Source organism: Gossypium raimondii, chromosome 13 (assembly GCF_025698545.1).
Source record: "Gossypium raimondii isolate GPD5lz chromosome 13, ASM2569854v1, whole genome shotgun sequence".
NCBI classification, from domain to species: domain Eukaryota; kingdom Viridiplantae; phylum Streptophyta; class Magnoliopsida; order Malvales; family Malvaceae; genus Gossypium; species Gossypium raimondii.
The window spans coordinates 11,042,320-11,186,498 of NC_068577.1; the positions used below are offsets into that span (position 1 = coordinate 11,042,320).

General features: G+C 33.0%; 8 protein-coding genes across 24 annotated transcripts; 2 read left to right on the forward strand and 6 right to left on the reverse strand.

Moving 5' to 3' along the window:
- Positions 1-9,737: 9,737 nt before the first annotated feature.
- On the forward strand, positions 9,738-13,009 carry LOC105784248 (transcription factor PERIANTHIA). Of its 4 annotated transcripts, none has more exons than XM_052626188.1 (10): positions 9,738-9,889; positions 10,046-10,110; positions 10,230-10,303; positions 10,384-10,566; positions 10,724-10,783; positions 10,861-10,938; positions 11,429-11,506; positions 11,630-11,687; positions 12,088-12,356; positions 12,448-13,009. In XM_052626188.1, the coding sequence occupies exons 1-10, from the start codon at positions 9,819-9,821 to the stop codon at positions 12,838-12,840; spliced, it is 1,329 nt and encodes a 442-aa protein (XP_052482148.1). In that variant the 5' UTR covers positions 9,738-9,818; the 3' UTR covers positions 12,841-13,009. The 4 variants fall into 4 exon arrangements, with proteins under 4 accessions (XP_052482148.1, XP_012465525.1, XP_012465526.1 ...); XM_012610071.2 differs by having other exon boundaries at positions 9,740-9,889; positions 12,085-12,356; XM_012610072.2 differs by having other exon boundaries at positions 9,741-9,889; positions 10,861-10,920; positions 12,085-12,356.
- Positions 13,010-14,180: 1,171 nt separating this feature from the next.
- LOC105783421 (serine/threonine-protein phosphatase 2A 65 kDa regulatory subunit A beta isoform) lies at positions 14,181-20,696 on the reverse strand. Its single transcript, XM_012608865.2, has 13 exons — positions 20,602-20,696; positions 19,799-20,232; positions 18,771-19,017; positions 17,992-18,104; positions 17,412-17,491; positions 17,131-17,272; positions 16,907-16,987; positions 16,397-16,501; positions 15,908-16,090; positions 15,246-15,338; positions 14,814-14,953; positions 14,659-14,725; positions 14,181-14,581 (listed from the first exon to the last, which is right to left on the reverse strand). The coding sequence occupies exons 2-13, from the start codon at positions 20,189-20,191 to the stop codon at positions 14,462-14,464; spliced, it is 1,764 nt and encodes a 587-aa protein (XP_012464319.1). The 5' UTR covers positions 20,192-20,232; positions 20,602-20,696; the 3' UTR covers positions 14,181-14,461.
- A 10,461-nt stretch (positions 20,697-31,157) lies between these two features.
- Positions 31,158-32,760, reverse strand: LOC105783049 (hypothetical protein). Its single transcript, XM_012608228.2, has 5 exons — positions 32,354-32,760; positions 32,172-32,265; positions 31,996-32,033; positions 31,777-31,912; positions 31,158-31,680 (listed from the first exon to the last, which is right to left on the reverse strand). Exons 1-5 carry the CDS (start codon positions 32,681-32,683, stop codon positions 31,265-31,267), a joined length of 1,014 nt encoding a protein of 337 aa, XP_012463682.1. The 5' UTR covers positions 32,684-32,760; the 3' UTR covers positions 31,158-31,264.
- Positions 32,761-32,885: 125 nt separating this feature from the next.
- On the forward strand, positions 32,886-35,248 carry LOC105783050 (homologous-pairing protein 2 homolog). Its single transcript, XM_012608229.2, has 6 exons — positions 32,886-33,022; positions 33,194-33,219; positions 33,983-34,250; positions 34,434-34,504; positions 34,626-34,814; positions 34,893-35,248. Exons 1-6 carry the CDS (start codon positions 32,995-32,997, stop codon positions 34,989-34,991), a joined length of 681 nt encoding a protein of 226 aa, XP_012463683.1. The 5' UTR covers positions 32,886-32,994; the 3' UTR covers positions 34,992-35,248.
- Positions 35,249-35,355: 107 nt separating this feature from the next.
- LOC105783048 (uncharacterized) lies at positions 35,356-37,548 on the reverse strand. 2 transcript variants are annotated; one of them, XM_012608227.2, is made up of 5 exons: positions 37,216-37,546; positions 37,008-37,111; positions 36,752-36,923; positions 36,337-36,456; positions 35,356-36,258 (listed from the first exon to the last, which is right to left on the reverse strand). In XM_012608227.2, exons 1-5 carry the CDS (start codon positions 37,399-37,401, stop codon positions 35,680-35,682), a joined length of 1,161 nt encoding a protein of 386 aa, XP_012463681.2. In that variant the 5' UTR covers positions 37,402-37,546; the 3' UTR covers positions 35,356-35,679. The 2 variants fall into 2 exon arrangements, with proteins under 2 accessions (XP_012463681.2, XP_052482745.1); XM_052626785.1 differs by having other exon boundaries at positions 36,752-37,111; positions 37,216-37,548.
- A 2,208-nt stretch (positions 37,549-39,756) lies between these two features.
- LOC105782198 (uncharacterized) lies at positions 39,757-47,170 on the reverse strand. Of its 11 annotated transcripts, none has more exons than XR_001129740.2 (16): positions 46,757-47,169; positions 44,912-46,119; positions 44,642-44,829; positions 44,326-44,516; positions 44,110-44,178; positions 43,695-43,767; positions 43,413-43,569; positions 43,009-43,300; positions 42,814-42,928; positions 42,526-42,689; positions 42,311-42,385; positions 41,785-42,202; positions 41,391-41,455; positions 41,025-41,074; positions 40,902-40,929; positions 39,757-40,379 (listed from the first exon to the last, which is right to left on the reverse strand). XR_001129740.2 is itself a non-coding variant. In XM_012606760.2 (12 exons), exons 1-12 carry the CDS (start codon positions 47,051-47,053, stop codon positions 42,014-42,016), a joined length of 3,018 nt encoding a protein of 1,005 aa, XP_012462214.1. In that variant the 5' UTR covers positions 47,054-47,169; the 3' UTR covers positions 41,592-42,013. The 11 variants fall into 11 exon arrangements, 1 of the variants encoding a protein (XP_012462214.1); XR_008193020.1 differs by having other exon boundaries at positions 39,757-40,412; XR_001129738.2 differs by lacking the exon at positions 39,757-40,379 and adding an exon at positions 40,456-40,576.
- A 2,362-nt stretch (positions 47,171-49,532) lies between these two features.
- LOC105782201 (uncharacterized) lies at positions 49,533-50,729 on the reverse strand. Of its 2 annotated transcripts, none has more exons than XM_012606764.2 (3): positions 50,170-50,729; positions 49,986-50,067; positions 49,533-49,904 (listed from the first exon to the last, which is right to left on the reverse strand). In XM_012606764.2, exons 1-3 carry the CDS (start codon positions 50,284-50,286, stop codon positions 49,759-49,761), a joined length of 345 nt encoding a protein of 114 aa, XP_012462218.1. In that variant the 5' UTR covers positions 50,287-50,729; the 3' UTR covers positions 49,533-49,758. The 2 variants fall into 2 exon arrangements, with proteins under 2 accessions (XP_012462218.1, XP_012462217.1); XM_012606763.2 differs by having other exon boundaries at positions 49,533-49,910; positions 50,170-50,706.
- Positions 50,730-51,274: 545 nt separating this feature from the next.
- LOC105782200 (uncharacterized) lies at positions 51,275-55,042 on the reverse strand. Of its 2 annotated transcripts, XM_052626673.1 has the most exons (7): positions 54,719-54,867; positions 54,090-54,149; positions 53,706-53,791; positions 53,502-53,624; positions 52,549-53,373; positions 52,214-52,427; positions 51,275-52,096 (listed from the first exon to the last, which is right to left on the reverse strand). In XM_052626673.1, the coding sequence occupies exons 3-7, from the start codon at positions 53,724-53,726 to the stop codon at positions 51,573-51,575; spliced, it is 1,707 nt and encodes a 568-aa protein (XP_052482633.1). In that variant the 5' UTR covers positions 53,727-53,791; positions 54,090-54,149; positions 54,719-54,867; the 3' UTR covers positions 51,275-51,572. The 2 variants fall into 2 exon arrangements, with proteins under 2 accessions (XP_052482633.1, XP_012462215.1); XM_012606761.2 differs by lacking the exon at positions 54,090-54,149 and having other exon boundaries at positions 54,719-55,042.
- Positions 55,043-144,179: the final 89,137 nt, after the last annotated feature.

Sequence of the window (144,179 nt, forward strand, 5' to 3'; positions counted from 1 at the left end):
AAGGTGAAGAATTTTGAGGGACTAAATCGTAATTTTACCAAATTAAGTGATGACTCAAGGATGGAATTTTAAAAGAACATAAAGGGAAAAATGGTCAATTAGAAGAGAGAGAAATCTAGAAGGCAATGATGATGTTGGTGATATTTTAAATTAATTAATTAAATAAATATTAGTTTATTAATATTTTAATTTCATTTTTAAATGATATTTTATTATTAATTTATTTAGTATATATATGTGGAAAGAAAGTTAAAAATCAACCAACCCATCATCTTCCATGCATCCAACATGAGGAGAAGAGAGAAAGAAGGAAAGTTTTGCTTTCTTTACAATTTGGTCCTTCCTCCAAAAACTTACCATTTTCACCTAGAAATCGAAAGAATTTCCGTATCCATCAAGAGAGAAAGACAACAAGGAGACTACGGGGAGCTAGAATATCAAGTTGGATTCAAGAAATTAAAGTTGAAGGAGAGAGAAAATCAAGTTAAAGATTGAAATCAATAGGACAAGGTAAGAACATTGAGATTTTAATATATTTTTAAGTTTGATATTATTGAAATAGCATGGAAAAGATGTTATAGTAGAGTTTTCTTATATAAAGTCTTATGTTCTTGATATATTAGTGAAGAAAAATAAGTGAAAGCGATGGGAAATATTATAGACAAAGGGAATAAGGAAGTTATAAACTTAGTAATTAACATTTTGCACTAAAATAGTTTTGGACAACAGCAGTAGGTTAACTTTGAAAAATCACCATAAATTGTGGAAATGAAATTAGAGGATGAAAAAAATATGGAATTAAAGCTACTGAGTCTAGGTTCTCATAGAAGAAACGGTGTAAGTAATGGAATTGTAAATCATGAGATATAATAGATTTTGTGAGACAGGGTCAAAATGATTTCGGATTCCCCTTTTCTGACTTTGTAAAATCATAAAAAATTGCACAAAAATAATTATGGTTATAATTTATCTGTTTAAAATCATTAAAGATTCTATTTTCAATAGAAATAAACAGGGATATCATCTGAATTTTGTACAATGAGATAATTAAGTTTTAGTGAAGAAGGGTCGGAACTGTCAGACAGCAGAACAGAGGTGACTTTAAAGAATAAACTGTATTTATTGGCTAAACCAAAAATTCTTAAAATTTTATGGTAAGAAGATATGTGAGTCTAGTTTCAGATAAAATTAACGGATCTCAATTTTTAGTTCTGTAGCTCAAGATATAAATAATTTAGTGACTATGATTCAAGTGGACAGCTTTGAATGAATATATAAATAAATGGTGAAATTATAGATAATGTTACATATAAGCATGTTATATACATTAAGGATGTGGAATGGAGAGGAGGAGGAGGAAAATATATGATTATTCAACTAGCATGAGTTTTCATTAAAATTACCAATTTACATGTTTTAGGTTCAGGGACTAAATTGAACAAATGTGAAACTTTAAGGGTAAATTTGTAAAATGTCAAACATTTACCAAATTGCATGAAATGAAATTTTTATTATTTAAATTATTAAATTGAATGAAATATTAATTTAGATCAAAATTGGGTGGAAATTTGAGAAAATAGAAATTTTCCAAAATGTCCTTGAATTTTGTTATTTCTACAATTTAGCTTTGGTAAGTTCGTATGAACTATATTTTGTATAATTTTAATAGAAGTGAATGCTATCTGGTAATGAATATTATATATATATATGTGTGTTTTATTATTGGAATTGAATTATTATTGGTAATAGGTATAATTATTAGATGTTTTGAAATGATTATCTAAGCTCGATTGGGTTGGAAGCTTGTTGGAGATATATCACATTATCCATTGGTTCTATTGGTAATTTTGGATGATTTGATTCTAGTTATAATTACTTGTATAATTTAAATTGGTTAATGTTAGCTCATAAATATTTTGATTTTGATTGGTTATAAATATGAATGCTTGATGAAATGAAATGTCTAAAAATTAATTTGTAAACTCTGGTAATGCTCTATAACCCTATTCTGGAGAATGATACGGGTTAGGAGTGTTACAGCCTTATCAATGGAAGCTAAGCCAATTAAGTTAGAATCACAATTGCAAATTCACTCCTTGTTAATCCCTTGGCTAATAAAAAAAGATCAGATTTCTTTGTTTTTGTGTCCTGGATTAATCTATTCATTTAGTATTTATATACTTGGCATTTGGTGTTTTCTTCATGATAATTTTATTGGTTCTCTCTACTTTCTAAGGTCTTTAAATGCAGAACATTTGGGTTTTGCCCAAAGCAGATTGAGATTGAATTTCAGAATTTGCATGCTCGTCTGTTCTTTGTATTGTGTACCTTGTAAATGACTAGTTTTTTTACTGGTATCTTATAATATATGAAATGATAGTTTATATTTGCCTCTTATTTTGGGCATAAAGCAGACATATTAACATCAAAGTCCATGCGGGTGGTTTAGACTTTGAGAGGTTTCCTTGTAGAATTTATGAAAAGATTAAAGTCTCTGTTTTTAGCATCCATGGGAATCATTTACCTGCAATTAGTTGATGATTTGAACTGAATCACATATAATAAAGCATTTATATGTGACTTGTTTATTTGTGTGTACAAGTTATTTGGATTGATGAAGAGGTTGGTCATGGGGAATTCCATGATGCTCAGACATGATCTTCAGTGATAATATCAAAACTTACCCTTAATTTCTGTCATCACTTGTATTTCCAGCACAGGCATGCTAAATTTTTTTCTATTACTTTCCTATATATTTGGAAGATCCTACCTCCATATGGCTGTTCACCTGTATGTTAGGGATGAAAAACCATTTTGGTTCTTGTTAACAACTTCTGGAAGATGAGCTTGAATTCTATTAGCATGAATCATGGTTATACACATAAAATACAAAATGGTATGATATTGGTCGAAACTCTTTTATAGAGATTGGGTTAAGGCATTTAAGCACCAAAGTAACATTAAAAGCAGCCACCATTGAACCAATTTTGAAGTAGTCATATATCCACTAGGGCCAGGGCTCTTATCACTATTCAATGAAAACGTAACAGCTGTGATTTCTTTGTTGGTTACTAGTAAACTGTTTTAATCGAGAATAGTCATATTGCTATATATTTATACTAGTAAACACTAGTAAACTGTTTGATAAGCATGGAGGTCAAACTGTTAGCAGATGATTAATTGGGATTGATCAAGTTTTAAGAGTTGATTCCTACTGAGAATATGCGCAACTAGTGTTTCGACTAGCTTGTTTGCTTCATTTCTTGTTCGATTATTTGTTTAGATGACTAAGGTGGTTGTAATAGTTAGTGCAAATCAGTTTTGAGTGACTATTGTAATAGTTAGTGCAAAACATGATTTTTTTTTTGTTATTTTTAATTTTAACTATTATTTTTCAATTGTTATTCAAGTTTTAATTTTATTGTTATGGATTGGTTTTATGCATTTGTTTTTCAATTTACTAAATAACGCATTTGTTTATTTTTGTAATTCAAGTAAAGTTTGGATATTTTTATTTTAATATTCCAATTTATTAAATAATGCATTTGTTAAAATAAAATAATTAAATGCATAAAACTAATTGTACTAAATATTAAATTAAAATAATTAAATTATATTTTTTATTTTTAATAATTTTTATTTTTAATATTCCAATTTATTAAAATAAATATAATTAAATTCTATATTTAATTATTAAATGTCGTTTAATAATTACAAAGTCCTTAATTGTTTTAATTAACAAAATATTTTTTAATTAACTGCGATTAATATTAATAATAAATATAGAAACAACAAAATTTCAAATAAATCTTAAAATTACATTAAATTTTAATTTGATGTAAAATGTGATTTAAAATTTTATTTTGGTGCAATTGTATAAATATAATTTTAATTTTAATTCAATATATAGATAAAATTTTAATTTTATCTCAATTATACGTATACCTACAAAGCATCAACATAATAACATGATCAAAGATTTTGAAGACGAAGAATTTATGCAAATTGCTCTAGACTATTTTCAAAATTTGTTCACCTCACAAGGATAGTCTATTTCTACATAAGGTTTTGGTTAATAGACTAGGCATGCCATCTGTGATTGTATTATCGAGGCCTAAAGTGTTTTTATATCATGACAACTAATTTGATAAAGAAATGAATTTCAAGTTGCAAAGATAATTTTAATTTCTATTTTTTGATTCGTAAAGATTCTAAATTTGTATTGTTCATTTTTCTTTGATAGTTTGTTATTGCAACTTGAATTCTTTGGCTTGTTTGATTGCTTCCTCCACTCACAGTTGAGCGTCTTGTATTCACTAAATCACTGTAAGTTCTTTGGCAATTAAATTCTTTAATTTTATTTTACTGTTATTGAAATTAGAATTGGAGAAATGTGACCCTTTTACTATGAGTTGAAGATATATAACACTTTAATATCTTGCAGTAATGACTCGTCTGCCTTTAATTGGACAAAGTGTGAGGCGTAAAAGAATTTGTATTGCATTAACAATATGGTTGCAAATCTATAGAATTCCGAGTTGGTTCTTACTTACATTGGGTGTCATCTATAGCCTACATACTTATAGACCAAGGATTAGGTCCTATATTTTAGATTTTTGTGCAAAACGAGCTTATGTGAAAAGGCTTATAAATGCTAGTGACGAGACCTGTATTGAACAAGTTAGGATGAATAGAATTTCCTTTTTTAAACTATGTGAGATGTTACAAACGTTAGGGGGATTGAAGTCGTCAAGGAACATGCTTGTTGATGAGCAAGTGACAATGTTTTTACATATCATTTCCTATCACCTTAAAAATCGAGCTATCAAGCATCACTTTAGTAGGTCCGGGAAAACTGTTAGCAGATCATTTCACAATGTTTTAAATGCTATCATACGTTTACAAGATGTGTTATTTAAAAAGGCAGAGCCAATTACAGCTAATTCTACAGACCCAAGATGGAAATGGTTTAAGGTATTGGAGTGAGTTCTATATATAGCTTCTACATAATTTAGTTGATTTAGATTTAAATATAGTATCCTAACTCAACGTTTTTTACATGTGATATAGAATTACTTAGGTGCTTTAGATGGAACCCACATCAATATTAGGGTTCCAACAGTTGATAAACCTAGATATCGAACGCGAAAAGGTGACATAGCAACAAATATGTTAGGTGTTTGTACACCTGATATGCAATTTGTATATGTTCTTCCTGGTTGGAAAGGTTCTGTTGCTGATGGACGGGTTCTTCGAGATGCCATTAGTAGGAGACATGGACTAAAAGTTCCTCATGGTAAAGTACAAAATTAGAGGACTTTGAATTATTCTTTAAGATCAAACATTATTGGGGAATTAATCATTTTAAAAAAAGTTTTTTTATAGGTTGTTATTATCTAGTTGATGCTGAATACACAAATTGTGAGAGATTTCTTGCACCTTTTAGAGGACACGATATCATTTGAATGAGTGGCGTCAGAGTTATCAGCCAAGTACTCCGGAAGAATTTTTTAATACGAAACATGCCTCAGCACGTAATGTTATTGAAAGATGCTTTGGGTTATTAAAACATAAATGGGGAGTACTTAGGAGTCCATCATTCTATCCTGTAAGGGTGCACAATAGAATCATTATTGCATGTTGTTTGCTCCATAATTTTATTCGAACCCATATGATTATTGATCCTATTGAAGCAGAGTTGGGAGAAGGATTACCTAGTAATGTGGTAGATGACGATGAACCGAATATCGTAAATATTCATCCATCGGATGCATGGGCTACTTGGAGGATGGAACTAGCCAACCGAATGTTCGATGAATGGCAAACATCTAGAAATTAGTTAGGTTTAGGGACAAAATGAGTTTGAGTTAATTTGTTTATGTTATTTTATGTATCTAGTTTGTCAAACTTTGGTGGTGTTTGAATTGTTTTTTGTATTGTACTATACTTGTTGAATTATAATTTAATTTCTTTTCATTCATCATGTAATATAATTTTATAAAGTGTTAAGCTTTTGATTCATGATATTGAACTTAATTTTAATTTTATAAAGCGTTCACCTTTTGATTCATGATATTAAACTTAATTTTAATTTGTTTTTTTTAAGATAATTATGTCATGTGTTTCAGAATCAAATGTTTCTTCCCAAACTTCTCGAGGAACCAAAAGGAAATGGGTTCCAGAAGAAGATGCAGCGTTGGTTTCCTTTATGGTGGACTTGCACAATGTTGGAACCTTTAATGCTGATACGGGGTTCAAAGCCGGTTATTTAAACGAGTTGGAAAAAATGTTAGAAAAGGCTTTACCCAATGCAATGTTGAAGGCTAGACCTAATATTGAATCGAGGATTAGGCTACTGAAAAGGGATTGGTCAATCGTGTATGACATGCTTAATGGCCAAAACAATAGTAGTTTTGGTTGGGATGAACATAGGCAGCTCGTTGTTGCTGAAGATGCGGTTTGAAACTCTTATTTAAATGTAAGAATTATTTCAAGTCTTTATTATCTTATTTTTACCAAACTTATAACTAATATGAATTCCTCATTTTTATAGAGTCATAAATAAGCCGGTCAATTCAGACATCGTAGTTTCCCTTACTACGACCAACTTACTGCCATCTACGCAAGAGATCGAGCAACTGAGAAAGATCCTCAAACAGCCGCTGACGTTATTGAAGAAATAAATGTTTAGGATGTACCTACTACATATATTAATGAAGAAAGAAACGAATTCTATGACTGCGAAGCTGATGTCTCTTTGGATGACATGGATGTTTCTGCTACAGCACCGCAACCAGATAGAAACCCAGGGGGTTCCACATCTTCAAAGAAGAAAAAAAAGAATTCTGATGCAAGTGATCATATTTCTTCTTCATTTCATGATGCTGCCACTTTATTGGCGGAAAACATGCGGGCCATTGGCGAACAAATCAGTAGGAGTATTACCTTCGATGTGGTAGTTCAACAAAAGTCAAAAGAATTCCAGATCATCCAAGAAAAAACTATAAATTTATATCCAACATTATGTGAAATAGAAGGTTTAACTGTGGATGAACGCTATCGAGCATTGAGCAAAATTCCAGATCATCCAACACAAATGCTCATTTTCTTTAGTTTACCTTCTGATGTTCGGTTGGAATGGGTCAAAAGGTTTCTTGCTGACCATTAAAAATCATGGTTCTGTTGATGATATTTTGGTAGCTTTTTCTGTTTGTAATATTTAGGATGGTATGTCATTACAATGTTCTAACTTTTTGACGTTGTAAAACTGTATAACATATGGATTATGACATAGAATTTCATGAATTTCATGTAACCTTTTCTTAATATATGAATATTATGTTTATGCAAAATATAATTCTCAAGTTATTTATTACTTCTAATTTTTTATTGTAGAATAATTAAATTATTTGTTTCACTAATGATATTTTAGCACATTAAATATGTATTGCGGTTTAAAAATAATAAAGTAGATTATAAATTATATTTTATAGTATTATATATTATGATTTTAGTAAATTCATATAAGAATATTTAATATTAAGAATTTTATTAAATTATATATTTTTATTAAATTATATTTAATAATAATTAATTTAAATTATATTTTATAATATTATATATTACGATTTTAGTAAATTCTAAGAATATTTAATATTAAGAATTTTATTAAATTATATATTTTTACTAAATTATATTTTAATAATAATTATTTTAAATTATATTTTATAGTATTATATATTATGATTTTAGTAAATTCATTTAAGAATATTTAATATTAAGAATTTTATTAAATTATATATTTTATTAAATTATATTTAATAATAATTATTTTAAATTATATTTTATAGTATTATATATTATGATTTTATTAAATTCATATAAGAATATTTAATATTAAGAATTTTATTAAATTATATATTTTATTAAATTATATTTAATAATAATTATGTTAAATTATATTTTATAGTATTATATATTATGATTTTAGAAAATTCATATAAGAATATTTAATATTAAGAATTTTATTAAATTATATATTTTATTAAATTATATTTAATAATAATTATGTTAAAATATGCTTAAATTATTTATTATTTATATTAATAATCTTATTAAAATTTAATAACAATAACAATAATCATCTACCTAAAAAAAATTATGCTAAGGGTATTCTAGTCATTTTAGTTTTTTTCCTTATGCTATTACAATATCATTCCATTCAACCAAACACAAGAATACTATTTACAGTTCTATTCCATTCAATTCAACCAAACAATTGAATTATTATTACGCCTCTATTTCATTACACCTCTATTCCATTACAGCGAACCAAACGTGCCCTAAGTTATGGTGAATCTCATATCCAAGTGGTAGGATAAATATTCATCTTTTAAGTGTTTTCTAATCAACAATAAGAATGGTCATGTCAAATTCATCATCTTATAATGATCTCAACCCTCTGATTTTATCAATCTTTTCGATAATTCCATCAAATCTATTTTTACATTAAGTGATCAAATGCAATCCATAATCCTATATCGAATCTACAATTGAGTTCTACATAAATGACATCATAAAAGTGAATGCTTCAAAATTTTATTTGTCTCTCCCTTAAATGAAAGGAATGAAAATAATCCCAAAAAAAACTCTACTCAGATACTAATATGAGACCATCCAACCACCAAAACAAATGACTCTATACTAGAGGCTCGTGTTTCTCGGATCTTTTGTGTTCTAGTTTCTCAACTTCTCTATGACTCGTTTTCATTGTTTTGTTTTCTAGTAACTGCACATTTGTTGTTTTCAGTTTCGCAATGTTGTTTCCGCCGCCACCGAAGCAAGTATCTAGAAAAGGGCTCAATAGTTCAAGGTGATTTACTCACTTTGTTTGCTAGCAGCTTTTATCCCTAAGTGTTAAAATCATTCACGATGTGGCTTGAGTCTGCTTTTGTTCTCTTTTAAGTGATGGATGCTTGAATCAAATGTAATTTACTTCTTTTTTATATATGATTTAATTTATATAAGTATTTAGTTATAATTTTTACTAAATTTTCTAATATTTCTGAAATATTTTATATTATTTTTTAGTGATGATATAATATTAATAATATCCTTTGAGAAAAACAAATGGGTGAAGCAACTCTAAAAATTTGTGTAATGTAACCAAAATAAATAAAAACTAGAGAAGGAATCCAATCTAATCCAAGCAATACAAAGGGCACCATCAAAACAAACAAGCAGAGAAATAGGAAGAAAGAATCATCATATCATCATCATCATCATCTATTCGGTTCAGAGACAAAACTAACAGAGAGGATCAATTGAAGAGAGAGAGTGAAAGGCGAAGACAAGGGTATAAGTAAGGTCGGGACTTTTGTTTTCAATCTTGTCTTGGGGTGTGAGCTCTTTACCATTACTCACTTGCATCTACAGTGCGTGCAAATATGGAACTTCACAACGTAACATGCACGTAAAAAAAACCACACTGCTGCTAAATCTTTTATCATCTACCACAAGCCAAAAAAAAGTTGACACCAGCAAAACAAATGGGAGAGTGAAATAGACGCTCATCAAGGAGAGGATGAGACAGGAAACAATGGGGAGGTTTTTATTGGGAAACTAAAATCCCAAATCTGAACGCATTAATAAAAAAGCCTGAGGTGTTTTTTTTCTGAAACTCATATAAAACAAAACCAAAAAATAAATCACCTCTATTAAAGATCCTTCCCCAAGGATTTTCCATTTTTCATTTTTTTTCTCCCACTTACCTGTCTCTTTCTTTCATCCCCCTTTTTGCTGTTCTTAGAAAAAGGAAAATGCAGAGCTTCAAAGCTGCAGCACCTCATACTACCCCAGACATGTTTTGCCACTCTTCTTTTTTTCTTAGGTATATTTACTTGCCCTTCACCTTAAGCCATCGTTTTGGTATACAAGTCTCAATGGTTACACTTTTGTTTATGCATGTAAAAGAGAAAACAAAGACTTTTTCTCTAACTCTTTTCGGTGTCTCCGTTTTTTGTTTGTGTTTTGAGTTGAAAAACAGGGGGGACGACGATTTTAATCCCGCTAATGCTTTTCATCACGATGATTCTGTTGACTTAAGCTCAAGTATTCTCTTTTTATCTAAAAATGCATGCTTTTATATATATATATATATATTCTTTACTGCTCTTTGCTACTTTAAGCTTTTCTAACTACCTTTTTCTGTTTATAAAATTTTCTTGTAGGCTCCATTTTTAGTTTAAAATCCAGTAATGTTGATGTTGTAGGCAATAGCTTGCACTATGACGCCTTCAGCACGGTACTCAAACCAATCTTTCTCTTTGTACATGTTTTTGTATGGTGCTGATGTTGTATGCAAATGTTTTTGCTTTGCTGCAGGGAATCAGGGCAGCAGAGATAGTTTCAAGTGGGACGGGGTGTTTGGATACAGGGCAGTTCATGTATCAGAAAGGGACAACGTTGGGGAATGGGCATATTGAAAACTGGGGTGACTCTGGCCTTGCTGATAATAGCCAACAGACTGACACTTCTACTGATGTTGACACTGATGATAAAAACCAGGTTTTGTCTCTCTGTTTCTTCAATGTTCAAGTGCTAAAGATCATGTTTTGTTCTAAAAGTTTTGCTAAAGGTGTAGTAGTAGAAACTCATGGTACTTCTTGATAACTAGGAATTAATGGGGATAATTATTAGTTCATACTTGGTAATGGTCTTGCAGCTTCAACATGGAGCTATTATAACCGTGGATCAGTCCAAGTTAAAAACTGGTGATCAAAAGGTTGTAACATTATTTAAGTTGTGGTGGGGTTTAGTTTCAATTTTCGAAAGCTAACTGAGTTGCCTTTTTGCTTACAGACACTTCGGCGGCTGGCTCAAAATCGAGAAGCTGCAAGGAAGAGTAGATTGAGAAAGAAAGTAACGTGTTTATTGCTGGTTATAATTTTTTTTCCCTTTTTAGCTCTTTGTTTCTCTGTGGTGGATAAATGGGATTTTAGGGGTCTGAGTGATTAGGCCTTCAATTGTGAAGTATGGAATTTAGGTACATGTTCACTTTATAGTGAATCAGCCTTTTGAGTGTTAAGGACTAGTCATTATAGTGGTCACTGGTCAGTATGGAAGAATCGACAAATTGAGGTTGTATCCATGTATGGGAAAGGTAGGATGCATGGCATTGGGTTTTAGCATGATGGATATGTCATCTGTTGCGCCTAAATGGAATGTTGCTGACAATAGTTGTTCAAGGTATTGGAATAAAACTTGAGTGACCTTTTAGGTGTAGTTGATTTACCTTTTTCTTTAAGTGTTTAATTCCACGCCTCAAATAAAATATGGAAGTGGTACACCCCACTGTCTTAAGTCTTCAGGTGAATATTAAACCAGATGCATCTGGTTGGATCGTTTATAGATTTTTGTTTTTGGATAGGCATACGTCCAGCAGCTTGAGAGCAGTCAACTTAGGCTTACACAACTAGAGCAAGAGCTTCAAAAAGCACGACAGCAGGTATGCGGAGTAGTTCATTTTATTATGTTTTTATTGATCCAACCCCATAGGTCAAAAGGTATTTTAATTAGTGTATAAACCAAAGCTATCTTTGTGTCTAATTACCTTCATGTTTTAATGCAGGGTTTTTTTATTGCGTCTGGACTTTCCGGTGGCCACGGCCTTTCTGTTAGTGGAAATGGTGAGGAGGTTTTCGACACTGTTTTGGGTGTCTGTTCATGGTGTTTAACTAGTTTCTTCTTTTTTCGTTCTTTCCTCTATAAGCTATCCCGTAAGAGTTTTAGTTCATGGTAACTGCAAACGCACAAGCCACCAATGGCAGTACCAGTTGTATGTGGTAGTGCTTTTCAACGCTTTAAACTTGTGATCTCAAGCATTGCTTATCATCTGCATGCTCATTTATTCAGTGGTGAAGTTAATCATGTTGCATGGAGGACCATATTCCCTGCATTTTAGTAAATTATGTAGTAGATTGTAGTATCGTGCAGTATAATGGGACCATTAGAGATAAAGGCAATAGCTTATAAAACATATTGTAGAGATGATTTCCTCACATGGTTCAATGGTTTTACTTCCAGCAGCCTTGGCCTTTGACATGGACTATGCTCACTGGCTCAATGAACATCAACGGCTGATTAATGACCTAAGATCAGGTCTTAATTCTCATCTAGGAGACAGTGAATTGCGCATTCTTGTTGAGAGTGTGATGGCACATTATGATGAGGTTTTCAAGCTAAAAAGCATTGGTGTAAAGGCAGATGCATTTCATATGCTTTCTGGCATGTGGAAAACACCTGCAGAGAGGTGTTTTATGTGGTTGGGCGGATTCCGTTCCTCCGAACTTCTCAAGGTGTTTTACTCTTTCGACATTTTTCTTGTTCTATTATCTTTCTTTTGAAGTATCCGTTTTGTTTGACAGCTCTTTGATTTTGATACTTTAGATACTTGGAAACCACCTTGAGCCTTTGACAGACCAACAATTAATGGGCATATGTAATCTGCAGCAATCCTCCCAACAAGCTGAAGATGCCTTATCACAAGGAATGGAAGCTTTGCAACAAGCTCTAGTAGACACTCTTCCATCTGCATGTTTGGGTCCTACTGCCTGCGGGAATGTTGCAGATTACATGAGCCAGATGGCTATTGCAATGAGCAAGCTTGCTACTTTGGAGAACTTCCTTCACCAGGCTGACCTATTGAGACACCAAACTCTGCAGCAAATGCATCGGATTTTAACCACTCGCCAAGCAGCCCGAGCCCTGCTAGTTTTTAGTGATTACAACTCACGCCTTCGGGCACTTAGCTCTTTATGGTTAGCCCGACCTAGAAACTAATGATAATTCTTTCATTCCATGAAGCTTTTGTTGATTTCATTAATGCTTTTTGCACATATTGATGCGGTTCTGCCATATATTGCACCTTCTTTCACAACCCATTGAAGGTGATGGGATGGCCATGTAGAAACATGATGGTTATGCTATGATTGTAATTTCATTTACTAAACTGAGAAAATTTTCCAATATTGGCCTATAGAGCTGGCATTATTTTAAATAGCGCTCTATGTTAAGTAGAACATTTTAATGCTTGAAAGTATTTAACAACATATTATTATTAACATTTAGATCTTTGAAAGTAACCGACAAAGCTTAAGATGTATATTCTCCTGTCTGGTTCATGATTGTTTGGTTGTGGGCCGTGTGTTTTTTCTCTTGCTCATTCTTGAAGGCCTCCGCCATCTTCTGGAATTGTTGATGTGGGGGATGAACACTCCAGTACCAGTTCTATTGCTATTATCATTTCTCCATAGATTTGAAAGCCAAGTTGGAGCTGAGCTCGTCTTCTCGCCGGCACACCAACTGAAATAACTTGCATGTCTTAAGCGACATAGATTAGCAGCCCCCCTGGTTGGTGGGGAGTTGTTAGTTTCAGTTTGTTGATAATCGTCGTCGTCTTCAGCTGTTAAAAGTAGAATCTGTCTTCTAATTTCAGCATAGAAACCATCGTCTTCATAGTCCATGTCCATGTCCATGGGAAAAAGAGAAGTTGGGAGTAAGGTGGAAATTAAGGCTTGAAGAGCAAGTGGCGTGGTTGGAGAATTTATAGGAGAATCTGGAGAAGAAGTAACATTGTTTAGGGTCAATGTCTCAGGTCCAAAGAAACCTTGATGACTTTAAGTGTCTCCAAATGGATCTTTGAATGTCCCACTTTTTGTATGTTAGTTCATGTTTGTCTCTTAATTGCATTTATTTAATACAAACCCCTTCGAGAACTGGTTTGTGAAGCCAAGTGGATTAGAAAGAATGATTCAGGCCTTGTATTTACACTCCACTTTCAAAACCATTGAATCATGACTAAGAAAATGATTTGAGTTCATGGAATCTGATCAAGGATTTTTTTTTTTAAAAATTAAATAAATTTAAAATTTTACCTAAATAGCGAAAAATTTATGATTCAATATGGGTCCCCAGTACAAAATTTCTCGCCTTTAATCTCAAAACTTGATAATTTCATCATCCGAAACAGTTGATAAGGCCATGTTTTCTCTCCTCTTGCCATGCCATGATAATTTATGTTTTCTCTTTTATGATAATTTAATTTATTGTACTAAATAATTTTAATTAAATGAATTTATATTTTAAAAAGAAAATCGTCTGAATTAAGAGGAAAACAATAATTAAGGGTATCAAATAACAACTTGTTGACTTGACTGCTATGACGGATACCGTATCAGTCGAGTGGTTAAACCATAAAAATATGAATATTTGCCTATTTGGTACGTAAAGTTGATCAACCAACCCCCCTTTGAAATATTTTTTGGGATTCTCTGGTTTCTTCATTTCCCATGACCATGTGCTAGTAGCCATTTTTTCAGCCCAATCCCTTCTACAACAATAGGATTGCTTGTTTATGAACAAAAATAAATAAATAAAAACGCCTCCAATAAAGTGGTCTGGCCTAGCTTGACATGGTGACCTGATCGATTGACTGAAGTCCTTGGACTGCAAAATAACGGACATCAACATCTGGGTCCTCACTCAGCTCTACCAAGCATGGACGTATCGTCTTCTCCACCACCTATTGCAACAATTCATTACATAATTATGAAGAAGGCAGAGCCGAAAGCAATCAAAATAAAAAATTGGAATACTTACAGACTGATCAACTACTGAAATCAGAGACTGCAAAACCTTCGCAACATTAAACTTAATATTGGGAACCCTGCAGAGAGTAAACAGTTAAAGACATCACTAATTGGGGAATACTATATACATAATACACCTTCATTATCAATTTTTTGCTAACCAACCTGTCTTTTGATGCATTGACAACAACTGGCAACAGTTTAGAACATGTTATTTCTGAGCCCAAAACAGGACCAAGGAGAGAAATAGCACGAAGAAGGGTCATCCGATGAAGATAGTGTGAATCATTAGCTATCTCTAGTACCTGTGCAGATAACACCCCCAACTTTCACATTAAACAAAACTGTCAAACCCAATGAGAAAAGGTGCAGATTAGGAGGGCGGCTTTCACGAAACCATTCTGCATAAAATTTTATTTTTTGGCCATAAGGATGCTAATAAAACAGACCAGAGACTGAAGGACTAGGACAGACATCAGTTCAAATTTCAGATTACACTTCTTATTTGCTTTCGGTAGCAAAAATAAACACACTTTTCTGCTTTTACTTCTTGCTTTTTGGGTGAAGAAGATCAATTGTCAATATTATTGGACAGACCTGTGGAATAATATGCTGCATCGCCCAATCTGGGCCAAATTCTTCAGCAAGACGCTTTAAATTGTTAGCAGCTGCATCTCGAATAGAGTAAACCTGTAATAATTACAATGCACAATAGTGCTTAAGATAGAAATCATACCATTGTTTGGAATCAGGGTATAATAATTAACAACCCAATGAGAAAAGCATTCACATATTAAATAGAGTTCTCAGTTTGTATGTTACTCCCTCCTAGCTGCCCTTAAATATGCTCCTCTTCCAATTTACCATAAAACTTGAAATGCTGGTTAAATAACCACTTTCTTGGAAATTGTGCATTTTCAAACTAAACAAAACTTAGAAAGGAAAGAATATTTCATGAGAAAGTCAACAATATATTCAATTATTTGAAATTTTCCTTTCCTGTCTTAAAGCCATCAAAAGTAATATAACTAGAGAATCTCGTCCTGGATCTTTATTCAATGCATAGTTGCCCAAAACTATAAGTCTACTCATAAAAGAAATATTAGATATACAGGAAGGTTCTAAGGAAATAACTAGAAAATGTGAAAAACTATAAGAGAAAGATAAAGAGTACAGAAATATGGCAACATGCAAAGAAAACATTTTTTGGCAACGACTAATAACATGCGTTCCATGCAAGATGGGAGAAAGACACAAACCTTATCCTGCAACCATTGCATGCAAAGGCCACCAAGTTTATCATCAAAAAACCCAACCCCTAACTGATTTGCCAATAATGGTATATACTCAATTATTGCAAGTCGAACCCTCCAATGCCTATCCTCAGCGAGCTCAACAATGGCTGGTAGTAAGGATTGGGACAATAGATCAATCCCAATAACCTGCCAGTAAGAGTTAATTTAGAAAACCTGAAAGCTGCTTGAGAGAATGCAGTTACTTTCAATCATAAAGGTTACACCTAGGATGCACTAAAAGCATGTACACTAGTAAATAGAGAGTTGTATTAAAACTTGAATCTATTCATTATTAGTAACCACTCCTGAGAACCTGCTGCCATTCAGCTTCAACTGGTTTATATGGTTAATAAAAGTTGAAATTTCAAGCAAAAGCAAAGCAATTGAGGCAGCAAAACATAAGCAGATCAGCACAGACAGAAAACAGCACTGAAGCTTTAAGTTGCAGCTAACCTGATTCACTTGATCAAGTTTGCTGATTATGTTGAGCCGCACATCAGGGAATTCATCCTTCAAAAGGGAGAGAAATATTGGAAGAAGCTGCTCGATTGTTGCATCCTGCAAGGACCATGAAATGGAGTTCAATAAACCCATAAAAGCAATTTAATCCAGAATCTTGATGCATCCAGCACAACATTGAGAAATCTGTTAAGACAACCACAAGTGAAGAATACAAATAAAAAGACATTATATCCAAACTCACTTGCTAGGAGAAATTTACGTTGGTAAAATCAATCATTTCTAGCTTGTATTTACTAGTCATAAATTACCAGCAAAAAAAAACCTTACTTTCTATGATACTTCCTTATCGAGGAATTACTCTATAATACATTATCAGCGTTAAAAAACCTTAATTTCTATGATACTTCCTTATTGAGGAATTACTCTATAATACATTACCAGCATAAAAAACCCTTACGTTCTATGATACTTCCTCATCAAGGAATTACTCTATGCTCTTACCTTCCCAAGGACAGGAGCCATTCCCATCACAACTGAAGCCAAAGCAGCGCGGACATGCTGGGAAGAATCCAATGACAGTTCCTGTAAAAGGTATTTGCAAATTGCAATGCATTGAAATGAGAAGATGGCCAATATATTTAACATAACATGAAACACAGAGCGCTTATTCTCCAATAAGATATTTTCATAGAGGACCGGAAGCTTCTTATTATAACTGTATGTACCTTAACACATGGAAGAATGTGTTGGATTGCAAGTTCTGGACTCAAAATTTGACAAAATTTAGTTACTTTTCCTGCAGCTGCAATGCGAACTTCAGCCTCATTATCACGAAGTAACCGCACATATGCAGGAAGCAAATCAGTCCTGAAAACACAATCGACATGTATAAGAAGTCACCAAGAAAACTCCACCTTAGGTTAGCAGGACTGATAACGGTACAGGGGCAAAATTCCATCTATATGACATAGTATATTTTATTAGCGGCTATGCAATAAATAAATACCTAATAGGCTCTGGTCCCACAGCTTCACAAAGTTCATATAATTGATTTGCAACCATATAACGCACACGCCAAGATTTGTCCTGTTAGTTACAAGAAATAGAGCAAATATAAGAGCACGTAGAATCCACAAAACTGTTTTGACACTAAAGATTCCTAAAATCATCACAGAATCTTTTATATGCAAAAGAAAACTCAGGAAACTCAATAGCATTTGCACCCCCATACCCTTCTGGTCGCTTAAAAGAGTTTATTAGATCATGAAAATAGATCAAAACAGAAGTATAACTACACCATAAATATTGCCATGCAACAGAATAAAGTCTTCTGGTCACTTCTTGAGGACTGACTTCCAAAAGTCAACCTCCATATCATGTAACCACAGCTTCATGCACTTTTAATATGATACCCAATAGATCATACAGCATTAAAAGAATTATTAAATTATTAGTAGAAGATTATATAAGACATGGCACACAAGATTATATAAAAAGAAAAGGACAATAAAATTTGTAAAACTCACACAAAATTAAATTTAAATGAGACAAATAGTGAAATTCACATTAAGTGTCTACACATATACCTGGGAGAAATTAACAATTACAGGGAGAATACGTGCAGCACAATCCTGGGGCTCTAACAACTTTCCAAGAGCAGCACATCCCTCAACAGCCAATAATCGAACTGTATCTTGATCTGATACACAAATTTATAGAAGTTTCTTGTGTGAACTCATGAAAAATAAATGTAAGATACATAAAAACTAAATGAATAAATATACCAGTTCAGCTACTAATGCTTTTACTATAACCATTAAAAAAACACTAATAATATCAGTTTTATCAGGAATCTATCATTGCAACACTCCAGCATGATAAATCTATGATTCTGATGCTAGACCCTGCCTGCAAAGCTATCAGGTTTCCTCCCCTATGTCCATATCCCACAAATCACTTGCAGGTTGAAGCAGTCTTGGGAGGATGATTAACCTTTTATTTGTTGCTAAGTTTACATCCATCAATATTCTACATGGCACACTTATTATAATTTGATGCAAAGAAAAAAAAAGCCCTCCATCAACATTCGATAACAAGTCAAGCAAGACTGCTAGCCTATTACCAAGTAATTAACAAACTAGTCAAGTACATTCAATATGGAAAACAAAAATCAATTTTGTTTTTGAGCAAGATGGCCTAAAGAATACTTGACAAAACCTCAGTAAGGAAACGAAGTCAATTACTAAAAACCAGGCAGCAGTAGAGGAAGCACAGAACCAGCATCCACGTGTGGAAAGATAAATAATGTAAGCTAAAAACTACAGAGATTTTCCTCAACCAAGCATGTCTAAACCATTCAAATTACCATCTTGTGTAAGATCCTCAAACATTTGCATGATGTCAGCCTTCAAGTGAGCAGATTCAACTGTTCCAGCAAATTTCCACAGATTTGACGCAGCAGACCTTCTTACCATGGGCATGTCATCTTGACATAGTTGACCGTATATCGACCGTAATTCTGTTTTCAATGTCTCAGGGGCACTTGGATAAGCAATGTGAAACAGCCCACAGGCTGAAACTCGAGCTGTAAACCATTCTCCAGCAGCCAGCCTCTGAAAATTTAAAATTTGGAACCATAAAGGATGCCAGCCAAGAGTAGTTTGCATAAAAAATAGAATGGTGCCAAACTAGAATGGCTCAAAGAAATACACATAATCCGCGTAGGATTTGATTACAGGTAATGTCTATGTGGGAGTAACTCCAGTCCATCAAATGAGTCTGTTTTCTAATTTTCTTTTTCACTATTATCCACTATGGCCATATTAGCTGCAGATAGGTCTCCGGTGATATTATTAAGTGCTAAATATTACGTATTAACAGTTAAGTGATTTTATGTTTTAAGCATGTTTGGTTATGTAAGCGAACTATAACTGGAAATGATATTTTAAAGCGACAATGTGAAAGTTTTCAGTATGGAAGGGCCAGCTTTTTACTTTGAGGGAGAATGCATTTAGATAGAACCATTTTGAAAACTTTTAATAATAAAACAAGCTACCTTTACTATTATTTAAATTCCATTCTTTTATTGTTTTCATTGTCCTTCACATAAAAAATGTTTCACAACTAGTTGAAAGTTGAAAGAGTTTCAAAATTCATTGTCTCCAGTTACCATAGCTTGCTTAACTAAATCAGAAACTCAATTTCAAACCTACACCGAACAGTTTCTTGGCACACAGCTTAAGCAACAAAAAAGCTTTTTTTTCTCAATGTAAATTAAGCACTTAATAATCATTATTGAGAGTTTTATAGTAAACAGAAACTAAACCTCACTAAACAGTAGGAAAATACAGCAATGAAATAAATAACACCAAATCAAGATATGAAAAGTCTAACCTTAACTAAAGGAGTAAACCACTCAATCAAATCATTCTCCCTCATCTGAGATCCAATTTTGCATAATGACTCAACAGCTTTGTCCCTTACACAGGTTTCCTCAACAGTGCAAAGGGTTTCCAAAGGCGTCAGCAAAACATGGGCATGCTCAACACCCCCGACATAGGGAATAAACACTCCCAGCTCCTCAGCCATAGCAAGAAGCACCTCATCGTCATCATCATTGTTTTCACTGAGAAATGGAATTAATTCCGACCTGGTTCGCTCTTCCCCGAGAGCACGTGCAATTGTCGAAAGCCTACGGATCGAGTTTAAACGAAGTTGGATATCGTCATTTTTTAGCTCATCTATCAGGACAGCTATTGGATACAGTGGTGCTTCAACCGTAGACATCGTGTTCCAATGCCTGGCAGCTTCAACTGACTAGTTTAAATCTGAAAAAGCTCACAGTAGACCATTTCAAATAAAAATTAAATCTTTTGTCCTTAAATCTCATGATTCAATAATACTTACAAGTAATTAAAACAGATAAAATTTGATGAACAGATCAGTCCCAGACAAAAATAAATAATTCAAATCCACAAAGTTTCAAAGAAATTTTGGATGTAGAAAGAAAAAATGGAAATGGAACTATAAATTTGGAAAATGAAAATGGCAGGCACTGTAAGATCGGAAGGTGACATAACTCCAAATTAGTAACTAAATAATCAATATATCCTTTTTTTTGTTAAAAAAGAGAGCTGAAAATGTCAGAGAAGAGCGATAAAAATGAGAAATGGGAAGTGGGGAGTGATTAATCTTACCGATCTCGACGCCTTCCCGCCGGCTGTCTCTCTCTCTCAAAACAAGAAAAGAAATATTTTCGATTTTCGTCTCTACTTAACTTGATGGCTTTAGTGGGTATATTAGGATTCATAAAATTTCCGTACTTTTTTGGGCTAATTAATCACTAGGCCCTGAACTTGCTTTCTTTACAAAAACGTCTAAAGCCTAACAAAAGAGGAATATGGCCCAATGGTTCCTTTAGAAGCTCCACAAAATAATTTGCCTCTTTATTCTTCCTGATTTGAAATTTAATTTTTTTATTTTTATTTTTAGAAATTCAATTATTCTATTTTTTATATTGAAGTTTAATTATTGGTATCATTAAATCATTTTATTAAATTTATTGATATAATATTTTAAAATAAAATAAATATTCACTTGAAAAATAACATCGTAATGGACTCAAAGTTAACAAAAAGTTTTAACGTTGTTAACAATTGAACTCGTATATTTAAATTTTAATGGTAAAGGTACTAAATTCTTTAAAATAAAAATAGAAGATTTAAATTTTAAATTCATAAAAATATAAGGATTTAAAGCATATTTTAATCAAATATTAACTACAATTATTTTTATGTAAAAGAATCTTTTTGTAAAAGTCAAAAGAGAAATTACTTCAATTACTTAAATTCAAAGTCGACATAACCCCTTCTCAGGCTAATTTTTATAAATATGCTGAAAAAAAAGTAATTGAAAACCTAGGCTAAAACTTTAAAAATTTACCGATCTACGTTGTTTTTGGAGAGAGAAAGAAAAATGTGTGAAAACACGCCCTGTAGGATGCGTTTTCACTTAGGTAAAAATTATTTTTTTCTTGCGGTTGGAAATTAGAAATTTGTAGATTGATTTTTATCCATGTTTAAGATAGACATGATTACAATTTTTAAAGAATGTTTGAATTTACAGTGGTGTTGTGGTACTAGGTGACCTACAAATTTTATCTACCATGTGAGTATGGAGCCATCACCTAAGAAGTCGGATCACGTTGCAACTCAAGGTCCCAGTTGACAGTGATTATACAGTCTGGGGTGGAAGTGTAACTAGGGCTTCAAAGTTTACAAAGATTATGTTGTCAAGAGATGGAGCATAAATAGGGTTGTAGTTGACAGTGGTTATGTAGGCATGACAACGAGTTTCTCATCAGAAGAGGATGCTTTATAAAACTCAAATATAAATATGAGGAAAAAAAAACGCAGTGGCATTTTAGTACAATCAAGTAATGCGTCTTATCCACCATTATCGAAGGCGATGATCCCATTATTATAACTTGTGACAGCATTGGGGTGTAACAGGTTATATTAACAAGGTCACTACTTTCGATAAAGATGGACAACAGGAATAACTCGATTATATTGGAAGGCCCTTTGTGTTTTCCTTCATCACACATATGTTTGAGTTTTATGAAATGGGCTCTTTTGACGAGAAGACTTGTTGTCATTCCTTCATTAGCACCGTCAACTACAAACTCATTTGTGTGTAATCCATTGACAACATAACCATTGTAAACTTGAAACCTTAGTTACATTTCAACCCGAGACGGTATAATCACCGTCAACTTGGACCTCGAGTTGCAAAGTGATCTCGCTCTTAGGTGCTAGCATTATACTCACACAACATGTGAAATTTGTAGGTTACCAAGCTTCATGAAATCACCGTGAACCCAAACACAACTTAAAACTATGATTACGTCACCCTCAAAGCGAGAGAGAAATAAATCTTTAAACCTAAAATTTTCAACACGCAAGAAGAAGAAAAAAAATAATTTAGAAAAGATTGAGATGTGATGAGTAGGAGGATGAAGAATGGGCATTTATCATTTATATAGGGGACGGGGTGGGGTATAAAGGAAAAAAATTATACAGGGAATCCTAGGTTGTAGCGTTCCAAAGCAATCAAACTACTGTGGTTGAAATGGCCAGAGAGAAAACGCTCTTTGCAATTGACGTTTTCCTCTGACATGTCAGACATGTGGCTTGAAAATGCATCCTGTAGGAAGCGTTTTCACTACCATGTCAGATGAAAACGCCCCCTACAGGGAGCTTTTTCTCTTTGGTCATTTCAACCACAAAACTTGATTGCTTCTGAGCCCTTACAACCCGAGATTCCCGAGATAAAGTTGATGGAAGAAAATGTAGAAATCACAAGTGTAGAACTCACATGCCAAAGTTAATATTAATTATTGAAGTGTAGAAGAGTTAATTAAAATACTAACTTATGCAATGAAAACATTAACTTATTCGTTTATTCGTTAATTTTTCTTGTAAAGTAGGGGTGAGTATTTGATCGAATCAAGTTGAATTGAGTGAAAAAATTGAGTTAATCGAGTTGACGAGTCATATTTTATCATCCTAACTCGATTTAAAAATTTTTTGAATCAAGCCGAGTGAAATGAAATTCAAGCCGAGTCAAATTGAGTGAAATTGTTCGAGTTAAATTAAAAAATTAAACATGTCAAATTATAATCTTGTGCCAGTATAACTAACTCCATGTTAGAGTACGTAAATTTGAAACTACGTATATTTGAAAAACTTTTTCAAAGCAAAATAAAAAAAAATACTTTAGTATGATAAACTTGATTCATTAATTAACTTAGTTAGGTCCCTACAATAATTATTCTAGAAAGTTTTAAATTTTTTAACTTTCTTTATATTTATTTTTAAAAAATTTATAATTTTTACATATAAAATCATTATTCAAATTATTCAAGTTATTGGAATTGTAAAATTCAACTAAAATTGTAAATTTTAAACTCACAACTTGATTGCATACAAATCAAACCAATTTAATAAATTTGTTTTGTACATTGTAAATAAGTGTACATTTCAGATGTAAAATAAAATATATAAAAAAATTATAAAATTACAGAATAACGTAATCATAAACGTCTCGAATGTGTTCCACAACCAGGTGGGAGTCAAGCACGCCTAGGGTTCTATCGCACTATTTGGTTTGGCGGCTGCTCGTTGACTTCGACTTCACTTTGACATGCACATCGGAGTTGATTGCTGACTTCGTCTCTTTCCTCTATGGTTGATTGTGATTGTGTCCTAGTCGCCCATCGAGGATCCCCTCGGGTCGAGTCGGCGGTTGCAAGGATGACCCACCTCGATAGAACAACGATGTTGGGGGTGTTTACGACACTATCGATGGGCCACTATATGGTGTTGCGTAGCCCAATTGCGGATTGAAAGCAAGAATTGAAGACGATATTAGATGTGTTGGTGTTGTTGGCGAGATCAACATGTAATATGGTACAGTGTGTAATGGTCGTGCATAATATATCCCTAGAGAATGTGTTGATGTAAGGAATGATGGGGCATGCTGTGGTGCTTGTGTAAAATAAACTGGTGCTGAATGTGTTGATGTAGGGAATGATTGTGCAATAATGTGGTGGTTGTGTAAAATAAACTGAAACTGAAGGTGATGATACGAGGAATGAGTGTGCGTGTTGTGATCGTTATGACAAAAAAATGGGTTAGAAGCAAAAATAAATGAACCACATTAATCGGGAGGTTGCATGAAAATCGGGTCCTACGCTCCTACATCTCGATGTACTTCTTGTGGAATGTTGGTCAATCTTCCTCGAGTCTCTCTCGCAAGTCAATTTTGTATAGGTCATCGAGCTCCTAAAGTGACGACAAAACATGTTGCGTACACTCGAACTGCCTTATGACTCGGTTGAATTTTGCATCTCAATCATCACAAAAATGACCAATGGCACTTTGATGTGCTAGATGTTGCGATTGGCAAAAAATTCAACCGGGAAGCATTCTTGAATCATTAGATTCGTATATAGCATCCAGAAAAATTGCATTACGAATTTATAATTTTTAGAACGTACGTAATATTTAATTTCAAGTGTTTGAATATGTATTATATAACTTTAAAATTCATAAAAGAACCCCATATTCAATTTTTTGGTCTAGAGCTAGTCAGATATTTGAAATCTCAGTCGATATATCGCTGTGTCTCGTGAGGTTGTTCCACCTATTCAAATAATATGTTATTTCAAAATTACAATAATGAATAATAATAATAATAATAATGTGGGATGAATTTTACCATATGACGAGTGGGAATTCATAAGGGAGTTCCACTCGAGATTGTAAAATGGTAGCCGATACTATGCCCACAATTGGAGAAGAAGCATGCAATGGCTAATTTTAGCTTTATCTGGTATCGTCGCTCAATACATTTCTCGGTACAATGTCGCCAGCACCGTTAATCCCCAACTAAGTCGTCTTGATTCCTTCAAGTCAGCTAGTAGCAGTAGCCACCTCAAATGCACCAAATTGCGAGATTTATCTGGCATTAGCTGACCCTTGATCAACCTCAAGATGAATGCGCGCGCGAATTGTTCCTTTACAATGTTGCTTGCTGAAGCCTCGGTAGTTCAGAAGCTATCCTCCAACCATCTTATCTCATTTCGGCTACCCCTAAACTTGTTTGGCACCTTACCTAGTAGTTTCTTGCATGTTGCACTCAAATCGGTACTAACAACTGGCCCTATAACAACATCCCCATTGACCAGTAGACCGAGTTGTAAGATGATGTCTTCGAGTGTAATTGTACACTCGTAGCAGGAAGATGGAACGTGTACGTCTCCGGTCTCCATCTCTGGACCAAAGTACTGATGAGTGGGGGATCCAATTTAGTCCTCCCAAGCGTGTGAGCTGCGTATAAAAAGTTTGCATCTCGCAAGTGTCCATGAATGATCTCCAGTGCACATTCGCTTAAATTGTTTATGTACGTCTCCAAAATCTGATCTTTAGGTTGAGTATATAAACATAAAAAATTAATAATATAAAAAACATAATAATTAACTATTTAAATTTAAACAATTTAAGAAAGTTTCTTATCATTTGCAATTGAACGTCTAAGGTATGCTTGTCGTTCAAATGAATAAGTTGATTTGCCATTTAAAATTTATAAGAAAAGAATAAAATCAAGAGAATAATGTTGAGAATCTTTGATTATTTGATAGCATTGAATAGCATAACTTTAGAGATTACAAGCGCTTTTTAAAGATTTTATTTAGAGATATTCTTTCCTTAATTGATTCAATACATCATGTATATATAGCCGTACATATTTCTAAGAAATACGCACTTTTGAGTGAGTATTTCTTCAATACATTAGAGTATTCATCTCTGATTTCATCATGGTATATATCAATTTTTTATCCAATTTTTTGGGATTTTTTCTAATTTTAAAATTTGTTCCAAAAAAAAAATCCTAGAAACACAAAATTGGTACTTTCGACCCTAACCTTATTTCTTTCTTTTTTCACCACCCCTACCATTAGAGTCAGCATCCACTCGTCGGTGAAACCCCAAAATTCGATGACCAGAAGACTTGCGCATGGGCCTCACGCGTTGTCGCAAGCTTCTGCCTCTTTGTTTCACGCGCCGCGCGTGGCATTCACCTGCTATCGTCATGTTTTTTCGACGTCGTCGCTGTGCTCTCTACTCCCTTCCAGTCATTGTCCTCTAAGTGGTGGTTTTTTTTGTTAAGCTTTTTTTATCTCTTTTGTATTCTTTTGGGTGTTCTTTTTTCCCTAATTTTCCAAGCAACTTTTTTGGTATTAGTTTTTTTCCAGCATTATGTCTAAGGATGAGAAGCTCGTGATTCCAACCGATAATCCCTGGTCGCAAATTAGTTTTGTGAAGCTTCATGGACATAATTACCTTACTTGGTCAAGGTCCTGCTTGTTGTTTATCAAGGTTTGTGGTTTGTAGGGATACATCATTGGTACAATGTCGAAACCTAAACCCACTAATTCAAGGTTTTGTCAGTGGAATTCAACGAACGCTCTTGTTATGGTATGACTTATCAACTTTATGCAACCCAATATTTCCAAAACTTATTTGTTGCTTGATACTGCAGAAAAAAAATTATAAAGCTACAACTCTCACTTACTATCATGTTGGAAATGATGCGCAAATTTTTAAGATTCGTAATAAGGTCCATGGTACAAAATAGGGGAGCTAATGATTTCTCAATATTTTGCTAAATTAAGTGGGTTGTGGCAGGAACTTGATTATTATCAAGATTTTCAGGTGTCTTGTACCAATAATGTCGAAAAATTTCAGAAAATGTTGGAAAATGAGCGCGTTTTTTTATTTCTTGGCTGGGTTAAATACTGAGTATAATCACTTGACGTATGACTACTGTGGTAAACCTCAACACACTAAAGATTCGTGCTGGAAGTTGCATGGTCACCCTACTCGAGGTCGTGGTGAAAAATAAGGGGGTAATTCTCAGCCTCAGATAAAATTTTTAGATTATGTGACAACAGAGGACAAGTCCACTTTTACTAGGAGTTTTACCTTGGACGAGATTCAACATCTCCAACGCCTCTTGTCTCAATTGAACTCTACCTCGATTGCCAAGTCTAATCATGCAAAATCAGGTACTGTTTTAAATGCTACATCTACTTCTGAATATTAGATTATTGATTCCGGTGCGAATAGACATATGACAGGGTCAAACAAATGTTTATTTAACTATACCACTTGTCCATATAAAGATATTGTGTGAATAGCCGATGGATCCCTTACCTTCGTCTCTGGAACATTTTTTGTTATTTATACTCCCAATATCACTTTTTCCTCTATCCTTTATGTTCTTAAATTCTCGGTTAACCTTTTATCTGTTAGTACTATCACTAAAGCCTTAAATTCTAAACTTGAATTCTTTCCTGATTAGTATGTCTTTCAGGACCTTCAGACAGGGAAGACGATTGGCAGTGGTAGATTGTGTGATAACTTATATCTTTTGGATCAATCACCCAGTATGTTTCAAGCCTTATTTGGAGATAATAAATATGTCAACCGAGAGATAATTCAGTGGCATAGGTGGTTAGGACATCCATCATTTACTGTTTTTGTCAAAATGTTTTCTACTTTATTTTCAAGAACTCAGTTAAACTTTTTAGTTTCTGATGCCTGTGAGTTTGCTAAGCATACAAGAAATAGTTATCCTTTACGTAATAATAGAAGTACTGTTCCTTTTAAGATTATTCATTTGGATGTTTGGGGCCCTACTCGTCTTACTTTTTTATTTGGTAATCATTGGTTTGTTATATTTATTGACTGTTGCACTCGGATGACATGAGTATTTTTATTAAAGTCTAAAAATAATGTTTTCTCATGTTTTCGTTTTTTCATAAATTGATTACTACTTAGTTTGATACTAAGGTTAAGATTTTACAAACTGATAATGAAACCGAGTATAATTTTAATAATTATTTAGAATCATATGGGATTTTGCATCAGACCAGTTGTCTAGGTACAAGTGCTCAGACTAGGGGGATACGATTTTGGTTGTTTCTTATCTCATTAATTGGATGCCTCTTCGAGTCATTAATTTTAAAAGTCCCATAGAAACCTTATAGGGCAAGACGAATTATCGAGTTTCACCGAAGGTCTTTGGTTGTGTTTACTTCGTTCATCTTCGACATGGAAGCAAATTGGATCCATGAGTAGTCAAATGCGTTTTTATTGGATACTCTCCTACACAAAAATGTTACAAATGTTGTCATCCACCATTTAGAAAGTATTATGTAAGTATGGATGTAACATTTCGTGAGGATGGACCCTACTTTTCTTCATCACGACCATCTCTTTAAGGGGAGGTTATTGAAAATGAAAAGATGACACCCTGTTCTGTTACCCTTCCGAGGGAAAATTTAGTTCCAGTAGAGATTTTGGTTCAAAAGAAGACTAGTGGACGGTTGTTGAATAGGCCTGATTTAAGGACATACACTAGGAAAAGCAAGAAAAAAGATGCCATCATACAATCTACTTTATGTCCTGACTCTTCACTGTCAGGTGAGTCTTTTTTACCTGAGTTTGTTACTGATTTAGAATTACTAATAGCCCAACGAAAAGGTGTTAGAACTTGCACTTTACATCCTACCTCTAACTTTGTCTCTTATGATTCATTATCCCCATCCTAAAAAGCTTTTGCTTTGTTTTTGTTCTTTATGTCTGTTCCACAGGATTAGAGAGAAGTTATTATTGATCCAAGATGGAAAAAGGCTATGATTAAAGAAATGAAAGCTTTAGCAAAAAATGAGACATGAGAACTAGTTAATCCTCTTGAAGAGTAGAAAATGGTTGGCTACAAATGGGTGTTTACTATCAAGTATAAGGCTGATGGTTCAACTGAAAGACTCAAAGCCATATTAGTAGCGTAAGGATTCACTTAGACATATGGAGTGGATTATCAAGAAACATTTGCTTCAGTTGCTAAATTGAACACAATTAGGATCTTTCTATCATGTGCAGCAAATATCAACTGGGACTTACAGCAATTTGAAGTAAAGAATGTATTTTTGCATGGAGACTTGGAAAAAGAAGTGTATATGATAGTTCTTCAATATTCGAGGATAAAGATACTCAAGGAAAGGTATGTAGACTAAAAAAGGCCTTATATGGACTAAAGCAATCTCGTAGAGTCTGGTTTGACAGATTTAGTAAGGTCATGGTGTCATTTGGCTATTGACAAAGTAATGTTGATCATACACTCTTTATAAAACATCATAAGGGTAAGATTATTCTCCTTATAGTTTATGTTGATGACATAATTATGACAGGAGATGACAGGGAAGAAATGGCCCGACTTAAGAAATAGTTGGCTCAGGAATTCGAAATCAAAGACTTTGGAAAGTTACAATATTTTCTCGGAATAGAAGTAGCTAGATCAAAACAGGGAATCTTTATTTCCCAAAGAAAATATGTCTTGGCTCAGGAATTGGTGAAATGGTGGATAAAGAGAGATATCAAAGACTCGTCGGACGATTGACTTCTCTCGATCATATTTAACTTGATATAACCTATGCGGTTAGTTTGGTAAGCCAGTTTATGCATGATCCTTGCAAAACCTATATGCAGACAATATTACAAATTTTGTGTCATTTGAAGTCTGCACCGGGCAAAGGTATTCTCTTCTCCAAAAATAGTCATCTCAAGATAGAAGTATTTACATATGCAGATTGGGCTAGTTCTCTTGAAGACAAAAGGCCTACAACAGGTTATTATACTCTTGTGGAAGGAAACTTAGTCACTTAAAGGAGCAAGAAACAAAGTGTTGTGGCTCGATCAAGTGCAGAGGTTGAATATAGGGTCATGGCTTTAGGTGTTTGTGAACTTTTATGGCTACAAAAGGTATTGGAAGTGCTAAAGTTGTTGAACGAAAATAGATCAACCTTGTATTGTGATAGCAAAGCGGCCATCAACATAGCTTAAAATCCAGTGCAGCACGATAAAACCAAGCATATCGAAATAGATCGTCATTTTATCAAGAAAAAATAACCAGTGGTGCTTTAATTCTATCTTATCTAGCATCCGAAAAATAGATGGTTGATGTTTTTATAAAAGGGCTCAACTGTAAGACATATCATAATTTTCTTTGCAAGTTGGGCATACGAGACATCTATGCACCAACTTGAGGGAGAGTGTTGAGAATCTTTGACTATTTGATAGAATTAAATAACATAATTTTAGAGATTACAGTTGATTTTTAGGGATTTTATTTAGAGATATTCTTTTCTTAATTGATTCAATACTTCATGTATATATAGTTGTACACATTTCTAATAAATACATACTTTTGAGTGAGTTTTTCTCAATACATTAGAGTATTCATCTCTAATTTCATCAAATAAAATTCAAAAAAGAATTTTAAAAATATTTGAAGATTGAGGTTTGAAAATTTGAAATTGAAAATTAAAATTTGAAGATTGAAAATATAAAATTGAAAATTGGGGATTGAGGATTGAAGGTTGAAAATTGAAAATTTAGGAAGGAAGAATGAGTATGGAGTATTTGGTTGAAAAGAATGAAATTTAGAAGGGTTTATATAAGAATTTTTATGGCTGTTGAAACCTTACTAGTCGTTGGAAAAGTTACCATTGAATGGAAAACGCTTCCTACAAGGTGCGTTTTTACTAATGTGGCAGTGAAAACACATTTTGTAAGATACATTTTTCTTTCTCTCTTAAAAAACAACATAGGCCGATAAATCTTTAAAATTTTAATCTAATTTCTTAAATAATTTTTTTTCTAGCATATTAATATAAATTAACCCCCTTCTCGCTAGCTGAAAAAAAAAAGACTTCTGGTTGAAAAAAACACAAGCAAAGATACTACTTTCTAGAAGAAAATAAAAATAGGTGAATACTATTTTGGCTCTCCAAAGAAATTCTTAAAGTGTTGCCTTTGTGAAATTCGCAACATTTTTATAAAAATGGTCCAACTCATTTTCACGTGACTATTAATGTATTATAGTAAAAAAACTGTTCTGTCAATGAAGTTTTTAGGAGAGTTGCCTAGATTTAGGTCTCATTATGCGCAAATGCGATGAAATTATGTGAACTCTATCCATATTTATTTTGATCTAGCCTGGATTTGTAAACTCTTCGTTGGTTGCTAGTTAAAATTCAGGAATGAAATAAAGAAGTCTTTGCAATTGCGATACTTACCTTTTTCTCCAGAAATATGCACAAGAAACAGATGCCAAAAGCTTCAGGTGCTCTTTGAACTTCTTCTGAGTTAAATTCACCAAAAGCAAAAACCGGGACAATTTCGTTTGTTCTTTTTATAACAAATAGAGCTACAAATTACTGCAGCAGACAAACTATTGGTCCTCCTCAAGATTTAAAAAGAGAAGATAGGCAACTAAGCCAACCACAGGGATAAATCTAAGATAACTCACTACACCAACTTTGCTTTTCTCAACATTTTGTAGGTTCTCACCAATCAACCAAGGCTGGAAGATTGTGTATAAACATATGTCCCAAATGAAGGCATAAGCCAGCCTTTCTGAACCTAAATAACTTACCAAGAACTGCCACCTGTCTGTTATGTTTCCAAACTCACCATCCATTCGACCATAAAGAGCCCATATTGCAGAAAACACACATACAGCCCCACCAGTTAATCCCACTACGGCTGCACCATTTGTCATCACGGAGCCTAGAGGAGAGAGCTTGGTAGGGCGGCTATCTGCATCAGCTTCGTTCAGCCGGATTGCCATGTAAGGAATTAAGAATGCTGCAGCAGGTCATGGAGGAGTAATGCAATTAGATTCATCACATGCTAGATAGGTTATGTTATAATTTTGAGAGTATGGTAGGGAAAGAAGCGTACTGTTGGTGAGAAACATCTGCAGTCCCCATAGAACATCGAGGGAACTTTTGTATCTGTCCCTCTTGCGATCAGTGAATAACAACGGAGCAAACATCAGCGTCCACCCAATAACAAAGTTGAACAATCCCTCAGACATCTGATCCATAAATATTAATGGTATTAGATTAATAAGCCTTTGTGGAAAATAATTAATTTCACCAAATAGTGATGCTTGCTTACAGGGTGAAGGACTGGGGCATCAATCAGACGAATACCGACTACTCTGCCAAAAAAGGGTTCCAATTCCATTCATTGTATAGATCATCATCAAGGAAAGAACACAATAAAAAAAAATTAGAGAAGCTAACAGATTTCTTCTATTGAGAACCATGCAAGTATTAGATGTCTGTATGTACCAGCATTGGTCAAAGGCAAAATGAAGAAGAAATTGAGAGAAAGACCGATGAGTTCGTTTATTGTGTTGGAACTGATGGCCCATACAGGGTCTCCCTGGTTAACTCAAAAAAAGAAAAAAAAAGCTTTCATCTGTGAATAAAATGAAGAGAAAGTGGGAAAAGAAATAAAAGAGGAAGCTTACAGGAGCATAGGGAAGCAAAAAGAGCCACAAGATATAAACAGCCTCAGCGGCCCACAGACTCAGGTGAAGGACTCGCCGAAGAGGACCATCCTGATCGCTTTCTTCCGAGCTGGAGCTCAAGGCGGTGGACTTGCGGCGGGACGCGCGGCAAACAATGGGCGTGGAATGGAGGATAGAAAAGGAGGTTGTGGGCCATGTTTCGCCGTGATGTTTGCAGGGGTAGCGGCTGGGCTGTGGAGGAGGGTTGGAACTGAAGGGTGTTGGTCTTGGAAGAGCCCGGCAATGGGTTTGGCAGAGCAAAGCTTGAGTAGCTAGTACAGCCATGGCCATGCCCTTCACTTACTCTTCATCCCCCAGCTTTGCTGATGAAAAATATGGCTGGGTTGGTGATACGTGGTTCACTCATCGACCGGGTTTTCTTTATTATTTTTGAATTTTTTTATCCAAGTAATGAAAAGTGAAACGACGCCGTTTCAAAGGCCCTTTCTTTAATACAGCCTTGGTTCTACCTTATACATACATGGCTTTGGGTTTTTTTTTTTTTTTTTTAATTTTAATTTTTATTTGTTTTCTGAGGGAAAACAAATCGTTCAGAAGAAGAAATTATTTTCCCGCTCATTTTAATCTAAAATCGCCGATCGATGGCTCCGAAATCCGATAACACCGAAGGTACCACCGTCTATTTCTCTTCTTCATTCTTTTCAGATTTTAGGCGTTGATTTTTTAATTTAATCCTAAAGGGAAATTTCGTTTATTACCCACTTATATTTTGTCTTGATTGATTGAAGCTCGATTCTTATTTTTTCTTCTTTCTAAATCTCTTTCAAAATTTATTTGCAGCAATCGTGCTCAACTACGTGAATGAGGCAAGCCTTTTTCTTTCTTTTGGTTTCTGTTAAAGTCTTACGTTTAGATTCTAATTTCTTGTTCTGGTTTCAATTAGGTTCCATTATTTTATTCGTTATTTGGATAATTTATATCAAGGCCATTGTTAGAGGAAATTTAGTTATTAGACTCTGCATTGAAGTCTTTTTAGTTATTAGACTCTGCATTGAAGTCTTTTTAGTTATTAGATTCTGCATTGAAGTCTTTCTTTTCGTTATTTCTCGCTACTCACTTTGATACATTTTCCTTCATTTTGCGTAATTTTCTTGACTAGCAAATAGAGAGTAGATCCTTCAGCTGTTAGGCAATGAGATTTCATCTTAATTATGTGGCTGCCTAACTCCATCCACACGTAATTGCAAATTACAAGAAAAATGATAATAATTATTAAAAAAAAAAGGTTAGTGAGAGTATTCATTTGATGAGAGTAATTACGATGTCTTTTGATAATTTGTTATGAAGTGATATTTCATCTTTAATTATGTGGCTACTTAACTCCACTCACAACTGTAATAGGAAAAAAAAAAGATACCAATAATTATAAAATGGAGGTTAACTAGACTATTCATTTTGATGAAAACTATCACAGCTTTTGCTGTACAATTTCTTTTAAAACGAAATTAAAAAAGAGAGAGGGGGAGAGGATTGAGATAAATAACCATTCACTGATAGTGCATTTCTGCAAGTACTTATGATTCCTTGTTGAAATCTGTATTCAACCTGACGTTTCTTTTTATAAACCAGCAAAATCGTCCTCTAAATTCTCAAAATGTTGCCGATTCTCTACAAAAGTATAACCTCAAAAAGGCTTCCATTCAAAAAGCACTGGATAGTCTTGCTGATAGTGGAAAAATTTCATTCAAGGAGTATGGTAAGCAGAAGATATACCTTGCTCGTCAAGACCAGTTCAATATCCCCAACAATGAAGAGCTTGCTTCTATGAAGGAAGAAAATGCCAAACTGCAGGAACACCTTAATCAACAAAAAAAAGCAATCACTGAGGTTGAGGGAGGTAATGAAATGATAATCCTTGAACATCAGATTAGTATTCTGCTAGAAGGGGTAGCAGATATCTTTTTGAACATGTCAGCCCTTGTCTTAAGATTCTAACTTTTCGGTTTTACTTTTCTATTTCCCTTTAAGGAAATGTTCTCAAGTTGTGTCATGTAAACATGGGTATATACTGTTGTTTCAGAAATTAAAAGCTTGCAGTCTAATCTAACTCTGGAACAGATTCATGACAAGGAAGCTAAACTGAGGAAAGAGGTAAGGGTTATGACTAATTTACCAATATAGGAGCTTTTCATTCCTCTTTATCAAAACTGGTTGCAGATGTTTCTGCCGAAATAAGTGAGAAATAATTTTGACATTGTTTGTTATGCATCAGGTTAAGGAAATGGAGGACAAATTAGTTAAATTGCGTGGAGGAGTAACTCTGGTTAGGCCAGAGGAAAAAAAGGCAGTTGAAGCCATGTATTCTGAGAAAATAAGCCTGTGGAGAAGACGGAAAAGGATGTTCAAGGATCTATGGGATGCTATCACAGAGAACTCACCTAAGGATCTAAAGGAATTCAAGGTTCCAAAGCTCCATTCTTTTAGCAGTAATCCACATTTTGCACCATAAAAGTTATCTGACATTGGCTTGTGTTTGCAGGAGGAACTGGGAATTGAATATGATGAAGATGTTGGTGTGAATTTACAATCAGTCTCTGAGCTCCTTCAGCATGGGAAGAAGCGGGCCAGAGGTCAGTAACTTAACGTGAAGCGGTACATACTTGGTCATCAACTCAGACTCAGATTTTGGTATTTCTCTAGAGATAATATGTTCAGATATTTGTAGTTTCTTCATCCTTGTTAGAGGTCTAAACCGTTACTTCTGGATCCCACAGAGTTCCTCTTTTAAATGCACGTTACATGCCTATGTTATTGTTAGGTCATTTATGTAAAGCTAGGTTTTATAGACTAATAACCTTTGGTTATTAATATTACAAGCCAAAGCATATTATTCTATGAGCAGCCTATTTGAAGTATGAAAAATCTTAAGTCTTAATCCATTATCTTTTCTGATGATATTCCTTGTTTAGATTGTATGTAGTATTTTCTATAGGAACTTGGTATAGTATAACAAAATAATTAGGCTTCACAAAAAGAATCATTCTAAAATATTTTACATTAAGTTTACATCTGATTAAAAATAACAAAAGAAATATCAAAGACCAAAACCAACTTATACACTCAACTAAAGCTATATTTGCAACTCCATGGAACTTACAAACATTTAATTTATTCGCGCTCCTCAATATCCTGTCACTTGGTCCAAGTCCTCGAAGAAAACATCCCCTTATTTATGGTAAAGTGTCGTTTACCTTTCATCCATGTGTGCAGTGGGTTTTCAGGTCGAGTCTCCACCTTCAAGCCAACATGAAAGCTTGAAGGAAATATCAGTCAAGTTTCTTTTCTGAGTGCTCACCACCATTATCTGTATTTAGGACCTTGCCTTTAAGCTTCCTTGCATTCAAATCAAAACTTGAACGACGGGAATCATATTTATCATCATCACTCTCATAAATAACCACTTCCTTCTCCAATAGCTTGAGTGGGTCCACTTCATTGAATGACATTGTCCTAAGGTCTATGATTCCCTCTGCTGATCCTTCACTTGAAGAAGGACTAGACATCTTGATTTCTGGTGTCTTCTTGGTATGATTCAACTCCACTGCTTGACTGCCATGATTTTCCATATCTTTAGAATTTGCTTCTTGTTTGTCAGACACTGTGTTCTGTCGAGTATTGGGACCATTCTGATCATCAGGATCATAGGAATCAGACCGAGAGAGTTCCACAGCTGCTCTTGCAGCTGCTGCTGCATAGGCAGCTGACTCAAAGGCTGCTTGAGCTGCATCAGCTACATCCCTGTATTTTCTCCTTGTTTTTGTTGAATCAGAGAACTCATCATCATCTCCTGCATCATGACTTGCCTTAACTGATGTCTCCTGCTTCTTGCTTACATCCAGATTTCCCTGTATTGATAACATAACCGGCATGCCATTAGTTATTTCTATATTCTAGTCAGTTGATCCTTATAGTAAATTACATACCTCGCTGGAATCAGTGGTTTCCTCGAGTTGTAAAGCAATGCCGTACTCGGCAGCAATCTGGTTGAGCACATTCCTTCTGCTCTGCAAGTCTGGTTGTCTGGTTGACAGCTTCTGTATAATCTGTGGAAGCCAAAGAATTAAGTTATAGCATACTGCAGAATCTGTATTATGCCAGTCAAAAAGCCACTCACATTTCACAAGATTTGCTAGGATCTTATAATATCAATACTAAAACTCTGAAATCTGTAGATTTCCTTCACAAAGCAACCACTAGTAAGCACAATGCAATCTCAGGAACACTGTTCAATATCAGATGCTACCTAAATCTAACAATAAGGTTCTGGTATATACTAGTTTTTGACCCTAGGCAGAAAGGATAAAAGTTAATAGATATATTGATGAAATCAAGACTTACCTTAGCGTTCACTCCACAATTGTTGCGCAGCTCGATTGCACGAGCAGCGAATTCTTTGCCGTAGTGAGATGTAAAAACAGCACGAATCTCTAGAAGCTCGGGAAAATCCCCACACCTTGAAGATGCAAAGAGCAAGCCGGTTATAGCCTCCTTGAGCTCGTCAGGGCACACTCTGCAACAGAACACAAAGAGAGGATTATCAAGAAACTTGAAAACCCGACAAGGAAAAAACAAGGAAATGATGGAGAAACATAACCTGTCCTGCTCAATGAGATGGAGTCGTTCAATAACGAGATTACAATACCCTTCAAGTATAACAAAGACATCCAACATGTTTTGCTCCTTGATCACCTGGTCAACCTGTCGAAACAACCCCCCCCCCCCAAACCAAGGTTAGAATTTAGATCCAATGAGAAAAAAAAACATATTTTCCAGAAAAGAAAGATGGATGAAATCATTGTTACTCTAAGAAGAGCCCGATCATGATGGGAAAGTTGAAGGAGCTGTACAACATCGGAACGAGCTTGGTTGCAGCGAATCTGACGCTGGTTCTTGAAAACAGCAAGACGAGAAATGGCAAGAGTGACTAGTGATTTGAACTTGGAAGGCTTGAAGCCTCGTCCAAGAAATGCAGCAAGCTTCTTTCCCATAAGCTTTTGCCAACTGCAAACCTACCTCTCACTGTGTGTGTATGTGTGTAACAGGAGAGGAGGCTTTTAGCAGACAAAAGAGAAGAAACAAGGCAAGGCTTGTGTTATGTTGTGTTTTTACGTCCCAACCAGAGGGAGATAAGAGAGGTAGGCAGCGTAGTCTATATGGGACCGGTTACGTGTTCCATGCGATTTCTTGAACAGCCATGTCATTTTTATAAAAGTCAATTTATTATTTCAGTCCCTCTACTATACTCAAATTTGGAATGTGGTCTCTACACTTTAATTTAATATTATTTGATCCCTACTTTATAATATCCTTAATTAGCCTAATAGTTAATATCATTAACTATTTTAGTTAAAATTTATGTGGACTCAAAAAAAAAAACTCTTCTTTCAGGTTTCAACATAATAAATTTCATGTCGGCATGTTCAGCTAGAATTTAGAAATTTCTTTTAAAAAAATAACAACTGGAATAGTTAATTAAATTAATTATTAATACCAATTTATGATATTATAAAAGTAAATTGATAAATGTCAAAATTACATAAACTTTGATTCAATATACAATATGATACATAAACTTTTATTTGGTGTAATAATACATATAAAATTTTGATTGGGGTTGAGTATATACACAAAATTTTAATTGTGATTCTTGTAAACATGTAAAGAAGTAAATACATCAAATTATTTTTATAGTGGATAAATATAATTATTTATGCATTTAATATATAAAGTTAAAATTTAAAACGATGTTATATAGATAATTGTTTTAGTAATTTATAAAAATTAGATAAAATTAAAATTACACGAATGAAATTACAAAAAAAATTCATGTATAAGATTACAAATGAGACCAAAGTTGATGTATGGATTCGAAATGGGAAATTAAATGTAAAGACTAAATTTACATTTAAGTATAATAAGCTGACAAAAAAAATTTTGACCTTTCTAAAACAAAATTAAGAATGCGTGAAAGGGAAACCGAAGAAGAAAAGAAACAAAGATTTAAGACGCGGTTGGGGCGTCAGTTTCGAGTGACACGCTTGAAATTAACCCCGTTCCCCATTTTATCACTACACACGCATTCTCAGGCACGTGAACAACAACCAAAGGGGAAAAAATCACAACATGAATTTTTGTGCAGAAAATGGAATTATCTTTTTTATCCGAAAATTAAATATTAGATATTATCTTTAAAAGAAAAATATAGATAACTAATGTGTCATTACAGCTTTTCTTTCCTATTAAAAAATAGAAATTTTTTAAAAAGAAGCGTGATTTGCACAAAGGGCAGGAGAGCGTAGCTGGCTGGGAAAAACCTCACTTCAATCAGAAGCTTCGTTTCGTTTTCTGTCGTAAAGGACTTTCCGTGAGAAACCAAAAACAAGAAAAAAGTATTAGTACAAAAAATGTAATAAGTAGAACAATTAATTGTTTGTTGTTTCAATTTAATTAATATTGGGACAATGAATAAGCTATGAACATAGATACTTCCGTCAATCTTTCTTGATAAGCCATGCATTCAACTCAGGATTTTTCTTTTTGTACACAACAATTTAAAACAGCAAATTAATTTCGGTAAAAAAATCCAACCTTGGAATGATGAAATTAAAATCAATCACGCGTCTAAACCTAATTACTATTTAAATGATTATTTTTGTAATATTTATAAAGTCAAAATGTCATTATTTTTCTTAATTGGAGTGCTTTCTTTTCCTCACTAGCCGAAAATAAAATCTAAAGGAACCCCAAGACTTTGATTGGTTTTTTCCTTTATCTTTGTTATACGTGAAAACAGATTGGTAAAAGTGACGGGACTCCGTTTATTTACCACCGTAGTTGATTTGACACCCAACAAAGCTAATTAATTTCCTTCATTTAAAAAAAAAAAGTTATCCCCAAGCTTCAAGAATTTATCGATGCAACAATTAACCGTTTCTTTATTGGCTGATAAATTAACATGAATTTATCATATTTCTCATGCAACTGATCACTCAATGATCGTTATCGCTATAACTTATTAAACTACTGCTTCACATATTTGGCTTTGAAAATGTAGATAGTGATTTTCCTTTTCTTGTGGGAAAAAGGGGTAACCCGATTTATTCGAATCAAAATCTAGTTATAATTTTGTTCTTTCGAATCGTATAAAGAAATTGAAAAGCAAAAAAAATCTTTTATTTATAAAAAGGATACTTACGAGTTAATCAGCGTTTTATTTTTGAAAATGGGAAATAAAAATTTTAAATTTCAACTAAAAACAAAAAAAAAAAAACAAAGAACTTCCAAGTTAATTATTTTACCGTGGTGGGTTTGACGTTAAAAGAAAGCAAAACTAATAAGTAAAATACAAGAAAAATGAGTCTTCTTTCGTATTCATAATTAACAGCACACAAACATACAAAATTATATAGGTGCAGGGGAAAACCACTATTTTCTAATTCCATTCATCTGTGTAACCGTTGTTCCTCCTGAATACGCCAAACCCCCAAAAGCAGCCTCCTCACGCAATATCACAGAAGCCACAAACTAAACGTTGCTTTATTTGGAATCACTGACTCTAGCCTTGCTTCCATCAAAAGAGGCCATTCAAGTCACACTACCACAGCCTTCTCTACTCACGGGGTACTACTACATTACCTACCTAAATTTAGTGTTTCTAAATCCAAATTTCAAGTTTTATTGAGAGAGAAACAACAGGAGGCAAGAAAATCTATCACGATTAGATTAAAACGAAGACCCATACAACAAATTTAGGTTAGACTGTAGCGTTTCCAGCAGAACTTAAAAAGACCACACACTTTCAAGCTCACCACAAGTTTTAGACTAGCTTACACATTGCACTGATATTGATCAATATGCACATAAGTACCACTCGAGCATTATAAGTTGATGTGTTACTCATCCAAAAATTGTACAGAGTTCCAACCTAAGCCTTTATTTCCATATGCATTTAATTCCTTCGTAAAATCTATGAACAAGAGGATTTATAGGTGCATCAATCCTTCAAGGACAAGATTTCCCCCGTCAACAACATAGAAAAACCCTCATTATCAACTTATTTAGTTTCTTATTATGATGGTAATTTAGAGCCAAAGAACAAGAAAAGCTTCAAAAGAAAAAACAACGAACCCAGTTTCAAAGCTCAATGAGTAAAGCATTAAGGCCCTACAAGCAATACAACTAAAATAAGTAAAGGGTTTCCATGTCACTTTACAGCACTAATATTGCTGGCAATTTATGTTTTCAACAAGATAACAGAAGGAAGCACGGGAAAGTTTTTAACAAAGGAAACACTCCTATTGCACAAGATTTATTTCTTCAGCAAGTCATTAAAATTCAAGGGTAACAAATGAGATACAGGGGAGGACTTTGAGATTTGATAAGACAGATTCTAGAGCTCCAAAACATTTTAAGAAAAGAAAGCTACTGGAGTTCTCAAGAAAACGCAAAAATAGACAATGCTGATATAATGATATTGAAAAATACTTACAAGAATTGGGGAGCACAGGTTTTACACCCTAAGAACAAAATAGAGAGGATCAAATTAAAATATTAATGTTTTCAACAAGAAAAATTGCAAAATGATAGAGGAACTAGGCAAATAATTACTCACTGAGATGGACTTTGACTTCAAGCTGACTCCTTTACGACCAGTGCAAGTGCCTCCAAGATGATTGAGCCATGGATCAGATATAATGCAATTTCATTAGGACATGCATATCTCTAGAAAAGGTCAAAAGAATTTTAAGAAGTACATCTCTAACAAAACGCAACAAAAAAATATCAATATAATCACAACATATAGGCACCACATAAAATTACCAAGGCACCACAAAAGCATACATAGGATACAAAAAGGTTGGCTGGAAGCAAAGTACAGAATAGTAGTGACCAAAATACATCTCTAACAAAACCAAAGAATCAATATAATCAGTTTTTAGGGCGTCAAAAACAGCTCCAAATAAACAAACCAAGGTACCTTCTCCTGGGTGCCTTTTAAGCTTTTAAGCACTGGAGGGTTGCCTCAAAGCAGTAGCAGCTATCCTGAATGAAAAATCAAATTAGACTTCCCAGAGCTCAAACCATTCTGATAAGATAGAAAAACAAAAGTGACACAACTAGAAAATTAACAAATGGAACAGCAAAACCAACAACAATAAAAGACCAGTAGAAACTAAAATAAAAGGGCAAATACGAAGGAGTCACCTTGCCAAGTTTAAAGAACAAATTTTGTTCTATAAACTCATAGGAAACTGAATATATTTTTCTCATTATTCAACAAAGTTCAGCAGATAAAAAGATGACAAATTTTCACAATGGCCATATCAAGAATGATTACAAGAGATAAAAACGCCTTTGGCTAGTTGTCTTACAATAGAAAAGTACATTCCACTGAAAGAATCGCCAGTAAAGAGTACTCCTGACCAAACATCAACCTTTTGACTTCAACCATGCCAAAAACAGTGCCCAAAGCTCTTTGTCCAGCACAGAGAAGATAAAAGACAGAATTCCCAATGATTAGATATCTAAATATGAGTTAGGTCATAATGTACAAATATCTAGCGCAACACATTTCTGGAGACATAAAATCAGCAACATGTTTCACTTGCCCGTGATGAATGGATGAGCCAATGCCTGAGTTACTGTCATTCTCTTCTCTGGATCAAGCACAAAAATTTTTTCTAGAAGGTCTTTGAAGTTGGCTACCATCTTTGGATCCTCACCTGGAGAGCCAACAATAATTGAACTGATATCTTTTGGCTTTATGTTAAGAATCATCCTCTTTATACTCTGAAAGGCATATTTAGATTCTTGGTCAAGACAAGGACAACCATGACAAACAACTTATATCAATGTAACAGTATTAAGCATTTCAGAGGGAAAAAAAAAAGAGAAAACCTTTTTAGTAACAGGATCCTCTTCTGTAGCATGAAAATTCAGATCTTGATCAAAGTGTTGTTCCGTAAATGCTCCCTGAAAAGAAAAAAAGGAATAAAAAGTTATCAGCACAAGCAAAGAAAATTACATAATACAAGCAAATATTGTATATTAAAAAAGAAAATGCAAAATATTTTTCTCAAAGAACAACTCATTCACACAAATTGACCATGTACCTTACGCAACATCTTCTTTGGAAAAGGACCTTTGAGTTCCATATGAAGACGCAGCATGTCATTGTTTGTTGGACCAGGGAAAAGAACTTTTCCAGTATATAGCTCATACAAACAGCAACCAACAGACCAGATATCCATTGGATGATCATAAGGCAAACCAAGAACTGCACCATGAAGAAATACAAATAGAAGACCTTAACCAAAAGATATGGTAATATACAGATATCATCCAACACAAGTAAATTATCCAGCCACCCTAAATTGTAAAAGCTTTATGTTGAGACTTACTTATTTCTGGTGCACGATAAAAGCGGCTAACAAGGTATGGTGTAATTTCATTTTTACCAGCAAACATGGCATTACCAAAATCACAAAGCTTCAGCACATTTTTTGCCTCATTTACCTGAAAAGAAAGAAACATGTCAAATTAAACAATCAATTGAAAAAGTTAGCCACAAACATGAATGAAAAACTTATACATACCAGCATGTTATCAGGCTTTATATCACAATGAAGAACACCACAGTTTTTTAGATGCTTAAGCGCAATAAAAAGTTGCTTAGCATAAGCTCTGACAGCAGTTAGTTTAAGACCAATATTGCGACCAAACTTCTTGAGAACTTCACGCAGATTCATATGAAGAGACTCAAAAACTAAACAAAGATGATTCCTGTACTTGAAACTTGACAAAAAACGAACACAATGGCGCTTATCATCTGGATCTGCACCTGCTAATTTTTTCAATATTTGAACCTCCAGCTGACCAGCCTTGTGCCTGTATCAAACCAGTATTAATACAAGCACGTAGCAGGAACAAAGTTGGAGAACTTGAACTCTGTATAATAGAAAAATAACATAAGAATCAATGAGAAAGTTAGATCACTCACATCGTTTCATTATTACGAATGATCTTTATAGCTACTTCTTCGGGAACAGTGGCACCAGCCTTAAGATCCTTCGCACGTACAACCGTCGAAAAAACTCCTTTTCCATGAGCAGCAGTTACTTCATATCGGCCATCAAGTATTTCACCAAATCGATAGCCTGGACAGAAAGAACAGCAGTAAACGAGCTTAAACATATACCAGAGAATTTTGTTTCGGTTATATGAAACATATGTATCTGCGTGTCTATTTATTTGTATAACAAAGTAACAACTAGAAACTTACTATAATATCCTTCAGCATCATCCCAATTGTCATGAAGACCACTCCTTATAACCGGCAAACCATCACCTTTACCCTACAAGCACACCATTTATAGATGTTTTTAAGCCTTATTGTCCCAGCTCTCAACTTAAATATAATATATAGTAAATAAACAAACTTCAAACCATGCATGAGAAAGCATTTATGCTAGGAGAAAGCCAAATCATGTTACTAAAACGTACTAAAAGTGAACAAATAAGAGCCTGTTAGCCACTTAGAAACTTAAGTTATTGCAGATATACACGACAAAAAGGGATAAGAAAAAGAGAAAAAGGCAGTCAAGAAGTGAATCCAGACCTGAGATACCAACTTAATCAACTCTTAATTAGTACTGATACACAACAGACCAAAGCAAATAGCCAAATCTGATACATACCAATTTACGAACTCCAGTAGGTGTTTCTCCAAATATATCATCACAGAAAATATCATCTGACCTCTCACTCTGCACAAATAAATAAATGGAAATTATACACCTAAATAGCCTAAAAATAAAAGCCAAATTCAGCACATCCAAATTAAGATCTTAAAGAAAGAATGCAGGTTGAGAATATATAAAATTCAAATGTATTAGAATAGAAAACCAACACACCTTCGGGGTACCCTCACCAAGCCCAGCAGCACCAGATGTCCTCTCCGCAGCAGCATGCCCATTTTCTGAAGGTGACTTCTGAACAGACAATAATGGATCGGCAAAATAGATGTCTTCATGCCCACCAACGACATCTGGACCAGCACGAGTAGCAGCTATTATTTGCCCATTATTCTCTACAGGCCTATTATCTGGTTTAGATAAAAAGTTTATTAGCTATTTATTACCAAGCATGTGAACACCGCGTTACGCTGCATCAAAGCTCAATAAAGCTAAAATAATAAGTTAAAAATAAAAGTTGATGGGGGACAAAAACCTTTATTTACATCCGCTGCAAGTGACTGTGTCTGTTGCTGCAACGGCTGACTCTTATATTTCTCTAAGATGGCTTGCCTTCGCTTCCTACTTTCCTCTTTAATCCTATTGAGTTCTGCCTCTTCCTCCTCCTCTCCAGCAAGTTTTAACGTAATCCTTTCTTCAAAATCGTCTTGCTCCTCTTCATCTCTGAACAAATCAGATATATACGAACTGGTTAGATTACGATAGAACAAAATACCATGAAACATCTTTTTCAAATGAGGTATACCTTTTTAGTTTATCACCATGTCTTTCCAATGAATCGATGTTAGAACCATGAACCTTTACTGTTTCATTCTTCCTTGTTCCGTCTCGATAAATTTCTGCTTCATCCCGTTTCGAGTGAGAATGTTTCTTATATCTATCTCGATCACCATAGCCATCATTTTCAATTTCAATATTCCTATCTCTATCCCTACTCCTGTCCCTTCTCCTTTCCCTCTCCCGCTCTTGGTTCCATTCTTCAGTTTTTTCCCTTCTCCTATCTCTATCTCTATCATAAGCACTGCTATGATCCCTGCTCCAATCTCTTTCCTTCTCCCTCTTCCTATCTCTATCTGCTTCTGTATCCCAGATCCTATCATGCACCTTCTCCCTTCTCCTTTCACCATCTAGATCCCTGTCCCGGCTCTTCCCTCGCTCCTTCTCCCTTCTCCTTTCCCTCTCCATTTCTCTCTCCCTACTCCTCTCTCGCTCCTTCTCCCTTCTCCTTTCACCACTCATGTCTCTATCTCTACTCCTTGCTCGCTCCCTCTCCCTTCTCCTCTCACCATAAATCTCCCTGTCCCTGCTCCATTCAACTCCCATCTCCCTTTCTCTGCTTCTGTCGCGCTCCTTCTCCCTTCTTAATTCCCAATCCATCTCCCTTTCCCTGCTCCTCTCTCTACCACGTGTCTCCATGTTGCGATGCCTTTCTTCACCAATATATCTGCCATAACTGGCACTTCGTTCTCTTTCATCATTCCTAACTAAGTTTCTACTACCATGTTGCCCATCCTGACTAGGGTCGCGTTCGTGACGGCGACTTCTTTTCAAAAGAGCCTCCTCATCTACTATGCTTTGGGAACGTGATCTTTCCCTCACAATATAAAGTGACTCAGATCTACTCCTAGAGTAATCATAACATCTTGAATCAAGTGGTGAGCTAGCTGATGTTTTGTATTTTTCCCCAGAACTTTCAGAGGACAACGAGTTTCTTGTGTCGCTTAATTTCTTGTCATCAACCTCTTTGACATCCTCATGGTAATTCTTTTTCTTACCACTTCTTGAAGGTGACCTATTGATATGATCATCAGAGACAACTCTGGGGACCAATTCTCCTTGAGACTCAACACTTAAATTTCCAGAGAGCCTAGAATGATTATGCTTCCTATCTTCACTCTTGTCACCAATCCCTCTTACTTGCTCATCCACAGAATTACTATTTTCGCCAGCTCCCTTCAAAAATAGACAATGCAAACAAGAAATTGAGTGCACAAACTTGCAACGCATCATTCTAAAAAATTGAAAGAACAGTAATTACAAGCACATATATGCAACAACTGTAACCAGCTCTTACAACTGAATAGTAAGCCATCAGTCTCCACTGTAACGCCTAGGAGGATACTTCTTTTTGCAATTCAAACATTTTCTTTGTGTGGTAGTGCATATGAATGGGATACTCACTCAGTAATCTAACAAGCTCTCACAAACCACAGATTCATTATCCCAATTTTATAAAAATATAACATAATCCACGAAAATATGCAATAAAGGTCCGTCAGGTCACCGAGAAAAAAGGGCTTGATGAAAATTGTCAAAATTTCCAAACTCAGTCAGCAAGCAACCAAAAGAATAACTTCTTCCAAGTACTGCCCAACACTCAAATTTCAAAATTTTGCTTGATAAAATTCAAAACCAAGTAAAAGGGTACAAATATCAAAATATTTAAAAAATTCCCCCTTGAAACTAAAGAAAGAGCCCGAGTGTCTTCCCCAATTTCTCAGTAACTAAACGGCGAATGGAAACACAAATGATAGTAAGCACTAAACACAGCCGTGACAAATTAAAACAAGCAAGGGTAAACTGAACACACCGGATCCGAAACATCCCGGCCATCGCGAGATTGATCAGCCTTGATTTCGGCGGTCGGTTCCTCATCAAGAATCTCTCCTTCCTCGACGTCATCATCAGGTCGAGGAATCGAAGGAGGAGGAAGCGGATCTTCACCGCCATCTCTGGCTTCGTCCTCGTGCTTTTTGCTGCGATGGCGGTGGTGACGATGTTTGTGGTGGCGATGCTTGTGGCGTTTGGAGGACTTATCGGTTTCCTCTTCGTCGGATGGAGAACGATGGTGCTTCCTTCGATGAGAATCTGTGGTGTCGCTAGCCATTGGGAATTAATTGCAGAAAATCTAGGGTTAAGATTAGGGTTTTTTCAATGTGATTGTTTTTCTTTTAATATTCTTGGAGCGAAAGAAAATAGTTTTACCTTTTTATTTTCGTTTTCGTATTTATGGACTGTTTTCTGGCTTTGGGATTTTGGGCTGCTTGATTTGGGGGCCGCTGCTCTTTCGTACGTGCCGGTTTGAAGCGTGTGGCGGCTATATAAATATAATTTTTTTTTCTCTAAATTTCCAGGGATACAACTTGTAAGGACTCAGCAATTAGTGTCTTTGGTTTAAATATATCAAATTCTGGCAGATTAATTCAATTACTATGGGTATTATTATTAATGTAATAGAAGGTAGATTCAAATGTCTTAAAGCTTAAATGAAATTATTCAAAAATATATATTAAATTTCCTTATATTTGAAATTAAATTTATATCTACTAAGTTAAACTGATTTCACCAAATTGATTTGGTTTGATCAATTTAATCAATTTGACCTAACTTTTACTAATTCCTAGCAATTTGGATAGAACTATTATAAAATTTTCAAATTTACTACGAATAAATCCTAAGATTGTTTATACGTTTTGGTACAATATGATATGTTATACACATATATAATTTTATACATAAAAATTAATTTAATTTAATTTCTACATATCGATAATGTCATTTTACATGTACATAGTACATCTACAAATAATTTTATTTAATTTTTAATATATACAATTTAATAAAATTAATGTTTCATATATGCGAATCCCAATGGTAGCCTATTAGTTGGGTATTCATCTACCTTACAAATAATTAGAGTTTCAATTATCATTGTACCAATTTTTTTCATATATACATTTAAATAAAATTAAAAGATCAACAAAATTCAACTTAAAAAATTTCACATGAAATCATAATTTTAAAATTTATCCCAATTTACAACTGAAAAGTAATTATACTGTTCGAAAAAAAATAGCCCAATTTACAACTGTAAAGTTATTATACCGTTGGAAAATAAAAATTATAGTAAATACCAAGAGCAAAAATATAATTAATTCCACAATTAAAAAAAAAAGAAGCTCTTTCTTATCTGGGTTAATTTAGTAAACTTGGACTAAATTTTAAATTGATCTCTTTTAATTAAATCCTTATGATATTTATATTGTTTTTATTGAATCATCAATTTAGGCATTAAATACCTATTCAAATATACCATGCATTATTTTTAAGGTACAATGATCAAAATGTAAATATGTGTATACTCATTACATAAATATCTTAGATTTGACGTGTTAAAAACACAACGTTATTAGATTTAGGATAATATATTTTATTATGTTCTATCCAAATTGTTCATAGGATAATTATACACTTGCTTGCAATTTAACCCATATGTTTTAAATATATTTTGTGCTAAATTTGAATTAGAATTTATCACTAAACCTAAAAGTAAAAAAATAGTTAAAATAAAATATTTTACTATTCATCTATTTTAAATTTAATCTCTAGAAAAGAAAAGAGTGCATGATACCACAAATTACTTTTGAATAAATCTTTAAAACCATATTATAGAACTATAGCATTTCGTGATTCATTGGTACATCAACTTTGATTCTCTATTAACCAATAATCTGAGACCATTAACATGGTTAAGGCCAAACCCGTTTGAAGTTCAGATGCAACAGGGTACTCTTTCTACTACTATGTTACTAAATATAGAAATATTTTCAAAATAAAAATATTTTTTCGATATAAAACACTCATGTTGATAAAACGATTTGGGCCCCTTTTTTCAATGCTGAATCGATGACCTATGTATAAAGGGAGAAGAATTCTTTGAATTTGAAGGAAAAAAAAGAAACAACTTTGCTGACAAATTACAATTATACATTATACAATTCTAAGTACAATTAGAAATTCCAAATTATATGTAAATTATTTATTTATTATTTATTATTATACTTTTTAGTTTTTGATATATTTTCTATTTTGGTAAGAATAATCCTCCGAATACTCGGTCTTGGATGATGGTTTACTTCTTGGATTTAAGAATGTAAGTCTAACTGTTATTGCTATTAAAATTCTTTTATTAAATTTAGATTTATTATAGGGTTTTTTTACATGGTTATCAAGGTGTGTTTTATTTTTGGAAATAAAAAAGATGGACTAAATTTCAAATGTGTGAAAAGTACAAGGATTTAGAGCAAAGACAAAAGGAAGTTATACAATGCTCCAAATTAAACATTTTATTTGCAAAATCAATCAATTATTGAAATAAACTATCATCATGAATCTGTAGAATCCCTTTTTAGCAAAGCTTTTTCACATTTAAAAGAAGGGTTACAGGCATGAGGTATTACTATCAGGTCAATTATTGGAATTGGTTTTCCATGGTTGTTTAAAAGTGTTAAGATAGGAGATGTAGAACCAAAGAATATTTCTTCTTTTGACTGTTTCTCTCAAAGTCTTCGATTTTTGGAATCTGATTCTGCCACCCCAAAAAGATGAAATTTGATTCATTATATCAGTTAACAAAGACTCGAAACTTTTCAGGTAAATGCTATGAAAGTGCCATATATACAAGTGAGATATGGCTAAACTGATAACCACACTGCTTTGAATCATTTATTTTCTTTGAGGCTGTAATAAACAAAAAATCTTGATAAGAAGAACAGTGTAGCATGTTGAATGTTTGTTTTGCTTTATTCCGATTCATCTTCGGAAAGTGCGAAAAATCCTCTTCACCATGCTCATTGCGCTGAGAGGATTCTTGTTAATAACAGCAACTTGCTTTCCATTACTAGGGTATCTACTGGTGAGTGTTACCTTCTTCTCCAACACATTCACCAAAACTGAGTCTGTCTCTGCCAATCAAAGAAGGAATACATACAGTTGATTACATTATTGTATTTGAGAAGACAATTTTAAAACAAAAGTACCCTTCATTCTTGACATTATGTGTGCTATTCTCCTTTGACACTCTGCACACTGAATATCGGCTGAGAGAACAACTTGGTGGACCTGTTCTCACCAAACATAAAACACAAAACACAAAACACAAAACACTACAGTTCATTAATAAAAGAGAATACAACAAGAGATAGAAAAAAAGAGAGTACTAACAAGTGGCATAGATAAGGATTCAACAGAGGCAAGGCTACTTCCAGGAAGCAATAGGCTTTTTGGGTTGTTAAGTTCAATTTTTGTGACCTCCTCCTTGGCTTGACCAGGATGAAACATGGTTTCTTTTATCCCTTAATGTAAACACTCAAAGGTCTTCATACAGGAGAAAGAAGGTAACAGGGTTCAATCTGGAGCTGCAACCAAAGTGAAAATAAAAGGAATGGAAAAAGATATAGGAACAGCAGCTCCTGCTGTAACTCAACTACAACTGATGGTGCAAGCCCATCTTTTGGAGATGCTACAATTTGGAGGGTGAAGAAAGAGCATCTTAAACTGGTAAAGGGGAAAAAAAGGGTCTTTTTAATGCTTAGTTCAAGAAGATGCTTCATTCATGGAGGGTACCCCACATTCTACTTTTATCCTCATTTTGTTTTTCTCATCCGTAATAATTCTTTAAAGAAGTTGCTTGTGAGACCAAATTCGTATCAATGTCCCACTTTTAATCCATCATGACAAAGATTAGGTAACCACAAGGAGATTTGCTTTAGAATGAGACACAGACTCTTCAAAATTTTAGGAGGATACATCTTAATATGACAAAACTATAATCTTGAAAAGGCAGGATAATATAATATAATGACAATGAAATTCAACTTAAACCTAGGATGCTATTTACTGCTGTTAAACTTTCAAAAGGATAGAAGTGTTTCTATCTGCTTCCCTTTGGAGTGCATTCTTATAATTGCCCATTTTCTAGCTTAACGTCTGGGAATTGTAGCATTAATTAATAGCAATCCTTTATTAGAAGTCATAATCGTTTAATTCCTAATAATCAAATGTAAAGTGATGAAGACAGGGAATAAGCTCCTTAACCGAGATGATTACGACATGGATTAATCACTGGACCTACCATTGTCGCTGTTCTGCTACGGTGTGATACTCGTCACAAATTATCAGAAAAAGTCTGCATAGTTGTGCAATTGGCAAGAGCCAAGATTCGACAAAATTCCCAACCAACCAAACATTCAGTTGCGCCCATATCTGTCAAAACAACCCGCATCACATGTCGATTGTCGAGTATCCATGCAATGCTTTGAGCTCATGGTTGAAACATGCAACAAAATAAACGTGTACATATATATATATATATATATATCTCTTTTTACCCTACAATGATATACAGACTACATAAAATCAGAATCTTCAAGCAACAATCTAAAAATAGCCTAAACGTGGATCGGACTTTGCAAGACGCAAAGATAGATGCCATTGACTTCTCAAAAGAACATTTCCAACAAAACATTGCGTACGGGAGGTGCACTATGTACATGAAGGAAAATAAAATCCAATGAGGGAAAAAAAAAAAAAAACCAACTCCAAAATCTCCACTGAGAATGGGTCGATCACCTAGTCATAACCAAGCTTGCTAGAGGCGGCACTACTGAAGAACTGAATAATGGATCACCCATGTACTTGCAGTTATCATTATCAACGTTTATTGACGAAGGGTTTATAAATCTCTCACAAGTAACCAATCCTGAGGTGGCTTTTATGACATTTCTACTGTAATTCAGCTTCTGTACACAGGTCGTATTCCTTCTCTTCCTTGATGACTTCCACTTCAACCGGGAAAGCAAATCATCCTTTGAAAGATCTGGTACAACAACTACCACATCTTTTGCCCCAACACTTCCTGGTTCTACAGGAGAATCATTACAATCTGTGCCATCAGCACCGTACTGTACACCGTCACAAATGGTGGTGTCTTCCACATTGCAATCATAAGATTTTCCTTCAACTTGCTTCCGGCCCCTAAATATGGAATTCACAAGATCATGCCTCTCCTTAATATTTATCCAACGATTTCCAATCCATTCCCGAGATTGCCTTACATCCCCACTGCCAAACACTGATTCCAGCTTTTCTTCTGCAAATAATATAATATGTCAGAGCTGGGAAATGGAAACCAAATAGACTTGATAGATGGTTCATGACCATAAAAAAAACAAAACATTAACATTCAGATTTGGAGTATTCTACAAACCTGGGAAATAAACATGAAATTTATCTTCTGAATCCTTCTTAATGACAATGCCCTCCCACCACCCATCATGCCACCACGCATCAACAACAGACCCAACACCAATACATGAAGCATTACATCTTTGGTATTCTGAGGATGGTCGAACAGTTGTCCTTCCACAAATACGGATTCCCACTGGATCAGGAACAGCAACCCTCGATGCCAAAATCCATTCCTATAACATAAAGTCATAAATCATTTAGTAACTCAGAAGATAAAGAGTCAATAATATGAGTTCCCTCATTAATACTTCTTTACAGCCCTGTAAACCAAAAAAAAAAAAAAATAATACATGCCTCTAATTTGTTAGATTCATCAGCTGCATCCTCAATATCATGGTATTGCACCTTCATCTTATCCCTGTGCTTCTTGATTACATGAGCTCTAAACCAACACCCTCTAATACCACTATCTTGAGCTAATATCTCAACCTGGGAGCCTAATTTTAAATGCTGAGAAACATAGTGCTTAGTGTCATCAGCAGACAGGAATGAAGACCTATCTCCATTGAAACTTTCAGTTCCATTTTTTCTGTTCTGAAAATCTTGAAGATTTGCACCTAATGCATCTACAGACTCTCGACTGCCACTGAAATGCATGTAAACATCATCATCCTTTGACAGACAATATCTCTTTCTAGGTCTTATCCCAAAACCATCATCAGTGTCCCAATCTGTTTCCTTATGATCAGCATGTTGCTGATGACTCGCGCAATTATTTGAAGGAGAAAGACTATACATATATCTAAGCATATCTTGTTTCCAATAACCCTTAACTTGAGTAATGTCAAAAGGCTTGAGATCATCATTTTCAAACTGCTTGCAGCATACAAATGGCTCCATCCGAGTATGTTTTGCTTCTTTCAGGAATTTCTTGAAATGCATATGACTAAGGACAGTAGCCAATCCATCTATGCATTCAATACTAAGATCTTGAAGACAAAGAGAAAAGAAAATCTCTTTGTAATTATAATTGTGTGGCAAAACAATACCAACCTCATCAATTTTGTGAAACCATCGTACGACAACCATCTTATTGCCTCTAGAGTCCTCATATAAATCTTCCAAATATGCAACAAGTCGTTTATCCTCCTCAGCTAAGACATAAACAAAGTCATGAATCTGAGATGATTTGTAGACGGAACACAAAAGCCAAAAAAACAAGTTAGAAACTGAAGCCATGCGATGCAGAAATGGCAAACCTTAAGGTTGAATAGAAGGAGATGGTTGATAAAGGAAGTTACACTCACCGAAATTTTTACACCATTCCTAAGGTAAGACTGATAGTGTTTTCTTTTTTTCCTACATATCCATGAAGAACCTAACCATAAAAATTCTTTAGTGTACTGGCCCAGCTTCCATGACTGAAGATCCTGTAGGAAGAAAAATAGGAACATTGTTAATGAACGGTTGATTGAGGGCAGAAACCCATATCGCCAACATATCATCCATACCTTGAGGGCTCCAAAATCCATGTTTTTCACATCTTTCCCATTCCAAATGCCATCAACTGAACAGTACGGCTCACGAGAAGACGTATCTGTAAATTTTAACACAATTAGCAACACAAATACACATATTCAGTTCCACCAGTCTCCACAGAGAAGATAATTTATTACGCAAACATGTGACAGCAGAGAACTGATAATTGAGAAGGAACAAAACGAAAACAAGATGCTCACAAGTCACAATAATAATAGCTCATATAGATTGTGTCTTAATAGTATTCATTTTCACATTCAACAAGAATTAACGGCTGATTCAACCATGTTTCCATGGAGATGAAACATTTTTTATTTTAATGAAAGCAGATATATTTGGTCACGAAAGATGTTGACCTAGAGATTTGAGGGCGTAAGAATCCTCTCAATCGGCTCTTAAAAATTGAATTAGCAGTCCTGCAGCCCAGATTATAGTCAGTTAACATTTACCATGGTGTGCAGAACCAAATAACGCCAGTCAGAGAAATAAACGCCACAGCCAAAACAAACCAAAAAAAAAAAAAAAGGAGGGGAAGAAGAAAAGTATCACGTTACTCGGGAACCCGAAGAGAGGATTATGTTTAATGGTTAAGATAATCAATCAAGATAAACGAAAATAAAAATTTAAAGGAGAAAACTCACACGTCTTCTAAATGAAAAATATAAGGAAAGGAAATAAACCAATAAAATATCGCAAGCCAGCAACTCCATTAGTGCAGGCGAAAGAAACCAGCCAGAAAAAATGTAAATGAAAACAAAAATATTTACAGAAAACTTATAAATTAGATAAATGAAATATTGAGAATAAATTAAAGGAGATAAAAAACTGCTTGTTTCAAGGAGAGCGAAACCCCTAGTCAAATCCAATCCAATCGAATCAGTATTAACCATAAACAAACCCAGCGCAATCCATAACAACCTCCAAATAACCATAAAATCTCGAGATACGAAGAAAACAAAGAGAAAAAGTAATCAGTAGTAATTACCTGAAACGACAGAATTAAGCCAATATACAACCTCCCTGCGAGACTTGAGCTTGTAAAACGGCATCGAAGTGAAGAAAAGAGAGCGGTTCTTAATAGAGAAATGATAAGACATGTGCCTCAAGCTTTTCTCTTTCCCAACCACAGCCAGATCTGAAACCCCATCTCTTCTCTTCAAATAGTAATGAACCTCTCTCCTTCCTTTATCGCTTGAAACATTCACCTCGTCCCAGCCCATATACGCCGCTGTGCTCGACGGCACTCCCTCCATTTCCAACTGCAATTACAGGAAGGGGAAAACAAAAAAGCGGTAAAGGAAATTCGTGAGAGAGTTTCTTGCGCGTGATTTTATATTATGCGGGGAGGTGTTTTGGAGAAAAAGGATCAACGGTCAGGATTGCGTACACGAGGTTGACATCGTTTGGGGGAAATTTGGATTCCTAAAATACCCTTGGTAAGACTTTGATGATTTACTTGCACTATGTATTTTCTTGTTCCTCATGTTTTTGGCATTTTCATCCGCCACACTCGCATGGCGTATTGGAGGGCTTTTCAGGAACATAACAAAACACAAATAGAGGAAAGAAGGGAAGTCGAGCCCGAAATTGGTGGTTGATAAAAGTTAGACTAGCTCAGTTTGGTTATCAACTAGCGTTAAATTAGTGAAATATGTAAAAAAAAATTAATCGGTAAATTTAATAAAATAGATCATTAAAAAAAAAAAAACTGTGAAAGCGTGTTTTACTCCAAAGGTCATTTCCTCCTTGGTAAAATTTTAAAACGCACCAACGGTAAAATTATCTCCAGCCCAAATGGTAACTTTTTATGTTATAAAGTATTTTTCTATTATTTTCACTAAAATACAACTTTCTCCATCTTCTCTAAACTCTCAATTCTTGCTATTCTCTCAAGATTAATTTTAAAATTTCCAATAAATTTGTATAAAAATATTTTAGTTTTACTTTATCATTTCGTAAATTATTCATTTTGATTATCTTTTCACAAATGGCAAATTTTCTTATTCGTTTCGACGATAAACACATTTTCGCTGTACAATTGGTGATGGAAAGGAATTTTTTTATTTTAATTAATTTTAATTAACTTAAATTTAAATTTTATAATTTTTAAAATTATTTTGTTGATATAAATAGACAAATAATTGAGTTTTGGAGGGGTTCATACACAATTTATCCAAGAGCGCACCCAATGAAATTCGTGGTTATTTGCAAGATGCGAGATTCTTACATGCGAGATGCTGGGCCCGCAAATTGGATTCCACACTTATTAGAGTGTTGGTGAAAAGATGGAGACCAGACACACATATTCCATCTTCTATGCGGTGAGTATACAATCACATTCGAGGACGTATCTTTACAATTCGGTTTATCGGTGGATGGGTTAATCGTTACGGGGGCAATGGTCATTCCTGGTAAGGAGGACCTTTGTGAAATATTTTTAGGGAAGGTGTCGAACAAGTTTCAAGGTGGCTGTATAGAGATGAAATGGTTGAAACATAGTTTCATAGAATTTCGTACGAACGCGACTGACATGGAAAAAGAATAATACACCTGAACATTCATCCTAAGGTTAATCAGGGGCATTATAATGCCTGATAAATCTTGAAATTTGGTGCACATAAGGTGGCTACTACATCTGGTCAACTTCAAAGAATGTGACCGATTGAGTTGGGGATCAACCGTATTGACCACGTTGTACAGGGAGTTGTGTCAGGTGACAAAATCGGATAAGATGTCAATTGGTGGTTGTTTGCTTTTACTGTAGTCATGGGCGTGATGGCAGCTACCATTTTTAAGTCTCTGAGTGGATGCCCCTTATACATTCCCACTGGTGACAAGGTAAAATTAATTTAATAATAATATAGCTACCATAGTAAATGTTGTTTATTTATTATGTGATTGAATTAACATATTATTTGAGCAGGTGGAACCATGGGTTGAGTTATGTGGGACTATTGGAGTAGCTCGAAAATATTCGATTGCTATTAGATCAAAGCTCGGATTAACACCCCTAACCCTTGTCCGTCGCCGAATTGGGGTTACGGGACATTACCAGACTTAATGCATATTTTTTTTACCAAATATAAAGCTTATTTCAAACTTTAGTAAACAAATAAGACAAACTATATTTATTTATTATTATTATTTTATCATTTTTTAAGACAATAAATTAAACATGCAAATTTCGAACAACATTTTAATACATTAATTTGGACCACCTCATTATACGCAAAATGGATTGCCCTATCTATACACATTGAACACACAACACACAATATTATGTAACATCATATTCGGATAATTCTTTAAAGCATGAAATGGATAGAATTAATACTAATTTGACCAAGATTTAACATTCATGTTCGATTAAATTTTTTTTGAATCAAGTAATACATATTTATTATTACCAAAATTGTTCAACAATTTACTTACAAAATTGGACCAGATATTAAAACATAAATAGACACAACAAATGCCACTTTTGGACAAAGATTGCTACTGAGTTTTGATTAGTTTTAATCTTTATTACTCCAAGCATTTAATGTTAGTATGACTCAACCAAAGATGTCCTATTTTGGACAGCATAATTACATGCTTTGGACAGCAATAATCCTCCTCCTAACGGCAACATTTAACAACTAAAATACAATAAGTGTCTTAAATCGGACAACCAATGATTCACATCACAACATTAGCTTATTAATTATCTAAATACCATAATTATGCGCTAATTGGGACAATCAATGCTTCATAATATAACAGCAGCATATTAATTAGCTAATAACTTGTCTTAAGTTCTACTTTAACTCCCTCATGCAGTACAAACCGAACAGCATGTAAGTTAACTTCAATTTTTTTATATATCGAAAGCAATAATGAATGAACATCAAACTAAATAAAATTTTAAAGTATGGAGTTCCGCAGATTAAATAACACTTACTTATCTATCATAGCTTATACTATAATCAAATATGCATAAATAAAATCTCTATTTTAATGACCTTTAAAACCATATGCATAGACACCAAAATAGGTCAAAACAAAGTAAGCCATTTTCGCATGGCTTTTGATTACATTAATATGTACTTGATCCAAAATCTAAGCCATTTTCGCATGGCTTTTGATTACATTAATATGTACTTGATCCAAAATCAACTTTCCTAATAAGCTATACATATAAGTACCTTTTATATAAATATAATCGACCCATGTACTTAGCTAATCATTAAATAAGATATAACATAACACATACTTGATTATTATAATTTTGCAATCCATTTGATATTACATTGACAAAGAACTTACTAAACGCATGTCTTGAGATGATTCACCGGCACATAGCCTTCTACGCTTAAAGCCTGATTCAGTACACCGGCATTAAGCCTGCTAGACGTAAAGTCTGAAATATTTCACCGGCATTAAACTTGCTAGGCATAGAGCATGATTATCTCAGATATGAAGCTGATTTTTCATATAATTCTTTATGATTTACATAAGTCTTTCTCAATAACCGTATCTCCATAAAAATCGAATTATATTCAATTCTTCATAGCAAACACACATTCAAACCATATATATATATATATATATATATATATAATTCACAACATTAAATTCAGCTCATAGAAATTGAAACATATATTGAACCACATGTATGTATATATAATTCATAACATTAAGTTCAAATTTCAAAGAATTTTGTAACATACATTCGAACCTCATATATATAAAATTCATAACATTAAATTCAACTCAAAGAAATTGAAAAATACATTCAAACCACATGTATATATATATATATATTATACTATTAGTTTCAACTTATTGAAGTCAAAGCATGCTTTGGTTAACTTACACATAATTTATACAATTAATTTCAACCTACCAAATTCAATAAAGTTTATTTACCGCTTATATACTATTAATTTCAGCTTATTGAATATATAATAGATATATAAATATATTCTGATTTAATAACATTTATTCGCTATTATTAGACTTACCTCGGACGGTGAAAATCGGAATAAGGCGATTAATCGACGATTTTGGTTTTTCCTCGATCCAGCTCCAATTTCTGTTGTTCTTGATCTAAATGTTTTCAAAATAAACTAGTTTAAATATTATTCCATTCAATTTAGTCCAAAAACACATAAATGGGAAAATTACCATTTTGCCCCTAACATTTTACACATTTTGCAATTTAGTCCTATGTTGAGGACGAATGTTCCTTGTCTTCATACAAATCCACACATTTCATTTATTTCACATTTTAACCCCTCAAAATATTATTTTTGCAATTTAGACCTAATTACTTAATTTCATCAAAAATTCTAATACAAAACATATTAATCTAAAATATATATTTCATTATTCATCATCAAACATCACATAACACAAATGTTCATCAATGGCACAACTCAAAATATTCATCAAAATCAAAAATTTAAAATGGGTCGGATAGTATTCGAAGCAACAATATCAAAAAAGTAAAAATTATCAAAAACCGAACAAAGAACTAACCTTAATCAAGCTTCAAAATGGCCGAATATTGCTTGGCTTCTTTTCTTTTTCTTTTGCATGAATTCGGCTAAGGAAGATGATAATAACCTTAATTTTTTTATGTTTTTATCTATCATATTTAATATTGTCCTTAGCCGTCCACTAATATTATCTACGGCATAATTTCAACATAAGTGCATCATATTATAAAGACAAGTTCAATTAGGCATTCACACATTTAACTATCAATTTTCATTTTACGCGATTAAGCCATTTTCTTTAATCGGTCATTCAAACGATAAAATTTAAACACGAAAATTTCACACAATCAAATTCACACATTATAAACACACAAAATAATATTAAAATATTTTTTGACTCAGATTTGTGGTCCCGAAACCACTATGTCCGATTAGGATCGAAATCGGGCTGTCACATCGGAAGTCGATGTTAGTTATTGAATTTTTCAAACATATAATAATTATGCAATGGTTTGGATTTTAATATTTTGTTGATAACAAAATTTATAATTGTGCATTACAGTTTGAATGGATGTCATACATTGATTCGGTAATCGTAAAATGCGCCCTGCTCAAATTTTTGGCCATTCAGAGTATGTGGGAGGCGAAGGTGCCATTGGTAGTTTACGCGACGTTGGAGATGTAAAAATCTGATCGAGTAATTCGACTGTTTGGGTGGAGGCAAAATATTCTGCCAGCACCGTAAGACATCGAAGCACTACACAAGCTTGATTTGTTGGGGAAAATCGACGAAAATTGGCGGGAATTCCAGAAAGAATATATTAATATTTGGGATCATAGGAATGATTTCATACCCATACACAAACCTTTTTTCGCATCGGAGATGGCAACTTTTGTGGAGTACGTGCCACAATTTAAACTCGCTGGCAAACCATATCTACTACACATACATACTTACTAAATTAACTAATCTCTTGAACATTTTTCAATGTCAATTGAAACAATTAATCAATCTCCATAAGTACATATAAGATTAAGTGAGGTAACACTATATTTCTATATTGTAATAGTTTAATCACAATAATCTTGCAAGTTTTGCAAGGTTAATGTACTGTTTAATCTTGCCGCTAATTTAACCTTTAGCTCCTTAAAAGATTAAACATGCACCAATTAAATCTGTGTCAATTAATTATAATTTCAATATGTTTAATAATTAATTCATTCGACACCTTACATTTTATAGTGCAAGTATAACATAAGTATGATTTTATTTAATTGAACAACTTGCCAAGGCCTATAACAACACAAACATTATTTTAATAATTCAAGTGGATAGAATGCAATCAATCTAACACAAATTAATTTAAACCATTTTAGTTAGAATAAGAAAAACAACACAACAATTATTCATATTCATAATCTCAACATAAACAAGAAAATTAAAGAGAAGGGAACTAGGAAGTAAACCTAGGATTTCTCTAAAGCCAGACTAGTGCGCTCTTCTTCTTCTTTGCTCGTTCTGTTGAACCGAGGCTTCTACAAATAATTGAATGTTGCTATTCCAAGGTGGAAGAAGGTTTTTTTTCAAGAGGGAAATCAACAAGGGAAATGGGAAAATAAGAAAGGGAATGGAAGAGAGAAAGTGAGTGAAAGAGAGAGAGATGTGTGGGAATGAAGGTGTGTTGAATGAGGAAGGGAAGAGGGGTATTTATAGGTGGGAATGGCTGCTGAAAATAGCAATTAAATAGCAGCCATTCCTCTTCCCTTGGCCAGATACAAATTGTGCAAGTTTAAATGGCTCAAGCTTGCTATTTTAAGCTAAGGGCAAAAGTTTGAAGGCAGAAAAAGTGGAAGGGTTTGAATAGGATTTTAAGGAAACTTCAAGGGTTGTTTTGTAAGTGTGGAAATCAGCTAGGACCAGCTGATTGGGTCAGCTCTATGGACAATTTGGGCTGCCCCACTTGTTAAGCGGATCAGTCTTCTTTACTTAACACAATTGGGCCTTTTTTTTCTTTAGGCTTATAATTAATTTTTAACCCAATTAATTTTGGATCAAAATTAATTATAAAATATTTTTAATACATATTTTTGGACCGTCCATGGTTGGAAAATATTACTAGCGTTGCTCTTGATCACTTGATGCACAACATTGCCCCAACGGTTTAAGCCTCCTAGGGTGTTTGCCAAGCCAATTTTTACCCTTTGTGCAAAACTGCTAAAAATAATCCAAATTTGTGTAAATTTATTATAAAAATAATTAAAATTAAATATTTTAATAATTTAAGTGCAAATTAATTATTTTATACTTAAAGTATTAATTTTGACAAAAATTACTACGAAACTACACGAATTAGAGCTCAAAAGGTGTTAAAAAAGTGCATATATTTTTGTTTTTCCAAACCCCAAAACTTAATCCATTGCTCGTCCTGAGTAATGCACAAATTATAAAAGAAATTGCTTGTAATCACCATTGAAAAATATATTTAGAACGCATTTCCCCCACAACTATGCCTTCATATGTTGAGCTTAGCAATTTCTCTCCACTAATGTAGGCAGTACAGAAATCTGAATCGAAAGGTCTTTTAAATGGGTTGTAACGTGGCTAGGCTAGGGGTAGGTAAAAGATAGATAAATTTAGGCTAAAAACCCTAGACTCAGCTTATATCGGACCTTCAAAATAAATACCTTCAAATTCACCAACTCATTTTGCAATTGAGTTCACACATGCTCTTTGTACATCTATTTCTTTTGAGTACATATGCTCTCTTTTTTTCTTTTCTTTTTTTGAGTATATTATTATATGTACTACAATTTTTTTTGAGCATTTGATACTTCTTTTCAACTCCCACAAACTTATTTTTAGAGAATATTCTGGATAGATTGAGTCTAATGTTTGAGACAATTTAAAGATAATTATGAGAGAAGTGATAACTTAATATTGCAATGGTTCAAATAAAATCAGGCCATATAGTCTCAAAGTTGGGTTTTGAGGGATAAATATTCGTTAAGGTTGACTTGAAAGGATCAAACGGTCCAAACAAAAATTTGCCTAAGTCATTTTCAAAATTCCATGCTTCCTAGGGTTTCGCCTCAAGAAATTAATAAGTCAATTCTAGAGACTTAAACTTTCATGTATGCCTAGCTCTCCTAATGAATTAAAAATTTTATGGTACAATTTACAAAATTTATTAAGAGTAGCATTTATGTCATAATTCAGCTAACATAGGAATCATTGAGATAATAGAACTTTATTTATAATAAAGTTTCTCATAATTAACAAAATTCCAATTTTGAGCAAAATATAACTTATCATAATTATAAGAAAAATGTATCTTGAAATTTTTTTCAATTTTGGTCCCTTACTTAAGATGAATAATGTCGCTATTGTTAAAAACAATAGAGAAAATGAAAATATAGAAGTGAATAGATACTATACACCAAGTAGGATCCTAGAAAAAGGAGGTGAGTCAAGTTTGACTGCTTAAATACCAAACTCTTCCTAGACAGATCCAATCTTAGATACGTACATATCTATTGCCACACTTACTATTTTGTAAATTGTTCACTTTTATTAATGATTTCAACCTCTTATTTTATTATGCGAAAAATAAATTCCTAAAAGAGCTTAAAACTAAAAACTTAAAATATCCTAAAAAGTAAAATAAAATAAAATAAAAATAAGATTCCCCATTTTTATTTATTTGTAGTCCCCTCTGAATACGACCGCCTCGTTCCTTCCTCGACATTGGAGTCCATGGTTTGAGTATAAAGTCTGGAAATTCAAACACAAAAACAAATGGGTTATGAAATATATATTTTAAGTGCATCTCTAATTGAGTCATCCTGTATTTTTAAGTATCTGCAGTAAGCTTGTTGCTGCAACTGCATGTGTTGCAGTATAGCTATTATATCAAATTGTTCACTTCGTGAAATGGTGCTAGATGAAGGGACTCTCAGCGTCAGGCTTAGAAAATATGTTAAGGTGGTTTCAGTTTTGGGCAGATAGGTGAGTAGCTGAGGGTAAGGTTTAGAGTTAGAGGGGTAGCGGTTTTAAGGATAGTTTAGGTGCGATGGTTAGTGGCTTCCAACAAAGGTGTCCAAGGTGGTGATTTAATGGGTTAAGGGTTGTGACATTAAGGGGTTAAGTGAGATGCACTATTGGGCTACTTAGGAGTGGCGGTGGAGTAAGGTAAGGGATTTTGGTTTTTGTGGAAAAGGGTTGAATATTTCCCTTCCTAGCAGTGTCTTAAGCCCAATGGCAGCTCCTTTTTGGATCCTAAGCTCCTGTACTAAAAGGAAACTAAAAAAAACTCAAAGAAATTAGTTCTTGGGGTTAAAAGTTGGCCCTTTATTTAACAAAACAAATAGTTAAATTCTTCAGGCTACTTAGAAAAATAATTTTTTTTGAAAAATTACATTAAATTAAACTCCCAGGAAAGACTGGAGGGGTCATAGTTGGTCATGCTTAAGTCCCAATCTCCTAGAAAGAATTTTAATTAATGTAATGACCCAAATAAAATTTTATCTAAGTCTACCATTTTATTCAAATGAGGGAAAAAAACTAAATATAAAATAACGATAGAGAAAGTGAAGAGAACTCCAATTTATACGAAATAATTACTGACCAAAACAGTGTCAAAGGGCCATCTATCATACCAACCATACTCATTTAGGAAGTAATCATACTTTTGCCCAGCAAATTTGTCCAACATTTGTTTTGGGAAAGAAAATCGAAAATGGTATTTTCTGGTGGCCTTGTTTAACTATCTGTAACCCATGCAAATCCGCTAACTTATGACTTGAATATCTACAATAATCCATTCAATACTCTTATTGTGCTTTTCCAAAACCACAAGTGACTCTTCTTCATGACTCTTGGTGAACTTAACTAAAACCATGATAGGTAAAGTCAGAGATAAACCCAAATAATCATATTTCAAATGAGGAGGCAAAGGCTTCAGTTCCAATTCAATTGGCTCTTCAATCAACGATTTTGGTTGTTTTTACTCCCAAGATAATAACTCTAATGATTCTAGTGGAGCTTCCTGAGTGGATCCCTTCTTTTTAGCTTCTAGAGGAGCCAAACATTTCTCGTCTTCATCATCACTTGGTGAATCCGCTAATAGAATATGTTCTAATGGATCGTCTAGAGAATTGAGTTCCAATTCTGTATAATCTAGAGATTCCATCTTGGAAATAACAGACCAGTCTTCAACTACTGTAATACCCGATTTTGGCCCGGGTAAAAGGCCCAAATTACAAACAGGCCCATAAGAGCCCAAATCAAAATGAAATGAAGGCCCAAAGCTCAGGGGCCCAAATCAGTTGCAGAAACCCTAGGGCTTCTGAAGAAATCTTTGCACCGCAGCCAAGCACCTAGCCCACACGAGCCGCATCCTCGATCTTCACCTGCACCAAAGAAAGGAAACACAACAAATAAACCACAAAGAAGGCAAGAAAATCAAGAAATTGCGAATCAAAACAGATATTAGAATAGATTTTATTTTCTTGTTTTCACTACGGCTATAAAAAGCCATCTCAAATAGAGAAGAGACCAAAAAGAAAAACTAAATACAAATACAAAATTTTCTTTTTGATAGAAAATGTGTTTTTTTTCTCTGTTTTACCTTGTTGATTATCGTTCTTTTATTTTTCATATATATATTTTATTTTTTTTATATTTTCTCTATTTTTTTTATTTCTGCCTAAATAAAAAGAAGAAAAAGGAAGAGAAAACTTACCTTTTTGCCGGAATCGCCGAGTTGGTGCCTTCTCCTTCGCGATTGGAGACCGGGGCATCGACGGAGGCCATGGGGATGGTTTGAACGGAGGCGGTATATGAACATGAAACCCTAGCAGAGGGATTCTCTACAATTTAGTGTCAAAAAGGGGGGAAGAATGAATTTTTAAGGAAAATTTTGGTTTTTTATAGGTAAATGAAACGGCGTCGTTTAGGGGGGTCTCTATGGCCTTAAAACGGCATCGTTTTGATCCCTATGGCCCTTGACCCGCGCGGTGACCCTGCCCGGGGAAGGATCTGTGCGTTTTGGGTATTTTGGTTTATTTCGTATGCAGCCCCTCTTCCTTCCATGCGCTTTTCAAATTGGTCTTTTTTTTGTTGTTTTATTTTCTCTCACATTTAATCGCATATTTTTGTTTTTGATTCAATTTGGTCTGTGCAAAAGTGTTGCGTTTTGAGGGGAAGGAGTATTCCTTACTTGACCCCCCATGAAATCCGCATTTTCGCATTTTGATCCTTTTTTTATTTTTTTAATCACATTTGTTTTACAGTTTATTTATTTATTTTAATTAGTTTAATATAGTTTTATTTATTATTATTATTTTTTGTTATTGTTATTATTATTATTTCTATATTTATACACGCATTTTTTTAATATATATATGCATTTTTATATAATATATATTTTGACTTTTATAAATACATGCATATACTTCATACATATTTATTATTATTATTTTAATTTCAAAACTTTTATATATTTTATATTTTATATATATACACATACACTTTATAACACATATACACTTTCCACACTTTATAATTTAAAATACACATACATTTTCTATAATATATTTATGTACAAGTTTTTATTCTTTATATTTTTGTTTATTTCCTTCGTCTATTTATTGATTTAAGTTTTCATTTACATTTTAAAAGAATGTCCTTTTTTTATTTTGCTTATTCATTTGATATTTTTGCATTGTCATTGTTTATTTTTTATTTTATATTAATTTCGTTTATTTACTATTTATATTATTTCTATACAATTGTTGTATTTGTTGTTGCGACACTTATACATACATTCCATATAACATTACATCATCCTTTTACTCGAATTTAAAAATAGAATTTTTTTAAAATAGAGATAATACTCGCATTTGGGATTTTCAAGAAAATTGAGCCCTAACGTATTGGGTTCCAATTTTCTTCGTTAAATCTAACAATCGAGAATTGCTCTTTAAAGAAACAAAATAAAACTTGTCATCGGGAATTCAATATGTTGTGTCCTAACGTATTGGATGTGACGCGTTGATTTCTCGAGATAAAGATTTTTTAAAAACAAAAAAAATAAAGGAAATATTCAATGTTTGAGATTTTAAGAAATCGTGCCCTAACGAATTGGGCTGCGATTTCTTCATAAATTTTAAACAATTAAATATTTTCTTAAATTTTATCACACGATTTTTTGGACCAACTCATCTTGAAAAGAATAAAATATTGTGCCCTAATGCATTGGGTGTGATATTTTCTTTTTTCAAAATGAGAAAGTCTTAATAAGTAATTTAATTTAACTAAGGAGTGTATTTATTAACTCTCGACATTAAGACACTAATTAATCAACTTGGTCCCAAATTTTGGGCGTTACGAGGGTGCTAATCCTTCCTTGTACGTAACTGACTCCCGAACCTATTTTCCTAAAACTCGTAGACCAAAGTCATTTTAGGTGATCCAATCACACCTTAATAAAAGATCAGTGGCGACTCTCTTTTCATCGACAACTAATTTTTATTTCTCAAAATAAAAGTTGGTTTCGACAGCTTGGCGACTCCATTGGGGACTTTTTTTTTAAAAATAAGAGAGTCGAGCCAAAAAGTTGATTAATTTTTGTCTTATGGTCGAGAAAATATTTTTTTTAAAAATTCATGAGATCCTTTTGTATTCATTATTTTCTTACTTAATTGATCTTTGCATTATACATTACATGAGTTGAATGATTTTACCCTTTTAAGTGGGAGTGAGAAACTATTCCTTCGTGAGGTTTTCACCTCCGTATAGGATAGTGGATCACTTTCGGAATACACCGGTACCTATGCCTTTGTGAGATTATCATCTCCGTATAGGGAAAATGTGTTCCCCTGAACCGAACTTGATCTATATGAGCCTATAATGGGTGAAGATCGAGGAATTTGCTGGTTCGGGTACCTTTACTTTAGAGCCAAACCGCATATAATGAGCCTTAGGAGCTTGCCTTAGGTAGAACCACACTAAACCCTAGTAGATGTCCTAATTTACGTTTTACTCTTCCTTGATTATATGCTTATATTTGATACTGATTTTTGTGTTTTATTTTGATTGCATGACATGGCATTTCATCATAAAAGGTGTCAGATCATATTCAGTTGCTAGATAAAAAGCTTGTCATGGAAAAAGGGTTTCTTGATAAAGTGGAGGACAATGCGGCTGTCCGAACTTGGTCTGAGGCTATACAACGAAAGAAAGGCGATAGTTTGGCTGACGGGTATGTATCAGAATTATGAGATTTTACGCGTATCAGTGTAACTCAAAACAACTTTCAAGAGTTGAAGGAAATCTGGGGTCAGTGGAATGACGAGGTTAGACAGCTATTTTATAATAATTATGGGGATTTGCCTTATTTACTTGATGTAAAGGTAGACAAGCATTTGTTTCGAGCCCTCGCCCAGTTTTGGAATCCTGCTTATAGCTGCTTCACATTTGGGAGGGTCGATTCAGTGCCTACAATAAAAGAATATATGGCGTTACTTCGATGTTTAAAGTTTCAAGTAGACAAAGTTTACTCAAAAGCCGTAAATGTGCCAACCTTTTCGAAAAAGATGATATGTGTAACGGGGATGAGTGAGAAGTGGGTAGCTGCACAGATTAAGCAAAAGGGAGATAGCAAGTGCATTCCCCGGAAGAGTTTGAAGGATGCAATTCTAACGCACCCAGACGTGAGGAAGAGAGTGAATGTCTTCGCTTTGAGTATATACGGTTTAGTTGTCTTCCCCAAAGCTTTGGGGCATGTTGATGAAACAATCACTAACTTATTTGACCTACTTGATAAGAGGGTTACACCGATTCTGGCAATTTTGACAGAAACCTTCAAGTCATTGAGTGCGTGCCGGAAAGTGGAAGAGGGTAGATTTATTGGATGTGCACAGCTCCTACTCGCGTGGTTTCACAGTCACTTTTGGAAGGTTGATAAGGTTTCGTATCGGGTTTTCTCAGAAAATTATTCACCACTAAAGGAGATTGTAGCCACACCAAGAAGAGACGACATCTCGAAGGAGAAGTGGATAGCAATTCTGTAGAATCTTCAAGAGGAGGACATCGAGTGGAGAGCCCCTTGGTTGTTTCCAGATTAGATCTTGTATAGATGTGGTAAGTTCGATTGGGTTCCTCTGCATGGAATTTGGAGGGCTATTAGATATGCCCCATTGTTGGTGCTACGACAGTATAGGTCAAGGCAATTTATATCGGCGACCTAAGGAATAGCTGATTGTGAATTTTCATACAAGGATGATGGTTACAAAAAAAAGATTCAAGAGATATCTAGTGCATGGAAAAAGACTCGCTGAATGAAGAGGTTAGATGTGGGTCTAATGATAACTCCTGAGTATAGTGAAGGGTGGGTTAAGAGAATCAATGATAATACACCCAAGTCAAGTCCGGAAAATAGCCAGACAATAGAAGAGCATTTGCGGATTATTCTTTCTGAGTTGGAGATCATAAAGTAAGATTTTGAAAGGAAGAATGCATATTTAAAAAAGTGGATACAGCAAATGGAGGAAGAGAAAATGAACTTAAGGTTAGACATAGATGTTCAAAAGCTTGAAAATGAGAAATTAAGAAAAGGGAAAGACAGGGTTGAAGAAGAGCTGGGTAGTTTGAAGACGGGTTATAAAAAGTTGCATCTGTCAATTAGAACCGCTGGGCTAGGAAAAACTTCAGAACAATGGCAAGCAGAAATTCGAGAGGAAAAGGACAAGGTCGATAAATGGGAACGGAAATTTCAGGAGGTTCAGACACAAAATGAAGCTTTAGAGAAGAGTTTATCAAAAAGTCAAAAGGAAAAGGGCGAGTTAAAGGACAGGGTAATCAGATTGGAAAGATCTCTTCATCAGTACCGAAATCGAAATTCTGCAATAGAGTTGAGAGCAAGCTTGAGCAAGATCGAGGAAATGAAGAAAAGAATAGAAGAGTTAGAAGCAGCAATGTAAAATTGTGAGATCCGGATCAAGTACTTAGAAGCAAATGAAAGTCGTAATAAAAGTCGTAATAATGAACAGCTTCACTACTTTCAGATTCAAGTTAGGAGCAGAGGTCATGTCATGGAGGAGGCTATGGTCTAGATTCGAGAAGTAGCTGATCACATACAGACTTTAGTAGTGCAGGCTGACATGCTGAGTGTGAAGTATGAATTAGAATCAGATCGGGGGCAAGAGTTAGCTTTGTTACTGAGGAAGATTAGAATTCTGAGTAATAGGGCAAAACTTTATTTGTAATTCACTTTATGTAAAGAAATTTGCTTTCTAGTAAAGTTTTCTTAAATGGAATTGAATCAAAATTGATGCCTTTTTCATTCATTTCATGCATTACATGATATCATAGCATTAAAGTCCATTAAAAGATTTTAATTGATATAAATCATTCCTCAGTTAATCTGGAAACCAACCAACCCACCACACACCGCTATGGTACTCGATCAAAGACTAGAGAAATGGACCAAAGGTTGGAGAAATTAGAGTGAATGCATATGCAGATGCAGGAGCAACTGACCAAATTTCAACAGGAAATGAGAGGTCAGATGCAAGAATTACAGAGAACTATGATGAGGCAGGTCAACCGATTGCTAGCTGGAGAGTTAGAAGAAGTGAAAGACTCGGTGGTCCACTTTGAGGAGGATGATGAAGAACCTATTTATCCCTCAGGTTTTACCTCGATAAATGTCCAACCAGAGATGCGTCCACAAGGGGCACCCCTTACTATCAAATCTCAACAATATCAGACCGATTCCTTAGCACCAATGACTCACCCGATAGGCTCAAGATCCAATCTGAGGAATAATCTAGCCAATCCTATTGCTTTTGATAATCCAACAGAAATAAAACAGGCGAGGGTAGAGTACCCAGATACTATAAAGGCCCCAAAGAGGAAGGGGAATAAGGGGAATAATGCAGACAGATATAGCAAGGGCCACTTAAAACCAATCGCTGTGGGCCGGTCAAAGACAGAAACCACTAGCTATCAGAGCCCTTTAAAGCGAGAATCTTACACGAAGGCAAATATATAAAGGCCTCAGTTCACGTCTATACCGATGTCATATAGCGAGCTATATCAAAGCCTATTTATTACACATGTGGTGTCCCCTTTCTACCAGAAACCACTGTTGCCTCCATTTCCTAAATGGTATAACGCAAATGCTAAGTGTGAATACCATACAGGAATTGGGGGGCACTCGATAGAAAATTGCATCGCATTCAAAAAGATAGTGGAAAGACTCATTAATATAGGCATTATCAAGTTTGATAAGGCCTCCAGTGTAGAAAATTCGCTACCCAACCACAATGACAATGGGGTGAATGCAATATATGAGGAGAAGTTGGGAAGTGGTCACATCAATGACATATAGAGAAACACAAATGAAAGGGGGACCTTGTTAGATATCTGCCTTTATAAATCTGGGTGTGTTCTAAGTAATCAAACTGCAGAAGAAATCCCTGTAATTTTTAGAGCTTATTTAAAGTAATGTTCAGAACATTTTTATTGTTTTTAGCCTAAAAATGATAGAAATTCTTTTGTGAAATAGGCTCATGTCTGAACGTCATTATTTTAATAAAATACATCTTTGCATTCATTTTTGAGCCAATATTTTTTCGTTCTTTTTGAAATAATTATTCTTTCATTTTTTTGATTTTTCTTCCACATCATTCTTTCATTCACAATTATATTGTACAAATAGTTATTCATAAATACATTCTTTTGTATATTCTTTCATATTGGGTCTCCAGATATCAATAACATGAGTGACGCTGCTACAGACTTAGAATTTCCTTTTGAACGAGGCATGTGTTTAGAGGGATTTCATGACTTTGAAGATGACATAGATTATAGCCTATTTTCGGACTTGTTAAAGATGGTAGAACAAGTCGAGAAACGGATCTTACCCTACAAAGAATCATTGGGATACATGACTTCTCCTTATATGGGGCATGAAGGTCATTTGGTCGATCTCTCCAAAAGAGTCTGACGGTCATTGATTCATCTTTGTGATCGTCAGTTACTTTCCTAAATGAATGGAAGCTACTTTATATGCCAATATCACAAAGTCGACAGTTAGCAAATTCGTGAAAAATCATATGTCAGTATGCAACGCCAAAAGGATCATAACTGACAATGTACTAAATTTGAACAACAACATAATATCAAAAGTTTGCAATCTGTTCACGATTAATGCCATATCGCCTAAAAAAAGATGGCGCAAAAAAAAACTCTGCCGGGGCAATGCCTTTCTCTTGGGCCTATCGCGGTTTTACCTATTGAAGACAATATTCTTTTTGAGTTTTTGAATCCAATTCCGATTGAAGAGGAATGTTCAAAGTTGTCCATCATGGTCAAATGCGTCAAAAGCAAGTGATGCAAGTTCACAAAAAAGGTCCGTCCTAGAGAATTCCTTGAGAGGGACCTGGTCTTGAAGAAGATCCTTCCCATACAAAAAGAACTTTATCCCAAGCTGGGAAGGACCTTATGTGGAAAACCTTATTTGGAAAAGAGTCGATTTTGATAAAAAAAAAGGATAGCAAAGACATGCCTAATCCTATGAGTTCAGATTCAATCAAAAATATTTCAAAAAGAGAGAGAGAGAGAGAAAAGAAGAAAGAAAATGGAGAGGCCAAGGTGAAAACCCGCAAAGGGCGCCTTGAGACCAAAGGGGATTTGAGTTGAAAACCTGAAAAGGGCGGCTCAAATATCGATCAGAATGGGGCATGAGGTGATCAGAGCAGTTCAAATTTTGATTAGATTGGGGCATATGATGATCTTGAATCAACAGGAAAGGGTAGACAACATCTTAGGACATCGACAGAGTACTGTAGATCTCCTAAACACATTTGAAACTCAGAAAGTTTGTATAGAGAAGTTCAAGCTGCGATATCTGGGGCATCCAATTTTTATATTGAATTTGCTATTCTTGGAATATTTCATTCTTTTCCAAGATACATATTCCCAATCAATTTCTTTGTTTACTATTTTTGATAATCTATTCCTTTCGAGCTATGCTCAGAACCAATTGTATTCTCATCCATTGTTATGACCTTTTTGCAAGCATGTTGCATTGGAATAATAATTAATAGACTAAGAAAACTTTCACAATAGAGATTTTGCATATTACTCTAGAAGTTTCTAAATAATACAGGAGCCTGAAATAGGACTATTGTTTAGAACACACCAAGTTTAAAGGTTGAAATGTCTAAGAAGGAAAAGTCTAAATTAAGACTATCCTATCAGATTTTGTTGTCCAAACATTGATTGAACAAAATGACAAGATGTCATGTTGGTGACAAGGCTTCAATGAACAAATAAGCAATGATCACCGAATGATAAGAAGAGCTTTTCTTGGAGAAGAGAATCTTTCATTTATGCATAGGTATGACACCCTGTGAATGGTGTAAAGGACCAAAGAATTTCACATTCTATAAATTGTATAGCAAAGGATTGAGAAAAGGCTAGATCTTTCTACCCTTGGGTATCAGTGGGAGGAAGATGGTACGAATTTTATGTTCCAGTGGATTGAATCTGGAGGATTACAGTGGGGGCAATCTGTGAGTATTTCCTTGGAAATACTAGTCAATTAAAATGGGGTTCTGACGTGTCGACGTTAAAGCCTTAATGAACAGCGAGCAATGACAACCTAAGCATTAAAAAGGATCATTCTAAAAAAAAAAACAACTCTGCATTCATGCAAACATCATTCATACACGTCTAGTTAGGAGCATTTGATTCATTCTGACCATGACATCCTAATCTCTAGGCATAATTAGGTTCATAAAATGCATTATACATGTCATATTCCCCAGAGAACAGATCATTGAAGATAGCAGATCTTGCCTTACTGTACCGGCAGCGAAGCAGATCAAAGACACCAGCCTTGCCTTCCTGGGTTGCAGCGGAGCAGGTTGAAAATAACAGATCTTGCCATCCTGTATTGATAGCGAAGCAGATCGAAGACACCAGTCTTTCCTCCCTAGGTTGCAGTGGAGCAGACTGAAGATAGCAGATCTTGCCTTCCTGTACCGGCAGCGAAGCAGATCAAAGACACCAGCCTTGCCTCCCTGGGTTGCAGCAGAGCAGGTTGAAAATAGCAGATCTTGTTTTCCTGTACTAATAGCGAAGCAGATCGAAGACACTAGCCTTGCTTCCCTGGGGTGGAGCGGAGCAGGTTAAAAATAGCAGATTTTGCCTTCTTGTACCGACAGTGAAGCAGATCAAAGACACCAGCCTTGCCTCCCTGGGTTGCAGCGAAGCAGGTTGAAAATTGTAGATCTTATCTCCCTAAGCAGTAGTAGAGTAGATCGAAGACACTAGCCTTGCCTCCCTCAGTGGCAGCAGAGCAGGTTAAAGATAGCAGATCTTGCCTTCCTGTACTAACAGTGAAGCAGATTGAAGACACTAGCCTTGCCTTCCTCGGTGGCAGCAGAGCAGGTTAAAGATAGCAGATCTTGCCTTCCTGTACTGACAATGAAGCAGATTGAAGACACTAGCCTTTCCTCCCTCGGTGGCAGCGGAACAGGTTAAAGATAGTAGATCTTGTCTTCCCATACTGGTGGTGAAGTAGATCGAAGATGACAGATCTTGTCTTCATGTATTGGCATGAAGTAGATTGAAGATAGCAGATCCTGTATTCCTATATTGGTAGAAAGTGGATCGAAGATGCAGATCTTGTCTTCCTATACTGGTGGCGAAGTAGATCAGAAAACGGATCTTGTCTTTATGTATTGGCGTGAAGTAGATTGAAGATAGCAGATCCTATCTTCCTATATTGGTAGGAAGTGGATCGAAGATGCAGATCTTATCTTCCCATACTGGTGGCGAAGTAGATCAAAGAAAACAGATCTTATCTTCGTGTATTGGCGTGAAGTAGATCGAAGATAGCAGATCATGTCTTCTTATATTGGTAGGAAGTGGATCGGAGATGCAGATCTTGTCTTCCCATACTGGTGGCGAAGTAGATCAAAGAAAGCAGATCTTGTCTTCATGTATTGGCATGAAGTAGATCGAGGATAGCAGATCCTGTCTTCCTATAATGGTAGCGAAGTGGATCGAAGATGCAGATCTTGTCTTCCCATACTGGTGGCGAAGTAGATCGAAGAAAGCAGATCTTATCTTCATGTATTGGCGTGAAGTAGATCGAAGATATCAAATTTTGTTCTTTTAAGGAGCTACAATGTACAAGTTCTATCTCCCCAACGTTGCAGTGGAGTGGATCGAAGCACCAAATTCCTATACTTCTAAAGATGCAGTAAGAGAGAATGAGGTTACTTGAAGAAGAAGAATACCAAGATCCAACACGACCGGGAAAAATCGGGCATTTTTTTTAGTCTTTGCTCCATTCTCGTTACATGACAATAAGCAAAGAGGGGCAGCTGTAATACTCGATTTTGGCATGGGTAAAAGGCCCAAATTACAAACAGGCCCATAAGGGCCCAAATAAAAATGAAACGAAGGCCCAAAGCTCAGGGACCCAAATCAGTTGCAGAATCCCTAGGGTTTCTGAAGAAATCTTTGCGCCACAGCCAAGCACCTAGCTCGCACAAGCCGCATCCTCGATCTTCACCTGCACCAAAGAAAGGAAACACAGCAAATAAACCACAAAGAAGGAAAGAAAATCAAGAAATTGCGAATCAAAACAGATATTAGAATAGATTTTATTTTCTTGTTTTCATTACGGCTATAAAAAGCCATCTCAAATACTGTAAAAGGAAGAAGAGACCAAAAAGAAAAAATAAATACAAATACAAATACAAAATTTTCTTTTTGATAGAAAAGGTTTTTTTTTCTTTATTTTACCTTGTTGATTATCGTTCTTTTATTTTTCATAAATATATATTATTTTTTTATATTTTCTCTATTTTTTTATTTTTGCCTAAATAAAAAGAAGAAAAAGGAAGAGAAAACTTACCTTTTCACCGGAATCGCCGAGTTGGTGCCCTCTCCGTCACGATTGGAGATCGGGGCATCGACGGAGGCCATGGGGATGGTTTGAACGGCGGCGGTATATGAACATGAAACCCTAGCAGAGGGATTCTCTGCAATTTAGTGTCAAAAAGGGGGGAAGAATGAATTTTTAGGGAAATTTTTGGTTTTTTATAGGTAAATGAAACGACGTCGTTTAGGGGGGTCTCTATGGCCTTAAAACGACATCGTTTTGATCCTTATGGCCCTTGACCGGCGCGGTGACCCGACCCGGGGAAGGATCCGAGCGTTTTGGGTATTTTGGTTTATTTCGTATGCAGCCCCTCTTCCTTCCATGCGCTTTTCAAATTGGTCTTTTTTTGTTGTTTTATTTTCTTTCACATTTAATCGCATATTTTTGTTTTTGATTCAATTTGGTCTGTGCAAAAGTGTTGCGTTTTGAGGGGAAGGAGTATTCCTTACTTGACCCCCCATGAAATCCGCATTTTCGCATTTTGATCCTTTTTTTGTTTTTTTAATCACATTTGTTTTACAATTTATTTATTCATTTTAATTAGTTTAATATAGTTTTATTTATTATTATTTTTTGTTATTATTATTATTATTATTATTATTATTATTATTATTATTATTATTTCTATATTTATACATGCATTTTTTAATATATATATGCATTTTTATATAATATATATATTTTGACTTTTATAAATACATGCATATACTTCATACATATTTTTATTATTATTTTAATTTCAAAACTTTTATATATTTTATATTTTATATATATACATATACACTTTATAACACATATACACTTTCCACACTTTATAAATTAAAATACACATACATTTTCTATAATATATTTATGTACACGTTTTTTATTCTTTAAAACAGACCAAAATGCAAAATTTACAATTTCACAAATACTGTCTTTTAAAACAGTCCCCGACAACGGCGTTGAAAACTTGGAACGATGGAAATGTGCAAGTGTATACAGTCGCAACAAGTAATAAAGTGACAAGTAAATGTCGAGTTATCGTACGCACAAGGACTGTGAAAGAAAAATATTTATGAAATGTAAATCAAACACTTTGGTGATGGGAAAAATATTTTGTTTTGAAGAAGTGATTTTAAAACTAAAAACTAACTAATTAATAGAAATAAAAGAAAAATTCCAAAGAATGATTTCAAAAGATGAGTTTTAATCAGATGACATAATTATGTTAGATCAATTACATTTCTTAACTTAGAATTACTAAACCCATGTTCATGTTGTTACGAATATTTTCACGTCAACTTGGTAATTTGTTAACTACTACACGTACATACTAACTAAATTAACTAATCTCTTAAACATTTTCCAATGTTAATTCAAACAATTAATCAATCTTCATAAGAACATATAAGATTAAGTGAGGTAACAATATATTTATATATTGAAATAGTTTAATCACAATAATCTTGCAAGTTATGCAAGGGTAATGTCTTGCTTAATACCGTCTCTAATTTAACCTTTAGCTACCTTAGAAGATTAAACATGTACTTAATTATAATTTCCATAAGTTTAATAATTAATTCATTTGTCACCTTACATTTTATAATGCAAGTATAAAGAGAAATTTATAAATTATTCATTTTCATAATCTCAACATAAACAATAAAATTAAAGAGAAGGGAACTAGGAAGCAAATCCAGGATTTTTCTGAAGCTAGACTAATGCACTCCTATTCTTCTTTGCGCGCTCTGTTGAACCAAGGCCTCTACGAATGATTGAATGCTGCTATTCCAAGGTGGAAGAAGACTCTTTTTCAAGAGGGAAATCGGCAAGGGAAATGGGAAAATAAGAAAGGGAATGTAATAGAGAAAATGACTGAAAGAAAGAGAGATGTGTGGGAATGAAGGTGTGTTGAATGAAGAAGGGAAGAAGGGTATTTATAGGTGGGAATAACTGCTAAAAATAGAAAGTAAATAGTAGCCACTCCTCTTCCCTTGGCCGGCCTAGAATGGTGTAACTTTGAATGACTCAATCTTGCTATTTTAAACTAGGGGAAAAAGTTTGAAGGCATGAAAAGTGGAGGGTTTGAATAGGATATTAAGAAAAATTCGAGGGCTATTTTGCAAGTGTGGAAATCAGCTGATTGCTTTAGCTCTTTGGACGATTTGGGCTGCCCCATTTTCTAAGTGGATCAATCATCTTTACTTAATACAATTGGGCCTCTTTTCATCTTCAGGCTTAGATTTAATTTTTAACCTAATTATTTTTGGATCAAAATTAATTGTAAAATATTTTTAATACATATTTTTGGACCGTCCGTGGTTGGAAAATATTATTAGCATTTCTCTTGATCAGTTGATGCACAACATTGCCCCAATAGTTCAAGCCTCTCGAGGTGTCTGCCGAGCTAATTTTCACCCTTTGTGTAAAACTTTTGAAAATAAACCAAATTTGTGTAAATTTATTATAAAAATAATTAAAATTAAATATTCTAATAATTTAAGTGCAAATTAATTATTTTATAATTAAATTATTAATTTCGAAAAATATTACTACGAAAATGCACAAATTAAAGCTCAAAAGGTGCCGAAAAAGTCTATATATTTTTGTGTCTCCATTAATATATGATGTGTATTGTACTTGTGCATTCACACATGCAGCAATTTCTTGTGCACATGGGAATCGAAGTGTCTGAAATTTCCCACAATCGTAGGTTTCTCGTATTAGGGAAACACGGTATGCTACCTCGACAATATCTTGGTCCAGTCTACCATACTCCGTGGCTCGAAATGCTAGGTTTGGACGCGAGTGACACACTACATACATAATTTTTACTTTCTCTACATTTCTTTTAATTTCTTTCATGATATCCTTACCTCAAACATGACCGTCCGCTATCTGTCCAGCATATGTCTCTGCCCACTTTAGAAATAAGGCTGCCAAGCGAAAGTATGTTTCTTTCATAATAGAGGTTATTGACAAATGTGTAACATCCTGAAATAGGGCCTAAATGAAACAGTGGTTGCGAAACCACAAATCCAAAATAGTAAAGTTTATTACGATGAATTATCATGATTTACCGATTGATTGGATGCATGTGTTAGACTACTGATAAGAAATTTTATAGATTGCATGTTTAATTTGTCTATTAGGGCTTATTTGCAAAAGTTGCAAAATATGTGTTCTAGTTCATAAAGTACTTAATTGAAATTGGGGTTTAAGGTAGAGGTCTTTAAATAGTAATTAGATCATTAAAGTCTGATGGACAAAAATAGACATGGTTAGTAAGTAAGGTATTTAAGGGCATTTTGGTAAAATGCCTTAATTAATGAATAAAGACAAAATAACATGAAATAAGCTATCATCTTCTTTATTTCTTTCCTCCATGGCCGAATGTAGCAAGGGAGCACCATGGCTAGGGTTTGTTCATCTCCCAAGCTTCCTAGTAAGTCCGTTCTAGCGCCGTTTTTCATGTTCTTTACATTTTTAGAATCCCGGTAACTCGCTTAAGTTAATTCTACCATTAATTCGAGCTAGGGTTTATATTTGGAAAATTACCCATAGATGAAAAGTGTGTATTTTTATGTTTCATGATAGAATATGAAGCTTAGAATTATGTTAAACGATTTTTGCTAAGCGATTTTCAGTGAAAACGAGTGAAACGACATAATCAGTAAAAATTGTTATTGTTCATAAGTGCATGTTAGAGCAAGAATTTGATGTTGCCATAGAAGGGAAAAATGTTAAGCATGTCATAAAACATAAGAAAAAGGAATAAAGTCTAATTTCCTAGCCCATGGGAAAAATCATAATTATGCAAAAGTTTAGGGGCAAAAATGTAAATTTTTTCAAAATATGTTTTAGGTCCGAAATGATTAGTAAATTGATTAAATAAGTGAAATATGATGTTTTAGATCCCATAAAATGAGATTTGGACCTAGATTGGGAGAAAAATCGAAAATTGGAAAAGTTGATCAAATGGTCGTTTTTGTATCGAGGTAAGTTCATGTGTTTAATATGCATTTAATTAAGCGTGTTTGAATGCTAAATTGATATATTAGTTATAAATGCTTTAGTATTGATTTTTGAATATAATGATAATAGTTGAGAAATGTTCGATAATGATTCGACATTAAAAATGAGAATTCGAATAAGTTTACATATAAGACCATAGTCGTAATGTGGCTTTGTATAAGGTCAAGAAAGTATTAAATAACATAATTTGAAGAGAGTAAGATAAATTGAGGATATGATGAGATTGAGCATGTAAGTATGTAAGTTGAGTAGCATTTTATTATTATGCAATTGTTGCCATTATTATTATTGAGTTATGTGATTGACCTTGAGAATTTGAGCAAGTATGTTTCAGCTATGATTTGTCAAGGCATTGATATCTCAAGGTCCATGTTTATAACATGGCAATTAAGGAAGAATTGACGGAAAAGTCCATGTTTATAATGTGGCAATTAAGAAAGAATTGATGGAAAAGTACCATGGTTGATCAATGTCAACACGAGATGAGAGGTCCCATGTAAGACCATGTCTGGGACATGGCGTTGGCACCAAGATGAGAGGTCCCATATAAGACCATGTCTGGGACATGGCGTTGGCACCGAGATGAGAGGTCCAATGTAAGACCATGTTTTGGACATGGTGTTGGCACCGAGATGAGAGGTCCCATGTAAGACCATGTCTGGGACATGGCGTTGGCACCAAGATGAGAGGTCCCATATAAGACCATGTCTGGGACATGGCGTTGGCACCGAGATGAGAGGTCCAATGTAAGACCATGTTTTGGACATGGTGTTGGCACCGAGATGAGAGGTCCCATGTAAGACCATGTTTGGGACATGGCGTTGGCACCGAGATGAGAGGTCCCATGTAAGACCATGTTTGGGACATGGCGTTGGCACCGAGATGAGAGGTCCCATGTAAGACCATGTTTGGGACATGGCGTTGGCACCGAGATGAGAGGTCCTCCGTAAGACCATGTCTGGGACATGGCATGGGCATCGATATAAGAACTCCCATGTAAGACCATATCTGGGATATGGTATTGGTAGTACAGGAAACATCCCGTGTAAAACCATTCCAAGGCATGGCATTGGTGAGTTCATAAGGCAAGGATACCACGTAAGACCATGTCAAGACATGAAAATGGTAAGTTTCAAAAGGAAAGATACTTGAGTAATCCAAAGAATAATTCAGAGAGATGATAAGATAAGATCACGAGGAAAGAGTACAAGTATGTAAATAAGGCTTAATAATATTGAGGTTATAAGTTGATGATATTAAAAGTATTTTAATGAGTATATTCAAGTATTAAGTAAGTGATAAGTTTTCAGTTATACTTATGACGCTTTGTGACATGATTTGCAATATGCCTATATTATGAAAGAGTATTAATGTGTTAAATGAGATGTTGCAGGTACGTAAGCAAGCTATTAAGTAAGGTGCTTTATTTTTTTTTATTCTGAGCTTTTGGTAAGGTTACCGATGAGTAAGATGGGAAAGTATGAACTTAGTGTTATTTATGCAAATTATGAAAGCTTAGTAATAATCTAAATTCATTACTAATGATTGTTATTTTACATATGAACTTACTAAGCTTTATAAGCTTACCTTTGTTATTTTACATATGAACTTACTAAGCTTTATAAGCTTACCTATTTCCTTTCCTTTGTTCCAGAGTCTTATCAAACAAGCTCAATTTGGAGGTCGTGGGAGATCGCTTCACACTATCAACTATCAAGTTACCAATTGGGTATTTTCATTGACAAACGTTTTAAGTTATGGCATGTATAGAGACTTAGTCATTTTATGTGTATATCATTATGTTATGGCTAAAGAATGACATGAACATATTCGATAACAATTAGCTATTGAAATGGCTAATTAGGAGTATGTTTGATGTTATGTATGCTTAAATGATAGTTAATACAAAGAAATAATAAAAGAGTAAAAATTTGCAATGGTACAGTTTTTGGACAGCAGCAATGACTTGACTTTGAAAAATCACCAAACTTAGTAGAAATGGAATTAGAAAGTGAATGAGATATAAAATTAAAGCTTATTGAGTCTAATTTCATATGAAATAAACAGTGCAAACAAAGAAATTTATATTATGAGATATTTGAATTTTAGTGTGACAGGGTCAGAATGGTTTCTGAAGTCCCCTGTTTTGAATTTGGAAAATCACTAAAAATTGTAAAAAATAATTATGGTTTGTAATTTACATGGTTAAATTTCTCAATGAGTATATTTTCAATAGAAAGAAATAGGAATATCATTTGATTTCTGTACAAAGAGATAATTAATTTTTAGTGAAGAGAGGTTAGAGCTGTCAAGCAGTGAAATAGGGGAAACTTTAATGAATAAACTGTATTAATTGGATAGACCAAAAATTGTAAAATTTTTATGGTAAGAATTTATGTGAGTCTAGTTTTAGAGAAAATTCACAGATTTAAATTTTGAGTTTTTTAACTCGAGTTATAATTAATTTAGTGACTATTGCGCAGTTGGACAGTTTTATTGTGAACAGTGAAATAAATTATTTTAATTTGTTTAAGTATTTGGAAAATTTTTAATGTTTCCTGTTTGGACCCGAACCGTTTTCATTGCAAGTTTTATGGTCTCGAGGATCTTTTTTAGGGACATATTGATTGAACATGAGCGAATTAATTTTAAAAGCAATTGTTGTCCAGTGTGAATTAATCGAGAGAAGTTCACCATTGTAAAACCAAATTGATCTTTTTTAATTCCACGAGTAGTATTAACATCAGCCCAATCACTTCAAAATAAGACAACCTTCCATTTACCATAGTAATCCAACTCAATAATGTCAGTAAGAAGCCCGTAATACTCTACATTTCCCTCAACAGGATTACTGTCCCTAGCTCTAGCATAACTTGTAATTGAAGAATTAACAACTATTCCACAATTTTGAGTCCTCCTCAATCTTTCGCGAGATTTTGTATGAAACCTGAATCCATTAATGAGGAAGGCAGTATATCTTTTTACTACTCTATTCGGATCTTGGGAAAGCCATTTAACTTCGTCATTGTCCTTTCCACTCCAAACCTATTGAATCGAAAATAAATTGATTAATTATAAATGTTATACGAAAACATTATTATTTTTCAATGAAAGCTTCAGTTGCATACCGTTTGCCCTAATTATTCATGAAAAGATTCTGTGAATAACTTATGAATCTCTCGATGTTGTAATCTTCGGGACCATGAACGGGATCTCAAGACTTGTTTGTACTCACTACGTTAAAAAGTGGATTACTTGGTTAAAAGATAAACAAATTAAAAAGATGAATATTTATCAAATTCTAAAACTTACTTGCTTAATGGTTCAATTGAATCGTGGTGAAAAAGAACATATCGACGTGCTTGTACCCAAGATCTATTATCTAAGTGTGCAATTTCAACTTTACCGATTGGTTCTCCATAACTTCGAAATAGATAAGTTTCAGCTAGGTTACGATTAGTGAGCCCAACATTTCTACTTGTTCTATTTACTCTTATTTCAACATCTTCTAAATATTTAGAGCAGAAAGTCATACACTCCTCTGCCAAGTAACCTTCAACAATTAATCCTTCTAGATAACGCTTATTACTACAATAAGAATTTAATTTGCATAGGAACCTAAACACGATATACAACATTATCAAAATTTCTAACTAAAGGTATATTCATGAATGAATGAAAACTTTACAAATAAATTAGCACCTCCCTATAGAATACATCCACTGATAGAAAACCTATCCACCAAGTTTTGCTTTATGAGGGAGATGAATTAGCAAGTGCATCATAATAGTGAAGAACGAATGTGGAAAGATCTTCTCCAAATTGCATAAAGTCAAGGTAGCTCGATCTTGTACTTTCTCAAGTTCTTCAACAATCAAAACTTTGTCGCAAATAGCTTTTATTATATTGGATAGTTCAATTATACAAGACGTCACCTTTTTTGACATACAACACCGTAAAGCAACTGGCAGTAAATCTTGCATCAAGATGTGATAATCATGTGATTTTAGGGAATATAGTCTTCGATTTTTAAGACTCACACATCGAGATATATTTGATCATATGCATTTGGGACCTTTATATCCTTCAACACCGTGCAGAACACTTCTGTTTCTTTCTTCGACATTGCAAAAATAAAAAGGTGGTAGCTGAGATTTTCCATTCGGAAGTAATTGGGGATGAAGATCATGCCGAATTCCTATGTCAACTAGATTAAGTCAACTCTGAAGACTGTCTTTCAATTTTCTATCGACATTTAGAATTGTCCCGATGATGTTCTCGCAAACATTCTTTTCAATATGCATGACATTAAGATTGTGTCACAAAATTTGATGCTCCCAATAAGGCAACTAAAAAAAATATTTTTTTTCACAAGTCTGCCTCATTAGGATCATCCTTTTCATCAGATTCATCATCAATCTGCCGGTCAACATTGCCAACATACGCCTACCTCGGTCTTCTATTTATTTGTGTGTTGAGTGGTTGATTCATCTTCCCATAAATGAAATTGACATATTTTAACATGAACAAGATTTCAGATCCAATGGTCTGCTCAGGAGCTTCTCTTAACTCTTCAGTACCATCAAATAGAGTCCTTTGAAATCAAAATCTATGATTTCCATCCAACCATCGACGATGCCCCATATAAGAGAACTTCTTCCCATTATATAACCTGTAATGTCCCAAAATTTCTAATTTCGTTATTGTGAAAATATGACACAAATATCTGTCAACTTTAGTGGTTATGTGTTCTGGGAGTGTTTGGGAGGCCCCAAGTTCAAGCCTTCGCTTGGGTAAATTTTGGTATGTTGAATGAATTAGGCCTTACTCTTATTCAGTAGGCTTTTATTTGATTTTTGGGTAAAGTACATCAGAATGAGCCTGCTGGTGTGGTGGTTAAATGGTGTGTTATTATGGTGGAGGTCTTGTGTTTGAATCCCTATTCAGGCAAGGGTATTATTTTTTTCGCTCAGATTTCGGGATAGAGTTGTGTAATAGGGGAATTCTGAGTAGTGGATGTGTAGTGGGAATTAGGGGAGAAGATTAAGGGATTTTGGGGGTTATCAGGATTTTATTTTATTTTTTCCCATAATCGAATTTTGACTCTTTTTTCTAAAAAAAATTATGCCGTCTTTTCTTCTCCCTCTCCTCTTGCCGAAATTCTTTGAGTTTTTCCATATTTCTCTTCTTTTTCTTCTTCTTGATTTGCCGAAAACATATATGAATAATTAACTAGCACTGGTTACATTAAAAATGGATCACGTGGCCAAGGCCAATTTTGGCCGAGTGGGCGACATGGGCGTGTTAGCCCATTTTTCTAAAAAGTTCTGTAAGGTTACACAGGTCACCCAAGTCGACTATGGACCTACTGTAGGGTCGGTAAGCTTTACTTAGACCCTTATATGTGTGATATGTCTGTCTGATTTCTATACCGAGCATGACTTATAATATTTGAATGTATGTACTATTAATTGCATAATGACATGACAAATTTTGTATGTTGCATTGTATCGGGGTGGGTTGATAATATTTGGAGGAAGTGCCTGAAAGGCTATTAAGCCTGTTATCTGGCAGCTCAGTTGCAACCTTATGATTATGTGCTGTATTTCGGTACAACATGGTTTGTAGGGATGGGTGGGTTGATTTAATCCCCACATGGTGTGTAGGGTTGGACGGAGATGATGTGTAGAGGCTGATGGGTAGGATTCTGATTTACTGTATTTGCATTATGTATCTGATATGGGCCAAGGCCCTAATGTATTCTTGAGACTGTATCTGAATGGGCTAAGACCCAAACTGTTTCTGTGATGGGCGCGGGCCCTAGACTGTATCTAACTGAATTCTGTTGATTATCTATATGCATGTTTTCTATGGGGATTACACATTGAGTTTGCGAAAACTTACCCTTTCTCTGTTTAATCTGTACAGGTAATCCCCAAACTTGACGGGTCGGTGCAAGGGAGGACTGGACGGTGGCCACATGTAAATTTTAGACAGTTTTCTGTTAATATATAGAATTTATTACTTATTTGGGGGTTTTTGATGTATCTTCTGGAGTATGGACTGGTTGGCTTTAAATTTGGGACTTTATAATGTTTTTTATGGGTTTTTTAAAAAAACTGCAACTCCACAAAACATGATTTTTTTCTAAAAACTAAGGTTTTTCGTAAATAGAAACGATTTTCCCTAAATTAATTAGTTACAAAAGCTTCCGCTAAGAGACAATTTTTAAAGGAAATCAACTAGTTTTTTTTCAAATTAAATAAAAGCTAACTTACTGTAACATTTTCTAAACTCGACAATCTTGTCTTCAAATCCCTTTCCATGTGACATAGCCAAATTCGACCATAACGTCTAGGCTGGGTTTGGGGTGTTACATAACCACTTCGAGCATGTTTGCGCCGTACAACAAGGAAAAACATAATGTCCTTTGGTACTTAAACTAGATAAATTGACATAAACTGTGAAATCATTAATAGTCCACAACAAAGCTGCACGTAAATGAAAGTTCTCCTTTCTCCAAACATCATATGTTTCAACACCCACCCATAACTGTTTCAACTCTTCAATAAGTGGCTGCATATAAATGTCAATATCATTCCCTAGACATTTCTCTCCAGGGATAATCATAGATAAGATAAAAGAAGATTGCTTCATACAAATCCATAGAGGTGAATTGTAAGAAACAAGCACTATAGATCAAATACTGTACAAAGTACTATTATTTTAAAAGGATTAAATCTATCAGATGCTAGCCCAAGCCTCATATTCTGAGGATCGCTTGCAAATCTTGGAAATTTATTGTCAAATGATTTCCAAGCTAAAGAATCCGCAGGATGCCTTAATAATCCATCACCAGTTCATTGATCAATATGCCACCTCATAGACTCGGCTGTCTAATGACATGAAAAGCCTTTGAAGCCTTGGTATTAGTGAAAAATATCTCAAAATATTTATTGGCTTCTTTCTTGACTGTGCCTCACCTTCATCCTTATTCACATCTTCTGTATTCCTATTCATCCAACGAGATTTTTCGCAAACATGACAAGACTGTTGGTTTTTTTGATCGCCCCAATACAACATGCAGTCATTTGGGCAACTATGAATTTTGTCGTACCCAATGTCTAAATATTTTATCAGTTTCTTTATATCTTTGTATGAATGATGCATTTTTGCAAATGAAAATATATCTCTTAAAAACTCTAATAGGAGTGTCAAAGTTTTGAAAATTTTGAAAATTTTAAGTGACAAAGACGAATACAGAAGGACAGTTTTGAAAATTTCGATCACTTATAAAGTTCTTCATTCATTTCATTAAGTAACTTGTAGAACTTCACCGCTTCTCCATTTGACTCTTCATTAGGTACACTTCTTCCCGTTTCGGTAAAAGTATTTCCACCAATATCACAATCATCAGATGCAATAATTTCAGGAGGAAATGATTGCAAACCATGACTGCGCATATTATATGCATCCCACAACATACATTCCATGTCATCTTCTCTAACAGATTGATGGTAAGCGTATGAGGATAAGCCGGATTAATCGTTGAAGAGGTGCTACGAGGTGCACACCCTCCATGGAAAATCCATTTTTTATAACCCCCGAATAAAGCCATCAACAATTAGATGTTCGTAGACAACTTCACAAATATGCCAATTGATGTTGCCACATTTCTTACATGAGCAAAGAATATCTTATCCATTTCGTAGTTCTTGAAGTCTAAAATTGACAATAAATTACGGTTACTTAAGTGTTCCAAATTGATTTAAATCATGTCATTTTACTAAAATAGATAATACATATCAAGTATCAAGTATCTAATGGGTGTATACTAATTCGTAAGTTGTTTATTTATAAGTATAATTAAGAGTAGGGAAAAACAATAGTGTTGCCCAAATTTCGTGATTTTATCTATTTATGTAAGCTATGTAAGTTATGTAAGTTATGATCCAAAGTTTTTTTATTCTTTAAATGTTTATACAAGTTATGTAAGTTATATAAGTTATGTAAGTTATGTAAGTTATGATTATCATCTTTAAATTTTAACTTTAAATTTTAACCCTTTAATTATACTCTTTTAATTTTTAAATTTGTGTTTTTATCACCTTTATGTTTACTATATTTAAAAAGGCAAAATTAACAAATTAATAATTATATGTTAATAAAGTTAATATATGTTAATTTTTCATCTATTTTGAGTTAATATTTAAATTAAATTTCCATGAACTTTTAATTTTATACTACACATTAAAATCGATCAATTTATTTTTATGATAATATTTATGAAAAATATTAAAATAATTTTAACATTAGGATAAATATTATTTTCCATTAAAAATATATTTTAATTAAATAAAGTTTATTTCTATGATAAATATTATACTATGTTTTATTTTTGAAATTTAAAATTTAAACTATATACTTTTAAGGATATAAAAAATATTATTTAAATTAAATTTTCTATGAAAATTTTAACTTTAAAACTAAATAATTGCAAATACCAAATTTGAAGTGAATGTTACTTAAAAACAACCGTATGTATGCATCAATTAGAAAAGGAATACACGATATGTTTATAAAAGTCGCTTTCTTTCACTCATATATAACTATCTAATTTAGTTTATCAACTCAACTTATTTTCTAGAATGAAAGGAATAGGAAAATAAAAGTTTCTATTTCAATGAATCGCATGTAGAGATATTGATAAAACACATAGAGTTAATGATATTTCATAACTAATCGATTGAGCAGCAGCTCGCAGACCACCTAAAAAAGAATATTTATTATTTGATCCGTATCCTGACATAAGAAGTCTAACGGGAGCAGTACTTTATCATTTTTCCTTTTTGTTAAACTAATTAAGGATTTGTTTCTATACATATGGATATGCATTAGGAATTTTAATGCATTCATTCTTTTTTATTATATTTGTGTGTTATATACTTTTCTTCGCATTTACTAGACAACGACAAAAGATCATTTAATAATTTAGAGTAAAATTAAATTAAATTTGAAAAACATATTAATTAACTGTTGCTTGAGTTTAATGTCAGAACAAGTGTTTCGACAGCTACCATTTACAAAATTGAATAAAGAAATAAAATAATTATAAACTCTACCCTTATTGGGTCTACAAAATTGAATAAAGAAATAAAATTGAAAAACAGTTTGAAAAAAATATCAAAGTTTAATGATAAAAAAAACTCAAAAATATAATTATGACTATTTTAATAAAATATACAAATGTTAATGACTATATTTATCATGAAGCCTTAAATAAATTATATAACTATTTACACCAATTCTTCTTCAAACACAAAGTTTAAACACTCTAATAAACAAGTGAAACAACAAAGGAAAATGGAATCCACATAATTTTACTTGATAATTAATTGAACTAAACTAACTAAATTTATTCAATTACAATCAAGTTTTAGTGCAACTAATGTTAAACCCTAATTATTGAGTTAAATTAATCATTAAAATGTAAGAATTAATTTGAATGTCACAAAATATGTACACTAATAAACTTAAAATTTATAGACTGAAATGGAAACAAAAAAACCCTTTCAAATTGATTGCAAAAAAGGAATGAATATTCAACCAAACTTTCCTAATAATCAACACTATGGAACATTATGAAACCAAAACCAATTTAATACCTAAGGAGCAAAAGAGATCACATACAAACTCCATGAGCATACAGGTTAAACATTCAGGCAAACAGTTTGCAAACAACATATGAGAAGGAAGGCTTTAAATATAGGACAATGAAGGCTTTAACAGTTTGCAAGTAGCATATCCAGAGAAAGACAATAGCATGCTCCATTCTCAACTCCATTTACAACTAAACAACCTATTGAAATTCAACTCCATTCTCAAAGTATCTACCAGATAAAATGTGGGTAATTTAGTATATCGCAATATTTCCAAGCATCAAATATCAAGCGAAGAGAAAGCAATAGTTTTAAATATAAGGGTGAAATTCACTACTATTACCTTTACAAACTTTGGTCTGCTTAATTCGGTCTGACCAAAAAAGAGAAAGAAATAGATAATTTGGAGCTCAATAACTGCTGTGCAAAACCATGCTCTATATTAAGAACTTGCTGATGTAAAAACTCAACTATACTAGCCTTAGTGAACAAGGGAAAATGATTTTAGCACACAATGGTCACCATCGACATATCACCCAAAATCTCAAAATCATCTAACACAAACAAAATCATTACTTTGATTAATTTAAGTAAAAAACAAACAATAGTTATGGATGAACAGAATATTGTTAAACATTGGAACTTCCTTTTCATTAGCCAAAAAAGGAGTGAAAACATCACAATTATTGTTGTCTTGGCAATAGAATATTGCATAGAAGAAAAATATAAAATTAATTTTTAAGGTCTTCGTCAACTTCAACATTATTTTGCCTCTATGTATGGATATATTTAGGTAAATTGCTTCATTTGAATTAAATATCTTTTATCCATGTTTACAGTGTTTTATAACTGTGAAACATTAAAATTGCATGCAAGTATTGATCTTAAAAGTGCTCATGAGCAAGGTGACTCGGCTTGCTATGGCTATGGGTTGCTAGATGCATAAGAAAGACTCTAAGAATTTGATCTGTTAAAAGGAAACTACTACAATTATCTTTCAACATAAACTTGAGATAACTTTTATTTTAATTGCGGAGTGCATAAATTTAATAGAAAAAAGAAAAGAAAAGAAATACGAAATTATACCTGTTAGCTTTTTATTGGTAAGAGAAAATGTTTGGAGAGAAATCAATTTTTTAATAACGGAAGGAATTTCACCTGAAATATATAATTAAATTAATCAAAATTTACAAATAAATAATCCAAAAATTGCAAACAACCGCACAAACTTAAAAAGGGAGAGGAAGCTAGTTTTTTCCATAAAGTTGGGTTAATATTTTGATTGTAAGGAAAGGGTATAAGACAAATCATGTTTAAGCTATAAATTTGGGATAATACATCCATTGGCAAGATAACGATCTATGGTTGTTTAAGTCAAAAGTATTATATTAAGAAATTAAAAAAATTGTACACTAATTATAAATATATAACAATTGAAAGCGTAAAATCATATTTATATGTTAAGTTGTTATTAGAAAATCAATGAATTTAAGAGAAGTTATGTTTGTAATATTTATTGGAATTTTGTTACTAAATTTGTTTATTTAACTATTAAATAACACATTAGATTTTATATAGCATAGTTTAACTGTATAAAATTTGACAAAAGACTTATCCTCTATTAATTACTTAGAAGTAAAACAAATTGACAAAAAGTTAAAAGAAAAAAAGGAGGGCTTCAAGTAACAAATACAAGAAGGCTAGTATAAATTAAATTTACTGTAAAAAATGAACATGTATGAATGTAATTTACACTACAGTCATGTAACACCCCTTACCTGAGACCATTGCTAGATTCGAGCTCGAGGCATTACTTTACTTAAGTTAAAAATTCGGGGCATAAAATTTTACTTTTGAAATTAACTTCACTATTCACAACAAAGCTTTCCACTTGTGCAGTAGTTACTGATTTAGTTATAACTCGAGCTACGAAATTAAAAATTTAAATCTATAATTTTTTCCTGAAACTAGACTCATATGTCTTCTTACCATAAATTTTTCAGAATTTTTGGTTCAGCTAAATAGTACAGTTTATTAGTTAAATTCTCCCCTGTTTCACCACTCGACTATCCTAGTCTCTTGTCACTAAAAATAAGCTTTCTCATTGTAGGATTTTCATATGGTGTTCTAACTTGTTTATACAGAAAATAGACTCAATAAGGAATCTAGAAATATAAACTACAACTCCTAAAAATTTTTGTAAAACTTTTAATGATTTTCTAAACTCAGAACAGAGGACTCCAAAAACAGTTCTAACCCAGTCTCACTAAAATTCACATATATTAAAATATAAAATTCATTTTGCTACACCATTATTTTTCTTTGAAAGTAAACTCAATAATATTTAATTCTATATATCATTAACCTTCTAATTCATTTTATACTATCCCAGGTGATTTTTCAAAGTCACGTCACTATTGCTGCTTGAAATCTGTTTCTTTGCAAATTTTACTCTTTCATGATTTCTATGCATGATTTATCACCTAAACATTTGTAACAACAAACACTTTCATACTTAGCCATTTTAACAACCATTCATCATCAAATACTTACATATCATTCTTTAGCAATATCATAAATACAAACATTCAAAATAACTAAGTCCCTATACATGCCATAACCCAAACATGGTTCATCATAAATTACCGAGTTGTTGTCGTTGATAGTGTGGACGATCTCCGACGTCTTTAAGTTCCCGAAAGTAGCTTTACAATACTATAAGAGAAAGAAACATAAAAGAAGTAAGCATAAAGCTTAGTAAGTTTACTAGCAAATAAATAACAACATTTAACACAAATAATTAAATTCAAATGTCAAGATCTCTAGTTTACTCTTTATTTAATCTCATTCTCGTTCTCTTGCTGGTATACTTAGTTAACTCATGATCGTAACTTATTCTTCTCTTGCTGAAACATTGAGTACCAATTGATAATATAGTAATTTGTTAACTCTTATAACTCATCTGAGCTTGCCATTTATGCTTTTAAATGAACTTTCATTAACATGATTTGTTTACTAGCCCGTTGAGCCACGTTGGAATAATAAGGTTACTTGGGTCTTTCTGATAATAACATGCCAAAGCCATGTCCCAGACATGGTATTACATGGGATGTTCTCATATCGGTGCCCATGCCATGTCCCAAACATGGTCTTACGGGGGACCTCTCATCTCGGTGCCAACGCCATGTCCCAGACATGGTCTTACATGAGACCTCTTATCTCGGTGCCAACGCCATGTCCTAGACATGGTCTTACATGGGACCTCTCATCTTGGTGCCAACGCCATGTCCCAGACATGGTCTTACATGTGACCTCTTTACCCAAATGTCATGACATTTGTATCCGATGCATTCCTCATGTTTCAATGGAGCTTTTTAACACCGATTCTCTGTCATCTCATACTTGAGTCAACATTAAATAAATTCATAAAATAAATGCATAATTGCTGGAAAATAACAATATTAATAATAATTATTGAAATATTGTATTTATTTACTGTAAACTTACCTCGGTACAAAATATAGCCAAATTCACCAACTTAGCCTTCAACTTTATTCTTTCTTTTGTCTAACCTCGAGTTTCGTTCTTCTTGATTATGGAGCTTGGAAGCTTGAAAACCCTAAATATGGCTTCTCCCCTTGCTAAATTTGACCTAATGAAGAAGATGATAAAAAAATGGCTTTTAAATTTGTTTTTAATTCATTTTAATAACTAAACGACTAAAATTCCCTTAATGAAAAACTTTGGAAACATGCCTAACCATGTCCATTTTTGTCCACCAACTTAACCAATGGTCTAATTACCATATAAAGACCTCCAATTTAAAATTTCATAACAATTGGACACCTCTAACATATAGAACTCAACTTTTTTACTTTTTACAATTTAGTCCTTTTAACTAAATTGAGTGCCCAAATGTCAAAATTTTTGAACGAAATTTTCAAAAAATATTTCCGTGAAATTGTAGGCCATAGAAATATAATAAAAATAAAATTTTCCTCATTTGATTTGTGGTCCCAAAACCACTATTCCGATAACCTTAAATTTGGGCCATTACAAGTCAATCACAGTAAACCCCTGAAACTTGTAATTTACACGGTTGATGATGAAGATACACAGTGAACAAAGAAAAAGAAAGCAGTGAAAATAACATACCAATTGTTTTGACACTTACAGAAGAGATAAAATTGTAATTTTATTTTTATAGAATGTAATGCCCCAAAATTTCTAATTTCGTTATTATGAAAATATGACACAAATATTTGTCAGCTTTAGTGGTTATGTGTCCTGGGAGTATTTGGAAGGTCCCAAGTTCAAGCCTTCGCTGGGGAAAATTTTGGTATTTTGAATGAATTAGGCCTTACTCTTGTTTAGTAGGCTTTTATTTGATTGTTGGGTAAATTACATCAGAATGAGCCTGTTGGTCTAGTGGTTAAATGATGTGTAACACCCCAAACTCGGCCTAGATGTTACGGTTGGATCTGGCGTGTCATATTGAAGTGTCTTTCGAAAGATTAGACTCGTTGGTAAAAGTTTGTTTCTAGGTTTAAAAACCCTGTGATTATTATTTAACAAATCATCTAGCAAAAACGTTTGCCTTGTTGTTTCCTTTTGATATAAAAGGTTGATCTAAAATCGTGGAAGCTTTTGAAAACTCTAATGTTTAAATTTCGTGTCTTTGAAAACAATAATTATTTTGAAAATTTGACATATCTTAAACTAGCAATTTAAAATAAGTAAGCAAGATCCCAATTAAAAATTTAAACAAACTTAAAGGCCTTATTACATAAACAAAACCCAACATAAACATTAAATTTAAATGAAAGCAAATGTAGAACTGCTGCAGTTGTGTGGCCACCTCCGAGTCCCTCGCAGCACCAAATCGCCTAAAACTGAGGATTACTGCACGGTTAAAAGTAAAGAGTGAGTTTACGCAAACGCTCATGATCTGAACAGCACCTGAGAACAACAATCCCATGCCCAAATCAGTCATGACTTAAACTACTGCCATTAAGCCAACAACAATCGATCTCTAAATATATTGCTTACCCTAACCATTCTGAAAGATGAAAAGAACTATCCTGCAGGAAAGCCCCGTTCATTACGATTTGTTGCTGCCAAAACAAAATTTGACACAACGGAGAGTTAAGAACCTCTCAAAAAAATAAATAATAAATGAAAACTTCTCCAAATCAAGTGAGGCATAGCCCTCTTACCAAAAGACTTATCCACCGACGCAGCCAATGTTGAAAAGGCAGAAGACCGTTTAAGGAAGAAATCGATGGAAAAGAGAAAATGAAGGGGAGTTTTGGTAGAAACAAGGAGAAGCAATCGCCAACAGAGAAGAGAAGAGATTTCGACAGCAACATAGGGAGATTGAAGTGAAGAGAAATGAAACAAAATATGTGGGTAAAAAAAGGACAGAATTCGACTATGGAGGCATAGGAAAAAAAACAAAAAAGAAAGATGGTAAAGGAGGAAGAGAGTAACGTCAGACTTGTTGGAGGGATTTTGGGAAAAAAATGAAACCGAATTTGGGAAAAGAATTAAATAAAATTAGATATTCCCTCAATCCCACATTTTTCTCCTAAAATCTCTCCAAATATCCCTCCTCAATTCTCTCTATAACCAGTTCAAACTCCATTTAGCAGTATTTCAATCCAACTCTACCACCCATATGAATTAAGTAGCAAAATAAATACTCCCTTTTTTAATGCCCCACCACTCGAACCTTAGACCCTATGTACACTCCACACGCCCCTTACCACTAGACCAACAACTCCTTTGTATCATATTTTAACCAAAATACTTTAAGAACCTACTATCTAGATCCAAGGATTTTATTCACTTAAAATAAAAAAAATTTGCATAAGCTAAGGCTTTAACCCTTGACTTCTTAGACACTTCCAAACACCCCTAAATCTCTTAACCACTGAAGCAGACATTCATTTATGTCACTTCCTTGCACAACTAAATATTTATGTGCAGTCTCCTATCTGTTCCCTTGTTCAAAACCTATTTCTTCTAGGCCCAAAATTCAGGGTGTTACATGGTGTGTTATTATGATGGAGGTCTTGTGTTCGAATCCCTATGCAGGCAAGGGTATTATTCTTTTTTCTCAGATTTCAGGATAGAGTTGTGTAATAGGGTGATTCTGAGTAGTGGATGTGTAGTGGGAATTAGGGGAGAAGATTAAGGGATTTTGGGCTAAGGCCCAAACTGATACTGTGATGGGCACGGGTCCCAGACTGTATCTAACTGAGTTCTATTGATTATATATATGCATGTCTTCTGTGGGTGATTACACACTAAGTTTGCGAAAACTCACCCTTTCTCTGTTTAATCTATACAGGTAATCCCCAGACTTGAAGGGTCGGTGTAGCGGATGACTCGACGGTGGCCACACGTAAATTTTAATCTGTTTTCCGTTAATGCCTAGAATTTATTATTTATTCGGGGTTTTTAATGTATCTTCTGGGCTATGGACCGGTTGGTTTTAAATTTGGGACTTTATACTATTTTTTGATGGATTTTTTTAAAAACTGCAACTCCACAAAACACAGTTTTTTTCCTAAAAACTAAGGTTTTTCATAAATAGAAACGATTTTCCCTAATTTAGTTGGTTACAAAAGCTTCCATTAAGAGACAAGTTTTAAATCAAATCAACTAGTTTTTTTTTCGAATTAAATAAGAGCTAACTTACTGTAACGGTTTTTAAACTCGGCAATCTTATCTTCAAATCTCTTTCCATGTGACATCGTCAGATTCGACCATAACGTCTAGGCCGGGTTTAGGGTGTTACATTGAAAATAATTATTTTGTGAGAAAAAGGAAATACAAAAATGAGAAGAGAAAATGGTAGATGCGCCGCCTGTGTTCACAAGAAATTACTTAATAAAAACCATAAAATTTTCGAAAGCTTGTTAATTCATTATAAAAGGTGAGTGTATCATATATTAAAGAAAAATAATAAACACTTTCACTTTCTTTTTGAACATGTAAATCTAGCTATAGGATTCACAACTTGGTGAATTTCATCTTGATGTTGTACCATCCTCTCTTACATAATTCTACAACCTTCCATCCTTGTCTAAATAATAATTGTCTAATGTCACTGCGTTTATTGTATCCTTCCCCCATTTCCACAAACCCCAACACTTAATTATCCTTCTCCAACTCTCTTTTAATCCTTCCTAATTTCCCCCTAATTTATAAAATTCATTCCTACCCGCGCAATAGATTCTATTTTCCTTCCCACTACTACAAAAGTAACTCACTGCGATTCCATTGCAACTTTCACTCGTTTTCATATGTCCTCTCCTCTCTTTGGCTAACGGAGTTTTGCTTGTTGCGGTTGTACTAAGCATGCAGACAACGCTACCTTTTTTTTTTCTATCAAATAGGATATATATTTCACTAACTATATTTTTTTTCATCTATATCTAAGAAAATCTAAGTTATACATTTTTTCTCTAAAACAACATTGAAGAATGTTAGAAGAGAATCGAAAGCAAGTTAGTGAGTAAATTGTTTTTTAATAAATGTCATATGATCCAATTTAAAAGAAGTTGTTTGAATTTCGTTATCAATTTCAAAGCAAGTCAATAAATAAACGTTATAGAAAGCCCAGAATTCATGAAGTCTCCAAACAAGTATAATCGAAAAAACTTACCGATTGGTTGCAGTAGAGGAGTGCGACGGTGATGCAGTAGAGGGGACAGTCGACGGTGATGTAACAGATGGTCGGGTCGATGGTGATGCAGTAGATGGTCGAAAATATTTGAGGATTTTGATTTGGAGAATAAATTTAGGGATTTGGGGAAATTTTTAGGGGAAAAAATATGGGATTTCGAGGATATGTGTAATGGCCTAAATTCAAGGTTATCAAAACAGTGGTTTCGGGACCACAAATCCGATGAGTAAAAATTTATTTTTCTTATATTTTTATGGTCTACGATTTCACAAAATGATTTCGTGAAAATTTCGTTCGAAAATTTCGTCGTTTAGGCACTCAATTTAGTCAAAAGGACTAAATTGTAAAAAGTGAAAAAGTTGAGTTCTACATGTTAGAGGTGTCCAATTGTTATGAAACTTTAAATTGGAGGTCCTTATATGGTAATTAGACCATTGGTTAAGTTGGTAGACAAAAATGGACATGAGATCAGTGAAATGGGAAATTTTTAAGTTAGGGGCAATTTGGTAATCTAGTAATAAAAATAATTAAAAAGGGAAAAAGATGGCCAAAAATATCATCTTCTTCATAGTGAATGAAATCAGCAAAGGGGCAGCCATATTTAGGGTTTTTCAAGGTTCCAATCTTCATAATCAAGAAGAACGAAACTCGAGGTTAAACAAAGGGAAGGATAAAGTTGAAGACTAAGTTGGTGAATTGGGCTATATAAATTTGGATAATTATTATTAATGCTGTTAATTTCCAACAATTATATATTTATTTTATTAAATTATTTAATGCTAACTCAAGTATGAGATGACAGAGAATCAGTGTTAAAAGGCCCCGTTGAAACATGAGGAATGTATTGGATACAAATGTCATGACATTTGAGTAAAGAGATCCCATGTAAGACCATGTCTGGGACATGGCATTGGCATCCTTGAGTTCATGAGAGGTCCCATGTAAGACCATGTCTGGGACATGGCGTTGGCACCTAGATGAGAGGTCCTATGTAAGACCATGTCTGGGACATGGCTTTGGCACCAAGATGAGAGGTCCCCCGTAAGACTATGTCTGGGACATGGCTTTGGCATGTTATGATCAGAAGAGACCCAAGTATCCTTATTATTCCAATGTGGCTCAACGGGCTAGTAAACGAATCATATACATGAAAGTTCAGTTAAAAGCAAAAATGACAAGCTTAGATGAGTTATAAGAGTTAAGAATTTATTAAATTAACAATTGATATTCAACGATGCAGCAAGAGAAGAGTAAGTTATGCACACAAGTATACTAAGTAAACAAGCAAGAGAACTAGAATGAGATTAGCTAAAGAGTAAACTAGAGATATAGACACTTGAGTTTAATTATTTGTGTTTAATGTTGTTATTTATTTGCTAGTAAACTTACTAAGCTTTATGCTTAATTCTTTTATTTCTCTTTCTCTTATAGTATTGCAAAGCTACTTCAAGGATCCTAAATAAGTCAGAGATTGTCCACACTATCAACCACAACTGCTCGGTATTTTATGATGAAACACGTTTGAGTTATGGCATGTATAGGGATTTAGTTATTTTGCATGTTTGTAATTATGATTTTGCTAAAGAATGGTGTGTATGTATTTGATGATGAATGGTTATTAAAATGGTTAAGTGTGAAGGTGTTTGCTGTTATAAGAGTCTAGGTGATAAATTATGCATGGAAATCATGAAAGGGGTAAAATTTTGCAAAGAAATGTAATTCAAAAGACAGTTGACGTGACTTTGAAAAATCACCTAGGATAGTATATAATGAGTTAGAAGGTTAATGATATATATATATTGAAATATTACTGAGTCTATTTTCATGGAAAATTAACGGTTTAAGAAAAGGAATTTTATGTTTTGAGATATGTGAATTTTAGTGAGACAGGGTCAGATCTGTTTTTGGAGTCCCCTATTCTGAGTTTATAAAATCATTAAAAATTTTACAAAAATTTTTATAAGTTATAGTTTATATGTATAGATTCCTTATTGAGTCTATTTTCTTTAAAAACAAGTGAGAACTTCATATGAAAATCCTACAGTGAGAGAACTTATTTTTAGTGACAAGAGGTCAGTACAGTTAAGTGGTGAAACAGGGGAGACTTTAACTAATAAACTGTACTAATTGGCTGAGCCAAAAATCATAAAAATTTTATGGTAGGAAAATATATGAGTCTAGTTTCAAGAAAAATTTACGGAATTAAATTTAGAGTCCCGTAGCTCGAGTTATAATCAATTTAGTAACTGTTGGGTGATTGGATAGATTTGCTGTAAATAGTGAAATTCATTTTGAAAACAAGTTTTTATGCTCCGAATTAGTAAGATAAGCTAAGTAATGCCTCGTGCTCGACTCTGGCAACGGTCTCGGGTAAGGGGTGTTACAACATGGGTTGGGATGAAACTGATCAGAGTAAAACGGTGCCGTTTCGTTTAAAATAAAATGATACTTTGCGGTGTTTTTCTCATAAAAGCCGCTAATGCTTGATCTTTTGCTGCGTTTTTCTCATAAACGCTGCTACCGCTTTACCTATTTCTGCATTTTTTTGTTAGCACCACTAATGTATAATATTTGCAGCATTTTCAGACCAAACGCCACTAAAAACGCTGCTAAAACCTTAAATTCCTGTAGTGTTGATAATTGGATGCCAATTGATATGAAAAGTTCTGAGATGTACGGTAATACTCTGTAACCTTATTCTGGTGACGGGCATGGGTTATGGGTGTTACATTAGATATGATTTATTTATCTGTAAGTAAAACTACTAACATTATGCAGGTTTTATGAACCTTGTTTGATATAAATTGTTTACAATCTAGCATTTCCCATCCTGTCATTCATAACTCATATTTTGAACTAAATCCTTTTTAACTAACATGGATTTCTGAAAATGTCAAGTTCATCAATCGTAAAAGTGAGGACCCTATAGCGTTTTTGCAGAGATTTGATCATATATGTAGCACTGTTACTCATGCAGGCATTCAACCAGATGCTATCAAATTGTTATTAATTCTATTTGAACAGGATGGGAAGGCAAAAATGTGGCTAGAAGCGTTTCCCTAGACACCATTACTACTTGGACTGAGTTTGTGCAGCTTTTTCATCGCCGAGAAGCACCCATGACAAAGGTACTCGGTACTTATACACAATTATTTTATTTTAAGTAATTTATTACTAAAACATTGGGACAAGCGTGGAAAAGGTTTAAAGTAATTCTAAGATCGATATTAGGTGACTGTATACACTTCGCAGTTAGATACAACATTTCTATTATGTGTTGGATAGTTAGAATAGATGAAAAATCGATATTATGATTGGTGGAAGTATTTGGACGAAAACTCAGGAGGAAGTTATAGAAATACTGGAGAAATCTAGCATTAATGAATCTACCTGGGAAGAATATCCTGAAGCGGAAACCAAGGGACTAGAATGTAAAAAAAGAAAAAAGAAAAAGAGCAAGAATGTATGTACTGGGATTTTGTGCAAGTGTACACAGTTGTTCAAGTAAAAGTAAGTAAAATGAGTTATCATCTCCATAGGGACTGTGTATGTTAATTGATTATTTGTAAAATTATAAGTTAACAATTTGGTGGTAAAAACACAATATTTTGAGTGGTGGATGATTAAATTAAATTATCTGGATACAAGATGATCCCTATGCAATTAAGTCTAAATACAAACGATCTAAATGTATGAATGGATTTTAGCAACAAAAACACAATTTCAACAATCAATAACATGTATAGGCTAGGATAATCGTATTAATCAATTTAATTCATTTTCATCATGCTTAACAGTGTTCGGAAAACATTTCATGGCAACTCGATTTTTCTTGAGTTTGCAAACCAAATTAAGTCCTCGCAGATCTTTTACTTAGTGAAACATGTATTTTAATGATCATATTAAACTAAGGGTTTCTTAGTATTTATGCGAGGTAACAGGGACAATTAAGTTTGAAACTGTTTAATCACATAAACCTAAAAACTATGCAAGATAATAGAGCTAACTAAAGATATTATGAACCTCTAATTTAGTCGAGTTTAACGATCTAAATTGAGCATTGCACTTTTCAATTATGTGTCTACTAGCCGTCATCTGGTTAGGATCGGTCAGCTAATCTGAATACATCCAATCACGTGTGAATGAAATAAATCTTGATATTAATTGAAAACATGATTGAATGAGGCACAAACACGTTAAACATGATTCAAACGAATATTATTGAATTAACATAATCATCCTAGCTAAACATAATGAAGCTATCATTGTTGATTGCAAGATCAATAAACACTTAGTAAACATGTTTAAATTAAACAACAAAGAGGAAATAGTAAATCTAATTCAATTTAGTAGCCTTTCAGATCTTTCTGACTGAGGTGTTTCTTTGATCCACCCGTTGCTCATTTGTTAAGGTTTTCTCAAGGTGGCCGGCCAAGAGATGGTCATGACAAGGCTTTTTTTGGCTAAAGAATAGGAAGGGAGATAGGGTGGCTAAGCATGGGGAGATGAGAGCAAGAGAGAAAATGAGAGAATGCTTAATGAATGAATGGATTAAGGGATGTGAGGGCTGATTTGAAAGGTGAAATGTGTGTGGTATTCATAGGTGAAGTTGGTGGATGATTTTTTTAAAAATATTATCACATCTCCCTTGATTCTCTCCCTCCTATTGCCAACAATGATGTGTGGAAAGGTGGGTGATTTAGTTGCTTGATTTGAGCACAAGATTATACTATATTTAGCCAGGGTTGGATGGTTTCTTCAAGAAAACCTTGTGTTCCAATTTCAAATATTCTTCCAAGTGTAGGGACCTCCAAATAATTGTCTCAAAGTTGATTTTTGCTGCCCAAGTGTGGTTGCTGAATTGGGCTTCCCTCCTCATAGATTGGACGGTTCTATGACTTAATAAGCTTGTAGACTGATCTAACAGATATCACCCTTTTTTATTGGGTCAAGATGATAATTAAATGACCATATTTTTCATGGTTGTTGCTGTCTAATAAATGAGAAAATAGCTCATGTCTATGCACATTATAATATACTCAATTTATTGAATCAACTTTACGTCCCCACTCAGTGGCGAATTTGGAGGGGTTGGTAGGGGACCCGGCTCCCCTAAAATTATAAAAATGAATATTTATTATTTAGCCCCTTAATTTTGAAAACATTGGCCCTCCCTTAAATTGTTGTTTGTCCCCTCTTTACAACTTTGAACATTAAAAAATCTTTTTTTTTTTTTAATTTTTTCATATAATATATTTTAACTTTTAAATTTAAATATTTATAAAATATATTGCAACTTTCTTTTTTAGATGATAGTTTTCACTTTTTAATAAAACATTAAATGTGAATTTAGGTTAAAATTCAATTTGTTAACTAGTGAATAAGAAGTCTCTTTTCCTATTGCTATTAACAACTATTGTCATCAACGTTTATCCTTCAAACGCGGCATCGAGGTTTTTTTTCATCTTTTACAATTTTAAAATTGGTTTTATTGTGTTTTAAAGTTTAGAGTTTAATTTTATTTTATAGTTATTAAAATTTTATCTTTTAATATATTGTAGTTATGAAGTCGAAAACAATTGATTTGTTTTTTTAAAAAAAAAAGTATAGAGACAACACAATCACCTTCAGAAGCATCACAAATTGAGGTACCACCTTCATCGTTCGCTCCTTTAAACTCTGATGCTAATCCTTCTAAAATTCCTAGAGTTGAAGATGAGGCACTTGATTTGTCTAACTTAGAATGTGAACCTGGGTTACGTAAGCAAATATATGAGTATCAGGTTAATATGCATGATGAAATTTGAAAAGCTTATATTAAGGCTGGACCATATCAACCTATTCTTTCAGAATATCCTACTTACAATTCAAAAAAACATCCTCGTTATTTTCAACCATCATGGTTTAAACAATTTTCCTGGTTAGAATATTCACCTTCTAATGATGCATTATTTTATTTGCCTTGTTCTCTTTTTAATAGCAATGCAAGTAGTCATTTTGGATCAACTCCATTTACTCAGAGTGGCTTTAGTAATTGGAAAAAGGTGCACGATACATGTAATTGTGTTTCTTTGACACATATGGGAAAAGATATGAATTCATTGCATAATAATGCACAACGTGCTTATGTAGATTTAATGAATCATGCTTAACATATTGAAGTATCACTTGATAGACAAACAACACAGCAAATTGCAACTAATTGTCTACGTTTGAAATCTAATATAGATGTTGTTCGATGGTTGTCATTTCAAGGGTGTGCTTTTAGAGGTCATGATGAAAGCTCGGGATTAAAAAATCGTGGGAACTTTCTTGAATTGTTATCACTATTAGCATCGTATGATGAGAAAGTTGAAGATGTTTTGGAAAGTGCTCCACAAAATGCTAGTTATACTTCTTCAACAATACAAAAAGAGATATGGCAAATTTATGCCAATAGAGTTCGTAATGTAAATCGTGAAGAAATTGGTGACAGAAAGTTCAGCATTATTGTGGATGAAGCGAGAGACGAGTCAAAAAAAGAGCAAATGGCAATTATTTTGAGATTTGTTGATAAACAAGGACAGGTAAAAGAACAGTTTTTGGTATAGTCCATGTTAAAGATACTACATCATTGACTTTGAAGAATGTGATTTTTGATGTTCTCTTGCAACATAGTTTTGACATACAAAATATCCGAGGTCAATGCTATGATGGAGTAAGCAATATGCGTGGGGAATTTTACAGCTTGCAAGCTTTGATTTTGAATGATTGTCGATATGCTTATTATGTTAACTATTTTGCTCATCGTTTTTAGTTAGCATTGGATGCAGCAGCTAGAGAAGTGGTTGAAGTGCATCAATTGTTTAAAGACTTGTCTAATATTTTAATATTGTTTCGGCTTTTTCCGAACGACACAATAAATTACAAAAAGCCCAATCAACTGAAATAACTCGTTTGGTATCCATCAAGAGTTAACATCTGGAAAAGGAATAAATCAAATTGGCACTTTACAACGTCCGGGTGAGACTAGATGGAGTTCCCATTTAAATTCAGTTACTAGTTTACTAAAGATGTACAATGCTACTAGCACGATTGTTGAAAATCTAAAAAATATCACTTCTAACTATTCTCAGCGAGGAGATGCTCATAACGCATATAATAAATTGAGATCTTTTGAGTTTATTTTTATTTTGCATATGATGAAGGAAGTTTTAGGGGTTACTGATAACCTTTGACAAGCTTTGCAACGCCGTTCTCAAGATATATTAAATGCCATGAGTTTAGTTTTCACAATGAAATATTTAATTCAAAAGTTGAAAGATGATGGATGGAATGAATTGCTGAAAAATGTGATATCTTTTTGTGAAACTTGGGAGTTGGATTTTCCAGATATGAATGCTCAATACATTGTGGGTCGTAGTCACAACAAGAAGGAAGATGTTACAGTGGAGCATCATTATCGAGTGGATATACTTTTTGCTAAAATAAATACTCAGTTGTAAGAATTGAAGAGCAGGTTTAACGAACATGTTGTCGAGCTTCTCACTCTTACTACAGCTTTAGATCCTAATGAGTTTTTCAAGTTATTTGATATTGATAAAATTTGCGTTCTGTAAACACGTTCTATCAAGAAGATTTTTCTTATCAAGAGAAAAAAACGTCTCCCATATGAGTTGTAGCATTATGAACTTGATGTATGTAAGCATCTTGATTTGAGAAAAATATCAACACTTTCTGAACTCTGTAGAAGCTTAGTTGAGAGGGGAAAGTCAGTCATGTACCCACTCATTGTGTAACAACCCGATTTTGGGCATAGTCGGAACAGTAGTTTTGGGACCACAAATCCAACGAGGAAAAATTTATTCTTATTATATTTTTATGGTCTAAAATTTCATGGACTAATTTTGTGAAAATTTCGTTCAAAAATTTCGACGTTTGAGCACTCAATTTAGTAAAAAGGTCTAAATTGTAAAAAGTGCAAAAAATGATTTCTACATGTTAGAAGTGTCCAATTTTTATGAAATTTTAAATTGGAGATCCTTATATGGTAATTAGACCATTGGTTAAGTTGGTGGAAAAAAAATGGACATGGTTAGGCATGTTTCCAAAGTTTTTCATTAAAGGCATTTTAGTCATTTAGTAATTAAAATGAATTAAAAACAAAATTAAAAGCCAATTTTTTTCAATCTTCAAGATAGGGGCCGAAATTTGCATGGAGAAACCATGGCTAGGGTTTTTCAAGCTTCCAAGCTCTATTGTATGTCCGTTCTAGCCCCGTTTTTAATGATTTTTACGTTTTTGAAATCCTTATAACATGATTTATTTATTTCTACCATTTATTTGAGATATGATGAAGGTCTAGATTTTGAACCATGTTAGAAATTTGTGTATTTTGATGGTTAATGGTAGATTATGCATGTTTATGGTTAGAGAAATAACTTTTACTAAGTGATTTTCGGTGAAAATGCATAAAAGGATTAGTTTGTAAAAAGATTGTAAAATGTGTGTAAGTGTGTGAATAAGTGAAAATTGTGGACTGCTATTGTTATGAAAATGGTTTGGATAGGCCTAAAATCCAAGGAAATTGAATAAAAATTATTTTACGAGCCTAGGGGCAAAATTGTAATTTTGTGAAATTTTAGGGGTAAAAATGTAAGTATGATTTTTGGACTAAATTGAATAATGTGAGTGTTAAATAAGTTTTTATGTGAATAATGCATTTTTTAATTTTATTTAATATATTGTTGAGATATGATTGAATATAGAATAAATATGTGATGTAGATTACAAAAATGTGGTTAAATTTGAAAAAGTTGGTAAAATGTTGTAAAATAAGGTTCCTAATTGAACACTCAGATTATACTGGGATTCATTGAATGTAAGGGGTTACTAAGTGAAGATTCCTTGAATCACTGATCAAAAAGGGGTCGCTAAGTGCAGATTCCCCGAATCACTGATCAAAAAGGGGTTGCCAAGTGCAGATTCCCCGAGGGGTTGCTAAGTGTTGATTCCCCGAATTATTGATTCTAAAGGTGGTTCTTAAGTGTTGATTTCACCTTATCTTTGATTGTAAAAGGGGTTGCTATATGCTGATTCCCCGTATCACTGAATAAAAGTTGGTTGCTAATATTCGAAAGTGTTCATCGGGGAAATTGGACAAGTGAAAGTACATGTGAAATGAATAAGATTACGTGATGAATATTGGGTTCGATATTTAATCGACCCTTGAGTAAGGTGATATGAAGTAATGAAACTATTAAAGAGTAAATTTAGAAATAAAACATTTTTGAACAACAGTAGTTGTGTGAATTTGAAAAATCACCAAAAATGGTGAAAATTGAATTACAGGCTGAATAATATATGAAATTAAATCTGAATGAGTCTATCTTCACATAAAAGAGACAGAGCAAGCAAAAGAGTTTTATATTATGAGATATTTGAATTTTAGTGAGACAGGGCAGAATGATTTCGAAATCCCCTGTTCTGACTTTGGAAAATCATTAAAAATTGTAAAAAATAATTATGGGCTAAAATTTATATATTTATAATCTTGAATGAGTCTATTTTCAAAAGAAACAAACAATAACATTATCCAAATTCTGTACAATGAGATGATTAATTTTTAGTGAAGAGGGGTCGAAACTATCGAGTAGTGAAACAGGGGAAACTTTAAAGAATAAACTGTGGTTATTGGCTGAGCCAAAAATTTTGAAAATTGTATGGTAAAAAGATATATGAGTCTAGTTTTAGGGAAAATTAATGGATCTTAATTTGGAGCTCTGTAGCTTGAGATATAAATAAATTAGTCTCTCTGACTCAGACAGATAGCTTGAATTTATATACATGAAAATAGTGAAAGTATGGATAATGTGGTTTAAGTGTGTTATACACATTAAGGATGTGGAATGGAGAGGAGGAGGAGGAAAATTGGAAAATATATGAATTATTTGTGTATAATTAATCATATGTTCGATTATAATTGATAAACGATGAAATAGAAATGACGCTTATATTTGTGCATTATTGGTCATGGTTTAAGCTCATGTGGGAAAATAAAGTTTTAGTATGTGTGTATGGTATATTGGGTATATGATTTGGCATGAAGTAATGTCATGAATGGTTTATGAATTAACTCATGTTGGTAAGTTTGATACATGAACAAATGTTGTGCTCATCCATGCTTATAATGCTTATGCTATATGTTTATTTGGCTAACATATTTGGTGTATATGATTAGGCTTTGGCCAAGCTGTGGCTGGATTATGCCACGTTAAACTTATAAGTTATGCATTGAAATGGTAAGTGCCTAAATGGAAATATGCGTGTGATCAAGAAAGGGGTGATAAGATTTAAATTATGTAATCTCTAGTGAAATGGTTTATCATGTGGTTAGTTCCAAAAAGAATTATGTTTAAATGCACTAGCTTGCGACTATGGTTGAATGATATTTTTATGTCTTGTATGATATGCATAGGAAACGTGTATAGAAAGGTGATGAAATAGTAAGTTCATACTTGAAGTGTAAAATGACAAAAAGGGGATAATGAGTTGAATTGATGTTGTTATTTAAGCTAAAGTGATATTTTCATTGCAAAATTGAGAATTTCATAGATGTGTTAATGAATGGTATAATCGATAAACATTGAGTTAAATGGTAAATATGTATTAATATTGATCTTAATGATATTGAATTGTAAGTGAATTAAAAGGAAATTGCTAGCGATATGATTTGAATTGTAAGCATGAGAAATTGTGAAATGAATGAAAAGGAAATGAAGCATTGAATTGCATGAGTATGTATCAGGTCTAGTAGGCCCTATTTATTATGAATGTAATATATTGAGGATATATAGTGAAGAATTATAAAAGCATGTTAATCATTTGAAAATTTTAATTTAGATGAAATTTTATAACTCGGTTCAATACGTTTACAAGTGTATGTGTTTTGGTAATGCCTCATACCCTATTCTGGTGTCGAATACGGTAACGAGTGTTACACATTGATAGATTGATTCATCTTATATTGACTCGTCTAGTTTCAAGAGCATCCTCAGAATGTGCTTTTTCTGCTATGAAGATTGTGAAGACTTGACTTCATAGTAAGGTGGAAAATGATTTTTTAAGAAGTTCTTTGGTTGTGTACATTAAGAAAGAAATTGCATAAAAATTTGATATAAACAAAATAATTGATGATTTTTGTGAGGTCAAGGATTGAAGAGTGCAATTCAAATAAATATTAAGATTTCTTTCTAGTTTATTTTTATTTATTAAATTTTTTTCTTTAATTTTTTTCATTTTTAAATTAATTATTTTTCATTATCTCGGCCCCTCTCTTGAAATTTCCTGGCTTCGCCCCTAGCCCCACTACATGATAAAAATCAACACATTAATAAATGACATGAAATAATGTAATTTATACACAAAAATCATGTAATAAAGCACAATTTTTCATATTTTATAAGTTCGTGTCGATTATTAACATTTAAGCAAAATCTAGTTAATTTATTAGCAATTACTGAAGATCAATATAATAATTAAGTCAAAAGGTAGTAAAAATATATAGAAAAATCCTCTTTAATTTTGAGTTTACAATGTAACCAGTTGGAGTTAATTATAAAAGAGTTAAACAGTTATGAAACAGAAGAAGGGGATAGTGCTAAGCAAGAAAATGATCACATGGTATCCTAACTTGATTGGTGGAGGCAGAGTAAGGAGCAGCCGGAATAAATCATCCCAAATTCAACAAAATTGTTGCTGTCTGTTATTAAACCTCCTAAATTAAAATTGAAGTCGTTACTCACACATTTAAAATATGGCTATTTGGGAGAACAAAATACTCTACCAGTGATTATTGCTGCAGGTTTAAAAGCAACCCAAAAAGAGGCTCTACTAAGTGTTTTAAAACGTATAAAAAAGCGATAGGATGGACGATTGCTGATATTAAAGAAATTAATCCTAAAATTTGTCAACATAAGATAAGATTAGAAGAAGGAAAAAGACCTGTAGTTAATGCTCAGCGTAGACTTAATCCAGTTATGAAGGAAGTGGTAAAGAAAGAATTACTTAAATGGCTAGATACAGGTATTGTTTACGCCTTTTCTGATAGCGAATTGGTTAATCCTACTCAGTGTGTTCCAAAGAAGAGAGGTCTAATTGTAGACAAGAATGATAAAAATGAGTTAATTCCAACGAGAAGGGTTACTGGTTGGAGAGTATGTATTAACTACCAGAAATTGAATGATGTAACAAAAAAAGACCATTTCCCTTTACCCTTTATTGATCAAATGCTTGATCATTTAGTAGGTAAAGATTTCTATTGTTTCCTTGATGGCTACGCAAGGTACCATCAAATCCCAATCCACCCTGATGATCAAGCGAAAACCACTTTCACATGTCCTTTTGGTACTTATGCTTTTAAAAGAATGCCTTTTGGCCTATGTAATGCTCCTACAACCTTTATGAGATGCATGACTGTTATCTTTGCTGATATGTTAGAAGAAGGATTAGATGTATTCATGGATGACTTTTCAGTCTATGGAGACTCTTTTTAAGAATATTTGGGTAATCGTGAGAAAGTTCTAAAAAGATGTGAAAAGACTAATCTAATGCTTAACTGGGAAAAATGCCATTTCATGGTAAAAGAATAATTAGTATTGGGGCATTAGATATCAGGAAAAGGTATAGAAGTTGATAAAGCCAAAATTGAGGTTATAAAAATTCTTCTTAATCCAACAAATGTTAAAGGAGTTTGAAACTTTTTAGGTCATGCAGGATTCCATTGAAGGTTTATAAAAGACTTTTCTCACATATCTAAGTCTCTGAATCAACTTTTTCAGAAAGAGACACATTTAATATTTGACCAAAGTTGCATCACAGCCTTTGAGGTAATAAAAGAAAAACTCATAGCTGCTCCAATAATCATCACCCCTAATTGGTTAGAACCTTTTATTATTATGTGTGAAACTAGTGATTATGCAGTACGTGCAGTTTTGGGACAAAAGTAGAATAATAAATTTGCGACTATTCACTATGCAAGCAAAACGTTATATCTGACACAATGCAACTACACTACAACTAAAAAAGAGATGCTAGCAGTAGTGTTCGCTTGTGAAAAATTTTGACCCTACTTAATGGCGAACAAAGTATATGTGCATACTGACCATTCTATGTTAAAATACGTTGTGAAGAAAAAAAAACAAAAGCTAAACTAATGAGATGAGTTTTACTACTTCAGGATTTCGATTTATGGATAATGGATAGGAAAGGGATTGAGAACCAAATTGCAGATCATTTATCCAGAATCAAGAATAATTTAAAAGCAAAAATATTCGAGAAATTAAAGAGACTTTTACAGATAAGCAATTATTTAGAGTAAACATCCATCAAACCATGTCAAGCAAGCATACAACACCGTGGTATGCAAATTATGTCACTTATATTGCAAGAGGAGTCTTTCCCACATAGGAATCCTGGCAACAAAAGAAGAGGATAGCCCACGAATCAAAAAATTATGTTCGGAGGAACTATCTGTGTTTCGAAAATGTGCAGATCAATTGGTCTGGAGGTGTGTAGTAGAGGAAGAGATATATGACATTTTACAAGGATGCCATACATCTCTATGCGTAGGGCATTTTAGTGGAAAAAGAACAGATTCGAAAGTGCTACAATCAATATTTTATTGGCCAACTATGAATAGAGACGCCTATGAATTCGTAAAATGGTACGATAGATGTCAGCAAACTAGGAATATAAAAAAAAGGAACGAAATGTCACAGATAAGGATAATTGAGGTCGAAGTATTTGATGTTTTGGGGATTAATTTCATAGGACCACTTCCAAGTTCTTTTGGGAATCAATACATTCTCCTGGTTGTTGATTACGTTTCAAAATGGGTTGAAGCAATTGCTTTACCTACCAATGATACAAAATCAGTAGTGAGATTCCTGAGAAAATCACATATTTGCTAGGTTTGGTACACCACGTGCGTTGGTCAGTGACGAAGGATCGCATTTCTGTATCGAGCAATTTGAATAAGCTTTGGCTAAATACAACATAGGACACTGAATGACAACGACCTATCACCCATAAGCTAATGGGCAAGGAGAAGTGTCTAATCGTGAAATAAAATAGATTTTTGAAAAAACAGTAAACCCAAGTCAAAGGGATTGGGCAGCAAAGCTAGACGATGTATTGTGGGCTTACAGAACAACATATAAGACTCATCTAGGTATGTCTTCATACAAGCTAGTATATGGTAAGAACTACAATTTACCAATTGAATTGGAAAAGAAGGCTTATTGGGCGATCAAAGAGTTAAATCTGGACCCGAAATTAGTTGAGAAAGAAAGACTCTTTCAACTCCAGGAATTGGAAGAATTTCATTTTATGGCCTATGAAAATACTAAAATGTATAAGGAGAGAAGAAGACATCGACATGATGCGAAGATTAGAAAGCGCGAATTTCTACCTGGATAGAAAGTTCTATTGTTAAACAAAAGGTTAAAATTATTTCCTGGCACACTTAAATCAAGATGGATTGGTCCATATACCATACACCAGGTAACTTCTCATGGAACAATAGAGTTGATCGAAAAAGGAGGACAACTTTTTCTGGTAAATGGCCAAAGAGTAAAACATTATTTTGGAGGAATAATCAACACAGTAGTTGACGAAAAAATCTTGCACTGTAACATGTTCTGTGATTTACAAAGAATCAAGGGGAAATCAACAAACGAAAAGAGTGATGATGATGAAGATGACCAAAGTGTTGATTCCACAAAATATAGGGGAATTTGGCCTGCATGTCGCGACATGACTCCCGAATTTCTCGACAATGAAAAATATTCAAATCATGGAACCTGCTCTCGATGTTGCGACATCACTGAAGGATGTCACGTCACCACTACGTAACTCTGTTTTCTAAACTAACACTGACTGCTGACGTTTTTGTAGTTTATTTATATTAGGAATCTTATTCTTTAATTTCTTGCGTAGTAGAAATAAACTATAATTCTTAAATACTTTATTCTTTCACTCTAATTTATAAATAGGTCACATTGTGTTAGCTCGATAGAACAAACCGAAAAAGCCAAGAGGGGGCCTTTTAAGAAATGATGGAAGTAAAGCGAGAAAATTAAAACTATTGACACAAAGATTTAGAGTGGTTCGACCCCAATTTCCTACTCAACTTCCTTAGCTTTCGACCACTAAGGATTTTCCCAAATTCACTAATTTATTTAACCTTTGAGGACAATATTTAACCTTACAATTCTTTAAGGTTTCTATCGCAAATCTTAAGTTACAAACCCTTTCAAAGGAATACAAATAAGCAAACAAAGAAACAGTCATTACAAGATTAAATTGTTTGCAAAATGAAGCTTGTAACACCAATAACCCATACCCGTCGCCGAATTAGGGTTACAGCATATTATCGTACAATCCAGAACAATCAATAAAATGTAGCATCAAGTTGCCAATTTAATTGATAGAATTTCATAATAATTAAAATCGAAGTAATATATTCAATTATGGGCTTTAATTGAGCCTACGAGGACATAAAAAATTGTCTTCAAAGTGTTGGACAAAATAAACATTTAAAAAGCCTTGAATTAATTTAATTTTAACGAGTTTTTGAAGTCTGAATGATTTTTACCGATACATAGGCGGACAAGTATCAGTAGAACTCAAAAATGGAAAGACCTTAAAACAGGCTACAGAATTCTACCGGTAGAACAGAGTTTTACCGATACAACTCTGCATTCTACCGAAACAACCCAGACTTCTATCAGTATAACGCACTCTAGTAAGGAAGGTAGTTTTGCCTGGGACTTCTATCGATACCCTGAGGACTTCTACCGAAACAAGTCACAACAGTAGCCAAATTTTAGCATTGTAACACCCTAAAACACATCAAGGGCAACCAAAACATTCCAATTATGCTCACCTAAACTTAACTAAGTTGTCTTTCAAATTCACATCACATAGTACTTATAAACTTCATCTCTTAAATCAAACATACAAGCCACCATACACACACATTGAATTTGCTTACCTTGAACTCAAGCACCATGCCTAGATCCAAAAAAATTACTACCATCCATAATCGTACATTGAACACAAATTAAGAGTTAACATGGCAAACTATAGGAATTTCTAAAGTTTATATCATAAAAAACATACCAACCAACACATAGCTATAAACTTATAACAATTTCATTAACCCTACTACATGCCATATAACACCCATAAAAATTAAAATCTACCAAAGATTCCTGGATAGTGTGAATCTTTGAGTTGATCCGACTGCCCAATTATCCACAAAATGTTATCTACAAAAAAACATAACAAACACGAGTAAGCTTTTATAAAGCTTAGTAAGTTTGTCGATTAAACAATAAAGTTTATGTAATTAAACATAATAATTCAAATAACAAGATTAATAAACCAAGTTCTTGTCAACAAGGTTCTTAACAGAATTCCTGTCAACCACAAATCACAATAGGTGATTTTATACATAAACAAGTATGAGATCATTCATTATCAAGCCACAATTCTATCAGGAGATTCATGAATAATCTTTTAATAATTCTATAACAAGACATTTAACACAAGAACATTATCGATGAATGATATACAGATACGAGTACATAGTTAACCATCTGAGAACATGCCATATGCTCATATGAGCTAATCCAACTGATAACACGCCTTAGCACTAAGTGCCTAGCCTGTAGGCTAACATCCACCCCAGGTAACATGCTAGAAAACAATGTAATACAACACAATAGTCTTAACAAATGCAGAATTCAGTATATTTAGTTAACAAGAAATATATAGGAATCCTCATCACATCTCATATCAAGTCCGTACTGCGTACAAAATAACCTATTAGCATGCCAATCGTACTCTATCCTACGTTCATCATCTTAGGAGATATTAATAGTAACTAGTGTTTTATCAATCATTATTTTAGTTCTCGATTATCATATATCAACATATTAATCAGCAATCAACATATAAGTTTCATTTAATATATGAATTTAAAACGTATAAAATTAACTGAATGAACTTACCAAACTAAACTACAACAATGACAAGGTACAGGGGTTATTTGGTAATTTTCTCTTTCCTCGATTTTCTACTTGTTCTTGATCTAAAATAATATTTTCTTTCAATTAAATAATTCCAACAGTAAAATTAACTCATTTTATGCAATTAAGTCCTTTTGAGATTTTTAAGAAATTACCCTAACATTTCATTTTTATGCAATTTAGTTTGTAGGTCCAAATCATGCAATTTAGTCCATAGGTCCAAATCATACAATTTAACCATTTTCTATTAATTCTAAGCTTAGCTAATCTATTAACCCTCATTACAACCCATACTTATTGTTATTTAGCATAAAGTCCTTGTACTTTTACTATTTTCACATTTTAGTCCTTGAACATTAAAATCAACAAAAACTACTTTAAAAATAGTTCTATTTAGCAACCAAGCTTAATATTCTACCATAAAACTTCAAGAGCAACTCAATTTCATCAATGACATAATCCAAATCATTTGAAAGTATTATAAATTAGTCCCTAGGTTAGCTAGATTAAGCTAATACAAGCTCAAAAACATACAATTACTAAAACGACAAGAATAACCTACCTAGCATGCAACCAAAACTCAACTGAAGTTCCCAAGCTCCAAAAATAGAGGTTCGGCCAAGCATAAAAGAAAAATAAAGGAGATACGCCTATTGTTTCTTTTATTATTATTATCATACCTTTAATTTAATTTAATTTAATTTAATTAAAAAATTTAATTAATAACTAAATAAATTAAACACAATTCTATAAAATTCCATACCATTCCCATCGTTTGACATTTAAGGAGGGTACAATTGCACAATTGGTCCTTCAATTATTTTTAATTATTGGTTAAACAAGCTTAATTTAAGTTTAATCCTAAACTAATTAGGACTAAATGAGCAAATAGCCCAAAGGTTAGTGGATTTAATCATGCCACCACCGCTTGGACTTTTTGGCCATGGTTTAATTACCATTTTGGTCCTTTTACTATATTAAATCTATAACAATTGAATTTTACCTCTTTTACAATTTAATCCTTTTATCATAATTAAGCAATAAATCATCAAAATTATCGGACCAAAGTTCAATTTACATATAATACGACACTATAAATATTTAGTAAAAATATTTATGGCCTTAAATTACGAAACGAGGTTCTAATACTTTGTTTTCAATAATCACATGACTTTTGAACCAAATCACTCATACTAACTTTTAATTCAATTGTTTAAAATTCCTCAAATCAGAATTCAATAAAAATTATTATTGCCTCGTAAGACTAATTATACAAACTCACTCATCGGATTTGTGGTCCAAAAACCACTATTTCTGACACCACTAAAAAACGGGCTATTACAAAGCTCAATTACAATAAAATACACTTGAGCAAAAGAATAGAAATAAAGCTCACAAGTGTATGTAATAAGAATATGAAAGTGTTACGCTCTAAGGTTGTTTGATTGATAATTTTTGCTTGAAAGTGCTTTCTTGTTGTTGTAGGTCTTTGGAAGATGGTATTTATACCTCCTAATTGATTTCCAACCGTTGAGGTTGTTGGTGTAATGAATATGGACGTCGGAGATGTAAAAACAGAGCATTTATTTTACCTGCAACTACGAGTATTGATACCAAATAAAAGGGTATCAATATTTTTTGTAATAAATGCTAATACAGTGACCGTTGGGATTTGTTAATCGATACCAAAAATATTTTATCGATACTTTTGGAAAAATGTATCGATACCAGATCGATACTTTGTAGAGTTTGTAAGAAATAGAATGCTATTTTGGTATCGTTTTTAAGGAAGGTATCGATTATTTTCAGAAAATATCGATACCTCAAAAATGGTATCGATAATTTTTTAGACTTTTGAAAACATAATGCAAGTTTGGTCTCGATTTTTATAAAGGTGTCGATACTTGGCCAAATGGTATTGATACTTTTTGGCCTGAAGAAATTCTGACTTGTTTGAAAATAATTTTGATGTGTTAAAATGATTTTAAATTGGTTGAAATCATTTTGACTTGGTTAGAATCATTCTAACTTGAATTTAAAATTGTTTCAAAATTTTCTAGAATTTTAATGTAAGTATTCAAAATTTTATCTCTTAGACTTCAAATTTAAAAATTATTTTGTCAATTTGAAATTATATTAAAAACACTTTAATTTGTTATATCAAAATCTTTTATGATATAACAAAACATTTGGTAAATTTGTTTTTGAATAATTGCTCCCCTAATAGAAGACATTTTAAATTTGAGGCCAAAATAAAATTTGTCATTCAAGTTGACATTCATTTTTACTTTAAGGAATTGCATTTAGTTAGCATCAAAGAATAATCAATCAATTTACCTTAATTTACCTTTTCTTTTCCCCTTTTTTGTTATATCAAACATCAAAAAAAGCTCAAGGGGAAAAGAAGTCAGTTCATCACAATAAATAGATAAAATTGAATAAGCAATTAATTAAAAAAAATTAGTGTATTTCAAAATACAAAGAAAGCAAGAAAGTGCAATAATAACAAAGACATAGCCATAAACATAGAAATGAAGGTGCAAATGTTATAAAAATGAAATGTATGTCCTAGAGCTACTCTAATCATCATGAGGATGGGAGAAAGTAGGCATCGAAGGAAAACGTGCAAGGAGAGATGCCATTTGAGACTCTAAAGTAGATATATGAGAATTAACGTCTTGACTATGAGATTGAACCTCTTCTCGAAGACCCCAAACTTCATTTTTCAAGGAATGTATGGCATCAAGCATGGCATTATTTACTTCCGATGAAGGTTGAGTAGCGTGTGATGAGGAGTCAGTGGAGGAGCGTGCTCGGGTGCTGGAAGATCTTCAAATGCGGCGTCGATGTCATCATCTTCATGCTCCATCGGATGGTCACTTTTAAGCCACATACCGGTGTTGGCATTAGAATGATATCCCGTAAGTGGAAGGGCCCCATAACTAATTGGTTGGTTTGAAGTAACGGGGGTGTCTCTATGGGAACTAATACCTAAATGCCTAAAAAGGTATGACAAATACGTGCCATGAGGAAGGCTTACATTTTTGTTCAACCCCCTCCCGATAGCTTTAGTAATCTCATTAAACGTATCGAACTTAAAGTAATCGAGCCACCAATAATCGGTATTTCAAAGCTTGTTATGTTTTTTTATAGGTCTAAGGTTCCAAGTAAGAATTAAATGGAGGACACGATCATGGAGATTTAGTTCAAATGTTGGTCCAGACGGAATAAAAAGGGAAGGATCAAAACGCCGTTTTTCGTCAAAGTAACCTCTGGCAGGTAAATGAAGAAAATCGTCAAACTCTTTGATAATGAGGCGAATACGAGTTCCTATTAAAAATGAGGTGATGGTAGTACTAGTATCGTCGAGCTCATCATGTTTGAGTTTGGCATTAAAAAAGAAAGCTTGAACAAGATACAAATAAGTTGGCGAAGAAATATTTAAAAAACTCATCCACCCCCAATTTTTTAAAATAAGGAGATAAGCAAAGCTCACAGCCTCTAATATGGCTACATCAACTGTCTTAGACTCCCATACACGTTATGAAGCAAAATGAGAGTTAAAACTAGATATTGAGTTAGAGTTTTGAAAAAATTCATTAAAGGATGATTCAAACTCACTAGAAGGATTAGAAGATGATGCACTAGTCCTAGAACGCTTCTTTGGGGCTATTCTAACTATTAACCACTTAGAAAAACACTAAAACTAAAAACAATCTTTTTGAGGAATTTTATCAAGCATTTGGTGGGTTAGGGTTTTGGGTAAAATTTTAACAAAAGCCTTAAGAAATAAGGATCCTCTTGTAATAAAATACAATATATATTGTTCACAAAACCCAATAAACCATCAACAAGCATTATTTTGAACTACATTTTGTAAAAACAAGTTCAAAGATTTAAGGTTTTATCGCAAAAATGTTGAAATATGAAAAAATCCCAAGAAATGTTGAATAAATCTTGTAGAAATGATGTTTAGAAATGTTGGAGTGCTAAGATTTAATGAAGAAATAAAAAATTGATAGAATTTTGAAGATGGGAAGATGGTGTTTGAAAACAAAGAAGTTGAGTGTTTTGAAACTATTTTAAACAATATCAGCAGCGGGTACCTTTAAAACCCCCGTGGTATCGATATTTTTCCCAGAGTATCGACATTTTTATAAAAATATTGATATTTTTAAATTGGTATTGATACCAAATTGCCATTCTATTTTCCAAGTGTAGTAAAATAGCCAAAACAAGATTTTAGGTCCTATAGTTTTCTAAGGGTCCTAAAATGGTTCCAAAACTACTCCTAAACATTTCATATGCATAAAAATGTATAGTGTGAGTAAGATGCATCTAATGCATGATGTAAAAATATGTTGTCAAAAATAAAATGACTAAGTTGATAATATTTAGTCTATTCTAACATGTTCAATGCCATCAAAAGATAAGCCATGCTAGATAAATGAAGTCAAAATAGATCAAATTTTCACATAAAAATTCCCCTACCTTTTTGCATATAAGAGCCATGAAGATCATACTTACCAAGCATTTTGCACAAAAAATTTAAATAAAGTAATGGAAAAATTTAACACAAAGTCAAGGCAAGGTGGCCAAACCTAGTTCTCTCCTAAGTGTACAAATCTTTCCTTATCTAAAGGTTTTGTAAAAATATCAACTAAATGATTTAAGGTGTCTACATATTCTAGAACTATTTCACCTTTTTGGACATGGTCTCTAATGAAATGATGTCTAATTTTAATGTGTTTAGTCGTAGAATGTTGGATGAGATTTTCAGTGAGACAAATAGCACTAGTATTGTCACACTTTATAGGAACGATAACTACATTAATTGTATAGTCATTAAGTTATGGTTTCATCCATAAAACTTGAGCACAACACTACCAGCAGAAATATATTTCGCTTTGGAGGTGGACAATGCAACACTATTTTTCTTCTTTGAAAACCATGAAATTAGCATGTTGCCTAGGAATTGAAAGTATCGGATGAGTTTTTCCTATCTAATTTGCAACCTCCAAAATTAGCATTCAAGAAAGCATGCAAGCTAAAGGATGAGTCTCTAAAATACCAAAGGCCTAAATTTGAAGTGTCTCTAAGGTATCTAAAGATTCTTTTAAGGTCTTGTAAATGTGATCCCTTAGGATAAGATTGATATCTAGCACACAAGCATACACTAAACATAATGTCGAGTCTACTTGCAATAAGATAAAGCAAAGAACCAATCATTGACCTATATAATTTTAAATCAACATATTTACCTTCCTCATCTTTATCAAGCTTTGTAGAAGAGCTCATAGGAGTAGCTTGTGGTTTGAAAGTGTCCATTCCAAACTTCTTGAGCATTTCCTTTGTGTATTTATCTTGATTTGTGAAGATGCCATCCTTTCTTTGCTTGATTTGGAGTCTTAGAAAGAAATTTAGTTCTCCCATCATGCTTATCTCAAACTCACCTTGCATTAGCTTAGAAAATTCTTGACAAAGAAGATTATTAGTAGAACCAAAAATAATATCATCAACATAAATTTGAACTACTAATAAATATTTGTCTTTTCTTTTACTAAAAGTGTTATGTCAACCTTCTATTTACAAAAACCTTTTTCAATAAGAAAATTTGATAATCTTTCATACTAAACTCTAGGAGCTTGTTTTAAACCATATAAAGCTTTTGAAATTTTGAAAACATGGTTTGGAAATTTTAGATCTTCAAAACTTGGTGGTTGTTCAACATATGCTTCTTTATTTACAAAACCATTTAGAAAAATACTTTTTACATCCATTTGATATAATTTGAAGTCATTAAAGCATGCAAAAGCTAAAAGCATTCTAGTGGCTTCCATCCTAGCTACTGGAGCATAAGTTTCATCATAATCTATTCCTTCCTCTTGACTGTAACCTTGAGCAACAAGTCTAGCCTTGTTTTCAAACCATATAAAGCTTTTGAAAGTTTGAAAATATGGTTTGCAAATTTTAGATCTTCAAAACTTAGTGGTTGTTCAACAGACACTTCTTTATTTATAAAACCATTTAGAAAAATACTTTTTACATCCATTTGATATAATTTGAAGTCATTAAAGCATGCAAAAGCTAAAAGCATTCTAGTGGCTTCCATCCTAGCTATGGGAGCATAAGTTTCATCATAATCTATTCCTTCCTCTTGAGTGTAACCTTGAGCAACAAGTCTAGCCTTGTTCCTCACTATGTTTCCACTCTCATCTAGCTTGTTCTTAAATACCCATTTAGTACCTATAGTAGATTTATCACTAAGTCTATCAACTAAGGTCCATACTTTACTTATCTCAAATTGATTTAACTTTTCTTGCTTCTTTGATATGTTTAGGCTCAATGCATGAGATAAATGCAACATATTTACAAGTATTTCTAAGATAAGATTTAGTAATTACCCATTGGGATGGATCTCCCAAAATCATACCATTCTTTACATAGTTGAACTCTCTTGGATAAGTGACTTCCTTTTCCTTAATTGAAATTTCTTATAGAGCATCTTGTGTTTGTTCTTGAATTTTTTCATTTGATGATTGATCCTCTTTATCATTGTTGAAAAATTTTGCATTATCATCATCAACACAAGAATCCTTTCTAGGAGAAAGATTGAGTCATAAAAATAACATGTATAGACTCTTCTACTAGTAAATTTCTTTTGTTAAAACTCAATAAGCTTTAGAATTTAAAGAATAACCAAGAAAAATTCCTTCATCACTTTTTGCATCAAATTTAATAAGATTATTTTTGCCATTGTTTAAAACAAAACATTTGCATCCACAGGGATGAAAATAACTAATGTTAGGCTTTTTTATTTTTGAAAAGTTCATACAGAGTTTTCTTTAAAATAGGTCTAATCATTACTCTATTAACAATGTAACAAGCGGTGTTTGTGGCTTTTGCCCAAACATATTTTGGTAAATTATTTTCACAAAGCATGGTTCTAGCCATTTCTTCTAAAGTTTTATTTTTCCTCTCAACAACTCCATTTTGTTGAAGGGTTCTAGGTGAAGAAAAATTATGGCCAATTCCATTTGAGTTGCAAAAATTTTCAAAACCAAGATTTTGAAATTTGGTTCCATGGTCACTTCTAACACTAGTGATAGAGTAACCTTTTTCATTTTGATTTATTTTTGAAAATGTGATGAATTTTTCTAAAGCTTCATCTTTAGTACTTAAGAAAAGAACCCAAGTAAATCTAGAATAGTCATCAACAAACACAAAAGCATAATGCTTTCCACCCAAGCTAGTTGTCCTAATAGGACCAAAAAAGCTTTTTGTGAATTAATTGAAGAGCTATACTAGATGATACATCATTAATAGGTTTAAAAGAAACTCTTTTATACTTACCTTTAACACATATATCACAAACTTTATCTAGTTCAAAATCAATTTTAGGCAAACCTCTTACTAAGTCATTTTTAGCTAATTTATGCAATATGCTCATGCTAGCATGTCTTTGTTTTCTATGCCATAATCAAGAACTATTTTCATTTTTAGAAAAAGGCATATGTTAGAATTATGCAAATCATCTAAATGCACCACATATATATTTTCTATCCCGTCCTACAAGCACAATCTTATTAGTGGCAATGTCAATAACTTTAAAATCTTTAAACTCAAATATGGCATTGAAACCTTTATCATATAATGGACTAAAACTTAGAAGATTATGCTTAAGACCGTTGACATATAAGACATTCTCAATAATAGTTGAATTTTGAAAACATGGTTTGGAAATTTTAGATCTTCAAAACTTGGTGGTTGTTCAACATATGCTTCTTTATTTACAAAACCATTTAGAAAATACTTTTTACATCCATTTGATATAATTTGAAGTCATTAAAGCATGCAAAAGCTAAAAGCATTCTAGTGGCTTCCATCCTAGCTACTGGAGCATAAGTTTCATCATAATCTATTCCTTCCTCTTGACTGTAACCTTGAGCAACAAGTCTAGCCTTGTTTTCAAACCATATAAAGCTTTTGAAAGTTTGAAAATATGGTTTGCAAATTTTAGATCTTCAAAACTTAGTGGTTGTTCAACAGACACTTCTTTATTTATAAAACCATTTAGAAAATACTTTTTACATCCATTTGATATAATTTGAAGTCATTAAAGCATGCAAAAGCTAAAAGCATTCTAGTGGCTTCCATCCTAGCTATGGGAGCATAAGTTTCATCATAATCTATTCCTTCCTCTTGAGTGTAACCTTGAGCAACAAGTCTAGCCTTGTTCCTCACTATGTTTCCACTCTCATCTAGCTTGTTCTTAAATACCCATTTAGTACCTATAGTAGATTTATCACTAAGTCTATCAACTAAGGTCCATACTTTACTTATCTCAAATTGATTTAACTTTTCTTGCTTCTTTGATATGTTTAGGCTCAATGCATGAGATAAATGCAACATATTTACAAGTATTTCTAAGATAAGATTTAGTAATTACCCATTGGGATGGATCTCCCAAAATCATACCATTCTTTACATAGTTGAACTCTCTTGGATAAGTGACTTCCTTTTCCTTAATTGAAATTTCTTATAGAGCATCTTGTGTTTGTTCTTGAATTTTTTTCATTTGATGATTGATCCTCTTTATCATTGTTGAAAAATTTTGCATTATCATCATCAACACAAGAATCCTTTCTAGGAGAAAGATTGAGTCATAAAAATAACATGTATAGACTCTTCTACTAGTAAATTTCTTTTGTTAAAACTCAATAAGCTTTAGAATTTAAAGAATAACCAAGAAAAATTCCTTCATCACTTTTTGCATCAAATTTAATAAGATTATTTTTGCCATTGTTTAAAACAAAACATTTGCATCCACAGGGATGAAAATAACTAATGTTAGGCTTTTTATTTTGAAAAGTTCATCTGAGTTTTCTTTAAAATAGGTCTAATCATTACTCTATTAACAATGTAACAAGCGGTGTTTGTGGCTCTTGCCCAAAAATACTTTGGCAAATTATTTTTACAAAGCATGGTTCTAGCCATTTATTTTAAAGTTCTATTTTTCCTCTCAACAACTCCGGTTTGTTGAGGGGTTCTAGGTGCAAAAAAATTATAGTTTATACCATTTGAGTTGCACAAATTTTTAAATCCAAGATTTTGAAATTCGGTTCCATGGTCATTTCTAACACTAGTGATAGAGTAACCTTTTCATTTTGATTAATTTTTGAAAATGTGATGAATTTCTCTAAAGATTCATCTTTAGCACTTAAGAAAAGAACCTAAGTAAATCCAAAATAGTCATCAACAAGCACAAATGCATATTGTTTTTCACCCAAGCTAGTTGTCCTAATAGGACCAAAAAAGCTTTTTGTGAATTAATTGAAGAGCTATACTAGATGATACATCATTAATAGGTTTAAAAGAAACTCTTTTATACTTACCTTTAACACATATATCACAAACTTTATCTAGTTCAAAATCAATTTTAGGCAAACCTCTTACTAAGTCATTTTTAGCTAATTTATGCAATATGCTCATGCTAGCATGTCTTTGTTTTCTATGCCATAATCAAGAACTATTTTCATTTTTAGAAAAAAGGCATATGTTAGAATTATGCAAATCATCTAAATGCACCACATATATATTTTCTATCCTGTCCTACAAGCACAATCTTATTAGTGGCAATGTCAATAACTTTAAAATCTTTAAACTCAAATATGGCATTGAAACCTTTATCATATAATGGACTAAAACTTAGAAGATTATGCTTAAGACCGTTGACATATAAGACATTCTCAATAATAGTTGAAGAGTTTTTACCAATAGAGTCTATTCTTTCAATTTGTTTTGTAGAGTTGTCACCAAATGTAACTTCTCTTCCACTTTTTGACTTCAAATTGATAAAGTGACTCTTATCACAGGTCATGTGTCTTGAGCATCCACTATCGAGGTACCATAAGTTTTTCCTTGAATAATCCACCTCAAAGTAATGCTCATTTTCCTACAAACATAGAATTGAAGTTTGATTTTTGGTACCCAAATTCTTTTGGGTCCATAAGCATTAGTTCCTATAATTTTAGTCCCTTTAGGCATCCATTTTGAAATCAAGTTCTTATCTTGAGAAGTTATGAGTCCTTTAGGAACCCATATATTTTTCATGGATTTTCTCTTGTAAAAGTTGTAGGGACATTTATGTTTATAGAAATTAAGACTGTTTTTAACAAAGTTTTGTTTTGAATTTTCTCCTTTTTTAAAAACTTTGTTAGAGTGAGCCTATTCACTCTTTAGCAACTTATGTTGCTTTTCAAGATCACCATGAACTTTAAAAAGTACGTTATGCAAATCTAAATTCTTTTTCTCAAGCTCATTAATAATTTCTTGCATTTTGTTTACTTTCTCTTCAAGTTCATGATTGGTTTTGGAAAGCAAGTCATTTTCATTTTTCATGTTTGAAATATTTTCTTATGTTTTGAATTCATAACTTCAAATTCTAAACCAAATTCATCATAGCCATCTTGCAACTCTTCAAAAGAACAAGAATTTGAAATAGATGAGTTAGAAGTTACTTTAGAACCACCTATGGCCATAAGACACAAGTTGGATACTTCTTGAATTTCTTCATCGGATGTGTCCTCATCACTCTAAGTAGCAACATTGGCCTTGTGTTTTTGTTTGCTACACCCCTTCTTATTCCATTGAGGACAATCTAACTTGACGTGTCCTAGTTTCTTACACTCATAACAAATTGTTATCTTATTCAAACTGTAAAAGATGACATCTTCTTTCGACTCCATTATGGTTGGTGAGTCTCAATCTATCTCCAAACCTCTTTATTTCAATGGTGTAAATTATTCTTACAGTTACTTATAATGTTTGGTTGTATGGACATAGACTTTGCACTAAGGGAAGAACAACCTGTACCTCTCAATGCGGAAAACAACCATTATGTTAAAAAGGATTTTGAGAGCTAGGATGGTTCAAAATGCATAATTCTAATGATCATGAAGCACAACATTCTAAAGGCCTTTAAGGGCATAGAATCTATAAAGATTACTCAGGCCAATGGTTTCCTTAACAAAATTGATAAACGTTTTGCTAAAAATGATGAGGTTGAGATGACATCATTTCTGACTTCTTTGATGTCTATAAAGTATAAGGGTCAAGGAAATTTTGAGCGATCTAGGGGTTATGAGTTTTATGATCCCACAATTAGAAATATTTTTTAGATAAGAAATGCAACATTTTTTAAGGATGTTGAGTTTAGAGGGAGAAATAAGGTTAGAGACATTACTTTTGAGGAGGAATTCAATTCTTACTCAATTCCTACTATCACTTTTGATGATGTTCAGGTTCTCATAGCTATCATTGATCAAGAAGTGAATCTAGAACCTCAACAAGACAATGTTGAACAACTCCCTATTCAAGATGAGGTAGTTGTTCCAGAAAAACAAGCTCAACAACCTCAACAATGAATGTCATTAAAAAGGTCCATTAGAGAAAGAATTATAATGGCTTTAGTGGAATATTTTGACCTTAAGTTGCATCAGATGAATATTAAGTTAATGGTTTCTCAATGGTAATGTTGATCATACATTTATATGGTACAAATAGAAAACTTTGTGTCTGATGATGCAAAGTTAATGATTTGTAAATTAAAGAACTTCATCTATGGGCTAAAGTAGACGATTATCAATAGTATTATAAATTTTACCAAGTGATTATCTTATTCGGATTAGAGATTAACTTGGTCGATAATTGTATATACCATAAGTTTAGTGGGAGTAAGGTTTTATATTTGGTTTTATATGTTAATGATGTACTGGTTGTCAATAATAAGTATAGTCCCAATCAATACCTTAAGAATGATTTTGAGATTACGGAAATGCATAAGATTTTTTACATTTTAGCAGTGGGAAGTCTAATGTATGTTCAAGTTTGTATACATTGGAATATTGTGTACACTATTGGGATGTTAAGCAGATATTTAAGCAACCCTAGTTTGGACCATTGGATAGCATCCAAAAGGGTTATAAGGTATTTTTAGAGAACAAAAGATTACATGCTCACATATCAGAGGTCTGATCAGTTAGAGATCAACAGGTATATAGACTCCGATTTTGATGGAATATGGATACAAGATTTTGTCACTATGGTGCAAATTGTGAAAACAAATTGCAGTCTTTTATTCCAATAGCAATAGGAGCACATCAAAGTCAAAACACATAGACTTTAAGTTCCTGGTTGTTAAAGTAAAAGTTCAGAGTGGTTAGGTGCCTATAAAGCATAGTAGGACAAACTCCATGATTGTGGACCCGCTTACTAAAGGACTACACCTAAAGTTTTATAAGAGCACACTGCTTATATAGGTGTAATGTCGTTTAAGAATATTTGGTTTTAGTGGGAGTTTTTACTTTTAAATGCTTTTATGTTATAGACACATTTTTAGTTATTTCAATTTAGGGATATTAAGTTTATTTTCTGTAGAAATAAAGTTTATTTGGTTTATTCACACTTTGATTTTGGTAAGGTTTGATCTCACTAAGGTTAAGGAGGACCAACTGGAAATAGACATGTTTAGATCATATTGCATGTAATTTCCATGTCACATCCATACTTGATCTATGTCATTTGGTTGTGTTAAAATATGTGATCACGGATAAATTTAGTTACGGTATATGTAACGAAAGTCATCTTGGTTCTATGTTAACATGATTAATGGACGAGATTGTTCGGAATACCTTTTGGATATAATAGTAAAGTTTTGAGCTCATAAGATTATATAATGACATGTAGTTATAGAGTAATTAATATATATATGTGGTCCAAGTGAGAGATTGTTGGAAAATTTGGACATCATATATATAATAAGGGTAATTACATGTTATTATTTACTATTATTATAGTTGGCCCAAATTAAAATGATCTAATTTGGTGAAAATTTATTAGGCATTAATTATTAAATAAAGTATGGGTCAAATATGTGTAGATACTCTAGTAACTAATTTCTAATTGATGGTGGGCTAATTAAAATTAGGGCTAATGTGACAAAATTATATATTAGGGTTATGGTCCCCAAATTATACACAAAATAACTTTTCTAATATCCTATCTTTAGAGAAGAGAGTCACCTTCTCAATATTACTTTTGTGCTAATTTGGAAGATTAAAACCCCAAGATCCGTAGATTTCAAGAAATCGATAAATTCAGGTATGCTTCTGCATCTAGTTTTGTCCTTGCTTTATTCTTGATGGTTTAACATGATAGATCTTGGTTTACAATTTTAAGTTTATATCATATTTTGTTTTATGGTTCTAACAGATGCTTCTTAGGTTCCCATTTTTCTAAAGGAATAACATTTTTTCTACAAGTACTAGTTGTAGCTCCAGTATCTAGTAAATCATGTAAAGAATATGTTTTCTATTCTTAATTGAAATGTAACTTCAATATATGTATAATGTTTCCTAGATTGGAAATTTGAGAATGTAATAACATCACTTGTTCCAAGTTTCATTTGTTGGAGTATTATTGAAGTTTGTATTTCTTCCATTCTAGTGTTTCTAGAATATACATAATTTCTAGTTGGCTTTCTAGGAAAAATAGGAATATGAACTGTTTTCATTCCTATCGGTGTTGAAGATATAGAACTTCTACTTAGATTTTCCTCATCTTCATCTATTTGAGTATTTGAGGGTAAAACTAGATTATCTGTAATACCCTCTACCCGTATTCGTCACCGAAATAGGGTATGAGGCATTACAAGATTTTACCAAATAATTTTTTTGTTATTACGAGTTAAATACTATTAATTTATCAAAACATGTCATGATGTCCCTTGGATGGGCCTCCGAAGCCCATAACATACATCGGGACCAAACCGAGATTAAATCGAAACCATAAGAAATTTTTTTTTTGCAAAATCCCAAAGTCTTTTTTTTATGAACTCAATATAACCCCTTTATAAATATCTAATATTCCCTACAATTTTTAAACCGAGACCAATCCAACACAACCAATCTATTTCAACATATTTTCAAGATAGATTTAACATATTCATAAGATAACCTCATCACATACCAAAATCAAAAGTTGTTAGCCATACCAATGGCTAACCATACATTCATTTCACATTAAAATTTACTTTACTAGCTTATACATGCCATTGATTTCCAAAATAAAGCTTCTTTATATACCGAGATCTTGAGGTTGATAGTGTGATGCGTCTCCGACCAAATCCAACCTCCGAGCTCTTAACACTACAACACAGGGGAAAAGGAAAAAGGGAAGCACTTTGTGCTTAGTAAGCTCATGTAACAAGAATTATACTTACCTAATATTTTCAATACAATGCAATAAACATTCATACATCTATTCAATGCATTATTCCCTTAACATGCACAAACTCAACATTCAAGTTAGTTCAATAATTTTCATGTATCAATAATATATATACTATGATTGATGAGCTCATCAATACCATGATTTCCATCTCCTTGTTATTTTTCCATATTTATCTCGTTGAATTTCTCAAAATTTCGATGGATTTTCAGAGGTACAATTTAGTGTACAATTTCGGGTTCGTCAATTCATATTCATGTGCGCACATATCCATTTCAGAGAGCACACTCCCGCAAACCTCATCCTTACAGGGGATTACCAGTCCAGGCTAAATCCCCTGTAATATAAGCTCAAAGAGTATTGTCGGGATTACCAGTCCAGGCTAAATCCCCTGCAATGACAATTACTCTAATGAGCATAGATCTGAACTTCCAGTCCAGGTTAAATTCAGACCCTAATTCGGATTACCCGTCCGGGATAAATCCATTTTCCATATATTCTTCAGGAGGGCTATATCAGGATAGGATCACCCCTCCGGGCTAGATCCTTTTTACCGTCAATTCATTTTCAGAGATCCATCGAATTTTCCTTCTATTCAACTAGGATTTCTTCCTCTTTTTATCAAATATATCAATATTTCATCAATTTTCATATAATGGACATTCAAATCATATTCACATCAATAACAAATATTTCAAGCATTTAAGAATATAATTCAAGTTGCACGAACTTACCTCGATACTTGTTCGTAAACAAAAATCTACTAATCCCAAACTTTTTCTTTTCCTCGATCTAGCTTCGTATTTGAATTTTCTGGAACTAAATAAGTAAATTTAATCATTAATCTAATACATTTCATGTTCATATGTAACATTCTCTATAATTCCATTATTATTTATAGTGCATTAAAAGGTATCTCATTGATTCATAGTCACTAAATTATTTATATCTTAAGGTACGGAACTCAAAATTAAGATCCGCTAATTTTCATAGAAACTAGACTTACATATCTTCTTACTATAAAATTTTTAGAATTTTTGGTTTGGCCAATAAGTGCAGTTTATTCTTTAAAGTTTCCCCTATTTCACTGTTTGACAGTTTCGACCCCTCTTCACTAAAAATTAATTATCTCATTGTACAGAATTCAGATGATATTCTCGTTTGTTTCGTTTGAAAATAGACTCATTAAATATTTTAAACATATAAAGTTAAGATCCTAATTATTTTTTCCAATTTTTTATGATTTTCCATATTCAGAACAAGGGAACCCGAATTCATTCTAACCTTGTCTCACAAAATCTATTATATCTCATGATTTACAATTACATTGCTTACACCGTTTCTTTTATAAGAAACTAGACTCAATAAGATTTAATTTCATATTTTATTCATCCTCTAATTCAATGTCTCAAATTTTTGGTGATTTTTCAAAATTAGACTACTGCTGCTGTCCAAAACTGTTTTAGTGCATGATGTTAATTACAATTTTTCCCAAAGCTTTCAATAAATGATAATTTCATCCTTGCTCAATCAACCTCTCAATTGAGCTGATTTTTCCTCAATTAACACTTTATTATATCACTTTAAACTACTTTATAACCTTTGGAATCAGAATTTTAGCACTAGACTTTGATTCCAAATTTTTTTCACAATTAGGTCCTACAAATCAATTTCTATTGAAATTACCTAATAAAATCATCTCATAAACAAATTAAAGCCTCAATTTCATGCTATTTCTTCATAAAATTTCAGCACATATTGATAGCAACATTCAATTTCATTCATAAAATCAAAAACTAATCAATTTAGTAATAGGATCTCGTTGTAAAAGTCTTACAAACAAAAAAAAAATTACAAGAAAAAGGCAAGGATTAACTCACTTGGTGCAAAAAAATTATGAAGTAGCAGCTTGAATAAACCCCTAGGACATTTTTGGCTGATGATAATGAAGAAAATATTAAGAGAATTCTAGATATTCCAATTTGGTCCTATTTTTATGTTAGTAAAATTTGTTATTTTCCCATTTTACCCTTATTTCACCAATTCTCCTGATTTTTCTCAGCTTATGCCACCCAAAATATCTCCTTTTGGGCTTATTTTCAATTTATGTCCCTCCTCATTTAACAATTGAGCTATTTAATCCTTCTAGTAACTTTTACACCTTTTTCAATTTAGTCCTTTTCACTTAATTGACTACCCAAACATTAAAATTTTCTAACGAAATTTTAATACCATATTACTAACATTTCCTAAATATTTATAAAATTATTTTTGACTCGGTTTTACGAGATCGAGGTCTCAATACCTTGTTTTTACCAAATTTCTTCAATAATTTCTTTTTCTAACTAACCACTAAATCGGTAAAATTCTTCTATCTATGTTTTCATACGATTTTCCTATCATATCAATATTCATGCAAAAATATTAAAATAAATTTATCTTTAAATCGGATTTGTGGCTATGAAACCACTGTTTCGATAACCTTGAATTTTGGCCATTACAACTCTCCTCCACTTTAAGGATTTTCGTCCTCGAAAATCTTACCAGTAAAGAGGTTCGGGTATTGTTTCCTCATTGCCTCCTCCGGTTCCCATGTCGCTTCCTCAATCCCGTGCTTTTGCAATAATACTTTCACCAAATTTATCTTTTTATTTCTAAGCTCATTTATTTCCCGTGCTAATATCTTTACCGGTTTTGCACTGTAAGTCATATCTGGCTGAATCTACACTTTTGATGGAGAAATAACATGTGAAGGATCTAATCGATACCGTCGTAGCATAGACACATGAAACACATTATGAATTTTATCGAGTTCCGGTGGTAATGCTAATCGATAAGCGACCAGTCCAATTCTTTCTATGATTTAATATGGCCCGATAAATCTTGGACTCAATTTACCCTTTCGACCGAACCGGAGAACTTTCTTCCAAGGAGACACTTTTAGGAATACCTTATCACCCACCTGAAATTCAATCTCTTTTCGTTTAAGATCGGCATATGACTTCTAACGATCGGAAGCTGCTTTTAGACTATCCCAAATCACTTTTACTTTTTTCTTCTGTTTCCCGGATCAAATCAACCCCATGTATCTTCTTTTCACTGATCTTTGTCCAATATAACGGTGTTCTACATTTTCTACCATACAAAGCTTCATACAGAGACATTTTAATACTGGACTGATAACTGTTATTGTAAGCAAATTCAATCAAAGGTAGATAATTCTCCCAATTACCTTCAAACACTAATATACAACATCGGAGCATATCTTCCAATACCTGAATTACACGCTTAGATTGGTCATCTGTTTGAGGATGAAATGCAGTGCTGAAATGCAATTGAGTACCCAAGGCTTCTTGCAATTTGTCCCAGAAACGAGATGTAAAATGGGAATCTCTATCAGAGATAATGGAGATTGGCACTCCATCTAGCTTGACAATCTCAGATATATACGGTTCAGCCAATTTATCTAGAGAATAATCCATACGTACCGAAAAATGTGCTGATTTTGTTAATCGATCAACGATCACCCAAATGACATCTTTCTTCTTCAGTGACAATGGTAATCCCAACATAAAATCCATACCCAATATCACATCGAACACATCAAAAGGAAATAACATCAAGTCAACTGGAAAATAAATACCTTTTACCATCAGTGCACAATTTTTACAAACTTTATCCACCATCACAAACTGGCCCAGGGGGTTTCGAGACTTTAACCATAAATTCAGTACGTTCAACAGATAAATTTTTAACAAATACTAATTTTGTGCATATGTATGAATGTGTAGAACTAGGATCAATCAATGCAGTAATATCAGTATCAAGTAAAAAAAATGTACCAGTAATAACATCGGGTGCTGAGGCATCTTCTCTAGAACGGATGGCATATGTCCTACCTATAGTATCTTTCGTAGCTCCTCGGCTACCACTGACATTACTAGATGGTCGAGGTGGTCTACCCCTCGAAACTAGATTACTCGGCTTCGATGTCTGTTCAGCTTCTTTTTCACCCCTTTTTGGACAATCTCTGAGGAAATGATCGAAAGAACCACATTGGTAACAAGCCCCGCTCTTTAATCGGCATTCACCAAAATGAGTTTTATTACAGTAATGGCATCTTGACTTAGGGGTACCAACACTGCCAACACTGGTCACTGATGGAGTGGAAGGTCTTGGATTAGTGCGTTGAAAACCTTGCTCTCTACCTGAATACCCAGTAGCTGAGGTAGAGCGATCCTGGAATTTCTTCAATTTCGTTGAGGCAGAAAACTGGATTTTTCCATCGATCTTTTACAAAGAATTCAAGCTTCCCTCTTAGCCTGTTTCTTTTCTTTGCTCAATTATTCTGCTTTATAAGCTCGCTCTGCCAATGTAGCAAACTCTCGAATTTCAAGAATTCCAATCAGTAGCTTAATTTCTTCATTCAACCCTTCTTCGAATCGTTTGCACATTTCGGCTTCTAATTGTATCCATTCCCGAGCATATTTACTCAATCGGATAAATTCTCTTTCATACTTAGATACTGATCTATTACCCTATTTCAGCTCAAGAAATTCTTTTCTCTTCCGATCGAGGAACCTCTGACTGATATATTTCTTTCTGAACTCGGTCTGAATGAATTCCCATGTAATTTCTTCTTTCGGAACAACTGAAGCTTTAGTATTCCACCAATGGTAAGCTGTATCTTTTAGCAATGATATTGCACATTTCAAACACTCTTCTAGTGTGCAAGATAATTCCTCCAAAACTCGAGTAGTATTTTCTAACCAAAACTCAGCCCGTTCGGGATCATCATCAACTGCAGCTTTGAATTCTTCTGCCCCATATTTTCTGATTTTATCAACTGGAGCTTTCCCTTTTCTGATAGATTCAATACATGTACGCTATGGAATCTCGGGAACCGGTGGAGGAGGAGGAGGAGCTTGAGTTTGCTGCACTACAGCGTTAGTTTTTATATACTGAGTATGTAACACCCCTTACCCGTATTCGACACCGAAATAGGGTACGAGGCATTACTGGAGTTTACTAATTAATTTTCAGACATTTCAGTTTTATCTAACATTCATATTTATAACCAATCAAAATCAAAACATTAATGAGCTAACGTTAACCAAATTAACTTATACACGCCATTATAACCAGAATCAAATCATCCAAAATTACCGATAGAACCAATGGATAATGTAATATATCTCCAACAAGCTTCCGATAATCATTTCAAAGCATCTAATAACTACACACATTACCAATAATAATTCAGTTCAATATAAAACACACATATATATAATATTCATTACCAAATAGCATTCATTTCAATTGAAATTAAACAAAATATAATTCATACGAACTTACAAGGCTAAATTGCGAAATACCAAAATTTAGGAACATTTTGGAAATTTTCTATTTTCTCAAATTTCCACCCAATCTTGATCTAAATTAATATTTTATTCAATTTACTACTTTAAATAATAAAACAATTCATTTTATGCAATTTGGTCATTTTTGACATTTTACAAATTGACCCTTAAATTTTCACCTTTGTTCAATTTAGTCCCTGAAACATATAAATTGGTCATTTTAATAAAAAAATCATGCTAGTTGAATAATCATATATTTCCTCCTTCTCCTCTCCATTCCACATCCTTAATATATATAACATGCTTATATGTAACATTATCTAATAATTTCACATTTATTTATATTCACTCAAAGTGTCCACGAGTCATAGTCACTAAATTATTTATATCTTGAGCTACAGAAATCCAAATTGGTATCTATTAATTTTCTCTGAAACTATACTCACATATCTTCTTACCATAAAATTTCAGAATTTTGGTTCAGCAAAATAGTACATTTTATTCTTTAAAGTTTCCCATGTTTCGCTATCGACTGTTCCGACCACTCTTCACTAAAATGAATTATCTAATTGTACAGAATTTTGATGATGTTTTTGTTTATTTATTTTGAAAATAGACTCATCTAGGATTCTAATTATATAAATTTTATCCCATAATTATTTTTTACAATTTTAATGATTTTCCAAAGTCAAAAGGGAACCCGAATTCATTTCGACATTGTCTCACAAAATTTATTATATCTCATGATTTAAAATTCTATTTCTTACACCATTTATTCTATAAGAAACTATACTCAATAATATTTAATTTCATGTTTTATTCATCCTCTAATTCGATTTCCACAATTTATGGTAATTTTTCAAAGTTAACCTATTCTGCTGTCCAAAAGCTGTTTTAGTGCAAAATATTGATTACTAAGTCTATAACACTCTTATTTTCCTTCTCTACACTATTTCTCAACACTTTCTCTTATTTTCTCTTCACTAACATATCAAGAACATATAACCTTATATAATAAAACCCTACATTAACATCAATCTCATACTTTTTCAATAATATCAAACTCAAAAATATATTGAAATCATGATGTTCTTACCTTGCTCAATTGACTTCAATCTTTAAATTGATTTTCTTTCTCCTCCAGCCTCTATTTCTTGAATCTAACTTGATATTCTAGCTCCCCATAGTCTCCTTGTCAATTTTCTCTCTTGATGGCTATGTAAATTTCTTTTATTTCTAAGTGAAAATTGTGGATTTTGGTGAAAGGACCAAATTGTAAAGAAAGTAAAACTTTCTTTCTTTTTCTCTCTTCTCACGTTGGTTGCACGGAAGAAGAAGATGATGGGGTTGGTTCCTTTTTATCTTTCTTTCCACATATATATATACTAAATAAATTAATAATAAAATAATAAAATATCATTTAAAAATCAAATTAAAATATTAATAAACTAATATTTATATAATTAATTAATCTAAAATATCACCAACATCATCATTACCTTCTAGATTTCTCTCTCTTCTAATTGACCATTTTGCCCTTTATGTTCTTTTAAAATTCTATCATTGAGTCATCACTTAATTTGGTAAAATTATAATTTAGTCCTCATGATTCCTTCATCTATTCAATTTGGTCCCAATTCATCCATCTTTTTAGTTTCTAGATTATTCCACCCTTAAAATATTTACACTATTGATCCTTCAACTTTTTATATTTACACTTTAACCCCTTAAAATTTGAGTATTTACTCTTGGGTAACAAAACTTTTCTCACTTTTGCAATTTAATCCTTTCTTGGATTTGTATGTCATAATATACTTTCCAATGTTGACATAACTCAATTACCCTTTTTATCACTTTATTTCCTTATTTTACCATATCAGTATTTTCATGCAACCTTCCTATTATAATGCAACCCATGTAATAATTTTAAAATAAATTTTTCCTTGTCGGATTTGTGGTCCCAAAACCACTGTTCCATCTAGCCCCAAAATCTGTCTGTTACAGAGTAAACCATTCAATCATCATTTGATAGAAGGCCATTTTAGCCTCTTCACTTTGGTCCATTGTCTCGGACCTTCTACTACTAGTAGCTTCAACTTCTCTTTGTTCTGAAGCAGGAGCATAACTCCCGGCTTCCTCGGGTTGAGCTCGGTCGGCGGGCATTTACTATGAGAAAATCACATTTCAAATGGTCAGGAGATATCACACTATCAATAATAATTTAAATGGCATGTATAGTTAATTTCGTATTTGCTACGTCGGTCCGAGAACCAACTAAACCGTAGCTCTGATACCAAAAAATGTAATACCCTCTACCCGTATTCGTCGCCGAAATAGGGTATGAGGCATTACCAAATTTTATCGAATAAATTTTTTGTTATTACGAGTTAAATACTATTCATTTATCGAAACATGTCATGATGTCCCTTGGATGGGCCTCCGAAGCCCAAAACATACATCGGGACCAAACCGGGATTAAATCAAAACCATAAGAAATTTTTTTCGCAAAATCCCAAAGTCTTTTTTTTTATGAACTCAATATAACCCTTTTATAAATATCTAATCTTCCCTGCAATTTTTAAACCGAGACCAATCCAACACAACCAATCCATTTCAACATATTTTCAAGATAGATTTAACATATTCATAAGATAACCTCATCACATACCAAAATCAAAATTTGTTAGCCATACCAATGGCTAACCATACATTCATTTCACATTAACATTTACTTTACTAGCTTATACATGTCATTGATTTCCAAAACAAAGTTTCTTTATATACCGAGATCTTGAGGTTGATAGTGTGATGCGTCTCCGACCAAATCCAACCTCCGAGCTCTTAACACTACAACACAGGGGAAAAGGAAATAGATAAGCACTTTGTGCTTAGTAAACTCATGTAACAAGAATTATACATACCTAATATTTTCAATACAATGCAATAAACATTCATACATCCATTCAATGCATTATTCCCTTCACATGCACAAACTCAACATTCAAGTTAGTTCAATAATTTTCATGTATCAATAATATATATACTATGATTGATGAGCTCATCAATACCATGATTTCCATCTCCTTGTTATTTTTCCATATTTATCCCATTGAATTTCTCAGAATTTCGATGGATTTTCAGAGGTACACTTTAGTGTACAATTCCAGGTCCGTCAATTCATATTCATGTGCGCACATTTCCATTTCAGAGAGCACACTCCCGCAAACCTCATCCTTACAGCGGGATTACCAGTCTAGGATAAATCCCCTGTAATATAAACTCAAAGAGTATTGTCGGGATTACCAGTCCAGGCTAAATCCCCTGCAATGGCAATTACTCTAATGAGCTTGGATCTGAATTACCAGTCCAGGCTAAATTCAGACCCTAATTCGGATTACCCGTCCGGGCTAAATCCATTTTCCATATATTCTTCGGGAGGGCTATATCAGGATAGGATCACCTCTTCGGGCTAGATCCTTTTTACCGTAAATTCATTTTCAGAGATCCATCAAATTTTCCTTCTATTCAACTAGGATTTCTTCCTCTTTTTATAAAATATATCAATGTTTCATCAATTTTCATATAATGAACATTCAAATCATATTCACATCAATAACAAACATTTCAAGCATTTAAGAATAAAATTTAAGTTACACGAACTTACCTTGATACTTGTTCGTAAACAAAAATCTACTAATATTGAACTTTTTCTTTTCCTCGATCTAGCTTCGTATTTGAATTTTTTGGATCTAAATAAATAAATTTAATCAATAATCTAATACATTTCATGTTCATATGTAACATTCTCTATAATTCCATTATTATTTATAGTGCATTCAAAGCTGTCTCATTGAGTCATAATCACTAAATTATTTATATCTTGAGCTACGGAACTCCAAATTAAGATCTGCTAATTTCCCCGAAACTAAACTCACATATCTTCTTACCATAAAATTTTCAGAATTTTTGGTTTAGCCGATAAGTACAGTTTATTCTTTAAACTTTCCCCTGTTTCACTGTTTCATTGTTTGACAGTTTCGACCCCTCTTCACTAAAAATTAATTATCTCATTGTACAGAATTCAGATGATGTTCTCATTTGTTTCTTTTGAAAATAGACTTATTAAGGATTTTAAAAATATAAATTTTAGCCCCTAAATATTTTTCTCCAATTTTTTATGATTTTCCAAAGTCAGAACAGGATAACCCGAATTCATTCTGACATTGTCTCACAAAATCTATTATATCTCATGATTTACAATTCCATTGCTTACACCGTTTCTTTTATAAGAAACTAGACTCAATAAGATTTAATTTCATATTTTATTCATCCTCTAATTCAATATCTAAAATTTTTGGTGATTTTTCAAAGTTAGACTACTGCTGCTGTCCAAAACTGTTTTAGTGCATGATGTTAATCACCATTTTTTCCCTAAGCTTTCAATAAATAATAATTTCATCCCTACTCAATTAACCTCTCAATTGAGCTGATTTTTCTTAATTAACACTTTATTATATCACTTTAAACTAATTTATAACCTTTGGAAATCAGAATTTTAGCACTAGACTTTGATTCCAAACCTTTTTCACAATTAGGTCCTACAAATCAATTTCTATTGAAATTACCTAATAAAATCATGTCATAAACAAATTAAAGCTTCAATTTCATGCTATTTCTTCGTAAAATTCCAGCACATATTCATAGCAACTTTCAATTTCATTCATAAAATAAAAAACTAATCAATTTATTAATAGGACCTAGTTGTAAAAGTCTTAGAAACAAAAAAAATTACAAGAAAAAAGCAAGGATTAACTCACTTGGTGCAAAAAATCATGAATTAGCAGCTTGATTAAACCCCTAGGACGTTTTTGGCTGATGATAATGATGAAAATATGAAAAGAATTCTAGATATTCCAATTTGGTCCTATTTTTATGTAAAATTTGTTATTTTCCCATTTTACCTTTATTTCACTGATTCTCCCGATTTTTCTCAGCTTATGCCACCCAAAATATCTCCTTTTGGGCTTATTTGCAATTTATGTCCCTCCTCATTTAACAATTGAGCTATTTAATCCTTCTAGTAAGTTTTACACCTTTTTCAATTTAGTCCTTTTCACTTAATTGACTACCCAAACATTAAAATTTTCTAACGAAATTTTAATACCATATTACTAACATTTCATTAATATTTATAAAAATATTTTTGACTCGGTTTTACGAGATCGAGGTCTCGATACCTTGTTTTTACCTAATTTCTTCAATAATTTCTTTTTCTAACTAACCACTAAATCGGTAAAATTCTTCCATCTATATTTTCATACGATTTTCCGATCATATGAATATTCATGCAAAAATATTAAAATAAATTTATTTTTAAATCGGATTTGTGGCTACGAAACCACTGTTCCGATAACCTTGAATTTAGGCCATGACATTATCATTTGTACTTGTTATTGTTGTATTTTTAAAATATAATTTATCACCAGACGATACATATTTTATTGTACTAACTGGTTTAAATGTACTTGAACTATTAACTCTTTCTATCATCCAATCTCTGGAATTGATGGATCTCTTAGATGTAACAATTTTGATTGTATTTCAAGAGTGATTTTATTAGGTTCAAAGAGTTCAATAATTTTGTTATTAATTTCTTTCATTTCTACTTTTGTTGTATTAGTATATTCATTAATAGAAGTCCAACTGATTGCTAGATCTTCACTAAATCATTAATTTTAAAATTTTTGTCCGAATTCTAAGACATAAACATTCTTTTATCAAAGGATCTTAAATAATTATCTTTTAGAATATTTGAATCTAATTAATTTTCTTTTTCCATTAGGATCTTAATCTATTTAATCAGTTTCCATTAGTTCGGGTATATCTAACAATCGGTTTCCATTAATTCGGATATAACTATATTTGAAAAGTTTTTATTCTTATTTGATCACTTTGAGAAGTTTCATCTTTAACATAGTCACAAATATTTAAGTTTAAATTCAAAGTACCTTTATTAAACCAGTGTAAAATAAAAAATTTAATAATATTAAATATTGAAATTGAATTATAAATTTTAAATATTAAAATAGAATTTTATCATTTTATTAACTAATGATAAATAATGTTTCGAAGAACCCAGGAGCGAAAGCCCCTCCTCCTTATGGACAAAGCCAGGGGTTCACCCCTAGTTAAATAGGTATAATTTTTCTTTTACTGTTTTTTAAAAATTAAAAAAAAATCAATTTTAGTCTCTTTTTTTTATTTTTTTTCGAAGGAAAAATAAATTTTTTCTCTAAATAATTATTTCTTTAATTTAGACCATTTTAATTCAGAAAAATTTACTTTTAATCTTCTAAATTTTTATTTTATCTCAACCTCCAATACAAATTTTATGACTTTGTACTTGCTCCTATTTAGGTTTGTTGCCGCCCTCTCCTTGTGTGAGCATTATTTAGTTAAGAATTTAGGATTAAGGATAAACTAAAAAAAATAAAATAAAAAATAATAGCTAGCATCAAAACCAGGAAATACCTGGCTAAAATTATAAGACTTATAGAAAGGGTACGACGTAGACTTGCTCATGGATCGGGTCATTTGGTCCAGCCCGAAGGCTCACTCGAAAAGTGTGAGGGTTTATATAAAAATATAGGCCCAAAAAATGGGCTTGAGAAAAAAAAATAAGGTCTGTTTAAAAAACGGGTTGGGCATCGGGTAAGGCATTTTTTGCCTGGGCCTAAGCCTGCCCGAATTTATAAAAGGACAAAAAAATCTACTATTTTTTATTGTTTTAATTAGGGTTGACCAAAAATCGATTCAACTTGAAAAAATCGAAAAACATTTTGAATTTCGAGTTAAACGAATAGAGTTAATCGAGTCAACTCGATTTTTTTTCAAATTTCGAGTTCGAATCGAGTTTAATTTTTGAATTCGAATAAATCGAATATCAAACTATAATATTTTACATTTTTACCCCAAACCCCCAAACCTTTTTACTTTTCCCTCAATACTTTTACTTCCTCCCACTTTCCCCCCAAAATTTTCCTCCCCCAACCCTCAAAACTTTTTATTTTCCCCCTAAACTTTTATTTTTCACCCTTTACCCCAAATAAAAAATCATCCAAAAAAAATCCCTAAACCTAAATAGTAATAGCTTTATTTATGCCTACTATTTATATTATTAAATTAGACTTCACATTTTGTACTATTTATATTATTAAATTATTTAATCATATTAAATCTTTATAAATTTATGTTAAAATTAAATTATTGATGATGCCATAAATATTTGTGTTAAAATTTTATGTTGGTATCTATTTCACATTTTATCTTTAAGATAACTTTTATTAAAAATCACATTTTTATATTTAATATATTTTTTAAATTTAAAATGCATAGTGACAAAAATCGAAAATAATTGAAACAACTAAACAAGCATAGAAACTAACTCGTATATAAAAGATTACTAAATAAATCATAGATGAAAGTTAATAACAAATTTGATTACGGTGGGCAAATTTGATTACGGTAGGTGGCAGTTGTTATAAGGATCCAAAGTCATTTTTTTAAAAATTTAAGTCAAACAAATATATTCGATTAGATTCGATTTGATTCAATTAGAATTCTATCTCACTCGACTTGATTCGAGAAAATTTCAAATCGAGTTAGGATGATAAAATAGGATTCATCAACTTGATTAACTTGAAATTTTTCGTTCGATTTGATTCGATCGTACGCTCACCCCTAGTTTTAATGCTATTTTCTTGTTGTTTTCTCGCTATTTTGCTACCATTTCACTATTATGTTACTACTATTTTGTTATTATTGTTTGGATATTGTATAACACTTGTTTTATTGTTGATTTTATTATTATTTTAGAGACATATGCTTGTTAAGTTGCATCTATCTTAGTGTTATTTAAGTATACATATTTTTTAAAATTTATTTTTAATTTTTTGGTGAAATATTTATTTTAATGTTTTTAGTATTTTTGATGTATTATATATATTTAAAAATTATATAAAAAATTAATACGGATAGACCGAATCGGGCTCGAATTTTAGCAAGCCCATTTTTTGGCCATTGCCTAACAAACAGACCTAAAATTTTGATTGGGCTCGGCTTGGCTCGGCCCAGCGCACCTCTAATACAACCTATAAGTATTTTTTATCTCCTCAAATTATAAGATCTTACTTTCAATTTGATACACGAATAATAAACATAAAAAAAATGTTTTTATTTATCTTGTTTTAAAATTTGTTAGCTAGATTTGCAAATCCAATGAAAGAAATTCCCAACTTAACATATGATGTATCTTTTAAGAAAATGAAGGTTATTATAATTAATTTGATATGTTGTTGGCTAAAGCCATCTAACAACTTAATTTACCAAAACCCTTACTTGGACCATTAAAGTCTTAAATCAAGTCTTTTAACCCTTTGTTCTAATGTATGTCACCAGATAGTTACATTATACTAGTTTAATTTTGTTAAGGCTTTCCTATAAATTGGCTTAAACCTTAAATTATGGTTTAGTGGTTATCTTTATTAGATACAATTTGAGTTTGAATCATCATTTTATTAAAAAACTATAAAATTGGCTCCTATATTATACTTTTTTTTTTACTTAGGTACCTCTTTTTTTTTTATTAAAAGTGATACCATAAGCTATCAATTACGACTCATTTTACAAAGTAAAATTGTACGTCATCCATTAAAAACATGTCACGTTCTTATTGGTTGGTATCATAATTTAAAATAAAATGGTTGTATCTCTTCAGTCACCACGTTTAACCTAAGAACCTGAAAGTAAGAAAAAACTGGGTAAGTTACTATGAACTTAGTGAGTTCTTGAGAAAAACGAGCCCACCTTAATTACTATTAGACATTAAGAAAAAAGGGACTTGACTAATTCACCATATTTGGAAAATTCATTACTCTGGTCTCAGATCAAATGGTCGATGAAACCGCAAATCAACTTAGCTTATTGGAGAACAACACCAGTTTCTAATATCATATATGGCAATCACGGGCACATCTGCTCTGTGAATATGCCACTTGTGTGGACTACCAGTTATGATAGACAGGCTTACCGTTCATGCTTTCATAAAACAACTTATGATACAACAAGAATCTATAGACATGCAAACGATTTCTAGATAGGACTTTCCTTCCTACCTCGTATTCAAAGAAATCCTACCAATCCTTTCTTAAGTTAACTTCTACCTATCTGGTAAAACTTAAAGGAAGGTTTAAGAATTTACTAGCAGGCAATTAGCACAGAAGTTCTCCTAAACTTTTACAGTTTACACGCTTGTTAACAAAGAAAAACTCTCCTGGTTTCTTTGATGATAACAAAGTTTGGTGGAGAAGATGAATAAGAAATCTTCTCTCCACTATCACACATCCTATTTATAGATAACTCACATTCAAATCCCAATCAGGATTATCTCTAATCACCACTTGCTCGCACACTTCCAGTAATTAATCACATCCTACGAGGCTCTACAAGTGTCCTAATTATTGGCATGTTGCCTTCATTGTTAGACCGCCGGCACCCCTACGGCGCAACGAAAAATTAAAACATTCGGCGATCCTAACCATGGATCTATGTGTGAGGAACGAATCGGGATGAAATAAAGGTTTCGAAATTACCGAATCTTTATTCTGAGTAGACAACAACGCCTCAGCAACGAGTAATCTGATCTACTATCGAACCAAGCCACAATCTATCGTGACTCTGGCCTCTACGTAATCCACCTAGTTGATAATGAACGGAAGGAATCCCCAAAACTATTTTGAAAAAAAACTTTGCTTTTACGGCTGCTAGACCCCAAGCAAAGAAAAAAATGAGATTTTATATCTATTTTTTAGGGATTCTAGAAATTAAATAAATATAACTATGTTTTAAACCGAAAGTTATAATTACATTAATTATAATAATGATTTCGGTAAACTATATATTTATTTGAATTTATATACTAACCAAATTTATGTTCTCATTATGCGTACAACAACCTTGTACCTAATGTGTTCGATATTTGATTATCCAATTAAATTAATTCTATAATTAATTTAATTCAAGCGACAACCAAACACAATACCAACTATGTTTTATTCCGTTCATTTCAACTATAGGGTGTGACCCTGTAGGTTCTTGTAATGTTAGCAGTAATACTAGAATGATTCCAATGTTACAAACAATGAGTGGCACCTAGCAATGCATCATTGCTACCTAAGTCACAAGAAATCATGATTCGACGTAACCTTCTATGATTAACCTTTCATGCAATAATCCTTAAGTCTTTTATCTCTAGATTGGACACAAGTCATGGAATAGTCACACTTGCATTGTCCATTCCATGTTCCTTGATATCTTAAGTAGACTATGATATACAAATAAGTATGACATCTCATATCAGCTTATTTGAGCATGGCCATGCATTTCTAGTCTCACTCAATCAAGTGGCCTAAGATATTACTCCCATTTTGTAGGAGGGACTTATCCTATATCGATCAACCATATCCCTCTACATAGATCGTAGTATATCCAACATCAGCCTTTATAGAACAACCAGTTACGGTGTACGTTTGACTCTATCAAAATATACAACTCACGATGTTGGGATTATGATGATCTCAAGTCTAAAGATCATATACATATTAATCACTATGAGTAATGTTGTGACAATTACATAATAATCCAAGAAACATACTCATAACGGGTCAGTCCAATATGTTGTTCTTTAACACACATATTCATGCATCGATTTTGACATTCCATATCAATGACAACTATTTACCATCGATCAAGTACATGTTAGTCTTAATGCATTATTGTTGTCCTATCCAACAAGAATACTTGACTAAGGACCTTTTAAGAATAATCATATTACTCTCAGGACATCATTATAAA

What these genes read in the sequence shown, in the direction of transcription:
- LOC105784248 (XM_012610071.2), top strand. Translation starts at nt 9,819, where the DNA reads ATGCAGAGCTTCAAAGCTGCAGCACCTCATACTACCCCAGACATGTTT. An exon ending in CACTCTTCTTTTTTTCTTAG is followed by an intron (nt 9,890 to 10,045) that starts GTATATTTACTT and finishes GTTGAAAAACAG; the next exon opens with GGGGGACGACGATTTTAATC. An exon ending in GTTCCTCCGAACTTCTCAAG is followed by an intron (nt 12,357 to 12,447) that starts GTGTTTTACTCT and finishes TTGATACTTTAG; the next exon opens with ATACTTGGAAACCACCTTGA.
- LOC105782198 (XM_012606760.2), bottom strand. Translation starts at nt 47,053, where the DNA reads ATGGCTAGCGACACCACAGATTCTCATCGAAGGAAGCACCATCGTTCT. An exon ending in CATGGTGATAAACTAAAAAG is followed by an intron (nt 44,830 to 44,911) that starts GTATACCTCATT and finishes TGATTTGTTCAG; the next exon opens with AGATGAAGAGGAGCAAGACG. An exon ending in TTATCGTGCACCAGAAATAA is followed by an intron (nt 42,690 to 42,813) that starts GTAAGTCTCAAC and finishes TTCATGGTGCAG; the next exon opens with TTCTTGGTTTGCCTTATGAT.
- LOC105783049 (XM_012608228.2), bottom strand. Translation starts at nt 32,683, where the DNA reads ATGGCCATGGCTGTACTAGCTACTCAAGCTTTGCTCTGCCAAACCCAT. An exon ending in TTTTGCTTCCCTATGCTCCT is followed by an intron (nt 32,266 to 32,353) that starts GTAAGCTTCCTC and finishes TGAGTTAACCAG; the next exon opens with GGAGACCCTGTATGGGCCAT. An exon ending in TTTGCCTTTGACCAATGCTG is followed by an intron (nt 32,034 to 32,171) that starts GTACATACAGAC and finishes TTGGCAGAGTAG; the next exon opens with TCGGTATTCGTCTGATTGAT.
- LOC105783050 (XM_012608229.2), top strand. Translation starts at nt 32,995, where the DNA reads ATGGCTCCGAAATCCGATAACACCGAAG. An exon ending in AATCACTGAGGTTGAGGGAG is followed by an intron (nt 34,251 to 34,433) that starts GTAATGAAATGA and finishes CTGTTGTTTCAG; the next exon opens with AAATTAAAAGCTTGCAGTCT. An exon ending in AGGATCTAAAGGAATTCAAG is followed by an intron (nt 34,815 to 34,892) that starts GTTCCAAAGCTC and finishes TTGTGTTTGCAG; the next exon opens with GAGGAACTGGGAATTGAATA.
- LOC105782201 (XM_012606763.2), bottom strand. Translation starts at nt 50,286, where the DNA reads ATGTTTCATCCTGGTCAAGCCAAGGAGGAGGTCACAAAAATTGAACTT. An exon ending in AATCCTTATCTATGCCACTT is followed by an intron (nt 50,068 to 50,169) that starts GTTAGTACTCTC and finishes TGGTGAGAACAG; the next exon opens with GTCCACCAAGTTGTTCTCTC. An exon ending in CATAATGTCAAGAATGAAGG is followed by an intron (nt 49,911 to 49,985) that starts GTACTTTTGTTT and finishes TTTGATTGGCAG; the next exon opens with AGACAGACTCAGTTTTGGTG.
- LOC105783048 (XM_052626785.1), bottom strand. Translation starts at nt 37,401, where the DNA reads ATGGGAAAGAAGCTTGCTGCATTTCTTGGACGAGGCTTCAAGCCTTCC. An exon ending in ATTGTGGAGTGAACGCTAAG is followed by an intron (nt 36,457 to 36,751) that starts GTAAGTCTTGAT and finishes TGGCTTCCACAG; the next exon opens with ATTATACAGAAGCTGTCAAC. An exon ending in AAACCACTGATTCCAGCGAG is followed by an intron (nt 36,259 to 36,336) that starts GTATGTAATTTA and finishes TTATCAATACAG; the next exon opens with GGAAATCTGGATGTAAGCAA.
- LOC105783421 (XM_012608865.2), bottom strand. Translation starts at nt 20,191, where the DNA reads ATGTCTACGGTTGAAGCACCACTGTATCCAATAGCTGTCCTGATAGAT. An exon ending in TAATTGTTAATTTCTCCCAG is followed by an intron (nt 17,492 to 17,991) that starts GTATATGTGTAG and finishes TGTAACTAACAG; the next exon opens with GACAAATCTTGGCGTGTGCG. An exon ending in TGCAATGGTTGCAGGATAAG is followed by an intron (nt 15,339 to 15,907) that starts GTTTGTGTCTTT and finishes TAATTATTACAG; the next exon opens with GTTTACTCTATTCGAGATGC.
- LOC105782200 (XM_012606761.2), bottom strand. Translation starts at nt 54,986, where the DNA reads ATGGAGGGAGTGCCGTCGAGCACAGCGGCGTATATGGGCTGGGACGAG. An exon ending in TGGATTTTGGAGCCCTCAAG is followed by an intron (nt 53,625 to 53,705) that starts GTATGGATGATA and finishes TTCTTCCTACAG; the next exon opens with GATCTTCAGTCATGGAAGCT. An exon ending in ATTTCATGTTTATTTCCCAG is followed by an intron (nt 52,097 to 52,213) that starts GTTTGTAGAATA and finishes TATTATTTGCAG; the next exon opens with AAGAAAAGCTGGAATCAGTG.